A 118,538-nucleotide genomic window follows, 5' to 3' on the forward strand; every position below is an offset into this window, starting at 1 on the left:
AGTGGTGCTGTGGCTCAAGTGGTAGAGCGCTAGCCTTGAGCTGAAGAGCTGAGGGACAGCGCCCAGGCCCAGAGTTCAGGCCCACGACCAGACCCAAAATAAAGAAAGAAAGAAAATAGAGACAGACAAAGTAAATAATCTCATGTTGCAATTAAAGCAACTAGAAAAACATGAAAAAATGGAACCTAAAGTTACTAGATGGAGCCAGATAACCAAACTAAGAGCAGAGATTAATGAAATAGAGAATCTGAGAACCATAGCCAAAATTAGCCAAACAAAAAGCTGGTTCTTTGAAAAAGTAAATAAAATTGATGGACCATTGGCAAGATTAATTTAAAAAAGAAGAGAGGAAACCCATGTTAACAGGATTAGAGATGCCACGGGAAAAATCACAACATGTACCCAAGATATCCAAACAATTTTAATGGACTACTTTCAAAAGTTATACTCTCTAAAGAAAGAAAACCTGGCAGAAATGGATGCATTTTTAGAGAAATACAAGTTGCCCAAACTGAGCAAAGAAGAAGTAAATCAATTAAATAAGCCGATATCCTACGAGATACAGGAAGCAATCAGAAGTCTTCCAACAAAGAAAGCCCAGGACCAGATGGATTCACAACAGAATTCTATAAGACTTTAAAGAAGAACTAAACTCATACTTCTCAAGCTCTTCAGAGAAACAGAGAAGGAGGGAGCTATATCAAACTCATTCTATGATGCCAATATCACACTCATCCCCAAACCAGGCAAAGACCCAACCAAAAAAGAGAATTACAGGCCAATTTCCTTGATAAACACAGATGCACAGATCCTTAACAAAATTCTAGCTAACAGAATCCAGAAACACATAAAGAAAACATACACTATGACCAGGTAAGCTTCATCCCAGAGATGCAGGGATGGTTTAACATGTAAGTCAATAAATGTAATCCAACACATCAACAGAGCCAAGGTCAAGAATCACATGATTATCTCCAGAGATGCAGAAAAGGCCTTTGATAAAATTCAACATTCATTCATGCTAAAAGCGCTGGAGAATAAAAGGAACATTTCTTAAAACAATAAAAGCCATTCACGACAGACCAATAGCCAATATTATACTTAATGGGGAAAAGCTACAACCAATTCTCCTAATATCAGGAACAAGGCAAGGCTGCCCACTGTCTCCACTCCTCTTCAATATAGTCCTGGAACCCTTAGCCAGGGCAATAAGGCAAGAAAAAGACATTAAAGGGATCCACATAGGGAAAGAAGAAGTTAAACTATCCCTTTTTGCAGACGACATGATACTATACATCCACAATCCCAAAATCTCCATCCTCAAACTCTTAGAAATCATAAATCCCTTCAGCAAAGTAGCAGGATACAAAATCAACCCACAAAAATCAGTTGCCTTCCTGTACACTGACAATGTACAAGCAGAGAGGGAAATAAAGGAAGCAATCCCATTCACAATAACCTCCCCAAAAATGAAATATTTAAGAATTAACCTAACCAAAGATGTAAAAGAACTATTTAATGAAAACTATAAAAAGTTAAAGAAAGAAATTACAGAAGACACTAGGAAATGGAAAGACCTCCCATGGTCTTGGATAGTCAGACTTAATATAGTGAAAATGGCAATACTGCCAAAACTAATATACAAATTCAATGCAATTCCTATTAAAATCCCAATGATGTACATCTCTGAAATACAGAAAACAGTCCAAAAATTCATATGGAACAACAAAAGACCTAGAATAGCCAAAACAATTCTAGGAAAAAAAGACAATATGGGAGGGATATCCATGCTGAACTTCAAACTCTACTACAGAGCTATAATAACAAAGACAGAACGGTACTGGCACAAAAACAGACCTGAAGACCAATGGAACAGAATAGAAGATCCAGAAATAAATCCACAGGCCTACAGCCAGCTGATATTCAACAAAGGAGCCAAGACATACAATGGAAAAAACAGCCTCTTCAACCATTTGTGCTGGGAAAACTGGGTGGCCACATGCAGAAAACTAAAAGTGGACCCCAGCCTATCACCATGCACCAACATCAACTCAAAATGGATTAAAGACCTTAACATTAAACCTGAATCTCTGAAACTACTGCAGGACAGAGTAGGAGAGACACTTGAACTAATAGGCACAGGAAGGAACTTCCTGAACAGAATCCCAAGGTCACAACAAATTGGAGAGAGACTCGACAAATGGGACTACCTTAAAATAAAAAGCTTATGCACAGCTAAAGCTATCGCAACCAAGCTAGAAAGACAATCAACTAATTGGGAACAAATATTTACCAGCAATATATCAGACAAGGGGTTAACATCCAGTATATACAGGGAATTCAAGAAGCTAATCCCTCCCAAACCTCACAAACTAATTACTAAGTGGGCAAGGGAACTAAAGAGAGACTTCTCAGATGAAGAGATAAAAATGGCAAAGAAACACATGAGAAAATGTTCACCATCCTTGGTTGTGAAGGAAATGCAAATAAAGACAACCCTGAGATACCACCTTACCCCAGTCAGAATGTCCCACATCCTCAAGTCAGCCAACGACAAATGCTGGAGGGGATGTGGAGAAAGAGGAACCCTATTACACTGCTGGTGGGAATGTACACTTATACAACCACTTTGGAAAGCAGTCTGGAGGGTCCTTAGAAAGCTAATATTGACCTCCCTTATGACCCAGTCATACCACTTCTAGGCATCTATCCTGAATAACAGGAACCAGTATACAAGGACACATGCACCTCCATGTTTATTGCATCACTGTTCACAATAGCCAAGATATGGAAACAACCCAGATGTCCCACCGCAGATGAATGGATCCAAAAATTGTGGTATCTATACACAATGGAATATTACGCAGCCATTAGAAATGACAAAATAATGGCATTTGCAGGGAAATGGATGGAGCTAGAAGAAAACATGTTGAGCGAGGTAAGCCAAGAGCAAAGAGACAAACGGTACATGGTCTCCCTGATAAGTGGATGTTAAATTAAAACATAAGGTGATACGACAAAATTAACAGGACTTAAGAAACAAAGACTTCCACTCATTTGGTCAAATTACTACTAAATAACCCCATGCTGCTGATCACATATATGGTATATATGTGCACACCAGAGGGAAACCAGGAAGATGACACAGAACTAGAGGGAATCAGGAAAAAACATATAACAGTGGGACCAATCAGCTGCACTGGAAATTGACAAAAATGAACTAAGCAACTTAATGGCAGCGATGGGAGGGAGGGAACAAGTGGGAAAGAGGGAACAGCTGATGCTATGCAAAACAAAAGAAATGTACATATCACCCAATGTGGAAGAAATAACTATCACAAAGCTCATAGAACTCATAAATGTTATAGACTGTGATAGACAATTTGCTCCAGGAAAGTTAGAATGTGTTTGTGACTTTAACTGAGCATCACTATCCCACAATACTATGAAATTTGGAAAATTATTTAACCACTTAATCACAATAAAAAATTTGAAAAAATATCAGTACCAAAATTATCAATATCAATCAATATCAAAAATCAATAGTTTGGTAGAAAAGACTCTTTTTTACACCTTGATGATAGACTTTATGCATTAAAATGAGGTTGTTTTGAACATTTTCATATCTTTTTTTTGGGGGGGGGGACCAGTCATGGGGCCTGAACTCTGGGCCTGGGCACTGTCCCTCAGCTCTTCAGCTCAAGGCTAGCGTTCTACCACTTGAGCCACAGTGCCACTTCTGGCTTTTTTCTTCTTGCTTATGTGGTGCTGAGGAATCAAACCCAGGGCCTCATGCATGCAAGGCAAGCACTCTACCACTGAGCCACCTTCCCAGCCCCACATTTTCATATCTTCACTCACACTTGCACACAAAAGTTTCAAGGTCCACTTAGGTTTAAAAGAAAATGAGCTGAGAGCCCATGGCTTACACCTGTAATCCTAGATACTCAGGAAGCTGAGATCTGAGGATCGTGGTTCAAAGCCAGCCCAGGCTAGAAAGTCCATGAGACTCTTATCTTCAATAAACCACCAGAAAACCAGAAGTGGTACTGTGGCTCAAGTGGTAGAGTGTTAGCCTTGAGCTGAATAGCTGAGGGTCAGCACCCAGGGCCAGAGTTCAGGCCCCATGACCAACAAAAAAGAAAAAAGAAAAGAAAAGAAAATGAAAATCAGCCATAAGTTTGCTGGAATTCCAATGGCAAAAGACATTTTGCCCATTGCATGATATAACCACATAGTCAATGCTAGAAAAACAGGCAGCACCAAACAAATTACAAGGCAAAACTCAAGACACAAAATTTTGGCCAACAACAAATGATTTATTACAGATAACCAAGATCTAGATAGCCAAAAACAGAATATGTTTCGATAATCTTGGCTAGCAAAGCACATTAGATGGGTGGGCCTGTTTCCAGGGCCTGCAAAGAGAGGTGGCAACTTTGTTGGCAAGGCACATTAGGACATGAATTGATCATTGAATGCTTCCTGGATGGGTGGAGGAGTATGAGTGTTAGAAAGAGGCAGGGGTAGGGGGAAGGGGATTATGTGAACCTAAACCCTTAACCAACCACATGGCCAGATGGTGAAGTTCTGGACAAGTCACGATGGTAAGAAAACTTGGTAGAGCTTTGAGTGAGCAAGCAGACAGACAAGCAGAAAGGAAGGGGCACACTCTAGCAGGATGGGTGCTCTTGAGGAGAGAGTGAAAAAGACCAGCAAAGAGCAAAGAAAACCTGAATGTATGGAAACTCTGATCCTTTACCATTGTCTTGGAAGAAATTGTCCAAATCTTGCAATAATATGGGGTCAAAAGTGTTTTCAGAGAGGAACCAATATGGTGATGAACCCGTAGGGAAACACCACAGTGCTTTCCAACTAAATAGAGAATTCGGGATCAACAATAGCAAAAAGGCAAACAACCAGAGAAATACAGGACCTGACAAAAGAAAGAGGGGGGAAAAAACCACAGAACTTTCACAAAGATAGAAAATCACGAAAGCCCCCTCCCTCCCCACCACTCACCAGCAGCAGGACTCTGCACCGCCCAGCCGCAAAAGCAGCCCAGCCTGTGGCTACCTGGGACCTCAGAGCCACAAGCAGACCATAGAACCCAAACGCAGAAAACTCCCACAGCACCAGACCCAGACAGTGGAGACAGAGACAGGGACTGGAGGAGGTACCAGGAACCCACCACCGCACTGCTCAGCCCACAATCATTGCCAGGGAGCATGGTGAAGACCAGCAATCAGCAAACTACAGCACATAGATAGAGCGATCTGCCACAGCACCACTGGAACCGTGAACACCCCACAGGGTTCCCCCTACATGGGAATGGTACGTGGTCCCTACCTATGTGCTCCGGACAGGAGATCCAGCAGCCTTCCCCATCTGGCCCTGACTAATGGAACTGGGAATCGCCTGTAAACTTTAGCAGCTGGGAACCGACAAACAAGTGTACCCAACGGGGATCCTAAACCAGCGAGGCCACTGGACCCTGACCCATACTGCAAAATACGTGCATGCTCCTGCCACTAAAGGAGCACCCACCAACATTGGGAGCTGCCAAGAGAGTATGAACAGTTGGCCCCAAGGTTAGGCAACCCACTGGGAACCAACCCAGGCCAAGTAAAGGCTCCCTCCTGTTGAACACCAACAGGCAGGGCTTGGGCCACAGACCTCACAAATCCTGAACTTCACTGAGTAAATCACAATGAAAGATGACAAGACTCATGAACAATCAAGACAACACACCAAACTCAAAGGCAGCAGCAACCCAGGAAAGAACTCCAGTGAGGGCTAAAAAGAAATGGAGAACAGAAGATTAAATATAGCAATGATAGCACAATTGGCCAAAGTAATAACAAGAGTTATAACAGCAATTTCAAGAGGACAAAGGAGAAATGTCAAAGGAATTAATTCCAAGACCTAAACAGAGGAGCAGTCAAGAATAGATGCAGTACATACCTCCATAAAAGATGAAATTAACACTTTGAGAATCAATGTAGAAACCATAAATAGATCAATTTCCACAATGGAATCCATATGTAACAGAATGAATGAGATGGAAAATAGAATATCAGGAGTTGAAGATAAAACAGAGGAGCTGGAGAAGAAAGTCATAGATATGGAGAAAAAAAAAAACACTCAAATTACCATAGGGAAGTCCAAGAAGTGGCAGACAATGCCAAGAAATCTAATCTTCGTATAATTGGGATCAATGAAGGAGAGGAATACCAGAATAGAGGCATGAAGATTATTACAGAAAAGTTCCCCAGTTTCAAAAGAGAAAACCTCACCCATGTAACAGAAGCATACAGAACACCTTGAAAATAGGATCTTAGAAGAAACATTTCTAGACACATTGTAGTAAAGACTCTAGACCTGAATTGCAAAGAGCTGATTGTAAGTGCTGTCAGATCAAAGAAGGAGCTACAGTCCAATGGAAGGGAAATTAGAATCACTGCAGATCTCTCCATACAAACTCTCTCAACACAAGGAGAGCCTGGAAAAGTACCATCCAAGTCCTGAAAATCAATAGCTGCCAACCCAGACTGGTATAGCCAGTGAAACTAGCATGCACATTTGATAGAGAAACTAAAATTTTTAATCATAAAGAAAAATGAAAGGAATTCACGAACAAGAAGCCAGCCAGTGCTACAAAAAATACTAAAAGGAGGAATATAACCTGAAGAAAATAACCAGGATCCAGGAACCATATCAGACAGAAATGTAGTGAAGAGTTCACTTCAATAATATCAAATGTCCTTTTTTGTGTTTTCTGACTAAATGCAATTTCAAATATGTTTTATCTGATATTATTATTACTTCCCCAGCCTATTTATGAGGGCCATTGTTTGGAAGACCTTGTTCCACCCTTTCAGTTAATTGAATAGTTAATATTTGAAAGCCTCAAGATCATAGTTAAGGAAAGACAGAGGAATTGTTGCAGATTAGGTAAACTAAGTAAACAGGATAACTAAGCAGGCTAGATTAGATTTTGTGATGGAAAGAATCTAGTTTTAAAAAATGCTGCTGACTACTAATAAAAACCAATGTATGGAGCTGGGAAGATGGCTCAGTGGTAGAGTGCTTGCCTTGCATGCATAAGGCCCTGGGTTCAATTCCTCAGCACCACATAAGCAGAAAAAGCCAGAAGTGGTGCTCTGACTCAAGTAGTAGAGCACTAGTCTTGAGCTGAAGAGCAGTACCCAGACAGTACCCAGGCCCAGAGTTTAGACCCCACAACCGACAAAAAAAAAAAAAAAAAAAGCCAATGTAACTAAAGCAGTTTACTTTGAAGCATTACATCTCTTGGTAATTATAGTAAGGTTCTGTGGGTTTTCAATCTTAGGAGATGCTGATAAAAGACAAGTAGCTCTTTGAGCTATTATTGTAATTATTCTATAAATCTAAAATTATCTCAAAATACAAAGTCAAAGAACTGTGTTTCCCCCAAAGACCCTTAAGTAGACTACAGGAAACTTCAATGGTTTGAGAGGGCACAAACATGTCACAAATTTGAAATGTATTACAATATTGAAATTAGTTATCATGATCCTTACAGAAATTCTTTTACCCTCTTACTGTACATTCTTCAAAGTACACCTATGTCCCAAGCTTGGAGCTAGTCAATGCTTGGTGGCCTTTGTGTCTTGACAGATACTTATCTAGTATCTGGGGACAATTTATCACAGCAAGTATACCTTCAAGTTGTTATTTTGCTGCTTGTATTTATGGGCTTTGCATTTTTGTTGTTATCTTTGTATTACAGCACACATTCTTTTCATAACCATACATCAATAGCTTCAAAGATTTGTAGGTGTATAAAATTTGAAACAGAAATGTTAATGAGTTAGCTCAGAACCGCTAACAAAATTTAAACTGAGAAGAGTAATCCACTAAAAAGGAAAATTTGCAGCAGAGCATCGGTGGTTCATGCCTATAGTCCTAGCTACTCAGGAAACTGAGCTCTGAGGATCAGAGTCAAGGCAGCGTGGGCAGGAAAGTCCATGAGATTCTTATCTCCAATGAACCACTAGAAAACCAGAAGTGGCGCTGTGGCTCAGGCGGTAGAGCACTCGCCTTGAGATGAAGAGTTCAGGGACAGCACCCAAGCCCAGAGTTCAAGCCCCGCGACGCACAAAAAAAAAAAAAAAAAAAAAAGAAAAATTGCAAGAAGTGTGTGCTATTGAAAAGTTGAGTTTAAACAACTTGTTGCAAGTATGTTGTCGGAGATGAAATACTGTAAAGAATAGCTGCAAGCTGGGCTGGGAAGGTGGCTCAGTGGCAGAGCGCTTGCCTTGCATGCCTAAGGCCCTGGGTTTGATTCCTCAGCACCACATAAGCAAAAAAGAAAAAAACCAGAAGTAGTGCTGTGGCTCAAGTGGTAGAGCACTAGCCTTGAGCTGAAGAGCTGAGGGACAGCGTCCAGGCCCAGAGTTCAGACCCCACGACTGGACCAAAAAAAAAAAAGAATAGCTGCAAGAACTATGATGTTTTCTTTAATAACATTTCCACAGACTGTTTCAGGACAATATTAGTAAACTGAGGGTATAGATAAAAATATTACTACCACAGACTTTGTGTCTAGAAACCTGGACTAAATGCTAAAGAGTTGTGTAAATTTGTAAAATAAATTAAATTCTCAAAGCCTTCATTTACTCACTAATAAAGCGGGGGTAATGAAATACTTAAATCACAGCAGCAGTGAAGATTAAAATAAACAATACTTAAAACAAATATGAAAGCTTTAATAAGCATCTAACAGGAAGAGATATTGTTATTGCTCTCATTGCTATTGCCACTGTATTATTGTGACATAGTAGGAAAAGTACCTGTAACAATGTTCATAAATTTAAAAAATCACAGGACAATATTTATTACTTTAATATGTATTAATAAATATTACTGCAAATAAAGGAAATTTTAAAAGGTGGTGTTTTCCGGTCAGTGCAATTACCCAATTGGTACTAAGGTCAAAGTTCTAAGTGGCTAAGTTTTTAAATCTGTGATTGTCCATTGATACTGAGGTCAAATTTCTTTTTTGTAATAAAATTAAATCCAAGTTTTATTAAGGATTTCAGTTTACATATTTCAAATTTCTGGAATGGAAGAGAACCATTTTGGAACTGAAGAAATGGCATAAATGAACCTTTGAAACTTTATAAAGAAAACAATTCCTCTGTCAAACGCATCCCCATTATATAACAACATGAAATATAATCTTCAATTTGGCAATAGCTGTTTCCTAAAGGAATGAAAAATAATGATGTTGCTACTTCTGTACGTTCATTAAAAATAGGATTCTATCCTTAGACTACAAATTTTAATGTTCAGAAAACAGCTTGTTTAGATGAACTATAATTACAAAAAAAAATCAGCAAAGAATGTCTAATAAAAGCAATCAAATCATCTTGAAAATAAAAAGAAGAAAAAAACTATTGTAATTGGTTAAGGATTTCCAGTAGTTAAAAAACTGAGGAAGAGTTATGGATAGTACTATACAAATGTGTTTACATTCTAAGATCTTAATATGACATTTCTCAAAAGAATCTTCTTCTAATTGCACTGCAATTCTACTGGGTTGTCAAAAAAAAGAGAGAGAAAGAAAAAAGTTCACCTCCCAAAATTAACAGTAATTAGCCTGAGGTATTTTAAATGTGGCTCTGTAAATCAGACTTAATGGCACTAAACCATTTTGGAAAATGGCCTTATGAAACTCTTTATTCCCATGATCTCTATAGTATTTACTATAATATGGTCATCCAAAATACCTAGGGGAAAAAAATCCTTGGATCTTTTGAAATAGTTGGCCCATTCCATCCATTTTTACTAACGTAAGAGCCACATGAACATCTAAAGCAGTGCTGTCCGGCTGAGGCCAAATTTCTAAGCAGATAAGTTTCTTTTGGTTTTAGATCTGGTTTCTATATGGTCTTGCCTGGTCCTGCACAGGCCCTGGACTCCCTACCTCCTGCATAAGTCTCCCCTTCAGTACCTGTGTCACCCAGGTAACTGGCACACCTGGAAGCAGTCACCTCCCCCTCCTCTGAGGTCAAATCCTGAGCTGTCCCCACACACACACCAAGGTCCCATCAGACTGGGGAGAGGATCCCACCAGGCCCTGAGGTCACATCCGCATCCAGTGTGGCCACACCTCCCCTCCCCTGGCCACACCTTCTCACCACCCCTTCCTGACTTAAACCCAGGCAGGACAGCAGCTAGCCCCTTTCAGCCTGTGAGTCTCCACCATGCATGGCGGTGCAGCACTTCGGTAATAATAAAACATCTCTTCCTGCCTTGAATACTACGTGGCATTCTCTTCATCAGCTACTAATTTACCTTACAGTTTCAAGCCCAGAATGCCTAACCTTGGAGAGGAAACCTAGAGGGAGGGGTGGGAAAAGGACAGACAGAGTCCCACGCTTAAGGGCACCAGCCAAAAGGATGGGCCATTAAGACTGTTATAGCCTATAACATATTTTGGCTTGAGTAGGAGAATATCTAAAGAATGAAGGAGCCATCCCAAGGAAGTATCCCAGCTCAGGAGAAATTGATAGCTCAAGGCTAGCGCTCTACCACTTGAGCCACAGCGCCACTTCTGGCTTTTTTCTTATGTGGTGCTGAGGAATCAAACCCAGGGCCTCAGGCATGCAAGGCAAGCCCTCTACCACTGAGCCACCTTCCCAGCCCTGTTTTGTTTTTCTTTAAAAAAAAAAAAATTTAGCCCTGCAGCACCAGTGGCTCATACCTGTAATCCTAGCTACTCAAGAGGCTGAGATCTGAGGATAGCAGTTCAAAGCCAGCAGGGGTAGAAAAGTCCCTGAGACTCTTATCTCCAATGAACCACCAGAAAACTGGAAGTGGAGCTGTGGCCACAAGTGGTAGAGCGCTAGCCTTGAGCTGAAGAGCTCAAGGACAGCGCCCAGGCCCAGAGTTCAAGCCCCAAGACTGACCAAAAAACAACAACAACAAAAAAAATAAAACCTGTTCTCCCCATTCTTTTTTGTTATATTACTTTATCATTCTTTTAGAGGTAATATACAGTGCAGTTACCTTTACATACATCAGATAATAAGTACAGTTCTTTCCTTTTGCTTAGTATCATCTGTTCCTTCATTCTCTCTCAATCCCTGCCTGCTGCCCATGAGTTGCTTGGTTCACTTTCACCAATGTCCACTGCAGCCAGTGAGTCCCATTGCTGCACGTTTTCACCCATTTTCCACTGATTCTGTGCCCTCCACCCACCTTTCCTCAGATGTACGTAGGTATACACTATATATGAGGTAAAGAATACAGATTCTGGGCTGGGAAGGTGGCTCAGTGGTAGAGCGCTTGCCTTGCATGCCTGAGGCCCTGGGTTCCATTCCCCAGCACCACATAAGCAAAAAGGAAAAAAAAGCCAGAAGTGGTGATGTGGTTCAAGTGGTAGAGCGCTAGCCTTGAGCTGAAGAGCTGAGGGACAGCTTCCAGGCCCAGAATTCAGGCCCCACAACCAGACCCCCCCCAAAAAAAAAAGAAAAAAAGAATACAGATTCAGCCAGATGCCGGTGGCTCACGCTTGTAATCCTAGCTACTCAGGAGACTGAGATCTGAGGATCATGGTTAAAGTCAGCCTGGCCTGGAAAGTCCGTGAGACTCTTATCTCCAATAAACCACCAGAAAACCGGAAGCGACGCTGTGGCTCAAGTGGTAGAGTACTGGTCTTGAGCTGAAGAGCTCAAGGACAGCGCCCAGGCCCAGAGTTCAAGCCCCATGACTGACAAAAAAAAAAATACAGATTTATCTAAAAATGAAAATAATAAAAATGAAAAGACAAATGAACCTCCCCTGGCATTCTCCACCCTTCAGGTGAATCCTTTGACCCAATGTTCATGCTGAGCCCCTCCGTGTCCAACATCATCTGTTCGGTAATCTTCAGCCACCGCTTCAATTAGTGATGAGCATTTGGTGGTCATTATCCACTTCATCAGTGACAATTTCCATATCATGAGGTCAGCAGACTGAGTTGGGAGAGCACTGTGCTAGGGGTGAAAAGGGAGGAGGGTGTGGTTCCCAGGATTTAAACACATTAGAAATAACCTGCAGAGACCAACACTGATACAGTCTGGCCATGATGACACTGGGCCACAAACCTTTGGAGAAGGGACCTCCAAGACCCAGTCTGTCCATAACCATTATTGTCTGACCATGCCCCCATATGGCCATGGCCCTCTGCACAAGGAACCTCCACTGTCCCAGTCTGGCCACACTCCCACCCCTTATGGCCGCGCCTATCTCCTCTAATCCTCTGGCCACTCCAGACCTAATAGGTGTCCAGGCTGCTTACAGCTCTTGATTTACCCCATGTCTCCTTCCTCTGTACACATCCATTCCCCCCAAAAAATCCACCCCAGCACTGTTAGCTTATTCACACCACCAAGTTGAGAGCTAAGAAATCCAGTTCAAGCCGGGCGCTGGTGGCTCACGCCTGTAATCCTAGCTACTCAGGAGGCTGAGATCTGAGGATCTCGGTTCAAAGCCAGCCCGGGCAGGAGAGACCGTGAGACTCTTATCTCCAATAAACCGCCAGAAAACCGGAAGTGGCGCTGTAGCTCAAGTGGTAGAGCGCTCGACTTGAGCTGAAGAGCTGAGGGACAGCGCCCAGGCCCAGAGTTCAAGCCCCACGACTGACCAAAAAAAAAAAGAAAGAAATCCAGTTCAAAGCCAGCCCAGAAAAAAAGTCTATGAGACTCTTATTTCCCATTAACCACACAAAGGTGTATGTTCAAGTAGTAGAGCAGTAGCCTTAAGCCAAAAAGCTCCAGCTTAGCCCTGAGTTCAAGCCCTAGGGGAAGCATGCACAAGAAAGAAAAGAAAGGGCTGGGAAGGTGGCTCAGTGGTAGAGCACTTGCCTTGCATGCATGAGGCCCTGGGTTCAATCCCTCAGCACCACATGAGCAGAAAAAAAAAGCTGGGAGTGGCTCTGTGGCTCAAGTGGTAGAGTGCTAGCCTTGAGCTGAAGAGCTAAGGGACAGTGTCCAGGCCTAAGTTTAAGCCAGGAGAGGGAGAGGGAGAGGGAGAGAGAAGGAAAGAAGGAAGGAAGGAAGCAAGGAAGGAAGGAAGGAAGGAAGGAAGGAAGGAAGGAAGGAAGGAAGGAAGGAAGGAAGGGAGAAAGAAAGAAAGAAAGAAAGAAAGAAAGAAAGAAAGAAAGAAAGAAAGAAAGAAAGAAAGAAAATAAAGACATCCTGCCTGCTCCTCCAAGCCCTTCCAACTCTTCCCACTCCCCAGCTATACAACATCTTCCCAGGTCTTCTGGACTGGCTGCCTGTGGGGGTCACATCGACTAATGTTCCCGAACTTCAGAGGTATGAAAGATCTGATCACTTGCAGCATCCAGGAACACCAGGCTTCCCCAGACTCTGACAATCCCCAAGACTTCATCGATTGTTTTCTTACCAAGATGGCACAGGTAATCCTCAGCTTGGAGATCACACCTGTAGTCTAGCCTGAAACCAACCCTCTTGCTACCCTGGCCTCAAACCTCCAGGGATCCCAGATTAGGCAAGGGCTGGGGTACTTGGCTCTGCTGAGAACGCCAATTAACAGCTCAATAAGACCTTGCCACTGCCCAGTTCATCCTGGAGCCTGAGGCTGAGATTTTCCCTATCTGGCCTTTGCACCTCCCCAAACCACCCCCCCACACCCATCTTCCTGGAAAGGGAACCAGGGAATGAGCCAACCTGGCACCCAGCAGCATTGGCGGCACCAGTTGGGGAATGGGATCCCCTGGCCCCGGCCTGTACCGTCATGTGTCAACCTCTGCAGGAGAAGAAGGACCCGCTCACCCACTTCCAAATGGACACCCTGCTGATGACCACACATAACCTCCTTTTCGGTGGCACCGAGACAGTGGGCACCACGCTGCGCCATGCCTTCCTCATACTAATGAAATACCCCAAAATTCAAGGTGCTGCCCCCCTGCCAGCTGGCCCTGAGTCCTATCCACATAGCGCTAACGCCTGAGGTGGCCCAGCCAAACCCTGGGTCCACACCTGCTACCAAGGATCCTACCCGCGCTGCAGGGGTCCCACCTGTGACCACTTTTCTAGGTCCTTCCCCAGCCCTGCCCAAAGCCACGCCCCCAATCCTTGCCCAGAACACGCCCCTAACCACGCCCACATGACCCATGTAAAGCCACACCCCTAACCACGCCCCTGACCACCCCTCCAACCATACCTCTCAAGTCCCGCCCATAGCCACACCCCCCATTCATCTCTCCAGTTTCACTCCTAAGGCCCCGACTCTGAGCAAGTCCAAAACACAACCCCCCCTCCATTGTATTATCCCACCCACAAAGCCCTGTCTGTGACCCACCCCCTTCCTAAGCCCAGCCTCTGGGTGGACCCCCAATTTCTTTCCTGCCCCCCCTCGCCCCCCAGATCATGGGCATACACGTTCCACCCAACCACGGTACCCATCAGCCAACCAGCCAGGTCCTGGAAGCCCCGCCCAGAATCCCAGCAGCAACCGGAAGTCCCACCCCCAGTCCCAGCCCCTCCCCGCCTTCCCTCCTCTGCCTCCAGCCCGCGTGCAGGAAGAGATCGACGCCGTGGTGGGCCGCTCGCGACAGCCCACGCTGGAGGACCGCAAGGCCACGCCCTACGCCGACGCCGTGATCCACGAGGTGCAGCGCTTCGCTGACGTCATCCCCATCAACCTGCCGCACCGCGTCATCAAGGACGCGGCCTTCCGCGGCTTCCTGATACCCAAGGTGTGCTAGGCACCTGGCCCACGACTTCCCGCGCTTACAGCTGGCCGTGGGCTCCCTAGGACATGGCCACCAGTGCCCTAAGGCCTTAGCAAGGAAGCATCAAAAGCCCTAGCATCGCACCTCTGAGATCCTTAAATCTACAACTTCAGCCCCTTCCCAGGACCCCATCTCACACCAGAGTGCACTAGGGCCTGTCTTTAATCACACACCCCTTTCCTGTCCTAGACCTCCTTCTTGGGGCTCATCTTTCCAATCCACAGGGTTTGGGACTTAATCCTAGTGGCCCCAAACCCTATCCTCAGAATTCTCCCCTCCCCAGGAATCGAACAGCTGCTTACACAAGGAAAGGTGGGGGAACCCCCATTCCTTCCTCAGACACCAATACAAGCACCAGCATCACTGGGAACCCCAGATGAAGATGGAGTCCAGTGTCCTACCCTCACCTCCTTTCAAAGTCCCCAGGAATTCCAGGTCTGTAAAGTGGAAATGTCAGCTTGCACAACACTGACCCCTTCTGGTCTGTACAGGACACAGACATCATCACCCTCCTTAACACCGTGCACTACGACCCCAGCCAGTTCAAGACACCCGTAGAGTTCAATCCTGAGCATTTCCTAGATGCCAATCAGTCCTTCAAGAAGAGTCCAGCCTTCGTGCCCTTCTCAGCTGGTAAGTATATGAGTCAGTCTTCCAAGCCTTAGGGTTCTGCTTCTTCCACGGTGGTGGTGGTGGTGGTATTTGTGCCAGTAACTGTGGTTTGAACTCAAGGACTTGTGTTGTCACTTGGTTTTTCCCTCAAAGCTGGCACTTTGAGTCATAGCTCCACTTCCAGCTTTTTTGCTGGTTAATTTCATGCAGTTTCCTGCATTGGCTGGCTTTGAAACAGGATCCTTAGATCTCATTTTCCTGAGTAACTACAGCCCTAGTTCTAATTTAACTCGGTATCTCCCTTGCTTCTCCATCCCACCCCATGCTTATTTATCCTTGAATGCAGATAAGTTAACTCTCTCCCAACTCTAAAGTAACTTAAAATCTCTGCCACTAGGTGGCGCAATTGAAGTACTGCCAGCTTTGGTGCTTTGTTTTGGCTCAATTCTGCCTTTAGCAGGGAAATTCCCATTTACTTTGTATGAAGAAGAAAAATCATAAATGACCATATTGACTAGTGTATGCCAGTTGCCGCTTGAGAGGGATTACCAGGGAAGTGACTTAAGAGCTGGGCTCACAGCTGGTCACCCAGAGGGTTTGCACCTCACCTCTGTCCTGTGTAGCCTTGGATTTGTTACTTCTCTTCTCTGAGCCTCAACTCCCACACCCATAAAATGCAGATAAGTTAGGTCCTAGTGGCTCACACTTGTACTTTGGAGGCTGAGATCTGGAGGATTGTGGTTTGAAGCCAGCTAGGACAGGAAAGTCCATCAGACTCTTAACTGTAATTAACTATCAGAAAAGCTAGAGGAAGAGCTGTTGTTCAAGTAGTAGAGAGCCAGCCTTGACTACACTCTGGAGCTGAGTTCAAGCCCTACTCCCAGCACAAGTACACACACACACAGACCAGAAATTGTGCCTTTTCCAAGAACACAAAAGTTAGCTCTGACACTACCAATATTTGAACCTGGAACAGCTGTGTTTGAATTTGCATTTGCTCCATTTTCTCCAAGCATCTTTCTACCTCAGGATTTTCCCTGAGAGTTTTGGGGGGCAAGCTGCAGTCTCTCAACCCCCCTGAGTCACTTTAACTCCTCCTGGCCCTCCCCTCTGCACCCCTGCACCCTATGCAGGCTGTGCCCAGGGGAGTCAATGGCCAGAATGCAATGCTTCCTCTACTTCACTGCCATCCTGCAGCGTTTCCCCTTGCAGCCGCTGGGGGCGCCCGAGGACATCGACCTGACCCCGCTCAGCTCAAGTTGCGGGTGCTCCCTGCTGACACCCCCACACCTGGTAGCCTGGCCTGGGAGCTTGGTGGCAGGTGTCTAGGGAATGTTCCATCCTCCTCCACTGTCCCTTCCTGTCTGGTTGTCATGTGCCCTTCCTGTCATCCTATATTTGTCCTGTTCATTTTATCCTGTACATTTATCCACTGGGTTCAGAAACACTGGGGGATGGAAACCCATCTCCTGTGCCCTGGACCTGCACGATGTGTTCTGTTACTCTTTCCTGGAATTTCCGTACCATTTCCAATCAAATTATCTTTCTAATAGGTTCTAACCTGTCTTGGCCAAATTAAAGATGGAGAACAGAAAAACAAAATGACACGTGTGTTGCCTGTCAATGGTCAGTAACTGTCATTAAGAAAATGAACCAGATACTCAGAAGGCTGAGATCTGAGGATCAGGTTTTAAAGCAAGCCCAGGTAGGAAACTCCCTGAGTCTTATCTCCAATGAAATACCAAAAAGTCATTAGTAAAAGCGTAACACAAATGGAAAGCACCAGCCTTGATCAAAAAAAAAAATCTCACAAACAGGGTCCTAAGTTCAAGACTCAGGATGAACACACCCACATGGACTCATCTCAGTTGCTCCGCCTCCCCCACCCCCCCAAGCAACATGTGGCTCATGACCCTGAGCAACAACCTACAAGCATCAACCCAGATGTGAGACTCCCCCTCCCTCCCCTGGCTCTTGCCTGCACCACCGTAGCTTTCAAAAGTGTTGAGTCCCCACACCTGTGCCCAGCAGATGCCATTGCGCTGTAGGAGGGGCCCAGAATGTGAGTCACAATGTTCTCAGGTGGCAGCAGCTGGTGCAGTGGCTCCTTACTCGACCCCAAGTGCCCAGAGCTGGCAGCTGTGCATGCTGATGACAGGCTAGGATTTTGGGGTTCTGTGCCCAACTGGGGACTGGAGCTCCAACAGCAAGACTGATGTGATCTAGCAATCCCAGAAACAGAAAACATCTTCCACAGCCTAACATCTCCCACAGCCTCTTTGAATGGGGAGGGGCTGGGAAGGTGGCTCAGTGGTAAAGCGCTTGCCTTGCATGCTTGAGGCCCTGGGTTCGATTCCTCAGCACCCATAAGCAAAATAAAACTGGAAGTTGCTGGGAAGGTGGCTCAGTGGTAGAGCGCATGCCTTGCATGCCAGAGGCCCTGGGTTCGATTCCTCAGCACCACATAAGCAAAAAGAAAAAGCCGGAAGTGGCGCTGTGGCTCAAGTGGTAGAGTGCTAGCCTTGAGCTGAAGAGCTGAGGGACAGCGCCCAGGCCCAGAGTTCAGGCCCCATGACCAGACCCAAAAAAAAAAAAAAACTGGAAGTTATACTGTGGCTCAAGTGGTAGAGCGCTAGCCTTGAGCTGAAGAGCTGAGGGGCAGCGCCCAGGCCCAGAGTTCAGGCCCACGACTGGACCCAAAAAAAAAAGTCATGGGGAGCTGGGCGCTGGTGGCTCACGCCTGTAATCTTAGCTACTCAGGAGGCTGAGATCTGAGGATCGCAGTTCAAAGCCAGCCTGGGCAGGAAAGTCCGTGAGATAATAAACCACTAGAAAACCAGAAGTGGTGCTGTGGCTCAAGAGGTAGAGCACTCGCCTTGAGCTGAAGAGTGCAGGGACAGCGCCCAGGCCCAGAGTTCAAGCCCCACGAGCAACCAAAAAAAAAAGTCATGGGGCTGAGTGCTAGTGGCTCACACCTGTCATCCTAGCTACCCAGGAGGCTGAGATCTGAGAATCACAGTTTAAAGCCAGCCCAGGCATGAAAGTCCATGAGACTCCTATCTCCACTTAGCCTCTAGAAAAACCACAAATGTAGTTGTGGCTCAAGTTATACAAGACTAGCATTGAGCAAAAGAGCTCAGGGACAGCACCCAGGTCCTGATTCAAGCCCCAGGTTATGAGGTCTGAGGGATGCAGCACAGTACACACCTGTACAGCCCACACAAGGGCCTTGATTTGGGAAAGGTCTTGGGCCAGTAGTGGTGGCCCTCACCTATAATCCCAGTTCTGGAGGCTGAGATGGGAGGATGAGAATTTGAGGCCAGTCTGGGCTGTATAATTTGAGGACGGTGCTCAGTGGTGCAAAGCTGATCCTAGCATTGCAAAACTAAGTCTTGGATGGCACCCTCACTGAACACAGCACCCGCGTCCTCCTCCTCCCCTGTCTGCCCACCAGCATCCTGCCCAGTCCCAGAATCAACCACTTCCATTTTAGGCCCACCAATCTGGAAAGTCCCAGATAAGGCCCTCCAGCATTTTTGCCCTGGGTGTGGGTAGCCCTGGGGCACAGTGGTACTCACCTTGCACCCATATCCCCAGGGAGATAAGTGCTCAGAGCTTCCTCTTCCTTCTGGCCATCCTACAGTGCTTCCATTCACCTCACCCCACAGTGCACTCCCAGCTTGGGCTGACAGCCGCCTGGGGCAAGGCTCCACCTGCCCAGCCTCCCGGGCACTCCGTCCTCCTGCCCCTTTTTGTCAATGAAGTCCTGTACTCATGGAGGGAGTCACACATGCAGTTCTGAGGTAAACTTTATTTCTTGGCTGGCAGGACTTTCAAACCCATGCTCCTGCTGGCACCGTCGCCCTGCCCGAGCAGGTGGCAGCCCAGTCCGAATGGTGCCATGGCAGGGAGGGGTTGGGGAGTCACTTCACATTCCAGGCTGGGGGAGTGGGGAGACTGGAGAAGGTCCCCCCCAACAAACCCTCACCAGCAAGAGGCTGTGACTCACCTCAACCCCAAATCGCGCCTCCTGCCTCTCCACACCCAGTGGAGAAACGGCCAGATCGGGCAGGACACACAGACCCTCCGCTTCACCCCAACAACTGCCCCCGCCCTGCCCCCACCTGGGGCAGCCACAGGCTCATCCTCCTTGGTCCTCGGCCATGCAGTCCTCCACGCCAGGAAGGACAGAGGCAAGCCAGAAGCAGCAGCGGTGGCAGGGGAGTAGAGGGCACTGAGGCTTGGTGGGCAGCCGCCAGGCCCGAGGCTCTCCTGAAGTTGGGCAGGCAGGCGAGCTGTCCGTCCAGGCAGCGCTAGGGCTGACCGCTAAGTAGGGGTAGCCGGCTGTGAAACAGGTACTTGAACACCTTTCTGTCCTGATGCTGAGCGGGGAGAGGAGGGGACAGGAGACCATGAGTCACTAGAAATGGCGCAAAGAGGCCAAGGGAAAAGAAATGAAGCTGTTGATGGGGACGATAGGAAACTGGGCTGGCTGTGGGGGGGAGGGGGGAGATGAGAAAGAACTACATGGAGTCAAGACTCAAGGAAGAGGCTCAGTAAGATTGAACATGGTGCTGCTTGCCTGTAATACCAGTTACTTGGGAGGCAGAGAGCAGGAGGATTGTACCTGGAGGCCAGCTCAAGCAAATGGTTAACAAGACCTCCATTTCAACACATAAATCATGCACAGGGTGGCTCACGCCTATAATCCCACCCACTGTGAAGCACAGGCAGGAGAACTCAAGTCCAAGGCCAGCCCTGGACAAGAGACCCTAAGTGACAGAATGCCTGCCTACAACGTAGGAGGCCCGGAGTTCACACCCCAGTACCATAAGGGGGAGGGAAGACTGAGAAAGGGCATGTAGCTCAAGTGGAAGAGTACTTCTGTAGAGTGTGCAAGACCCTGGGTACACATGCAGAGGCCTGCAGGGTATGGGCACAGGGAGTTCGGGGAGCTAGACAACTGCAAAGAGGGCTGGGGAAGCAGGTACCTAGCTGATACTTGTCTTTGGCTGCTGCCCGCTCCTTGGCATCAAAATACCAGACAGTGATGGCGTACCTGTGAACAAAAATCATAGGTGCAATCAGCGTTCTGCATTCCCGACACCACACAAGGGCAATCAAGTCACTTTAGGGCATTTGGCTGTGTTCCCCCAGACCTTGGCTCAGCATCTCAGCCCACCCTCCTCTCCAGGGTTCTGAGATGCGTGCATGTTCCTAGAAACACAGGTCATACCTGGTGGCGTAGGCTGGCTTCACCTCGTGGGGGTTCCGTCGGTCAGACCAAAAAATGAGCAACCGGTCAAAGAGCGGCTCGATGTTGGCTACCACAGGCCGGCCTTCGGGGAAGATCTGCAGCAGGCCACCGTGCACCTGCAGGCAGGCCAGAGGCAGCAGCTAGCTGAGCCTGCCCAGCGCCTCTGCCATGCACTGCGCCTGCACGCCCACTAGGGGGAGTGCCTCCCCTACCCCGCCCCCGCCTGGGCTCTTAGAATGAATGACAGCCCAGAGTCCCCATCGCCATGGCAATGGGCAGGAAGCTACTAAAGACAGGAAAAGGGGGAGAATGTACAAGGCAGCCGGGTGGGGCTGGGCCAGCAGCACCATTCCCGGAAAGCGGGGAGGTCCCCCCCGCAGTGGGCTGGAAAGGAGGTGCCATTCTCCAGGAAGAGCCTGCGCTGTCCCATGCAGGCTGGAATGGAAAGGACGCCCGCCACCCCCCTCTACCTTGACATCCCAGTTCTGATTCAGGTAATAGATGCAGGTGACGCAGCGCCCGTCGCCGTGGGGATTGTCAACGTGCCTCACGTACCCCAGCCCGTTGCCTGGGTAACAGGCCACCATAGCCTGGCGGAGACAGGGAAGTGGTGTGCTGAGGCCAGGCCGGGACCTTCCCGCCGCCTCCTCCTCCAGGAGTCCCTCCTCATCTGGGGCCCAATTCCAACCAAGACTCTACCCCCACCCAGGTTCATCAGAAGCTTCCACAGCCACCCAGGACCCAGAGGGGCTCAATGTGTAACTGTTTGGTTTTTGTTTTTAAAATTTCCTCACCCTACACCTCAGACATCTCAGTGAAGCAAAACCCAACTTCAATGTTTCCAGGTGGACAGGCACCTGGCCTGAGCCCTCACCCTTGGCTGCCGCAGAGTGGCGTCTCCTGGGCAGCTTTGCATTGAGGAGGCCAGCCTCACCACAGAGGCTGCGCTGCCAGGCTTGACTTAAGGTGGGGCCTGAGTTCTTTTCTTAAAGGACCCCCAGGTAAGTTCTAAGGTGCTGCGATGTGGAGAACCTGTGCCCTTGACTACAAGAACCTGGCTAATACACATCCACACACATCGGTCTCATCCTCAAGCTCCCGCTCCAAACACTCTGCGTGATGCTGGGCATGTCGCTTCAACCCGCCTCACCTACCCCAGCTGTAAAGCAACCTTAGGGTACCTTATTTCAACAGGAGCATTCAGCCCCAGAGCACAGAGAAGGTTCCAGATCACCGCACACCTAACAGTCTAGCCTCCCAGTGTGGGCTGCTGCATGCATCCATCTGGCTAGAGTTCCTGCACTCTCCTGACCCCACTCACCCAGGAGCTAAGAGGAAGGTGGCTGGGGTGTGAAGGAAAGTCCTAGGTTCACTCTCAGGCCTAGCTGTGGGTATCTACTCCACTACCTAAGGCAGTAGAGAACCCAACCTGCTCTCTGCCTGCCCCAGGATACAGGGAGAAGCCCCCAGAGAAAGCAAGCCCTGGGCCTGACCACGAGGATCAGGAGGGAGAGCCCACCTTACACAGCTTAGCTCCCTAAAGACAAGAGTGGTCCTGAGAAGCCCCCCCCCACCCCCTTCCACTCCGGGTGGGGCCTCAGCCTAGCTGCTGGGATCACAGAGTCACTGATGAGATGGGCAAGGCCCCCCACCTGGAAATGCAGTCAGAGGGTAGTACTGGACTCTTCCACCTAGAATCTTTCCCTACATTGTACCCCAGCATCCCCAGCCTCACATGCTACGGCCTTCCCTGTGCTCAGTCATGGTATCTACTTCATCCCCACCCCAGGCCTCAACTCCACCAGTGATCCCTTCCCCGCGTCTCCTTGCCACTCAGGTCACGTGCCACCTTAAGTACTCCACAGCTCTCAACATTAGGCTAGTCTGAAAAGTGTCCCTATGGAAGCCTCTGGGGTCAAGCTCCCCTGCCCAGTGCCCAGTGCACTTTCTGCCTGCTGACAGCACCCCACCCCCAAGCAAAAACCTCAGCCACAGCCCGGAAAACTGCTCAGAGTGGCAGGTGGGATCAGCAAAGACACTGAAGAGTTATACTATTAGGGACAAGGTGCCAAGAGTACACACACACACACACACACACACACACACACACACACACTCTCTCTCTCTCTCTCTCTCTCTCTCTCTCTCTCTGCAGACTTCACCGCACTGTCTAATTGTGTGTATGAGGGAGACTCAGGGCCTCCCACCCTGGGCACTCAGCAGTTCTGGTTTCCCCACTTCCTCCTTAGGGATGGGGGGGCGGGGGGGCAGGGGGGGAGCTGACCCTGGGATACAGCTGCTGAGCCATGAGAGCCACACTGACTTTGCCAGCACAGGAGCCATGCCCAGGGGAAGGGGTGGGTGTTGGCTATCAAGTAACGGGAGAGGGGCGGGGGATGAGGTCCAGCTGGGTGGGGAGGACACAGGCCTGACTTGGGGGTGGGGAGGCTGGTCTCTGAGCAGGCTCCAGCCTGAGAGGAAAGCCACAGAGCCACAATCTAAGATGGGACCTGAGCGACAAGGGAGGACACACCAGGAACACACCTGCTTGTGGAGCAGAGTACAGCCAGGGCTGTCAGCCTGGCATCGCTGGGGCTGAGAAATGGGCATTCCTGCCCCACACACCTGTCCAACAACAAGCCTGAGACTGGAGGCCAGGACCCTCACAGGCATAGACTAGCACTACACAGCTGGAGCCGCAACTCCACTTGCAGCTTTTTTGGTGGTTAATTGGAGTAAGACTCACAGACTTTCCTGTCCCAGCTGGCTCTGAACTGTGATCCTCAGTTCTCAGCCTTGTGAGTAGCCAGGATTACAGGTGAGAGCCACCAGCGCCTGGCTATGGCCCCTGGATGGTAGCTGGAGGCCCATGAAGCTTTGACAATTGTCTATGAAGTCCAACTCAATGAACACTTTTCCTAAAAAGGCCCTAACTCCATTTAAAAAAAAAAAAAAAAAAAAACTACTATTCTACAAGAAAAAGGGACCAAGAAGAGACAAGGGGAAAGGGGGCGAGAATGAGGAAGAAGTGACAGTCTAGGACAGCTCTGCCTGAACCGAATGCACACACACAATGTCACCCCCAGAGGCTGTCCCAGAGGCAAATGCCACAGTTGGCCCAAGAGCACAAAGTAGCCAGGGGCAAGTGCTCAGATGGCAGGCAGCACCCCCGTCCTCTCTCATCCCAGCTCACCCTAACTCCCTCTCCTTGGCCTTCTAGGTCTTCTACCTCAAAGGTAGGATGGACAAGAGGCCAGCAGACAGGAACAAATCAGAGGACAGGGCAAAAGGGAGAGGGGCCGGGGACAGAGGAAGAAACACTGCCCTACAGACTATCCTCTATCCAGGGGCTGTGTGCAGACACCTGGGGCCAAGAACCAGCCACAGCCAGTGCACAGGTGCGAGGCTGTGTGTGTCACCAGCTCTAATCAGGCTTTCCAAAGGATTCCAGCAAGGTTAAGAACACTGTGCCCCAGGCTAAACCTCCGGCTTACAGGTGCATAAAGCAAGGCCCAGAGGGAAGCCAGCGATCCCGCAGTTCCCACTGGAACTGACTAAAACCGAACCCCAGAAGCCTGCCTCCGATCCACCCATGCCAGGACTACTAAAGAAATCAAAGGGCTCCCCAGGCCCTCCGTGAAAGCCTCCCACCCAGCCTTACCTTGGTGCGCCCATTGATGACGTAGTTGCCCAGCCGCCCAGCACAGTGGCGGATTACAGCGTCCACGTGGGCCATGAGGGCACCGATGCTCCGGCAGCCTGGCTCGTGGCCTTCCACCCAGACAATCTGGTCCCCGCGAATGCTGCGCGGTGAGATGGCCCGCTGGCTCACCAGCTGCCCATCGCGCAGGCGCCCACCCCACTTCAGCGCCTCCACCTCGGCCAGCACCCGGCCCCCCAGTGCTGCCCCCAAGAAGTTGTCCTTGACGCAGATACCATAGTACCGCATGCAAGGCACAATGTAGTCCAGGGCCAGGCGCTCAGGAGCGCAGGGTAGAGTCTCCTCCCTCAGCCGGGCACTCGCCTCACCGACGCTGCCAGTGCTGTTGCTGGTAGTGCTGGGGCCACTGCCACAGCCTACATCACCCTCTTCCTTTGCCTCCTGGTCCTCTTGCCTGGCCCAGGGCCTCTTGGCAGGTGAAGGCGCATCCCCGCCATCCTCAGCCCACTTCCGTTTAGGGGCCTCAGGCCGGGCACCCTGGGCAGCCAGTCGCTGGCACTCCTTAGTGACCAGGGCCGCTGCACCTTCACTCTGCAGCGGCCACAGCTCACCGCCATCCTGACTACCGAAGCCTTCCCGCAGGGGGCTGGCAGTGGTAACGGTGGCTGTGGCTCTGGAGGTCCCACTGCCAGCCGAGACCTCACCGGCTGCTCCCTTTTGGTGGTAGGAAGGTAGCAGGGGACAGGGCAGGTAACTTTCCACCCCCATCCTGGCTCGGCTAGGCTCTAAGGGCTCTGACACAGACCCTGGCAACTGAGGGAGAGCCTGACTCAGGGACTGTGGCTGGCACGGGCTGTCCATGGCTGCAGTGTCTTCATCCCCCGGGCATGGAGGGCACGGCCCCGGCCCATGATGCCACCCTCCTCCACCACCTCCTCCTCCTCCTCTACTTGCTGCAGCCGGGGGCCGCTGGACCTGGCGTGGGGCAGGGTAAGGCAGGGCCGGCAGCAGGAGCTCCTTTTGGTGCTCTGGGGATGCTTGCTGGCCCCCAAGTCCACTGGTGTCCCTAAGGATGTGAGAAGAGACCGGCTGGGGTTGCTGGAGGGAGAGAGAGAAAAAGGAACATAAGAGGAGCTACGGACAAACAGGTAGGCGATGGTATAGACAGTAGAGAGAGATGACTGGGGACACTAGTGATTTCAAACCCCGGGTACCTGAGTTCAAGTGCAGGGTCAGTCTGAGAATGTGGGGCAGGGCAGGGGAGGAATCGCGCACCTGTGACAGGACGGTGAAGGGGAAGAGATGGGATGGCCCAAAGAGAGGACGGCAGAGAAGGGAGGCGGGGAAATAAGATCCAGATCCCAGAGAGGAGGAGGGATCTGGGGCAGAAAAGGAGTGGTTGGAGGGGTGGGCAGGAGGCGGGATCTGTCGGGGAGGGGAGGCTCAAGAAGGAGAAATGGAAGGGGGGGGGTCTACAGAAAGAGGAAATGAGGGAATCTAGGGGAAGTCGTCGTAGGTGGAGAGAAGCAGGCACACATAGAGGAAACTGGGGAGTTGAGAGACAAAGAGATCGGGGTTGGGGGGGGGAGGCAGAGAGGAAAACAAAAACAAAAACAAAACACCCGAGGGAAGCTGGGAGGGCTGGGCCTGACACGGACAGACAGGCCAGGTGGGGGTGGGGGGGCTTGACCTGTGCCCAACCGGAGGAAGCCTGCTGGAGGGGGGGGGCTGGACTCACACCCAGACGGAAGGGAGGTCCTGAGAGGACGGACACACGGAAGGGAAGCGGGGAGGAGGGGCCTACGGCAACCGAGGGGGGTCCGCGTACTCCGGGGACCCTGAGGAGGCCCCGTGCTCCCCGCCTGCCCCCCTGGCCCCCGGGCCTCGGGGCGCGCAGTACCCCCTGCCGCCCCCCCACGCCCGCCCGGCACCCAACGTGCGGCCGCCGCGCGTGCCTCCCCTCCCCCACTCGCCCTCCGCGGGCCGCGGGCCCCGCGCGCCCCCCACCACCGCGCGCGCGCGCGCGCACACACACACACACCACGCCCGGCGCGCAAGGGCGCCCCGACTCCCGCTACTTCTCCTCCTCCCCACATCCCTCCATTTCCTTCTCCGCGATCTCCTCACCGAGCTTTTTCCTCCGGCCCCGGCGACGCCGTTTGTGCCAACCGCCCAGCGCTTCACAGAGCGCCATACCCCGCCCCCACCACCACCCGCGCCGCTCCACCCTCGCCCCACCTCCTCCTCCCCCCGCCCGCGCCGCGTCCGGTGGACACGTGACCTCGCCCGCTCTTCACCCCTCCCTCTCCCTTCGGGATAGGCATTGCGCAGGCGCAAAGCCGCACAGGGTGGGGTAACCCGAGAAAGTCCCTTTGGAGAACTGGGACGGCCGGCGGCGCGTGGTTCATTTACCTATCATGCCCCGCCCCCTTCCACCCGGAGCGTAGGAACGCGGCTGAGAAGGGGCGGTCCTGAGGGGGGAAATGCAAATGAGATCATTTACATGGAAAGCCCTAGCGGCTGGGCTGTAAAAAGCGGAGCAACCTGGAGCAGCGGGTTGGGAAAGCGCCCGGCAAGTGAGCTCATTTGCATAGGCCGCTCCTCCCCGCCCGCCCTAAGAGAGGGGTGTTGAAAAATGGCTGCGCAGTTAGTTGGGAAAAAATGTATGTAAATTTGCGCGCCGGTAATTTACATAAGCACTTTTTATAACGGAGAAAGGACGGGATGTCCTACAGGGAAAGCGGACGAAGAAACGGTGAGCAAATATTTGCGTGACCCGCTCCACCCTGCCCTGCCCCCCTCCCCTCCCCCAGGAACCTCGGCTCTGCGGCCGGCCCGGAATGAACCCACCCGGGACGGCGATGCGGGAGACATTAGCGTGACCGGCTTCTGAGGACATGTGGGGCATCGCTCGGGGGAGGACTGTGGAGATAAGGTCATTTTGACTGGCCGGCCTCTCTGCCAACGCCCTGCAGGGCCAACTGCCTGGGAGAGCAGCCAGGACTGTGTCTGGCAGGCTGCTTGAAGGTGGTGGCTGCCACCCTGAGCTCCAAGAGACCGCCCCCCCCCCCCACGGGCCCATCCTTGACCTTGATGCCCACAGATCCACTAGCCTCGCTAATTTGATCACCGGGAAAAGGGCATTCATGTTCAGAATCACACATTCCTCGGGCACAGTCACCTATAGAGAGAGATACCTACAGGTCATAAACACGTCACACCCACTGTCACCAGTGTGAACACAAGCTAGGTGTGGTGTGCATACCTGTACTCGAGGAGGCTGAGGAAGGAGGATTTCTGAATTCCAGGCTTTCCACATGAGCCCTATTACCTCCACACTTTGTCCAACTCCAGAAACACCAAGACCCCTCAACTCTTCCACCAGAGACGTCTTCCATCTACCCAACATCCCAAAATGACAGAGGCTAAGACGCTGGTGTAAACAATGCTTTATGGTGGATGGGGCAGGGTTTGAGACAGGGGCAGGCCTCCAGGTAATAAATAACATGTATTCAGTACTCGCAACAGCAGGGCCAGGCAGGAAGTTGGGGCCAAAGGGCCCTGGTCTCAAGCTTTGGAAGCTCTTGGGTTCTGGTTAGGGGTTCAGGGGTGAGGGAGACAGAGGTTAGCCAAGACAGAGGAAGCAGCAGCAGGAATGGGTTCTCCCTTCCCCTGTGGCTCAGTCTTGCCCCATAGCCAGGCCCCACCAGGCCAGGGAAGGAGGACAAAGTGGCAGGGCAGCTTTTCTGGGGCTGGAGCAGGTTGGGGCGTGGCCTCCTGGGGCCTGGGTCTAGGCCCCAGCCGGAAGGGCAGGGCTGGTCTTGGAGAACAGATGAGCTGAAAGAGAAGAAGTTGATGACCTTAAGGGGTCTTGGGGCCTGGCTAGCTAGTGTCTGTGTCTCATTTCCGAGTGTCTTCCTGATTGCCAGTCCATACACTTTGCTTTCTCCCAGAGTCTCAATTGTTTGTTTCTCCTCTGCAGGGAATTTCAATCTCTCTGTTTGGCCCGGAGAGCTGTCTGCATCTTGGAAAGGAACCTGGCAATGTCTAAGGACCACAAGGCCACTATCTCACCTTTGTATCTCTGTCCTTCTATGTCCGTGATCTCACCCTGATTCTAGGCTTCATTCCAGCTTTTTCCAAACTAGACAGACACATTAATTAGTGGTTCCTGTTTTGACTGTATAAAGCATTATCTGGAAGCTTCTAGAAATCCTCAAATTACTTCAGAATCTCTGGGGTAATTCCTGGGCATCAGTAGCTCTTACGCCCCCTTTCTAACAGATCCAATGTAGAGTACTGCATGGATGCCAGGCCTTGACTAATTGATTTATCAGATAGAATAAAAAATAAAAGATGCCTGGCACCAGTGTTTCACGTCTGTAATCCTAGCAACTCCAGAGGCTGAGGTCTGAGGATCACAATTCAAAGCCAGCCTAGGCAGGAAAGTCCATGAGACTCTTATCTCCAATAAACCACTAGAAAACTGGAAGTGGCGCTGTGGCTCAAGTGGTAGAGCGCTCGCCTTGAGCTGAAGAGCTGAGAGACAGTGCCCAGGCCCAGAGTTCAAGCCCCACAACTGACAAAAAAAATAAATAAATAAAATAAAAAATTAAATTAAAGACATCCCAGGGATGTGTGAGATAAAATAATGGAGGTTAAATATGATCAAACTGTGTCATATGCATGTGTGACCATGTTGCAGTAAAACCCAGTATTTTGTACAATTAATATAAACTACTAATGAAATTTTTTTTTAAAAAAATGTGTGAGCAAACCGGGCACTGGTGGCTCATGCCTGTAATCCTAGCTACTCAGGAGGGTGAGATCTGAGGATCATGGTTCAAAGCCAGCCTGGGCAAGAAAGTCCATGAGTCTCCTCTTCAGTGAACAATTTAGAAAAGGCCAGAAGTGGTGCAGTAGCTCAAGTGGTAGAGTGCTAACCTTGAGAAAAAGAAGCTCAGGGATGACACCCAGGTCTTGAGTTCAAGCCCCTCTACTGGCACACACACACAAAAAAAGTGAGTCATATGAAATAAAAATATTGGAAGTCAGGCACTGGTGGCTCATACCTATGATCCTTGCTTCTCAAGAGGCTAAGATCTGAGGACTGAGGTTCAAAGCCAATCCAAGCTCAATTAACCCAGTAAAAAGCCAGAAGTAGAGACATAGCTCATGTGGTAGAACCTGAGCCATAAGCAAAAAAGCAAAACAAAGGCTCAAGGCTTTAAGTTCAAGAACGATTACCTGTACATACAAACATACACAGAAGAAATACTGGTGGATAGAAATGGAAAGCAGATTGCTGGTTGACAAGTGTAGGGGGAATGGGAATGACAGTGTCATGAACATGCAGTTTTCCTTCAAGGTATCAAAAATGTTTGCTGCGGGCTGGAAATGTGGCTTAGTGGTAGAGTGCTTGCCTAGCATGCATGAAGCCCTGGGTTTGATTCCTCAGTACCACATAAACAGAAAAATCCAGAAAGCATTGTGGCTCAAGTACTAGAGTGCCAGCCTTGAGCACAAGAAGCTCAGGGACAGTGCTCAGGCCCTGAGTTCAAGCCCTAAGACCAGCAAAAAAAAAAAAAGAAAAAAAGTTAACTGGGCCACTTAGGGGCTCGTGCCTGTAATTGTAGCTTCTCTAGAGGCTAAGATCTAAGGACCACTGTTTGAAGCCAGCCCAGGCAGGAAAATGGGTGAGAGTCTTAGCTCTAATTAACTATCAAAAAGCTGGAAGTAGAAGTGTGGCTCAAGTGGTAGAGTACCAGACTTGATTTTAAAAAAAAATATATGAGCATGATGCCCTGAGTTCAAGCCTCAGAAACAGCACACACACAAAACGAAACGCTTTACAACTTAGAGATGATAGTTGAACAACTTAGTAAACATACTAAATGTCACTGAATTGTTCACTTTACAAGGCCCTGGGTTCAATTCCCTACTACAGAAAAAGAAGGAAGAAAAGAGGGAGGAAGGGTAGGAGGAAGGGAAGATAGGAGGGAAGGAGAGAGGTGAGATCAAGGTTATGTTAGGTGAACTTAACCTCAATTAAAAATAATAAAGATAAGCCGGGTGCAGGTGACCCACGCCTGTAATCCTAGCTACTCAGGAGGCTGAGATCAGAGGATCACAGTTCAAAGACAGTCTGAGCAGGAAAGTCCATGAGACTCATCACCAATAAACCACCAGAAAGCTGGAAGTGGTGCTGTGGCTCAAGTGGTAGAGCGCTAGCCTTGAGCTAAAGAGCTGAGGGACAGCGCCCAAGCCCAGAGTTCAATCCCACAACCAAAATAAATAAATAAAACAAAACAAATAATAATAATAAAAAGATAATAAGAGTTTTAAAATAAAAACAAGAGCCAGGCACTGGTGGCTCACACCTGTAATCTCAGCTACTCAGGAAAATCGCAGTTCAAAGCCAGCTGGGGCAAGAATCCATGAGACTATTATCTCCAATTAACTACCAAAAAACTGGAAGTAGTGCTGTGGCTCCACGTGATAGAGTGCTAGGCTTGAGCAAAAGGTACTCAGGAACAGCACCTGGACCCTGAGTTCAAGCCCCTGACCGAAAAAACTAAACTAAAATAAACAACAAAAACACAAAGAACATTGGTAGAAAACAATAAAATATGATTAAGCCAGGCATTAGTGGCTCACACCTCTAATTCTAGCTACTCCAGAGTCCCAGGTAGTAAATTCCTCTAGACTACCTCTCCAAAAATAATCGACAAAAAGCTAGGCTGAGCTAGATGCTGGTGGCTTATGCTTGTAATCCTAGCTAGTCAGGAAGCTGAGATCTGAGGCTCATGGTTGCAAGCCAGCCCAAGCAGGAAAGTCTGTGAGACTCACATCTCCAATTAACCACTCAGAAAACCGGAAATGGCACAGAGGCTCAAGTGGTAGAGCGCTAGCCTTGAGCTGAAGAGCTGAGGGATAGCATTCAGGCCCAGAGTTCAAGCCCCATGACCAACAAAAATAAAAAAGCAAGGCTGACCGGGCACCGGTGGCTCACATCTGTAATCTTAGCTACAGAGGAGGCTGAGATCTGAGGATCACGATTCAAAGCCAGCCTGGGCAGAAAAGTCTGTGAGACTCTTGTCTCCAATTAACCACTAGAAAATTCAAAAGTGGTGCTATGGCTCAAGCGGTAGAGTGCTTACCTTGAGCTGAAGAGTGCAGGGAGAGCACCCAAGGCCCAGAGTTCAAGCCCCACAACCAACGAAAAAAAGCAAGGCTAGAGGCATAGCTCAAGTGGGAAAGCACCAGCTAAACAAGCACGGGGCCCTGGGTTCAAGCCTCAGAACTGGCACAAAAAGAAGAAACCAAAAAAAAGGGGGGGGGAGGATTGGAAATAGTGACCCATACCTATAATCCTAGTACTCAAGAGGCTGAGGCAGGAAGATCACAAGTTTGAGGCCAGCCTGGGCTGCATAGCCAGAGCTTGTCTCAGAAACCATCAAAACATTCATCCCCCATCCACCTCCCCAGCAGGCTTGTTATTTGCTCCATAGCTCTTCTCACCCTAACCACACATATGTTTGTTTATGCTCTGTCTCCTCCCAAGAGACTGTCAATGCAAAGGGATAGTGGTTTTTGGCCTGTTTTCCTGGCTACAGTCTCCCCAGAGCCTTGACCCCAAGCCTTGGCACACAGTAGGTGCTCACTGCATAGGTGAAGCCCCTGAGTGAGCTGGTCAGGGCAGGCAGAGACCTGGGGGTGAGGCAGACATATGGGTACCCTGTGGCTGGGAATGTGGCTTATTCAGCCCTCGGCCACTTTTTCTTTTGGCAGTTGTGGGGCTTGAACTCAGGGCCTGGGCACTGACCCGGAGCTCTATTGCTCAAGGCTAGCACTCTACCACTTTGAGCCACAGCCCCATTTCTGGTTTTTGAGTGGTTAACTGGAGATAAGAGTCTCATGGGGACTTTCCTGCCAGGCTGGCTTCAATCTGTGATCCTCAGATCTCAGCCTCCTGAGTAGCTAGGATTACAGGCATAAGCCACCAGTGTCCAGTGAGGGCCATTTTTTATCTTGCAGCTACATTTTCTGTGTCTCCATGTCTTCTCCGCACCACCACCCCCTCCCCTACATCCCAATGTCCCCAGTGTCCCACCTGACCCTGCAGGTCTCAGCAGCCACAGGGCTGAGGGGCCACGGCCTGGGCACTCCGAGGTTGCCGCAGCTGGCGGAGGGACGCATCACCATACTGAATGCCAGAGCCCATCCTTTCGGGGTCCAGCTCACCTGTGGAATGGGGGAGGTCAGCATTGTCCCCTCGGAGTCCTTCCAGCCCTGCTTTCCACCTCCCAGCCCCACGGGGCTCACCTGAGTCAATCTTGTTGAGGATGGTTCGGGCACACTTCAGGAATGCCTCCTCCACATTCTCGCCCGTGAGAGCACTGGTCTCAAGGAACATCAGCTCTGGAGACAAGGCCTCCATCAGTCTCTGTCTCTTCTCCACTTCTGACTGGTTCCCCAAATGTCCCCTCCACCCTTTGCCCTCACCGCAGCCCTCTGCAGCAAGTTGCTCACTTCCCTGGCACCCACCTAGCTCTTCCATCCTGGCTCAGCAAGCAAGGCAGCCTGAGTCACATGACTCCTGGGTGCTTCCACAGCTTTCCCTGTCTCTGGTCTGTCCTCTCTGGCTTTCACTCTTACTGTCTTATCAATGGGGTATCTGACCCCAATCCACTGCACTGAGAGACCTGTGAGAGCTATGCCTTGGACTGGGTTCACCACTGAATCCGCAGTACCACTTAGCACAGCCTCAAACCCACCAGTCACCCATCACCCATAGGATAAGATCTCAGGGAAGGTGAGTTGGAGACAGGATTCAAACCCCAAGTTTTGTAGTGGCAAAAATCTCTATATCTAGAGGTTACAAAATGTGGGGAGGCATAGCTCTTTTTCTCTCCCTCAAGACTAGCACATTTAACCTTTGAGCCACAGCAGTTCTCTTTTTGGCGTTTTGCTAGTTAGAGATGAGTCTCTTGGACTTGACTGCCTAGGCTGGCTTCGAACAAGGATCCACAGATCTCAGCCTCCTGAGCAGCTAGGATTACAGACCTGAGCCACCAGCGCCCCAGCACCTAGGGCCATCTTGAGTTTACAACATCCTGTGCTATTTCCCTAGACTAATGGATATTCTATAAAGCCAACCCCATCTGGGGTGGGGAGGGCAGATGATCTCCTGGGCAATGCAGGGATCCCCCTTTCCCAGCTAAGGGTCCTCAACCCCCAAGTGGCCACACATCTCCACAATTACATCTGAACCAGATCCCTGTGTCTCCACCTGCAGGACACAGCCACTGAGAGCTAAGAAGCATATGGGCGCCATGTACTGTCCAATCTCTCTGCCCCCACTGGTCAGTCTCAAGCTCAGGCCTCACCATTCTCCTGGGCAAAGCGGGAGGCCTCCAGGAAGGTGACCTCACGCTCAGGGTCCAGGTCCTTCTTGTTGCCACAGAGGATGACCACGATGTTTGGGCTGGCCAGTGTTCGGGCGTCGGTCAGCCAGGCAGCCAGAGAGTTGTATGTCTCCCGGCTGTGGAGAAGAAATAAGAGGAGGAAGGCAGCATGGGAGAGGGGTCGTTGGGGCCCAGCTGGCCCACACCACCCCCCCCACACCCACCTTGTGATGTCGTACACCAGCAGAGCTCCAGCTGCCCCTCGGTAATAACTCCGCGTCACCGACCTGTGGGGCCAGGGGGACCCAGTCACCCCCAAGGCTGGGGTCTGCCCGGGACTGCCCCCCTCTGCGGAGAGAGACTGGTGGTTCGGAGGCCCCTCTTCACCTTTTCGCCCATCCAACCCCCCCCACACACAAAAAAAAACACTCTAGCTTTCCTCTGGTTGAGATACAATTTCTCTTCTTTGCCTCAGAGCAATTGAGTCTGACTATAAGTCTCGCGCTTTGTTTGTCTGTCTTATAAACATGCACCACCCTACCCTGCTACTTTTAATCTGAGAGCAATGGTCTCTGTTTCTGTCTCTCCTGCTCTTCATGGCTGCCTGCTACTATTGTGAAATCACTGGTGACACTGCACACCTCAGTCTCCCGCCATCCCTCCTTGGGAGCCCAGGCTACCTACCGAAACCGCTCCTGGCCAGCCGTGTCCCAGATCTGTAGCTTCACCGTCTTCCCACCCACGCTGACCACCCGGGATCCAAACTCCACACCAATCGTGTGGTTGGAGTCCTGTTTGACTGGGAGATGGAGACAGACAGAAAGTAGTGCAGAGACTCAAGAGGAGCCCCCATCCTCTACAGACCCATTCTCATTACTGGGGTCACTGAAGACCTAGCAAAGAACATAGACCAAGGCAAGGGTGAAGAAGCTAACAACAGAGCTATTGTATAAGTATGGCCATCCCAACCCGTGCCACCAGCTGCCCACCTGCCCTTATCTAGGTCCAGATCCACAGCTCAGTGCTCCCAGGCCACTGCCAAAAACTCACACTTGTTCTCAATGAACTGATGAAGCAGACATGACTTTCCAGTTCCTGCACTGCCGATTACCAGGAATTTGAAGAGGAAGTCTATGTGGATGGGGTTAGAATCAAGGACAAAAAGGGAAACAAGAAGAGTTAAGAGCCCAGCCTTGGTGGCTCACACCTGTAATCCAAGCTATTTAGGAGACTGAGATCTGAGGATGGAGGTTTGAAGCCAGCCTGGGCAGGAAAATCCTTGAGATGCTTATCTCCAATTAGCCACCAAAAAACTATAAAGCGGAGCTATGGCTCAAGTAGTAGAGTGTCAGCCTTGAGTGAAAAAGCTAAGGGACAGAGACCAGACTCTGTGTTGAAGCCTTAGTAACCCCACTAAAAAATAAAATAAATTATGATTTCCCATTTTTCTAGATGAGAAAAATGAGGCCAGAAAGATTAATTGATTTGCCTGACATCACACAGGAAGAGCTGAATTGCAAACCCAAGCCAAACATCTTATGAGTGCAAGATCTTCCTGCCTCTACCTCCTGAACAGCTGGTAACATAGGCATGAAACCTGCGCGTGGCTACCACTAAAGAGTCTAAAGAATGACATTTAATCAAGGTTGACAATCTAGCCTCTGTCCTCTTTGTTCTTATGGAACTAGAGATTGAACCCAAGGCCTCCCTTGCCAGGCAATTCTTCTACTTGCTTGAGCCATGCCCCATCCTTTTTATAAAGTTTATTTTGTGAGGCTACTAAGGCTTAAACTCAGGAACTGGGGGTTCGGGCCTTGTCCCTTATTTTGCTCAAGCCTAGTGCAGCTCCACCTCTGTCTGTTTGGGTTGGTTTTTTTTTTTTTCTTGGTGATAAGATTCTTATCTTGGAGATAAGAATCTCAAAGACTTTCCTACCCATGCTGGCTTCTAACTGGGAGCTTCAGATCTCAGCCTCCTGAGCCACTAGTGTCCAGCTGTATTGATCATCTTGTATGGCCTTTGAGTGATGTCATAAATATCCAAATGGCCTTTGGCACTCTTGCACCTATATAGCTAGCCTTCAAGTTATATTCTCTGAACAGGGGATCTTTGTGTTTAATCCCTCTGCTTTTCTGGACTTGAATGAATCGGTGACCAGCACCCTGAAACCCTTGCATCCACCTGATTGTACATTCACACTGATTTTTTTTCTATTTCCCTATCCTCTTCTCCCCAGACTCCCCTCAACCCTATTCTCACGCTTAAGTCCCATCCCTTCACCACCCTAACTCAAGGACAACCTAGGTACCAAGTTCATTCCAGAGCAGCCCAGGGCACAGAGCTAGACCCGGAAGCGCGACCCCTGCCATTCTCGCGAGTGTCCCGCCCATTTCTTCCAGACTCCGCCCCTTCCGTGAGGGTGCCCGTCTTCCCCTCCAGGCCTATCCTGAACCCATCCTGGCCAGCTCCCTCAAATCCCGCCTCGGACCCTCCACAAGCTCCGCCCACCCACCCCCGACCCACGAAACCCCTCCCTGCTCCCGCCCAGGCCCTGCCCCTGTTGCTGTAGGCCCCGCCCCCTGCGCCGAGAGCCCCGCCCCATTCCCACAGGCCGCATCCTCTGTGGGCCTGGACCCCGAAACCCCTCTAGCTTTAGCCCACCGTCCTCACCGTAGGTCTCGGCCATGACTCGGTCGCGGCCGCTAAGGGCCGCAAATATGGCGCCGCGGCCGCGCCTGGCTCCTCGGCAGGCAGCCGCTCCACTCCGGCTGCAGCCCCGGCTCCTTCCTACTCCCGGACCCGGCGCCACCACTTCCGCCTCCACCCGCCCCCCCCACCACCACCACTACCTCCCCAACACACACCGCTCCGATGCGACCCGCTAATGCTGCGGGATGCCAGGCCACGCTTTTCAAAGCAGCGATTGGTTAACTCCGCGAGCAGGGGGCGGGATAAGAGACATTGATTGGTAGAGGAAGAGGGGCTAGTCGAGAGGGGCGGAGCCAAGACGAACGATTGGTGGGGCAAGTGGGAAGGGGCGGGACAGAGACGGCTCCTCCAGCAGAGGAACGGATTTGGTCAGGAGTCAGGGGGGCCATTTAAGACTCCTGATTGGATAGGAGCGGACACAGGGGCGGGGATACGAATTCGAAGAAGGGACAAGGACACGATTGACAGCAGAGGAACGATTCTTGAGCTGGAGGGGGCCAGTTGTTAGTCCAAAGGCAGGAAAGAAGAAAACTGGAAGGACAGGTGGCCAATTCCTCTTCAACAACCTTTGCATATAGTCTCAAAGAAAACGCGTCGGTGGCTCACACCTGTAATCCTAGCTACTCTCAGGCTGAGATCTCTGGATTGCAGTTGGAAGTCAGCGTGGGCAGCACAGCCTGTGAGACTCTTATCTCCAGTTAACCCCCCCCCCCAAAAAAAGCCAGAAGCTCAACTGGTCTAGCGCTGGCCTTGAGTGAAAAAGCTAAAGGACAGTGGCTCAGGGCCTGAGTTCAAGCCCCAAGACAAGCATGCACGAACGCGTGCGCTCGCTCTCTCGCTCTCAAAAGATGGTATAAAGCAGAGGACGGCTTGTCTAGTATGCCCGTGCCCCTGGGTTTGGATCTCTTCCACCACAAAGGAAAAAAAAAAAAAATGAAATAAAGCCGCTGTCCGGCAGGTGCCACCTCGGTGGTAGGGGGATCGGGGTTGGAGATCAGCCTGAGTTGCATCTGCAATTTATATTCTATTTACGATGCGTCTTCTCCCTTGCTCTTTGTTGTCCCCAAACTAAGTTTAGGAGCCCTTGTTGGGTACCCAGCTTGCAGTACGGGCTTTCACTAGTGAAAGTCAACCTAGCAACTGTGATGTCACCACTTTCAGGAAGATGATTGGTTAGATTCAGGACCCTGCGAAACATTTCCTTTGTAACATCCCTAACCCACCCAAAAAACCACAGAAAGAGGCAGTTGCACTGGGCTGATATATTTTGTTTAAAGCACAGCAGGGACAGTGGTAGGCTGAGTTCACTGGCAGTAGAAATCCCATTTCTGAAAAAGAGAAAGGCAAAACGTTGGAAAGAAAATGAGGAATTATGCCACAATGGATCTAGCGGTTTTAGCAAAAAAAAAAAAAAAACGTGTAGCCACAGGAACCAGATTTGGCCACACAAGACCTATGCAAATTGACCGAGAGTCTTCTAATTGATGCTCCTCCAAAGTAGATAAGGGCCTGATACAGTGGTACTGGGTAAGACCTGCAACTCAGCAAGCTGAGGCAGGAGGATGGAGAGTTTAAGTCCAGCCTAAGCAACAGAGAGGATTGTCTCAAAGGGAGGAAAAAATTAGGTGGCTCACACTTGTAATCCTAGCTACTCAGGAGGCTGAGATCCAACGATCCTAGTTCAAAGCCAGCCATGACAGACAAATCCGATACTCATATTTCCAATTAATCAGCAAAAGCCACAAGTGGCTGTGTGGCTCAAGCAACAGAATGCCAGGTTTTTTTTGTTTTTGTTTTTTTGGGGGGCCTGAACTCTGGGCCTGGGCGCTGTCCCTCAGCTCTTCAGCTCAAGGCTAGCACTCTACCACTTGAGCCACAGCGCCACTTCCGGCTTTTTTCTTTTTGCTTATGTGGTGCTGAGGAATTGAACCCAGGGCCTCAGGCATGCAAGGCAAGCACTCTACCACTGAGCCACCTTCCCAGCCCCGGAATGCCAGTTTTTAACAATAGAGACAAGTGAGAGAGGGAGGCCCTGAGTTCAAATCCCAGTACCAGCGCTCACACACACACTCACACACACATACATGAATTTGTCCCAACTCAAACAGCAAAGCAGCTGCAGAGCCTATTTGCCCAAGACTCCCAAGGGTCTTCCCACCAGAACCCTGCCAGCCCCAGGAAACTCACATCTGTCTTCACATCAACTTTGCCAGGTTTCAGAGTTTGGTCCTCTCGGACAATACTACTGGGAAAATAGCCCAGACGAGCAGCCAGATCTCCATAATATTCTCCCTGGACCTGAAGAAGAATTGTTGAAAACCTGATCTGGGAAGACGGCATTCCTATCCCAGCTAAAAGCCTCTATGCTCTCCTCTCTTGGATCTCCACATGCCTACCTCCATCTTTCCACTAAAATGTCAACTGCTCAGAGGCCCTCCCTGAGCACTCCTAGTCACTCTGTAGGAATACAGTAGCCCACATTTACTTTTTTTTTTTTTTATGGTTTCCTTATTGTCTTCCTTCACTAGGAAAGGTTATCATTCCCCGTTCTATCTTTGATACTCAAGACAAGAAGCTGGTCCCAGGCACAGTGGTGGATACGTTTAATCCCAGCACTTGGGAGCATGAGACAGGAGGATCAACTTTTGCACCAGGGGTGTGTACAGTGAGTTCAAAGCCAGTGTAGCTACATATCAAGACCCTATCTCCAGGGGAAAGAGAAAAGGACTTGGTGCTAAATGATACCACAGTTACTAGAGTAAAAATAAAGTAGCTAGATGGCTGCTGGTGGCTCACATCACCAACCATTCAGGAGGCTGAGATCTGAGGATCATAGTTCAAAGCTAGCTCAAGCAGGAAAATCCATGAGGCTCATCTCCAACTAACTACAAGTGGTAGAATGCTAGCCTTGAACAAAAATTCAGGGACAGTGCCCAGGCCTGAATTCAATCCCTATGACAAACAAGGTATGTCACAGAACTCTCTCCCCTTCCCCCCCCCCCCGCACCCCACTGTACCCCACCCTGCCTCTGGTTTTCCCTTCAGGTGAGAAACAGGTTTTGCTCTGACCCCAGCCCCATATCCTTCCCTGTCTCCCTGTCTCTCTCCCTGTCTGTCTCCTTCCAGACTCACACTTCCTCCCCAGAAGAGGCGGCCACGGCCTTTCAGCTTGGAGAAGACATATACAATTTGGCCCCTGTGTATGGTCAGGAATCGGCAGTCGGGGGCCACGTAGTCCTGAAGGGCCACCGCCATAGAAATGGGGTCTGGGGAAGGAATAGAAGGGAAATGACAACAGCTTCCACACAATCCACCAACCCAAACCCCCAACTCCTGGGTCCCCCCACTCTTACGGCTGCACTCCTCATCCGCACAGAGTTTCCGTTCAGCCAGCTTGGGCATGGGGCGGCCTGCCCCTCCAGGCCCCGGGAAAGCACACAGCAAGAGGATGACAAGAAACAGTGCAGACCCCGCCATCATGGATTGTGAGCAAGCAAACAAGTGGGGTCTCTTTCCTCTTGCCATCCCTCCCTTCCTCCCCTCCTGAGACACAAGGAAACCTGTGTTCTCAAGCCTTGTCTCCGCCCTAAACCAAACTTCCCCCACCACACTCACCATCCAGATTGGCAGCCAGAAGCACTTCCAAGGTAAGAGCAATCAGTCCAAGAAAATGCCCCCAGATGGGCCCCAAAGCAAACCAGGCCACTCCAAGTGAGTCACCCCTCCCCTCGCCAACCTGAGGCCAAGATATTCAATTCCATCATCTTTTGAGTCAGCTAAGTAATCTGGACTCTGGAACTTTGCTATCTCCCATTGTCCCCAGGGACAGAACTAGATCAAGTGTAGAAATCCATCTTGGAATTACCTTGTGTGGGGTAGGGGAGGGGTGGGGGCGCAAAACAAGGCAACCTTTGATTACCTGGGCCAGCCTCAGAGCTCAGATGCTGAGGGAGCCCCTATTCTGGGCCTCAGGCAATGCCTCCCCTTCTATTGCTCACTAGCAAACTCCGGACCAGATGACCAGGGCTAGGCTAAGTCCTCCTCTCAAACCACCCCTCCTAGCTATAAAATGGAGATTACAAAAGCAAATTTCTACAGTCTCCCAAAGGTACATTTCAGATGATTTATTTACTTATTTATTGGTTGGAGGGGCTAGACGATGTCCCTGAGCTTCTGTGCTCTCCTGCTTTCCAGGTTTTGTTTTTGTTAGTCATGGGGCTTGAACTCTGGGCCTTGGCGCAGTCCCTCAGTTCTTCAGCTCAAGGCTAGCACTCTACCACTTGAGCCACAGTGCCACTTCCAGTTTTCTGATGGTTTATTGGATAAGAGGCTCATGGACTTTCCCACCTGGGCTGGGTTTGAACCTCGATCCTCAGATCTCAGCCTCTTTAGTAGCTAGGATTACAGGCATGAGCTACTGGTGCCCGGCTCACTTCCAGGTTTTTGTGGTTAATTGGAGATGAGTCTCACAGACTTTCCTGCTCCAGCTTTCAACTGTAATCCTCAGATCTCAGCCTCTCTAGTAGCTAGGATTACAGCAATGAGCCACCAGAGTCCAGCTTTTATAGATGGTTGGCATCACCTAAGGAGAGGCAATTATAATCCCATTTCACAGGGCAATGATGGTGTATATAGATTTTGGACTGGGAGAAATCACTCAAAAGGCTAGAGCCCCCAAGTTCAATCCACAGTACACACACACAAAAAAAAAAAAGCCAGATTTAATGGTATATACTTGTAATTCCAGCTACTTGGGAGATTGAGAAGTTGGAGGATGGGAAACATTGAGATCCCCACTCAAAATTAAAAAGTAGCTGGGCCCTGGTGGCTCACACTTGTAAACATAGCTACTCAGAAGGCTGAGATCTGAGGATCATGGTTCAAAGCCAGCCTGAGCAAGAAAGCCTGTGCCTGTTATCATAATTACTAAAAAGATAGAAGGGGAACTGTGGCTCAAGTAGTAGAGTGCCAGTCTTGAGCAAAAACAGGAAGGTCTGAGTTCCAAGCCACAGGACTGGCAATTAAAATTAAAGGAGTAATTTTTTATATTCATTCAATAAATATGATTATACACATTATGTTAGTTCCTATTCTTGGCCTTGGAGACTCATCAGGAAGTGAAAAACTTGTATAGGGGCAGACAAGCAGTAAACCCACCTCGGCTAAACAAGTGTGTGAAGAAATCAGGGTAGGTTGGTGAAGTGTATGCTTTGAATGGTGAGGCCAGAGTTTCTGTCCCCTCCCAACCCCCCAAAAAATGATTATTTTAGAACACACTATGATTAGCTGTAGCCCATAATGGTTGAAATTAATTTCCCAAATCTCAATTTTACTTATCCATTGCTGCATAATTCATGACAGCAAAGTATCCTAGATCAAGGCTGCATTAAACAAATTTGTAATTATGACTGGCAAAGACCCTGTAGAGATTTGGTATTATCTGTGTCTTCAGGTATGATCAAGAGGTTCAGCGGCATTCCCCCCAGAAAAGCAGAGGGGGGTCCCCCACTGTCTTCATGTGCTGTAGATCTGGCAGGAAATTTCAAAAGCATGAGGAACAGAGGGTGAAGGTTATTCAATGTGGCCATATCCACTTCATCCAGGACCCCACCCTCCACCCCAACTCCCATGGAAAATTTATTTCTCCTCCATAACACAGGCATTCCAGCAGGGCCCTGAGAGACACAATTCTATTCATGAGAATGCAAATGGGAGCCCCGCTCCATTCCTTTCTTCACAGTCCTCGAACCCTGAGGTCTCTCACTCGACCCCAGGCCCTCTGTACTGCTTCCAGACCTTTCCAATGGCCTGCATGTTCTGGGTCTTTTCTGGGGGTTCAGCCCAGGGAGTACTCAGCTCCAGCCTTCACAGACCCTTCTGCAATGCTGTCTGTAGTTTTCCTTTTCTGTCAAGCTGAGGAGAAACCCAGGGCCTGGAGTCCAGTAATATGCCATGGCCAGAAACAGGAAGTGGTGGATATGAACACTCCTCTCTCACCTGTACACCTGTTTCAGATGCATGCGCAAGAACCACCTCCCGCCCCGCTTCCCAACCTCTGGATTGCCAAGTGAGCACTTTTTTTTGCTATCATTAGCACATTTACCATTGGCTTACTGCACACCCGATCCCCACCACAGGAGACAGCAAGCACACACTAAGTGTGCTGTGGGTGTGTGCACAAGCATTATCCTGGTATTAACAGAAGAAAATCAAAATACCACCAGGACATGGATAGTCCTTGGGGTAATGGGGGGGGAGGGGGGTTGGGAAAGAAGGGTGGTTTCCCAGACTGGAAATCAGGATCAGCTGATCACAGAAGCCACACATCACAAGCACCAGGTCCATGAGGCCCATGGTTTCTGTGCAGTGGGTGAGACATTTCCACTTGCCCATTTGCATTAAGGCCGCACCACGGAATGATGGCAGCAACCCCGTCCTCCTTTCCTGACCTTCACGTCATGTGGGGAGAAAGACTACACATTCCCCTACAGTAGACAGGGGAGAGGAGGAGAAGGAAGCAGCATCCAGACAAAATGGGGTACTCTTAACAAGTGCATCTTTGTGTGGTCTACAATCTGCCTAACTTGCACAGGGCAGTTAGAAAATAAAACCGGTCAGCCGGGCGCAGTGGCGCGCGCCTGTAATCCCAGCTACTCGGAAGGCTGAGCCCGGAGGATCGTTTGAGTCCAGGAGTTCTGGGCTGCAGTGCGCTATGCCGATCAGGTGTCTGCACTAAGTTCGGCATCAATATGGTGACCTCCCAGGAGCGGGGAAACACCAGGTTGCCTAAGGAGGGGTGAACCGGCCCAGGTCGGAAACGGAGCAGGTCGAAAATAGAACCGGTCGGGTGCTGGTGGCATACCTGTAATCCTAGCTACTCAGGAGGCTGAGATCTGAGGATTGCGGTTCAAAGCCAGCCTAAGCAGGAAAGTGTGTGAAACTCTTTTTTTTTTTTTTTGGGTCCGGTCGTGGGGCCTGAACTCTGGGCCTGGGCACTGTCCCTCAGCTCTTCAGCTCAAGGCTAGCGTTCTACCACTTGAGCCACAGCGCCACTTCCAGCTTTTTTCTTTTTGCTTATGTGGTGCTGAGGAATCGAACCCAGGGCCTCAGGCATGCAAGGCAAGTGCTCTACCACTGAGCCACCTTCCCAGCCCCAAGTGTGTGAAACTCTTATATCCAATGAACCCCCGGAGAACCAGAAGTGAAATCGTGGCTCAAAGTGGTAGAATGCTAGCCTTGAACAAAAAAGCTCAGGGATAGAGCCCAGGCCCTGAGTTCAAGCCTCATAAGAGAAGAGAAGAGAGGAGGGGAGGGGAAAGGAGAGGGGAAGAGAGAGGAGGGGAGGGGAGGGGAGAAGAGGGGAGAGAAGAGAAGACACAAGACAGAAAAAGAGCCAGAAGTCAATATAACTTAAGTTTGTGTAATGTTATTATACAAACTGTGTGTTTTCCCAAAATTCCATGAGATCTAAAAGCCTGGTGTGTGTTGATATGAAGGGAAGGGAAGGAACCATAGAAAGCAAAAAAATAATGGGACAGACAAACAGTTGTGAAAAAAAACAAACCTCAAAAAACAAAAACAAAAACAAAAAAAACAACACTTTAATTCCAGCCTAACAGCGCCAGGTGCAATGTCTGGGGACAGACTCTGGGTACAATGCTGTGTGGCGACCACGCACTCACACACGGCTCTGAGAAGGCCCCCAAGGTGGACTTACCTTCAGGGACTGAGCCAAGGGGGACAGAGGTGGCCCCAGGACGGGGTTGGGGGCAGTCCGGGGCAGGGGAAGGGTGCTACTTCTTGGCAAAGGAGATCTTCATGGCGTTGTTCTGGGTGATCTTAAAGCCTTGCAGGGCGTCTCGAGCTGCCCCGGCCTGAACCTCATTGTCAAACTCCACGAAGGCAATGTCGTGCCGCCCGGGGACCAGACGGACCTCTTTAAAGCCAGGGAACCTATGAAGAGGGAACAGCAGATCTCAGGGCTCCGCCCCTCATGTCAGCACCTAGTGAACAGATGCTAAACATCCTACAGAGGGCAGGACAGGCTCTCACAACAGCCAGATTATCAGGCCCAAAATGTGGACAGTGCTAATAGGACAACAGGCAAGCACCAGTGCTCATGCCTGCAATCCTAGCTACTCAGGAGGCTGAGATGTGAAGATCATAGTTCAAAGCCAGCCTGGGTAAGACAAGTCCATGTGACTCCTATCTCCAATGAAACAAACAAACAAAAACCCCAGCAGTGGAGCTGTGGCTCAAGTGGCAGGGCACCAACCTTGAGTGAAAAAGTGCAAGGACAGTGTCTAGGCCTTGAGTTCAAGCCTCAGGAAATGCACATACACACACAAAAGGCTCAGAACCTGGAGTTTACTGACCCCCTCCTCAGAGGCTAAACCAAGACCAGCGTGACCCCCATCTCCACAGATGGCCTCTCCCACAGCCCCAGACTGGAATCCTCCACCTTCCACCTTCCATAGCAGTCCCTGCTGCCTGCCAGGCCTGAGCTGGCTCAGGGGGCTAAGAGCACAGCCCTGAGGCCCACTCGCGTCATTTCCCTTTGCGGCTGCACTTACTGGTTGAAGAGCATGGACAGCATCAGTTCGTTGGTCTCCTCCGGCAGGTTGGTGAGGAACAGAATATGATTGGGTGGGTTCTCAGAAAGCTGCAGAGGAGGGAGGGGACCAGTGTGAACACCAGAGCCACAAGGGGGGGGGGGCTTGGTGGCCCCACATGCACTCCTACATTTCTATCTGCACCCCACGCCTCCAAAGTGCGGTACAAGGCCAGCTGCACAAACTGGCACGTGGCAGATAAATCTAGATGCTGGCCTCTGCTCCGGCCTCCCCCTGGCCTTCACACCTCCCAACAGGCTGATGCCTCTGACTAGGCCGCCCTCCTCACTCCCTGCTACTTGCCCTATACTTTGGGATCCCCGCTCCAGTACCAAGAGGGCTGCCCAGATCACTCCATCTAAAACAGCTCTCTACCACCCTGCCCGTTCTGTTCCCCTATTCTGCTTTGGAGGACTGGGGAGGCACAGGACACTTACAGGCTGGGCAGGTGGCATCTGCCCTGGCATGAGCTGCTGCGGGGGCATGGCTCCTGGTGGGATCTGTCCTGGCGCGAGGCCTGGTGGTGGAATCATGCCAGGAGGCGGCATATAGGGCGGCTGTCCTGGCATGTGGTGCATGATGCGTGGGGCTTGAGTCATCGGCGGCATGCCCATGCCCTGCAGAGGAAGAGGATGAGATCGACACGCTAAGGAAGGAGGCGAAGCCAAGGGAAGGCAAGTTACAGTGCCCTCAGATGAGAGACAAAAAGAGCCAGGCACCAGTGGCTCATGCCTGTAATCCCAGCTACTCAGGAGGCTGAGATCTGAGGATTGTGGTTCAAAGCCAGCCCAGGCAGGAAAAGTCCCCGTGAGACTCTTCTCTCCAATGAACCACTCAAAAACCAGAAGTGGCACTGTGGCTCAAGTGGTAGATCGATCACCTTGAGCTGAAGAGCTGAGGGACAACACCCAGTCCTAGAGTTCAAGCCCCACGACCAACCAAAAAAAAGAGAGAGAAAGACAGAGAGAGAGAAAAGAGCCCACACTCAGCCAGGTGTAAGAGTGCATGTCTGTAATCTGAGCCCTTGGGCTGGAGGATTGAGTTCAAGGTGTGTCTGGGCTACACAGCCATAATCTGTCAAGAAAATAAAAAAGGGATAGGTATATATGGATATTTCTAGACTCTTTTGTCTGCCCCATTGGTATGTCTTTTCCTGTTTATTACTAGCCTTATATCCAGTGCCACTTATCCACTAAAGTAATTTTCTACATAGACAGTGATTTAAAAGACATGGACAGCAGGCACTGGTAGCTCATGTCTATAATCATAGCTACTCAGGAGGCTGAGATCTGAGGATTGTGGTTCAAAGCCAGCCTGGGCAGGAAAAGTCCATGAGATTCTTTCTTCCAATTAACAACCAAAAAACCACAAATTGACACTGTGGCTCAAGTGGTAGAGCACTAACTTTGAGCAGAAAGGCTCAGGGACAGCACCCAGGCCCTGAGTTTAAGCCCCATGACTGACCAAAAAGAGCGAGAGAGAAAGAGAGAAAGACAGACAGACAAACAGCAAAATCAAGGTGAAGAAAGAAATCAGGCAATAGATAATGGAGAAAAATAAACTTCAGAAATAGTCCAGCAGAGGAGATAGGTATTAAAAAAAGAGAACCTACCCAGGGGAGGTGCTTGAACCTCCCCTGCCCCTCCCAGAAAAACACTGTATTTGCTTTAAAAAAAAAAAAAAAAAAAAAAAAAAAACGAAGAAGAATCGGGTGCCGGTGGCTCAACATCTGTATTCCTAGCTACTCAGGAGGCTAAGATCTGAGGATCTCAGTTCAAAGCCAGCACTGGCAGCAAAGTCTGTGAGACTCTTATTTCCAGTAAACCACTCAGAAACCAGAAGTGGCACAGTGGCTCAAGCGGTAGAGTGCTAGCTAGCCTTGAGCTGAAGAGCTGAGGGACAGCACTCAGGCCCAGAGTTCAAGCCCCACACCCACCAAAAAAGAAAAAGAAAAAGAAAAAAATGGAGCCAGGCACTGGTGGCTCATACCTGTAAACCTTGGAGGGTTCCTCAGGAGGCTGAGATAAGGGGATCATAATTAGAGGCCAGCCAGGGCAAGAAAGTCTCTGAGTCGCTTATCTTCACACCAAAAAAATCTAGAAGTGGTGCTGTGATTCAAGTGGTAGAGTGGCAGCCTTGAGGAAAAAAAACAACTCAACTCAGAGACAGTGCCCAGACCTGAGTTCAAGCCCTAGGACTGACACAAAAAAGGAAGGAAGGGGTCTGAATCCCAAGAACGATGTCTCCCCACCTAGCCAGAGCCTGATGCTGCTGGAGGCCTGGTGGCTTACCGGGACAGGCCCCTGTACAGCTCCCACTACAGGGGCAGCGGCCCCACCCTGCACAGCCTTCTTGGCCGATGGGGTCTCCTGGCTTTTGGGCTTCCGCTTCTCCCGCTTGCGGTCCCGTTCCACAAAGGTCCCCTTCATCTTGGCAATGATATCCGAGTCCGTCTTGGCATACTGGATGCGCTACCAAAAACAGAAGGGAAGGTGTGGGATTCAGAGCCAAACTGCCTGGGACCCACCGGGAACTTGGAAAAGAACCGTTACAGAAACTGCTTGGCTACAATTTTACTCATGCCCAAACTGGGGATGCTTCCCATTGGGAAAAGAGGAGGGTTGAGTGTAAGTGCTAGAACGGGCTGTACCTGACACACAGCGAGAACGCTGGGGTTTTTAGGGGACAGATGGAACCGCCTCACCACCAGCCCCATGCAGGGGAGCTTCTGCTCACACATGGACAGAGCTCAGCGGTGCAGGTGCTAAAACTCACCCACTCAGCCCTCTAAGGGACAATCTATCTGAGGCTGGGCCCCCACTCCAGGCCTGGAGGACAGCCAGATGAGCACACAGAAGCCCTGTCCAATGGAGCACGGTCAGCATGGCAAAGAAGGCTGAAACATGACTTCCAACATGTTGACAAGTGACATCTGCAGACAGGGTGGCCAGGAAAGGTCTCATGGAGGTGACATTTGTCCAGATCACAAAGGGGGTTGGGGAAGAGCCAACCATGAGGCTATCTGGAGACAGAGCCTTCTAGCACAGGAATGGCCACAGAAAGAGCTAGGCCTGCTGACACTGATGAGAGGGAGGAAGAAAGCAAAGGCCCCAGGTGGTCAGGAACCATCATGAGTGAAGACTATATTTGTCCTAGGAAGCTTAAGGCTACAGTGTTGGAAGCAGGAGAGCAAGGAATCCTCACTCAAGTCTCGAAAGGAGCCTTGTGGTGTGGACAAGGAACTTGGGGAGCAGGACCCCCATGAACAGGCAACTGCCATCTGCTCTGACTAGGCCTGAAGCACAAAAGTGCAAGAAGCAGGCAATATATACTGGGTGCTGGTGGCTCATGCATATAATCCCAGCTACCTCAGGAGGCTGAGATCTATGGATTGAGGATGGAAGCCCATCTGGGCAGGAAAAGTCTGTGAGACTCTTATCGCCAATGAACCACCAGATAACTGAAAGTGGTCCTGTAGCTCAAAGTGGTAGGCTTGAGCGAGAGTTCAGGACAGCACCCAGGCCCTGAGTTCAAGCCCCACAACTGACAACAACAACCACAAACAAGAAGCAGGTGACAGTAGCTATGTGTTTTGATAAAGTTCAAAGGATTTTCTAACAAAATTCTCTCTCTCTGTCTCCTTACCATGGGCTTGTCATAGAAGGGGAAACCCTGCATGGAGCGCAGGGCATTGGTGGCACTGCTGACTTCCTTGAAGATGACAAAAGCCTGACCCCTCATCTTCAGGCTCCGTGATACCAGGATATCCAGAATCTGGCCAAACTGGGAGAAGATGGCATACAGGGACTTCTTCAGTTCTGTGGGCAGGGAAGAGGAAGAGAAGACCACATTGTAACCAGATGCCTATGTTCCATATCCTAGGACTCGACTGCACCAACTAGGGGACAGAGCATCCAGAATGTCACAGGTCAGTCACCTCTCCTGACTGCACAGTCACAAGAGCGGAGAACAAGCAGGTTGGGGGCAAGAAGGTGCTGGAGTGCATCATGGGAAGGGCTCAAAACAGTATCTGGGCTCACACCTGTAATCCTAGCTACTTACGAGGCTGAGATCTGAGGAACACGGTTCAAAGCCAGCCCAGGCAGGAAACTCCATGAGATTCTTATCTCCAATAAACCACTAGAAAACTGGAAGTGGTGCTGTAGCTCAAGTGGTAGAGCATTTGCCTTGAGGTAAAGAGCTGAGGGACAGTACCCAGGTCCAGAGTTTAAGCCCCATGACCAACCAAAAAAAAAAAAAAATCTACTCTTGTGTGCATTGATACAGGGGCTTGAACTCGGGACCTGGGCCCTGTCTCTCAGCTTTTTTTTTTTGCCAGTCCTAGGGCTTGAACTCAGGGCCTGGGTGCTGTCCCTGAGTTTCTTTTGCTCAAGGCTAGCACTCTACTGCTTGAGCCACAGAGCCACTTCCACCTTTTTCTGTTTATGGAGTACTGAGGACTCGAACCTAGGGCTTCACGTATGCTAGGCAAGCACTCTACTTCTAAGCCACATTCCCCTGAGCTTTTTTTCACTCAAGGCCAGCACTCTACCACTTGAGCAAAAATTCTATTTCTGGCTTTTTGATGATTACTTGGAGATATGAATCTCCTGCACTTTCCTTTATAAGCTGGCTTTGAACCACAATTCTGAGCTCTCAGCCTCCTGAGTAGCTAGGATAACACTCAGAAACTACCAGTGCCTGGTAATAACCTAAATTCATTCCATCAAGCTCCTATGGTTCTTCTGATAGTTTTCTTTTTTTTCCTCCCCTTTTCACGTAGCTCAGGCTGGCCTCTGAACTCTCAGCTGCTCCAACTTCTGAAATTGGGGGGGGGGGGGGCAGGTGGCGGGATACAGAGGTACAACACTATGCCTGATCTTGTGACCAACTGTCTAGAGATGGTAGTAAGAGTTGCCATTCATTCTCCCTTCAGTCCACTGGGTATAACTAAAAACTCTAAGAGTTTTGTTGCTTACAAGAATTGAAGTGGCTTGAATTTGTTTTGGTATTGAGGATCAAAGTCAGGACCTTACACATAGTTAGGTTGTGTGTTTTCCCCATTAGCTACATCCCAGGCAAGAGGTGAGAGAGCTTTTGTTATTGTTCTTGATTTGTTTAAAAACAAGACATAGCTCTGTGACACTGGCCACCCTTAAACCTCAGATCTTTCTGCCTGCAAATGCTTGGACTACAGAGTGCACCACTACTCCCAGCTCAAGAATAAGTTTTTGTTTTGTATGCCAGTACTGGGGCTTGTACTCGGGGCCTTATGCTCTCACTTGGCTTTTTCCACTCAAGGCTGCCCCTCTACCATTAAGCCAACCTCCACTTCCAAGAATAAGTTGTTCTAAAATAGATTTTCATTCCAATAACCAGGCACTGGTAGCTCATTCCTGTAATCCTAGCTGCTCAGGAAACCAATATCCAGACAGCTGTAGTTCAAGGCCAGCCTAGGCAGAAAAGTCTATGAGCCTCCATCTCCAAAATAAGGAATAAAAAGTAGAGGTAAGGGTGTGGCTCAAATGGTAGTGGGCCAGCCCAGCAAGATCAAGGCAGAGCTCAAATCCTAGTATGTAACAAAGAAATGGGGGAAAAAAATAAAACAGCAGTCTCCTGCAGGTTTAATGTAAGGATTACATATATTCAACATTTACAGCCTGACAGACATGGTGGAACAAACCTGTAATCCCAGTTCTGGAGTGGAGGTAAAGAGGATCTAAACAATGAGAACACCCCTGAAATCAAGACAATCTCAGTTTCTGTGCTCGAAGATGTCACAGGCCAGTGGAAAGACAGCCTGATGACTCGCAAAATGATCTGGGGTTCAGGGGAAGGCAGGAGAAATCCAACAAGGCTTCTTGTAAGAAAGATCCTGTATAAATTAGTGCCTAAATGAATTACCAATGCTAATCAGGTTCAAAGGCAGAGCATAGGCTGGACATGGAGGCAGAGGTTATTTACAAACCCCAGTGGGGTTAGCCTCCCCCCCACCCCCGGTTTGGAGGATACAGCAAGAGTGAATGCTGGAAATGGAAAGGCATCAACTCATGCCGGGCAATCTACAATCAGACTACACCAAGAACTTACCATCTTTCTTGATCTTCTCGTTGAGGTTGTTGATATAAATCGTATGGTTGGGGCGGGTCTCAGGAACTGCCATGTTGTGAGATTCTGAGGTAGAGCTTAAAAAAAAAAATTTAGAAAGTGACTTTAGTCTGAGTTACTCCCAATCTTTTGACTCAACTGCCTTACGGGGTCTGCTCAGGGATGGATAAGAGGAAAACAGGCAGGCTCTCGAGTTGTGGGACTTGACGGAACACCCAGGGAAACAACAATGCGTGCGTGCGACTCCTGCTCCTCCAGAAAGCGTGCTTAGAGCAACCTCCAAAAGTTTACTACAACTCCCAAGATGCACCACGCGAGCCAATAGGCGGAGCGTCCCAAGCGGCGATATCTATTGGTCCATAGGGAAAAGGGGCAGTGAGGGCGAAAAACCCCGGATGTAGAGCCAGTTAAAGAAAGCGGCGATACTTTCAGATAACCTGAACTCCTACAACGCAAAAAAAAAAATCCCCAAACGACGTGCGAATAGGCCCAGCACCAAGTACTCCGCCCACCCTCCCGGGGGCCGATGGCTGTTCTGTGGTCTAGATAACTTACCAACAAAAGCCGCAGCTCCGGCAAATAGCTTCAACTACGTTCCCTCAGACCGGACCACAAAGCTTCCTCCCTGGCCCCACCTCTGCTTTCCTGAAAAACCAATCCCCGCACGGAGATTCGGAAGATTGACCAATCAGAGTCAGTCTCATCCCCTCGGCTCCAACTTGCCAATCAAAAAGACGCCTGGGTTCCCGCCTCAGTAGAAAAATCCCGCCCCCTGCGAGCGTTCCGCGCTCCGCCGCGCCCCGGCCTACGGGCCCAATCAGCGAAGGTCACGAGTTCCTAGCCAATCTGCTCGCGCTGTAGTTTTCCGGAAGTCGTCTTTCGGAAGCAACACCTCTTCCCTGTCTTCTCACGGCTCGAGTCACGTGGTAGGCGAAAGGGGTGGGCCCTCGCTGCGCGATCGTCCACGTGACGTGGCAAAGACGGGGTGCCGGAGCTGCCATTTTGCGCGGGAGGGCGGCACCTTGTACTTCCTAAACTTCATCCCACAGCCTGGCGGTCTCAGATGTCTCCAATCTCAAGACTTTTCCTCTTGGCTGATTCCGGGACCACCTCTGATTGCTAGGCCGTTTTCCCTGCCTGATGCCCTTGTGACCTCTTGACCTCTGGCTCAAAGGTCAGCTCCCGGGTTCTGAACTTGGGTCTGGGCTGTGTGGCTTTGGGGATCCTCGGGTTTAAGTTGCTCAGGTTTCTAAGCTGTGGGTCCACAGCTTAGATCTGGCCCCTTATAACACAAAACGGAATCCAGCTCCAGAGGGGGAAGATAAGCCTTACAATACATACATAACCCAGTTCACCCCAGCCTCCTAGCACAAATATTCCAACTTTAAGGACCCCACTCAGGCCTCTCTTCCCTTGAGTCAACCCCAGTCCGTGTCGCATGGTTTCAGGTTCTAGTCTTTGTTCCTTCACAATACGTGGGTAACCACCACAGTCGGCAACTAAACTCTTAACATCTTTTTTTGTTTGTGACAGGGTCTTCTTATGTAGCATATGATCCTCCCATCTCCCCAGGTGCTGAGATTACAAGAAGATTGCCACCACATCTGGATGCACTAAAACTTTGAAATCTACATCCCTGAGACCAGCGCTTTTGGGGAATCCTGCCTCCTGAAGACCCCAAAATGACTTCTCCGTGCCCTTTTCCCATAGAGTCACTAGTCCCTCCAAGAGCCCCCATCCTTCCACCTCCTCTACCCACAAATCTCTTGAATGTCTCATTTTCACTCCCTCTCTGTGGTATCCAGGCCCCCATCCCTCCACCACCTCCACTGCCTCCTCCACCCACTGCCATGGGGACTGTTCCTCCTCATGTCTATGGCCTTGAGAAGAGTCAGTTCCTGAAAGAAGCCTTGGAGAAATCCTGCCCTGTTGCCAAGGGGAGAGAAGATGTGAAAAGGCTCCTTAAGCTGCACAAGGACCGGTAGGGTCTCCACATTTCACCCCACTTGGGCTCATCTGGGTGACAGTGACCTTGTCCCCAAGATCACTTGTTATCTCTCAAGAGTTTATTTGTCCTCTAATTCTTTGTTGGTGGTGGTGGTCGTGGTGGTTGTGGGGCCTGAACTCTGGGCCTGGGCGCTGTCCCTCAGCTCTTCAGCTCAAGGCTAGCACCCTACCACTTGAGCCACAGCACCACTTCTGGCTTTTTATGCTTATGTGGTGCTGAGTAATCAAACCCAGAGTCTTATGCATGCAAGGCAAGCACTCTACCACTAAGCCACCTTCCTAACCCCTCAATCCTCTATTAAGGCCTATCAGCCATGGTGTGCCAGTGCCTGGTCCAGTAGAAAAGGCAGTCAAATTTTGGGTCCACCACTTATCTCCATAGTAGCCAGGATTGTGGTGATAGAATCCAGAGGTGGGTGTCTGATCCAAGCTGGGGGAGTCTGAGGATTTCTGGGAGAAAAGGAACCCTCAGTGCTGCCAAGCAGGTCATGCAGGAGGTATGTGATGAGAGAAGACAGATTGACCATAGGCCATAGGACTGGCCCATATGTGCACTTGCATGCTCACATGTGTGCACATACACATATACAACGTGGCTGGAGAATTTGGAAGTATTTATTTAAGTAGTATAAGGAATTAAAGTTAGGGCTTGGCCGGACACCAGTGGCTCACATCTGTAATCCTAGCTACTTAGGAGGCTGAGATCTGAGGATTGCAGTTCAAGGCCAGCTCAGGCAGGAACTTCTGTGAGACTTACCTCCAGAAGTGGTGCTGTGGCTCATGTGGTAGAGTGCTAGCCGTGAGCTGAAGAGCTCAGGGACAGTGCTCAGGCCCAAAAGCTCAGACCACACAATCAACAACAACCAAAAAAAAAAAGTCAAGGCCTCAATATACCACTTGAACTATGTCCTCTAGATTTTGCTTTTAGTTTGTTTTCCAGATAGGGTCTCAATCTTGTACCAGTGCATCCTTGAACCTTAATCCTCTTATCTCCTGAACTCTTCCTGAGCAGCCAGGAATTACAGGCATGAGTTCCCATGCTCAGTGCTGGAAGTTTATGAATCCAGGCATTTCTTTTTCCTTCAGATTCCGGAGTGATTTGCAGTGGATTCTCTTCTGTGCTGACCTGCCATCCCTCATCCAAGAAGGCCCTCAGTATGTGTCCTGGGTGAAGGGAATGGAAACCCCCTCTGATCTCTACTTTACGTACACAGAGGTCCAATAAAGACAGCAGGCTTAAGGAACTGGGGCTGTTTCTCCCAGGTGCGGGTTGGTGGCCTTGTGGATGGCTGGCACCCTTCTGTCACCCCCCAGTGGCATCTCCCTGGAGAGACTCGTACAGGTAGCCATGGAGAGAGGCTACACAGCCCAGGGAGAGATGTTCTCTGGTGAGTTGAGTGGGAAAGAGCTTCAAGCCAGTGCTCCCCTCGGTCTTCCCTAAAAGGGGCTAAAGAGGCAGGATAAGGGGGAAAGCCGCTCACTCCATTCTCCAGGCCTGTTCCCCTTAGGCTAGTCAGCCAGAATGGTTACCAAGTTGAATTGGGGAGCCAGGCTGCCTGGGTTCCAAGCCCAGCTCTGCCTACTGGTTGGCTTTTCATGCTTTCTTTTCTGTATTTGTCCCCAAGTGTTGGTGGGTGTATTGAGGTTGGAAACATGGATCCTGTGCAAGCCCTTGGCATGTTGCTAGGCATATAGTGAGCTCGCTCTCTCTCTCTTTCTCACCTGCAGTGGCTGACATGGGCAGGCTGGCACAGGAGACATTGGGCTGCCAGGCCGAGCTGATCTATGGTGGCCTGGGTGGTCCCAACCGAACTCGTGTCCTGCAGCACCTCATCACTGGACAGCCCATGCTTATCCCGTATCCCAGGGCCTGGGAGGCAGACGGGTGGGCAGGGGAAGCAGGGGGTGCAAAGGGTGGGTCCTTGGGCCTTTGGTCCTTAACATCCACATCAGCTACGATGAGGATTTCAATCATGAGCCATGCCTGAGGAAGGGCCACAAGGCCCACTGGGCAGTGTGTGCAGGTGAGATCCCCTCCTTTGTCCCTGTACCCCCTCTCTGGGTTTCCCCAACCCCCCCCCCATTAGCCTTCCTCACATTCTTGCCCTTGCCTTGATGCTGTATAGCCAGGCCATGCACTTGGGGCATAGCAGAGCTGGGTCACCCATTTCCCCCACGGGTGACACAAGCATGAGACATGGCAAGCGGTAGGTGCCTCGGGGCTCCCCTGTTTGGGATTTCCACAAAGGTGCATCGCATCTGGAAATGGAAGGTGACAGTAGAGCATGTGACCAGTGCTTGGCACATGACCCAGTTCAGGAAGCATCAGCAGCCTGTCACCCTCATTACCCCACTGCCTTGGAAGAGGCCACAATTGTACATGTCATGAGGCCGGAATGGAAGCTCTGCTCAGCCTGTTTATGGAGGTTTTGGGGCCTTGAGGGCTCTTCCTGAGCATCTTTTCCTGCAGGGCTGGAGGTGACAGGCTCTCCTCCTTCCAGTGTCACCCCCTCCCACTGCCCTAAACCACAGGGCAGAGCCTCAGATGCCTGAAGCTTTGGAGTGTGGAATCAGATGCCTGGGCCCCACTTTCAACCTAGCTGTGTGCCTGCTGAGCCCCTATAAAATTAGGCAGTTGAACATTTCTCTTTTTGTGCTGGTACCGGGGCTTGAACTCAGGGCTTTGCACTGTCCTTAAGCTTTGCTGCTCAAGGGTAGCACTGTACCACTTGGAACCATAGCTCCACTTCAGTTTCAGGTGGTTCTTTGGAGATGAGAGTCTCATGGACTTTCTTGCCCCAGCTGGCTTCAAACCTTGATCCTCAGATCTCAGCCTCCTGGGTAGGATGATGGGTATGAGCCATATCCCGACTCCTCTTCCTCTTATTCTCCTATTCTCCTCTAGGCATCCTGGTGGGTGTGCAGGGTACACTGAGCCTCGGCTACCTGGAGGACCCTGAGATGCCAGGCCTTTTCCACCCTGCGCCTGGTGCAGCCAGCCACCTACCATCCCTACCAGAGGAAGGCACTCCAGGCACCGTCTTCCTTCTCTCCAAGCAAGGCAAGAGTTGGCACTACCAGCTGTGGGACTATGACCAAGTCCGGGATAGCAACCTGCAGCTGACAGACTTCTCACCCGCAAGGGCCACCGATGGACGGGTGTATGTGGTGCCCACTGGTGGGGTGCGTGCCGGCCTCTGTGGCCAGGCCCTGCTCCTCAGATCACGGGAGTCAAGCCACTGACCTGACCACACCTTAGCTCTGTCACCACTGGACAAGTGCCCCAGCTTCTCCCCGTGTGACAGCTGTGGATTTAGTTCAGAGACCCTTCCCCGGCCCCCCCACTGTCTCAAGCCCATCCCTTCTGGAGTTGGATACTGATCCCCCTCTCTGGGGAGACATAACTCAGACCCTACATCCTTCCCATCCCACCCTGATATAACCCCCACCTGCCTCTTGGGGGCATCTTCTAAGCAACTGTCACCTCCCTGGACATCTGCAGGTACCTCCTGCCTGGGCCCCAACCCCAGCCTGCTTAGAAGACCACATAGAACACTTCCCACTGAGTTCTCCTGGCCCTTCTCACCCTCTGGCCCATGTGTTGTGCCTTAGCTTTTCTGCTCAAGGCTGGTGCTTATCACATGAGCCACACCTCCACTGCCAGCTTTTTTTGTGTTTAAGTAGGAATTACAGTCTCACTGTCTTTCCTTCTCCAGGTTAGCTTTGAACCATGATCCTCAGATCTCAGCTTCTTGAGGAAGGTAGGCTTACAGGCATGAGACACCAGCACCAGGCTGATCATCATGATTAAAAATAAATAAATAAAAAGATGTGGACTGAGTCAGCCCTGAGCCTGCTTCTCTGTTCTAGCACTAAAACATAGAATACGAATGTGAACCCACATACCCCAGATACAAAGGAAAAACAAAAGCAACCCACCATATTGACTTTGTCCTGTTTATTGGGGTGTTGTGGGTAAAGGCGCAGTGAAGCCATTTGCCTCAAACCCCTTCCCACCCAACCCCCAATCTAACAACTACCTAGCTTATAAATACATAGGAAGATGATCAGTAGAAAAGGACAGGGCCATCTTCTCAGCCCTGCAGCCCAGATCCTTGGCTTGGGGAACAAGTCGGCGGCCATCTGTCCTCCCTTTGGCCAGGAAGCCAAAGTCACAGATGCTGCAGCAGTGGAACAGTGGACACATCTGCCACACCCAAGGTTCTGGAATCTTTGGTGTCGACCTTGGACTGCAGGCCCAAGGTCACAGCCAGCACCTCCACCTGTGCTTCTGGGCCACCTGCCCTTTCACTGGGGGGGGGGGGGGGGGGGGGGAGGGGCCTCCTGAGCAAGGCCACGGGGATTCCCAAGGAAAAAAACCTGTTACCCTGGCCTCAGAAACCCCCTTCCCGCAGCCCCAGTGTGCTGAGAGGAAGGACCTCCAGAGCCCCAGGGCAGGGGGCTGACAGGAAGAGGAGGCAGTCCAGAGGCTGGATCTGGTGCACCAAGGAATGAGGTTGTGCTGGTCACAGTGCCGGCAGGCAGGTGGCTGTGGTTTGGGTGTGTGGCAGATCAGGGGAGTCCTCAGAGGAAAAGGGAGGATCCCAAAGAGCCCGGCTGTAGGGAGTGGCTGTGCCCCACCCAGGAACTTCAGACCCGGGCAGTGTCAGCAGGTGCCCTGCAGTGTCCTGCCCTGTCACTCGGCACTTGGACAGCCTCCAGAGAGACTGGAGACTTGGCCCCATGTTTGTAAATGATGCCTGATCTGGGAACCAGGAAGAGCTCACAAGGGTGGCCACAGGTCACCCCAGCTATCAGGAGAAGCCTTCCCCGTGGGTCAGGAGACCTGGTGTTTTCCCAAGACCATAGCAGAGCCCGCTGCTGCCTAGTGTTCCAGGGCCTTAAGACCTTCCACACAGAGGTCTTGTGCCACCAGCTCAGACTCCCACGGAATCTTGGGGCTCCTCCCAAGCCAGAGCAGGGCCATCCCATGAATGAGCCTGGCAGCTGATGGGTAGGTCAACTCTGGACCAGTCCCTGAAGGAGGCCTATCAAGTTGTCCAGACCCCAGAGGTAGCCGTCCTCTCGGTTGCCCTCGGCCCAGGGCAGCCTGTGGCTGAGCGTCTGGTGGTCAGGCAGGGCCACCGTCTTGCCAAAGTCGATCATCCACACCTTGGCCAGGCCAGTGTGGTCATGTACAAAGAGAAGGGAACTGCCCACCACCTGTAGGGGAGAGACAGACAGTGAGGAAGGAGTGGGCAAAGGTCAAAGTTTATGCCCTGGCTGGCAGGAGAACTGGCTGGTAGATGGCATGATCCTTGGTCCCAGCTGGCCTGAGTTCAAGTCCTGACTGACTGTCACAGGGCTGTCTTGGAGAGATGGTTTAATCTCTGTGTGTGGGTACAGCAGGGCACCAGTGGCTCCTGCCTGTCACCCTAGCTACTCAGGAGGCTGCAATCAGAGGATCCAGGTTCAAAGCCAGCCCAGACAGAAAAATCTGTGAGACTTTTATCGCCAATGAACTAGCAAAAAAGCTAGAAGCAGATGTGTGGCTCAAGTATTAGAATGCCTGCCTAGCAAGGGCAAGCCCTGAGTTTAAACCCCAGTACTACCAAAAAAAAAAAAAAAAAGTTGCATCACCAAACTGGCAAAACCACACAGAGGCACAGAGCAGCAGAGGTGAGAGGGAGCCCTCGGGCCTTCCCTTTGTGATTGCCATTTAATGCCTGAAGGCAGGGACAAGGATAACAAAGGTGACATTTGTTTAAAAACAAACATGACAGTGACAGCTGGCACCTACTAATGGTTTACTCGGGGCTGGGCTCTCATGAATTTGCCTGTCATCCTCTCTCTGCCCACGTGGCAGGGGTGCTGTCCCTTGTCCTCCAGGTATGGACATTGAGACTGCCTGGAATGGCTGCCAGGCTCAGGAGGCTAGGGAGGGGGCCGAGCTGGGACTGGAACCTAGGTCCATCGAACTCCCAGGTCTCTGGATCTCTGGGGAGATTGGGACATCAGGAAAGAGAGGAAAGAAGCTGAGGGTCAGATGAAGGAGCCTGTGAGCAGAGGATGCTCACCAAGGGCGAGGCCACCGCTTCATAGATTTCCCAACCCCTCTCAGCAGTATGTTTCCCAAGAAAGATGGTGTGGGAATGTGGGTGATACAGCAAAGGCGCCTGACACCAAATAAAGAAGACATAAAAACAGACACTATAAATAATTACTGTCTCCTCGTTGCTGAGGAAGCGGAGATCCACAGGATTGAGGTGCAAAGTTAGTCTGGGCAGAAAGATCTGTGAGATTCTATCTCCATTTAACCAGCAAAATGCTAGACTGAAGGTGTGGCTCAAGTGGTAAAGCACTAATCATAAGCAAAAAAGTTGAGCAGTAGGGCAGGCCCCTGAGTTCGAGCCTGAATATTAGGACAAAAAGGAAAAAAAAAACTTCTTGTCAGAGCTAGAATGCTTTGTATGCCCCCAAAATCAGTCTCCGGGGGTTCTGTCATACCTCAGTAACACTGAAAGTTGTTCCTGTCTGTGTCCTGGAGCCCAGCCAAACTTTGGGGTCTCTCTTGTTTTTATTGTTGGTTATGGGGCTTGAACTCACAGCCTCGCTGCTGTCCCTGAGCTCTTTTGCTCACTTGAGCCACAACACCACTTTGCATTTTCTGGTGGTTAACTCGAGAGTCTCATGGACTTTCCCGCCCAAGCTAGCTTTGAACAGCAATCCTCAGCCTCTTGAGTAGCTAGGATGGCAGGCATGAGCCATGGGCACCCAGCGGAGCCTCCCTTTTATCACTGTCCACGGTCCCCGCATGCTGCCTGGCCCACCACCCTCATGTACACCCCACGGTGTCCAGGGGCTCGCACCTCATGGGTCCTGAAGAAAGGGGAGGTCTCCAGAGCTTCTCGAAGTTCTTCTAGCCGGGCCACGTACTTTCTCTGAGTGGGAGAGGATAGGTGTCTTGGTTAGAGACTTGTCAGCCACCTAGAAGCCTCCCCAAAGTGGGAAATGGGTAGGACTCATTGGAGTGGCACAGACAAGAGTGAAGCATGTTATACAGTCCCTTGCATGGAGGGCTGGACCTGTTTCTCTTTCCTTTTCTCTTTGGTTGATATGGGGCTTGAACTTGGGGTCTGGGGACTATCCCTGAGCTCTTTTCCTCAAGGTTAGCACTCTACCACTTTGAGCCACCGCTCCACTTCCAGTTTTTGAGTGGTTAATTGGAGACAAGAGTCTCACGGACTTTCCTGCCCTGGCTGGCTTCAAACCATGATCCTTAGATCTTAGCCTCCTGAGTAGGATTGCAGGCATAAGCCACCAGTGCCGGGCTTTCCCTTTCCTTTTGGTTTGGCCTAGTCATGTGCCATGACCTGCCCTGCCCAACAGAATGAAGCCATTCCAGGCCCGGGTACCAGGAAGGCTGACCCATCTATTTGCTCTCTTGGCTTGTTGTTCCCAAGGTGAGAAGCAGTCTGGGCTGGTCTGCTCCATCAGGACAGATGGCCATTTTGAGCCAAGACAATGAGCCAGCAGGCAGACACCCAAGTCAAGCCAGGCGAGACTCTGCCAGCCTAGGCCAAGCCACCAGCTGACTGTGAGCTCTGAGCAAAGCATGCCAGCAACAGCCCAGGCCCAGAGCTAAATGACTTGAAGTGACAATAGATGGTGGCTGCATTTAGAGACGAGGACATTCCACTCACCAGAATCCCTCGGTCCCTGTCCACAAAGTCATCCAACACCTTCGTCACCTGCTCAAGCGCCTGCGTCTTCTTGAAGTTGGTGTTGCAGTGGCCATCAGCTTTCTGCAAGAAGGGTGAAGGGGTGTTGTCAATGCTGTGATTGTGCCCCCCCCCATGGGCCTCCAAGAAGCCTACTCTATGTTTAAGGCAAACAAGTCCACCTGCCTGGCCCAGCTCAACCCAGCTCCAAAGTCTTAACTTTGGGGAGAGGTGTACTGGGATTTGAACTCAAGATCTTGGGTTGTTCAGGCTCTAGACTACTTCAGCCATACATCCAGCCCTTTGGGCTTTAGGTGTTTTTCAAATAATATCCTGCGACAGAAGTGGCGCTGTAGCTCAAGTGGTAGAGCGCTTGCCCTGAGCTGATAGAGCTGAGGGACAGCGCCCAGGCCCAGAGTTCAAGCCCCACGGCCGACAAAAAAAAAAAAAAAATAATAATAATAATATCCTGCGTATATGCCCAGCTGTTCTGTACTGTGATTCTTCTATTTAGGCTTCCCGCATAGCTGGAATGATAGGTACACTCTACCATGCTCAGCTCTTTATTGAGAACTTGTGGACTTTTTGCCTGGGCTGGCATTGAACATAATCCTCTCAATCTCTGCTTCCTTCCCAAGTAGCCAGGATTATAGGTGTGACCCACTGTGCTCAGTTCTCAGCCTAACTTTGATTGGGCCAATTTAGCCAGCCAGGCTTTTAGAGAATAGGGGGTTCTGGCTTTTGGTTGTGACTATGACAGTCTCTAACTGGATAGTCTTAAGTCAGCTCAGCTTCAGGTGACCTATCTGGAAAACGGAAGTGTATTTGGATCTTCTTCCTAAAGCTGATGTGAGGCTTGGAGGAGACTTGGGTGTAGGGTACGGGGGATGGGGCATGGTGCCTGGCTTCTATGCACTTCCCCTTTTCTTTTTTCTTCTCTCTCTCTTTTTTTTGGTTCCAGTACTGGGGCTTGAATTAAGGGCCTAGGAGCTGTCCCTGAGCTCTTGCTCAAGGCTAGCTCTTGGCAACTTGAGCCACAGCTCCACTTTTGGCTTTTTGTGGTTAGTTGGAGATAAGTCTCTGACTATTCTTGCCTAGCTGGCTTTGAACCACGATCCTCAGATATCAGCCTACTGAGTAGCTAGGATTACAGGCATGAACCAGTGTGCCTGGCTTGCTTTATTTATTATTTTATTTCTCTCCAGTAGCACCCAGGATCTTGCAGATACTAGGTAAGCCCTTTTCACTGAGCTACAATCACAGCTCACCCTTTTGTTGAGACGAGGTCTGACTCTGTAGCTTAGCTTAACCTGAAACTCATAGTGCAGGCTGGTCTTGAAATCACAATCCTCCTGGCCTCAGCTTCCCAGGTGCTGGGATTACAGCCATGCACCATCACACCTGGCTTATTTCTTGACTATTCAAATTACGTTTTGAGATAGCTATTTCAAAAATAATAAAAAGAAGGGAAAAAGGAATGCAAAAAAGAAAAAATAGAAATCTTCAATCTTCATAGCAAAGACGAAAGAACTTCCTAGAGAACTGGAGGTCATGACCAGAGGATATGAGGAGCTGAGGAGCCCAAGGAGGCTAGGACAGTAGAAGATACAGGTTGGACTTGACCATGGCCATAAAGAGCAAGAGGAGAAGATGATACGTCTCTTGGGCATTGGTGACTCACGCCTGTAATCCTAGCTACTCAGGAGGCTGAGATCTGAGCATCTCTACAGGGGTGAAAGAAAAGTGGAGTCTTCCTCAGACCTGGCCTGTCCATCCTCCAAGGCCTGCTTCTCATTCACAGCTGTGTCTTTCTAGCCTCTCAGCCTCCCCTGCTCTGTAGGAAGTACACACAGCCCCAGGTCTGGTTCTGCTGTCAGTGGCAGGCTCTCACCTTGATGCCCTCGATCCGGAAGCCCAGCGTAGAGCTAGAGCTCACGGTTTCCCTCCACTGCATGTAGCGGGGCTTGGTGACAGCGCCCTGAGCATGCTCCTCTGGGGTGGGGGCTCCAGGGTCCACAGCCACCATCTTCTCATACATGTCCTTCCGGGGCCGGGGCCTCTCCCGGGCCTTCGCCAGTTCTTCTTCCAGGTAGGTTCTGAGCACACAAGGATGAGACAAAGAAAATCAGAAGGCACAAGGCTGGCAGGTTTATCCTTCCTTACATGAAGACACAGTTCAAGCTATGATGGGTTAGAATATGTAAATAAAGCTGGGTGCCAGTGGCTCATGCCTATCATCAGAGCTACTTAGGATGAAATATGAGGTGCAGGCAGGAAACTTTATAAGACTCTTATCTCTAATAAACTAAAAAGCTAGAAGTGGAGATATGGTTCAAGTGGTAGACCACTAGCCTTAAGTGAAAAAGCTCAGGAATATCTCCCAGGCTCTAAGTTCAAGCCCCACAACCCACAGCAATTTTTTTTTTTTTTTTTGGTCGGTCATGGGGGCTGAACTCTGGGCCTGGGTGCTTTCTCTTAGCTCTTAGCTCAAGGCTAGCACTCTACCACTTGAGCACAGTGCCACTTCTGGCTTTTTCTGCTTATATGGTGCTAAGGAATCGAACCCAGGTCCTCATGCATGCAAGGCAAGCACTCTACCACTGAGTCACCTTCCCAGCCCTGAATTTTTTTTTTTTTTTAATCACACACACAAGCCAGACACCAGCGCTCACACCTATAATCTTAGCTACTCAGGAGCCTGAGATCTGAGGATCACGGTTCAAAGCCAGCCCAGGCAGTAAAGTCTGTGAGACTATTATCTCCAATAAACTATACAGAAAAAGCTGGAAATGGCGCTGTGGCTCAAGTGGTAGAGTACCAGCCTTGAGCAGAGAGAGGCTCAGGGACAGAGCCCAGGCTCTGAGTTCAAGCCCCAGGACAGGAAAAAAAAATCACAGAGAGAGAGAGAGAGAGAGAGAGAGAGAGAGAGAGAGAGAGAGAGAGAGAGAGAGAGAGAGAGAGAGAGAGAGAGAGAGAGAGAGAACAATAGCAATCAAGACCACGAAGGAATCCCTCTGCATAACCATCAGAAGGATTTAAGTAGTAAAACAACACCAAGTGGAACAAGGGGAGTCACACCACCTCACCCCACACACACACCCTCCACCCCATCCACTGCTGCCCAGACTCTACCGGCTGCCCATCTTGCAGTCCATGATGGAGGGACCCTCAAAGTCTGCCAGGAGATCCTCCATCTGATTGAAGGCCTGGCCATCACGATGCACCATCCCATAATAAGCAGGCACAAAGGGCCGCAGGGGGTCACTCATCAGCTGTTCCAGACTGCGCTGTTCACACTGACAGAAGCGTTTCAGAATCCGGCCATCCTCCCCTGCCTGGAAATTTCCTAAAGGCAGTAGGACCAAGGGGCCAGTCAGAAACTGGTTGGAGATACTCCCCAGCCACCCCTCCAAGCCCACTCCCATCTCCCTGCAAGCCAACACCCTGCCTGACTCCATCCATGCAGCAGTCCTCAAAGAGTTTGGGTAGCCATGGCAATGGATGGAAAAAGGGAGGTCCAAGAAGGGCAGGTAACCTTCCCAGGGCCACTCATGAATAAAAAGCAGAGTGATTTGGATGCAGGTGGTTCACACCTGTTATACAGGAGGCTGAGGTCTGAGGAGCATAGGTCAAAGCCAACCAGGCAGTAAAGTCTCGGGGACTCATCTCCAAATTAAAAAAAGCCAGAAGTGGAACCATGACTCAAGTGGTGGAGCACTAGCCTTGAGTGAAAAAGGTTAGACTCAGTGCCCAGGATCTGAGTTTAAGCCCTTGTATTGGCACACACACACACACCTTGTATTGGCGCACACACACACACACACACACACACACACACACACACACACACACACACACACACACACACACACACACACACACGGCACACACACACACCTTGTATTGGCACACACACACACACACACACACACACACACACACACACACACGCACGCACGCATGCACGCGCGCGCGCGCGCGCCTGTAGCCTGACATGAGAATACCCAGTTCAGGGCTGCGGTGAGTTTTGTTACATCTGTAATTGCAGCTTCTCGGGAGGCAGAAACAGGAAGATCATGGTTGGTCTAGTTTGAGACCAACCAGGAAAAGTAAAATTTAGGGGGACTCTCTAAACTAAAGCCAAAAGACTGGAGGTGTGGCAAAAGTGGTAAAGCACCTGCCTGGCAAGTGAGAGGTACTGAGTTAAAAAATGCCTAGGCCTGGGGCCTGAGTATTCCTCCGAATTGCTCTAAGAGATGTGACTGTCACCTCACCAAAGCCATTTTATAGGCAGGGAAACTAAAAATTAGGGAGACCAGACCTCTGCCCACCCTCTGCCCCCCTCCTCCCAGTTCTCACCAGCGTGTCCTGAGAGCTGGACCCAAGGGTAGTGTTTACGGAAGGACACCACAAAGGGCGAATACTTCAGCACCGTCTTCAGCTTCTTCCAGGGTTTGGTCTGTGGGGCAGATAAGGTTGGATTGAGGGCAGAGGCCAGGGAAGGGAAAGGCTGGAAAACAAGGTGGACCTGGGGTCTTGCTGGGACCAGAGCCCTTTCCTGTGATCAAGTTTGTTGGGTGAGGGGACCTCATAGAGGTTAGACATCATAAGATCACCAATGGTGTGAACAAAGGTGGGGAAAGTATTGCTGCCTCTGTTCTTTGTTTTGTACTTTTCTTGTGAGTAATAATAAGTATTATTGGGCTGGGAGGGAGGGAAGGAGGGGAGGGAAGGAAGCAAGCAAGCCAGTGGAGTGTGATAGAGCACAGTTTAGGCAGGCAAAAACCCTGGGGAAACAAAGAAAGAAAGAAAGGAAGAAAGAAAGAAAGAGAGAGAGAAGAGAGAGGGAGGGAAGGAGGGAAGGAGGGAAGGAAGGAAGGAAGGAAGGAAGAGGAGAGAGGGAGGGAGAAAGCAACCTAGTCACAGGATTTAGCTGTATTATTCTGGACTGCCTCAACCAAGAGCCAGGGCCTGATTCAGGCAGGCAAGTATGTCAGTCCACCTGACTGTCTGTCCCACAGGCACACAGACACCTGTCTCCTGAGCAGCTCTTGGGAGGTGGGTCTTCTCCAGGAGGAAGCTGTGTCCTCCTCCTGCCCCCGCCCTGCAGAGTTAAGGGAGTTCTCTCTCTCTCTCTCTCTCTCTCTCTCTCTCTCTCTCTCTCTCTCTCTCTCCCAACAGAGATCTCAGCTACCAGCTGCCAGGGCAGGAGACTAAGGAGGGACTGGAGCTGGACAGCAGAGGCTGTTCCTAGATGATTAATCGAGGTTCCTGTTTACTAGGCACCTGGAACATTCCAGACACAATGACAAATACGCCAGAATGCCATACCCTATTTACTCCTAAAAATACAACCCTGGGAAGACAGTGGGGCCAGCCGTGTCACCCAGGAGGAAGCTGGCTCAGAGAGGTGAAGTCACTCTCCTAATGCCACTCAGCAAAGTGATGGCCATCTGACTTGGGTCTGACCCCATGAGCCCACAAGGGCAGGAAGGAACCCATGCCACTGTCATAGATATGTGTCCCCACCACACCGCCTATAGACACATAGGAGATGCTCCAGAAACAGTGCTCAGAGTAAAGGAAGTTCATCAAGACTGACTGGCTCTGCAGCCCTGGCTGGCCTTGAGCATCTACTGCCTCAGCTTTCCAAAGGTTGGGACTACAGGTGTGCACTATGACACCCAATTTGAGGTGATCTTTTCTTCTTTCTCTTTTTTGTCAGGCATGGCGCCTGAACTCTGGGCCTGGGCGCTGTCCCTCAGCTCTTCAGCTCAAGGCTAGTGCTCTACCACTTGAGCCACAGCGCCACTTCTGGTTTTGTTCTGCTTATGTGGTGCTGAGGAATCAAACCCAGGGCCTCATGCATGCAAGGCAAGCACTCTACCACTGAGCCACCTTCCCAGCCCTCTTCTTCCCCTCTATTCCTCTCCTTTCTTCCTTTTTTCCACAAAGCTCTAGATAGAATCCAGGACCTCTAACCTGCTTTGCCACTGACTCTCCTGCCCTTTCTCTTTTATCTTCGGTCCAAGGGTTAAGTATTCAGATATGTTCAGGACAGTGTCAGCAACTATGTTCCCTCATCCTGGAAGCTTTTACTGATCGCTCTGGTTAGGCCAATCCTATCTTCTAGGCTCCCACACCTTTCTGGATTTCTGCCATCTGCCCTGCCTGTGCTGAACTGCCAATGTCTGGAGATCGGCTGTGTCTCCCTCCCCACCAGCCTGGGAGAACAGTCCTGCCCTGTTCTCCCTCTCAGCAAAGCCAGCAGTAAGCCAGACACACAGTAGGAGCTCAGAGAATGACTAGTGTCTGATCAGAACAGGAAGGTGAGGAGGGAAAGAAGAGAAGAAGGGAGGAAGGAAAGGAAGAAGGGAGAGAGGAAGGAAGCTGGCTATGTGTTTTGAGGTCAGATGGAATTTCCAAATGAAGGGAGAAGGAAACAAGGGAAAAGCACGCGGTCAGTGGGAAGAGCTTGAGCAATGACTGGTGGGGAGGCGGGAAAGTGGCAGAATGTTCTTGGACACTATGTACTCGGGTTAGTTACAGCAGAGGGGCGGGTCAGGAGGGATGGCGGGCCACTGGAAAGAGGCCTGAGACAAAACAGCTCTGAAAAACAGCAGTGCTGAGCATGAAAGCACTCAGGGAGACATCTCACCAGAGGAAGAGTGGGGCCCACAGGCTCCACAGAGGTAGCTTCCAAAAAGATGAGGAAGGGGCTGGGAAGGTGGCTCAGTGGTAGAGTGCTTGCCTAGCATGCATGAAGCTCTGGGTTTGATTCCTCAGTATCACATGCACAGAAAAAGCCGGAAGTGGTGCTGTGGTTCTAGTGGTAGAGTGCTAGCCTTGAGCAAAAGGCTCAGGGACAGTGCCCAGACCCTGAGTTCAGGCCCCAAGAATAGCCAAAAAAAAAAAAAAAAAAAAAAAAATGAGGAAAAGCTAGAGACAGGGAGGCCTGGGAAAAAGACAAGTGAGGGATGGATCTGCAACCTTACAGGGGTTAAAAATGACAGGTTTGAAACTCAAGCAGGACTGAGAACCCTGAGCAAGTGACATCACCTTTCTGTACCTCAGTTTCCTTATCTGTAAGATGGAGATAACTGTCCCCCACTTGGCTGCTGTCTGAATTCAGAGGTAACACAAAGCACTTAAGAATATTGCCTGGTGATCCCAAGAACTGTAAGTGTATCAAAAGTTCAAGTCCAGCCTAGGACACATAGAGAGACATGTCTAAAAAATATAAAATAATTTTTTTTGGTCGGTCGTGGGGCTTGAACTCTGGGCCTGGAAGCTGTTCCTCAGCTTTTAGCTCAAGGCGAGTGCTCTACCATTTGAGCCGCAGTGCCACTTCCAGTTTTCTGAGTGGTTTATTGGAGATAAGAGTCTCAAGGACTTTTGTGCCCAGGCTGGCTTTGAACTGCAATTCTCAGATCTCAGCCTCCTAAGTAGCTAGGATTAACAGGCGTGAGCCACCAGCAGCCGGTAAATAAATATTTTTTAAAGGGTCTACACCTTAATCACAGTATCTACATTATAGGACTGCTGTGAAGAGTAAATTAACCACAGCAAAGAGCAGAGAAGGCTACACAGGGTCAGGCAGGAGTAAGAGTCAGCATGAACTCTTTGTCACGGTTATTATTACTCTGACATTGTTATTATTGTTTGGCACAACTGGGGGGGAGGGGTTGAATGCAATCCAGGTAGCCACGCCTCCAGCCCCACTGTTATTCTTACTATCAGTCACCCACTTCCAGCTCAGCTGGTCCTAGATGCCAAAGAGATGAGAGTAGACATAAGAGTGATGGCAGAAAGCCCCTGAGGGCTCAGCTCAGTGCACGGGCACTGGCATGTCCAGGTAGGTCTGTGTATGAACACATCCCCTGGGCTGAGCTGCGCTGAGGGCAGACTCCAGCTAGGGACTCAGAGGCTAGCTGGCAGACAGATGGACTATGGACTGCACTCCCAGACACATGTGAAGCTTCCTTTCACACCTGCATCTGCTCCAACCTTCCCGCCCTCCCTCCCCAAACCTGTCCAGCAAGCCCTCCTGATTCACCTGGGAAGAGCCACACCCGAGCTCGGGGCCAGGGTGGAAGAGGTAAACAAGAGTTCCCAGGGTCCTTGGGGAGCTGGGGACTACAGGAAGATCAGGTGGGTCCCTGGCTAAGCTGAGCATTTTTAGGTTAGGGGTGTGTGTGTGATTGCATTCTATAGAGAAACGAGCAAAGGTATGAGGAAAGTTCATGACCACTTAAGGCAGAAGCCAGACTAAAACATCTAGGCAAGAAAGGGTACTCCGTCTCCCTATTGTGTTCTTCATCTCCCCCAGATGATTCAAGTCAAGCCACTGACTCCGGCTGCAAAATTATGTAAATACAAATATACCCAAACACACAATTGAGCAGGGTGCTTGTGGTTCCACACCTGAAATCCGAGCTACTCAGGAGATTGAGACCTGAGGATCAAGATTCAAAACCCGCCCGGGCAGGAAAGTCTGTGAAATTATCTCCAGTTAACCACCAAAAAGCAAAGATGTGGCTCAAGCAGTAGCACACCAGCCTTGAGTGGAAATAGCTAAGGGGTAGCACCCAGGCACTGAGAGTTCAAGCCCCAATACTGGCACAAAAAAATAGATTTACCAAAAAAAAAAAAACATTCAGTGAATCAGACCACCCCGCTCCCAGATTGCTTCGCTGTAGACCCCAGAACTGGAGAAAGTGGGAAAAGGGGAAAGGAGGGGATGTTGAAGATGCTAGGAGAACCCTCTGACAACTTGGCTTTTGGGGAGAGGTATCTCTCAAAGCGGGAGATTTTGGAAAGAAGCTAAGAGGCTGAGTCCCACTCACCCCGGAGGGATCCTCAGGATCGCTGGTACCTCCACTCCCAGTCACCAGGTCATCCTCAGACTCATCAAAAGATGAAGCAGAGGAGAAGCCGCCACTGCTGCCCCCCTCAATCCGGGAGGAGAGTCCCACCGGCTGGGCATCAGGCTCAGGAGTTTCAGGGGTAATGATGAGGCGAGGGACAGAGGACAGGGAGCTGCACTCCAGGTGAGAATGGGGATGAGTCACCAACTCCTCAGGTTCTGGTTCTTCTAAAGAACCATCTCCATTAGGCTCCCCTAAAAGACAGTTTGTTCCAAGGGCTGTACACTGGGGACCATCGGTGCCATGCAGTCTCCAGGGACCATGTCTATCTTGTGTGGGGAAACCCTCAGTCCCAGGGTCTTTCCAAGATGTCTGAGTGTTTGCATGTTTGGGGGAGTCATCAGTATGTGAGTCTGTCCAGGAGCCTTCAGGATCCTGGGGTGTCTTGGAGCTATGGGCGTACAATTCTCTCCCTAAGCCATCGGCACTTGGTTTTGTTGAGAGGCAGGATCCATCTAGGTGAGTCCGGAGATTATCAGCCCAAGGTTGGATACCCTCTTGTTCCGTTTGCCACCCAAGTATTTCCAGCTCTGACCAGGGCGCATCAACCTTTGGCTGGGTGCAGAGATTGGCACAGTCTGGCTGAGCCTGGAGGTCGGATCTGTTTGGACCAGTCCAAACGCCATCTGTCGCAATCTCCGTCCAGGGACCGGCCATCTCCAGCTCTGACCTGTGGTGGCTTCTTCTTCGATGTGTCTGGAGGCCGGACATGTCGGGTTCTGGATCGGGGCTGAGCTCCTCCGTCTCTCCGCTTCCTAAGCCAGCTGCTTCGGGCTCATCAGCTTGTCCATCTGTCCAGGATTCTGTCTGTGGAACGTCTGTCCTCACCTCCGGTCCCAGGCTGGTTCTTTCAGGCTCGGTGTGCAAGTGGAAGCCCTCTCTCCAGGCTGGAGGCCCGCCCCCCTCCGGCCGTCCCATCGGGCCCCCAGCGCTCGGCCCAGGTCGTTGCTGTCCCGGCTGCCGCCGCCGCCCACCTCGAGGCGTCTCCAGGCCCATGCGGGCCGTCGCCGCCGGCAGCGCCCCGGCCTCCGCCTCGCTCAGGCTCCCCCGGCACGGACAGCGCCTCATGCCCGCTCCCTCAGCTCGGGCTTCGGGCGGCTCGGCCCCCCTTTGCTTTCCCCGGCTTTAAATCCCGTGAGGGGTGTGGCTGGGGAGCCCCGACTCGCGGGGTTCCGGCCCGCGGGAGCTCCAGCCCGCCCAGCCACACAGGGGTTAACCGATACTCCACCTCCCAGGGGAAGCCCCGAGGCCCCGCCCACAGGAAATGACGCTCACGTTCCTTCCATCTGCGTCGAGGGGCGTGGCTTCCGCGCGCCGGATGTTGTTCCTGGCCGGGCCTCGCAGCGTGGAGGTGTAGTTCTGGAGACGCTGTTGGCGACCCCCTTCCCGTTCACCTCTCCGGGGTCTCGAATCCCAGCTTCCCGAACACCCCTCGAGTGACCGGTTCAGCCGCGCCACCCACTCTTCATGCAGAAGCAAAACGAAATTTTCAAAGATTTGGAGAATCGTACCAGGCCGGGGTTCGAAACCCGTGTCTGCCACTTCCTCCGCCGTTTCTTTGAGCGAATGCTTTATGCTCCACTGAATTTCCGTAAGAAATGCTATGTGTTCGGCTGCGCATAGAGGCTATCACTTAATCCCATCACTCAGAACCGGAAGGCTAAGAGAAGGCAAGCTTGGGCTACCAGGTTTTTTTTTGAGACGCTAGCTCAAAAAGAAGGGGGGGGAGTAGGGGGCGTGGCTCAGTTGGTAGAGCCACAGCCAATGAGCAGAGCGTCAAGGACCGAGTTTTTAAATCCCTGTCTCTCAATAGAAACGAAGATAGATAGATAGATAGATAGATAGGACTGAGCTTGTAGCTTAGTGACAGAGTTGCATGCAAAAGGTTTTGGGTTCGATCTCAATGAAGGAAGGAAGCGAGAGAGGGAGGAAAGTAAGTGTATCTAGAGCAGTCGTTTGTACCAAGCCCTAATATTATTTCACTGTCTCTAATGGCCACTACTAATGACTAGTAAGGGCTGTCGTATTTTACAAATAAAGACACTTGAGGTGAAAGGGTCTGCCAGCCTCTAGCTTTTGTAGCCTTGGGGCTATTTGCTATGTTCTGTATGTGAAACATCTGGTGCCAGGCTTGGTACTGGCAATCTCAGCTCTTCAGGGGGTTATAGATAGGTTTTACATTTTTGCCCCAATGGTAAGCTGCCTCCAGCTCATAAGTCACATCCTCACCTTTCAAGGAAGACCGCTAGGTGCTTTTAGTCTTGAAATTGACTTATTGGGAAGAGAGACAGGTCACAGGCCCAGGGCTTTAGACCACTGAGAAATCACAGGCAGAGGCCTACCTGCTATACCATACATGTTGGTAGCTGAGGTTCAGAGAGGACCAGGACTTTTCTGAGGTCACACAGCAAAGGGATAAGGACCAAGAGGCCCAATTCCTGGCAAGGGTGGAAGTGCTGGACAGGGACAGCTGGGTGCTGTGAGGGACAATCTACATTCCTCCCTGGAATAGAAAACAGCTGTTTCTATTCCAGATGGTGAGAAGTGTAAGCCCACAGCACTTTTACACACACACACACACACACACACACACACACACACACACACAGAGCCAGTCTGTGAGCCGATTTTTCTGGGCCAAGATTCCTGAGTAAGCACTGGGAATCTTGGCTGAGGCTGTTCTGGGAAATGTCAGGCCTACAGGAAACAGAGGTCTCCCACTCAAGCCATCCCGAAGGTGGGTGGGAATCAGAGAGAGCAGGGTGTGTGAGGGAACAGAGGCTCAGTGTGCAAGTGAAGGGGTTTATGTACACAAGTTGGAGGGTGTGAGGTGGAGACAGTTGGGTAGTGAGGGCAGGGGATTTATCTGCACGAACAAGGAGGCTGGGTGCCAAGATGTGGGTGTTTGTGCAAAAGAGAGAGGTGTTCCATGTGCATAGGGAGTGTTTAATTGAATTGAATTCAGAGGAGAAAGAACCTGCTAAGCATTAAAATAAGGGAGGTGGGCAAGATGTTTATGCAGAGGGCTGTGATGTGTGTAAGGAGGCGTGGCGCAGGCTTGCCAGAAAGATGTGGTCTCAAAGGCCCGCCGCGTACAAGGCATTCTGAAGTTAGTAGAAGGGCATGAGGGGGCACGACTGCTCCCCGCAGTGCCCTTGGCAATCCAGCCTGGCTTTGAAACCCCACCCAAACCAACATCTAGCGTCTCGGCCCTGCCCCTTGCCCCTCCCTTTCTCCCAAGGACGTGCGCTTCGTGCCCGTCAACAAGCTTCCGCAGCGCCATTGGCTAGCTGACCGGGGAGGGCGGGGCTACACATGTTCCCGGAAGCATGGGAGGGCCCACGAGTTTTTGGACCCCGCGCCTGAGAGCGGTGGGTGCTTAGCAACGGGGGGAGGTGCCCAGTAACGGGGTGTGTATGTGTGTGGGGGGGGTTACTGGAAGAATGGTAGGTGCCTAGCAACAAGGGAGGGGAGGGGGTCTCAAAGAAGTAGAAGTATCCCTAGAGGATATGTGGATGTCTAGCAACGAAGGGGTGGGGGATGGGGGCTCTATTAGCAGGGAAGGAGGCCTTTGATGGATGATGGGCACTGGAGTATGTGGGGGCCCAGTCCTACAGTTCATATCTGAATAATCCTCTTTTCCTTAGGCAATGTGGCCTGAAGTAGGAGGCATACTGCGGGGGACCTGTAAACAGCTGGGCCGGAATGTTGGGCTGCCATGTGCAGCCCTGGGGCCTAGGCCCCACTGGTGGGTAAGAGGCTGGGGAGGGGACCCCTAGGGGAAGAGGTGGAGGTAGGCTTTCATGGAGTAAAAGGACAGGAAGGCTTCCAAAAGGGCCATGCAGCAGACCTCTTGTGGTCTGCTCTTTTGCCAAAGTCCGTGTCTCTTACAGGGACCACCGGGGGGGTCTTGGGTCCAAAAGCTGCATCAGGATGGGCCTGGCAGAGGCCTGAGTGAAGAGGATATTCACAGGGCACGGGAGGCCTGTCCCAAGAAGATGCCTCGGCCCCAGGTATCGTTGCCCCCTTCCCTGGCCCAGCAACTCCCCATGAAGACTGCTGGAACCCAATCTTGAGGAAGGGGAAGGGTGGTGGCAGGTTGGTTGGATTCTCTGGGCAACGGGCCCACTATCCTGTCCTCAGACCTGTTCCCATTTCCCAGCTGAGTGATCGCTCTCGGGAACGTAAGGTGCCTGCCTCCCGCATCAGCCGCCTGGCCAGCTTTGGGGGTAGGTGACTTTCGGGGAATCTACCTGTGACCTAAATCTGAGAAGCCAGCATTGGAATGAAGCAAGAGAAGGGATGAATCAGAGACAGCAGGGAGAGATGGAAAGAGTGACAAAGGAAAAGCCTGATAAGCCAAAATAAATGGGAATGCACCTATGACAGCCTTTACTGAAAGCTTGAGCTGTCGAACACCCTCCACCCCCCATCGCGTTCTCCCTTTAGGATTGATGAGGGTTTCTTTCCAGTATGTACATGAGGAACCAAGGCTAGGAGAGGTGAGGTGACACACATAGGATCATGCAGCAGAATTGTTCAAACCTGCAAGCAATAATTTACAGGGTTGCAGCCAGAATAATGTTTGGTGATACACAGCTGTAATCCCAGCACTTGAAGAGGATAAAGCCAATTTAGATTATAAAGTAAGACCCTCTCTCAAAAAGAAAAACAAGCCGGGCGCTGATGGCTCACGCCTGTAATCCTAGCTACTCAGGAGGCTGAGATCTGAGGATCGCGGTTCAAAGCCAGCCCGGGCAGGAGAGACCGTGAGACTCCTATCTCCAATAAACCACCAGAAAACTGGAAGTGGCGCTGTAGCTCAAGTGGTAGAGCACTCGCCTTGAGCCGAAGAGCTGAAGGACAGCGCCCAGGCCCAGAGTTCAAGCCCCACGACTGACCAAAAAAAAAAAAAGTAAAACAATAGGGAGGGAGGGTATGAATACACCTGTAGAGTGAGGAATAATACTGTTTCATGAAATTATATGAGCCACCAGCACCAGACAGGTTTTTTTTGTTGTTGTTTTATCAGTCATGAGGTCTGAACTCAGGGCCTGGGCACTGTCCCTTCCCTGAGCTTCTTTTGCTCAAGGTTAGCACTACCACAGTGCCACTTCCAGCTTTTTCTGAGTATGTGATACTGAGGAATCGAACCCATGCTTCATGCATGCTAGACAAGCACTCTACCACTAAAACATTATTCCCAGCCCCTCCCTGAGCCTTTTTAGTTCAAGGCTAGTGCTCTACCACTTTGAGCCACAACTCCTATTTCCAGTTTTCTGGTGGTCAATTGGAGATAAGAGTTTCATAGATTTTCCTGCCCTGGCTGGCTTTAAACCATCATCCTCAGATCTCAGCCTCTTGAGTAGCTAGGATTACAGGTGTGAGTAACCAGTGCCCAGTTTAGGGTCTTGTTTTGTTTTATGGTACTGGGGATTGAACTCAGAGTTTTGTATGTTCTACCACTTAAAACATACTCTTAGTCCTTTTCCTGTTTTTTCAGCTAGGGTCTCATGCTCACTTCCACCGCTCAAATAGCTGAGATTACAGGTGTGTTTTTGAGTCAGGCAATCTCTTTTTCTTGAAATTGGCTTTCAACTAGAACATAGATTCCCTTATTTTTGCTTCCTAAATAGCTGGGATTACTGGTGTATACCACCACACCCAGCTCCATGAGTCTTTTTTTTTTTTTTTTGGTGGGGCTTGGGGCTTGAACTCTGAGCCTGGGTGCTATCCCTTAGCTCTTCAGCTCAAAGTGAGTGCTCTACCATTTGAGCCATAGTTTCATGTACTTTTCTGCCTGGGCTGGCCTTGAATCACGATCATCAGATCTCAGCCTCCTGAGTAGCTGGGATTATAGGCGTGAGCCAACAGCACCCAGCTGGCCTAATTTTTCTTTTGGCAGTAGTAGGGTGTGAATATAGGATCTTATACCAGCTAAGCAAGCACTCTGCCACTTGAACCGTTCTTCATGCTCATTTTGTTGTTAATTTTTAGGTAAGTTCTAAGCTTTTGCCTATGGCCAGTCTGGACCACAATCAACCCACAGCCTCCCATATAGCTGGGGTCACAGCCATGCATGAATTGCCAAACCAATTTATTTACTGAGCTGTAGTCTTGATAACTTTTTGCTTTGGCTAGCCTCAAAATCTGATCCTTCTGAACTCTGCCTTCTAAGGTGTTGGCTACAGGTATTAGAAACCATACCCAGCTCGGCATAAGATTTACAGAAGCTTCTCAGATGACCATGAAGTATAGCCAGAGATCTGAAGTGCTGGGAGGGAGATGAGGTCCTGGGGAGAAGGATGAAGAAAGCAACATAGCCTTGAAAGAAATTCCAGCAAAAAGCAAGCTAGAGCTTGAGTTGGAGACATATATAGGATGTTGGCAACATAGCAATGCAAGGCAATCTTGCAAGAGTCAGGGAAGGAGAGGGAGGAGAAAGCAGGCCCCAGACTACCAGACCCCTCTCTCTTGCTCCCCAGGACTGGCTGTGGGCTTGGGGCTGGGAGCGCTGGCCGAGGTAGCCAAGAAGTCCCTGCCTGGAGGAAGTCTTCAGTCAGGTGAGTGAGCCACATTGCCAGTGTCAGGTACTGGCCTTGTGTGCCCTGAGGTAAGTGACATCATTTCTCTGAGCCCTAGTTTTCTCTTCTGGAAGATGAGTGTGATGATAATTATTTAAGAGATGAGCCATCTCTTAGCTGTCAGAATCAAAGCTTAGCCCCTGTCGGGACAGCCATTAATAGACGTATATCATCTAAAGCTGGGCATGATGGTGCACGCCTGTTATTCCAGGACTCAAGAGGCCAAGGCAAGATTTCAGGCTAGCCTGAGCTACATAGAGAGACATTGTCTCCAAAAAAAAAAAAAAAAAAAAAACCAAGCTGGATGCCGATAGACCTGGCTACTCAGGAGGCTGAGATCCAAGGATCGCTGTTTAAAGCTAGCCCTGACAGGAAAGTCTGGGATATTCTTATCTCCAATTAAACCACCAATGAGCTGGAAGTAAAGCTGTGGCTCAAGTGGTAGAGTGCCAGCCTTGAGTGAAAAAGCTAAGGGACAGCACCCAGGCCCTGAGTTCCAGCCCCAGTACTGGCACACACACATACACACCCAAAAAATTTTAAAAAAGAAAGTAAGTAGTAGTCATGTGTGCAGCCTTTTGGGTTGTTGCCTGTTTGGGATTGTCACCAGCAGTGCTGCTGTGGTCATGTTTGCATATCAGGCAGGGGACATATTCTCTTCTCTATACACCTGGGAGGAGAATTGTATAGGATAAAAGGTGTGTGTTGGGGCTGGGAAGGTGACTCAGTGGTAGAGCGCTTGCCTTGCATGCCTGAGGCCCTGGGTTCGATTCCTCAGCACCATATAAGCAAAAAGAAAAAAAGCCCGGAGTGGCGCTGTGGCTCAAGTGGTAGAGCACTAGCCTTGAGCTGAAGAGCTGAGGGACAGCGCCCAGGCCTAGAGTTCAGGTCCCATGACCGGACCCAAAAAAAAAAAAAAGTGTGTGCTACCAGGCGCCTGTGGTTAACACCTATAATCCTAGCTACTCAGGAGGCTAAGATCATGAGTCAAAGCCAGCCCAGGCAAGAAAGTCCTTGAGACTCTTAGCTCCAATAAAAACTACCAGAAAACTGGAAGTGGCACTGTGGCTCAAGTGGTAGAGTGCTAGCCTTGAACTGAAGAGCTGAGGGACAGTGCCCAGGCCCAGAGTTCAAGCCCCATGACAAAAAAAAAAAAAAAGGCAAGTGCTTTTCTGGAACCCTCCCAAAGGGTGTATGCCAGCATACACCCCTGTCTGTGCCAGCACTTGGTATTGCCTTTCTGGTTTGAGCCATCCTGGTTGTAATGCTAACAGTTATCCTCTCCTCCCCAGAGGACGGCTCTAGGCCTGGCTCCAACCCTTTCCTGTCCGAGGCCAATGCGGAGCGGATTGTGCAGACCTTGTGTACAGTTCGGGGGGCCGCCCTCAAGATTGGCCAAATGCTCAGCATCCAGGGTATTGCATGATCCTTGAACCCTGACCCTTGACCTCACCCACCAACAAACTGGCTTCAGATCCTCCCCATGCCCACCCCCCCACCTTGCCTCCTCCCTCACCGTTCCCCTGCCCCACTGTCTCCTAAGACAACAGTCTCATCAGCCCCCAACTACAACACATCTTCGAGCGGGTCCGCCAGAGCGCCGACTTCATGCCCCGATGGCAGATGCTGGTGAGTCTCCTCCATACCTACGGTTGCCCTCCCCTCTCCACCCCCCCCCATACTTCATGGCCTGACTGGCAGCCTCAGTTTCTTCAGCTGTAAAATGGGAATTTCCAAGTGGCATTACTGTGACTAAATGAGGGGACAATGAGCTGGGAATGTGACTTAGTGGTAGAGTGCTTACCTAGCATGCAGGAAGCTCTGAGTTTGCTTCCTTACACCATATAAACAGTGCCAGAAGTGGCACTGTGACTCAAGTGGTAGAGTGCTAGTCTTGAGCAAGAGAAGCTCAGGAACAGTGCCCAGGCCCTCAGTTCAAGCCCCAGAACTGGAAGAAAAAAAAAAAAAAAGATGGGTGCTTTGTTTAGTCCTAGATGTTACTCAGTGCTCTAGCCAGGCAGCAAGAGCTAGGGTTCTGCTACCTGTCATTGTCTCTTTCCCACACACCTGCCTGGACCTCTCTGGGCTTCAGTCTCCTCATCTGAGAAATAGAATAGTAGCCATACACACATTTCCTAGGGTGAAATAAATCATTAGTAATTTATAATGAAGAACCTAGAACTGCCTCTGCCACCCTATGTGAAGGGTCAGCAGGAGGATCGTGAGATCTAGGCCAGATAAACTCAGGGCAACCTATCTCAAAAAAACAAAATACAGCTGAGTGCCAGTTACTTGTGCCTGTAATCCTACCTACTCAGGAGACTGAGATCTGAGATTTGTAGTTGGAAACCAGCCCGGGCTGGAAAGTCTGTGAGACTCTGATCTCCAGCAAACTACCAAAAACACAGAAGTGGAGCTGTGGCTTAAATGGTTGAGCCACTAGCCTTGGGTTGAAAAGAAACTCAAGGACAGTGCCCAGTCCCCCAATTCAAGTCTCAGGACACACACACACACACACACACACTCTCTCTCTCTCTCTCTCTCTCTCTCTCTCTCTCTCTCTCTCTCTCTCTCTCTCTCTCTCTCTCTCTCTCTCTCTCTAAAGGGCTGGGGGACAGCTCATAGGCCTTGTTCAAACCCTAGTACTGGTACCATCCCCAAAAATCATGGTTATCAAGCAGTCTCCAAAAGACTTGCACAGGCAAGGAAGAAATACAGATTTGGCAAAAAAAAAAAGAAAGAAAGAAAGAAAGAAAGAAAAGAAAAGAAAAGAAAAATACAGATTTGGGCTCATCTGGCAGTGCCTGCCTGGTCACCTTGGCAAGGGACTTAATTCCTGAGCCTCAGTTTCCCCATCTGTGAAGTAGGATAGCAGTCAGGGTTACTGATGGGCTAGCCCAGCTCACTGGAAATAACTCAGCAGGCTATTACCATGATGGTGACTGTCATGACCACTTTCCCCCCTCTCCCCACAGAGAGTTCTGGAAGAAGAGCTGGGCAGGGACTGGCAGACCAAGGTAGCCTTCCTGGAGGAGGTGCCCTTTGCCGCTGCCTCAATCGGGCAGGTGCACCAGGGTATGCTGAGGAATGGGACAGAAGTGGCTGTGAAGATTCAGGTGAGTGGTGAGGCTGGATTGCAGGGTGGGGGAGCAGGCACCCTGCTGTTCCAGAGATGTGATTCTCAGTTGCCCCCCCACCCCCCTCACATCCTGCAGTACCCTGGTGTCGCCCAGAGCATCCAGAGTGACGTGCAGAACCTGCTGGCTGTGCTGAAGATGAGCACAGCCCTGCCCGAGGGTGAGGTGCCCACTCTGTCCCCAGCCAAGTAGGGGTGCCTGAGGAAAGGAAGTAGGCTTCTGGGCAGGGAAGGCTGGGTATGCCTGCAGGTATGCGTGTGTGCACCTGCATGACGGAATACATGCTGATCAGAGAGTGAGAAGAGGTCACATGACAGTCCAGAGACTGCACGCAGAAACAGACACTGAGCATGCACAGTTTGGGAAAAGGAACTGCAGGTTCCATGCAACCAAGCAAGCAGAGTAGGGGCTCAGGGTGAGGTGCAGTGCATTTGTCTCCAGGCATGGGAGACATGTCTGTGGAAGATGGAGCAGGCTGTACTTTACCAGAGCCAGCAGAAAGTCAGAGACAGGCCCAGAAGCAAGATGAGAGGCAGAAGCAAGACAAGAGCATGAGCCAGAGGCAGGGAGGAAGTCAAGTTGTATGCCTATGATGACTCGGATCCGGGGTGCATATGACCGACAGTCCAATCCACAGACTTCCAAAGAGCCCCCAGGTGTGAGGATGGTGGCAACATAGGTGTAAGAGAGATAGACTGGGCTGTGTGTCGGGAGGGTGGGATTGAGGGTTGGAGCAAGGGGACAGGCTGTGGCTATCCCCGGCTGACCTGGATGCCATCCCCCAGGCTTGTTTGCCGAACAGAGCCTGCAGAGCCTGCAGCAGGAGCTGGCCTGGGAGTGCGACTACCGTCGGGAGGCAGCGTGTGCCCAGAACTTCCGGTGAGCTGACTTCCCACAGGCCTCAGGGGGTACCCCCTCCACCCAGGTTGCCCCTCCAGCCTCTGGTAGTGGAATACCATGAGATGAGAGTCAGACTGAAAGCTGAGCTGGCTACTGAGTGACTAATGTGCAGGTAGCATATACATGGTGCATCCTCTGCACAGGAGTGATAGAATTGGGATTTTATCACCCTATTCAGAAGGCTTGCAGGATTGGGCTGGGAAGGTGGCTCAGTGGTAGAGTGCTTGCTTCGCATGCATGAGGCCCTGGGTTTGATTCCTCAGCACCACATAAACAGAAAAATCCAGAAGTGATGCTGTGGGTAGAGCGCTATCCTTGAGCTGAAAAGCTGAGGGACAGCGCGCAGGCCCAGAGTTCAAGCTCTCACATCTATAATCCTTCTGATAGGAAGTGGTCGCTGGGTCTCCAGCAACACCGAGCTGAAGGGTAAATAAAGCACAGTGGGAAGTGCAGAGGTACTGGTTCAACGTCAGCTATCACCCAGAGGAAGAGGACTTCCTGAAGGGTTTGTCAGAAAAGAAGGCCAACTCAGACCTACCCTCAGGTCTAAAGCATGATGTCCCACTTACTCTGCTTCCTCCTGCCCCAGGCAGCTGTTGACAGATGACCCCTTCTTCCGGGTGCCAGCTGTGGTGAAGGAGCTGTGCACCAGGCGGGTGCTGGCCATGGAGCTGGCTGGAGGTGTCCCTCTGGATCAGTGCCAGGGCCTGAGCCAGGACATCCGGAACCAGGTACAGTGCTTTGTGGGACAACAGGGAGAGCCCAGCTAGGCCCAGGCTCCCTGGCCAAGCCAGGGGGCTCTGCAGGGGCACAGCATTGAGATGACTTCTCCCTGCCCAGATTTGTTTCCAGCTCCTGAGGCTGTGTCTGCGGGAACTGTTTGAATTCAGATTCATGCAGACAGACCCCAACTGGGCTAATTTCCTGTACGATGCCTCCAGCCACCAGGTTGGTTCCTTGTAATGGGAGCTAGGGTACAGTTGCGGCTGTAACAAATAGTCCCCAGTATTTCAGTAGCTCACTACAGGAGTGCCTTACTACGCACACATCAGGCTGGCTGGCCCTTTTCCCTGCAGTGATGGTTGGGGAGAAAGCTGGAGAGGGTGACTCCTGCCTAACTGCTTTGGCCATAATGATGTCATGTCATTTCCTTTATCATTACTTCATTGATGATCTGCTTGGTACCTGGATGCAGAAACTCAGGGCACTGAGATGGGGGAGGATATGGGAGGCTGTGGGACCCTAGGAGATGTGCCTGCCCCAGCCTGCCCTGGGTTGGGTACCCAGGAGGTCAGCTTGGGCATTCCCTGGGGAGTGTTTCTCTAACTCCAGGAGGTGACACATAGAAACACATGCATGAGAACTTTATTTATTTATATTTTTGTCGGTAATGGGGCTTGAACTCAGCCCGAGCGCTGTCCCTCAGCTCTTCAGCTCAAGGCTGGCACTCTACCACTTGATCTACAGCACCACTTCCGAACTTTTTTTTTTAATCAGTCAGTCATGGGGCTTGAACTCTAGGCCTGGGTACTGTCCCTCAGCTCTTCAGCTCAAGGCTACCACTCTACCATTTGAGCCACAGCGCCACTTCCGACTTTTTCTGTTTATGTGGTGCTGAGGAATCAAACCCAGGGCCTCTTGCATGTGATGCAAGCATTGTACCACTGAGCCACCTTCCCAGCCCTGCCTGAGAACTTTAAGAAGTAATTTGCAATAATAGTTTCAGGAAAGTAATGACCCTAAAACAAAACAAAACACCCAAAGATATGGGGGTCCCAGGTGGAATACAAGAAGATTCTACCTATTTGGGTCGTATTTTATATTTCCAGCTGGGTGGTAGGATTTGTGTTCATTTGCTTTTCTATATATCTTGTTCTCTGGATTTTTCTGGGCCTAAAGTAGATAATAAAAGAAAATAGGGCTGGATATGATAGTGTGCATCAGCAATCCCAGCACTTGAGAGTCTGAGGCAGAAGGATCATGAGTCCAAGGCCAGCCTGAGCTACTACATACATAGCTAGACCTCACTGTAATGAATGAATGAAAACTAAGCAGGACTGAAAGAAAATGAAAGCCAGACCCCTTCAGCTGCCATGCTGGGATGACTGGGAAGTGTGGAAACTGGAGGTTTCCAGTAGCCAGGTGGGGACTGTGGCTAGAGTAACGGTAAGGAATGAAGAGAGAGAGCTGGGTACTTGCTGCTCTGGTAGACAGTGGCGGGACGGGGGGGGGGGGGGGGGGGCGGGGGGAGGCACATGTGAATGGGTCCCCCCACATTCTTCTTACCCTACATCCTTGTTCCCAGGTGACCCTGCTGGACTTTGGTGCAAGCCGGGAATTTGGGACCGAGTTCACAGATCATTACATCGAGGTGAGTCCTGCAATGTGGAAGTGGCGCCGTGACTCACATGGTAGAGCGCTAGCCTTGTGCAAAAGTTCAGGGACAGTGCCCAGGCCCTGAGTTCAAGCCTCAGGACTGGCAAGAAAAAAAAAAAAGCAGCTCATAAATATCAAGCACTTCATAGTATGCCAGGCCCTGTGGTGCACAGCAGCTCCTCGGGGTCATTTACAGGTAAGGCTGCTGGGCCTGGAGAGGGGCTGCCTCACATCCCCGCAGGCCTGGGAGGCACGCTTCAGGAGTCTGGGTCCAGAGTCCTCATCCCAGCCCTTGCCATGAGAGCCTGTGATGTCCACCTTGTCCAGTGCCTGTGTCCAGCCTCTGCCTACAGGTTGCTCTGGCCTCAGGAAGCACTTCCTCACCTACTCTATCTGTCATTCACACACACACACCCCCATCAGGGTCAGTTGGTCCCAGAGGCCTCAGAAAACACTGTCTGGTGAGTATCTAAAGGTTGGACACTCATCCAGTCTTCTAATCATCTAGGTGAAACCATCTGTGTCCAGCTCTGTTCTGATGCTACTGAGGACACACCAGGGACCTAGGGCCCACTCAGGCCTACCTTCACAGAGCTTGTCTGTGGTGGCGCTCACAGGCAGTAAGGAGCAGAGAGATCAAATGTGGGGTTAGGAGACAACAGGAAACTGCCCTGGGGCATGATGGAAGGTTTCCTGGAGGAGCAGCCAGGAAAAATGCAGAGGAGCAATCAGGAGGAGGCTAGAAGGGGATTCCAGCTAACAATATGTACAGAGGTCAAAGCTCTTCCAGACTTTTCTGTGTGTATGGATGCTGTTGATACTATGAAATGCAGGTTCTAGTCTGAAGCTAGACTTAAGATGCTGAGCCTCCCACAGACCATGGGGTGGGGCCGGTGTTGATCCTACCTGATGCTGTTTTCACTGGCCAGACAGCTGCCCACATAGCCAAATCATTTTGGGCCCCAGAGGTCAGTACTTTATCTGGAGTTCTAGGAAGCTACCCAGAGGATTTGGAAAGATACAGTCTTGGCCAGGGGAGGTGACCCAAGCCTGTAATCCCAGCTGTGCTGGAGGCTGAGGTAGGAAGATGGGATTTAAGGCCAGCCCTAGGCAATAGCCAGAGACTTTATCTGAATAACTGTAGGGTGGGAAAAAAAAAAAAAAAAGGCTGATTGTGTGACTGAAATTGTAGAGTGCCTGCTTAGCAAGTCTGAGGCTCTGAATTCAATCCTCAAGACAGTATGGGGGGGAGGGGGGGGAGGCAGGAAGGGTTGAAAGGAAGAAAAGAAACTCCCTCTGAAGCTAGGGGTCTGGAGCCGGGAGGCTGTGGAGATGGGCACAGGAGCCTGCTGGGTGGCACTGGGATGCCTAGTGGCAGTCCATGGGAGTGAATAAACTGGAAGCTGCGGGGGAGAGCTTTCTTCCCTGTCATCTTCCCCCCCCCCCCCATGGTCCTTTGGATCTCCTCTGCAGGCCACACAAAGTCAAAGCCACCCATCAACAACCTCCCCCCCCCCCCCCCCAGGCCTCTGTAGCTTTTTTGAGTTTAAAACTGCCCAGTCACATGGGCCCCCGGGGAACAAGGCCTAACAGATGGCCAGACAGGCACAGGTTGGGGGGAGGTGGGGACTGCTGAAATGGAGTAGAATGCCAGATTCATCCTGGACTCTCCCTCCCCTCAAGAAAGGACCACACAGTGGGGACCCAGTTCCACACTGAGCCCGTTTCTTCACATCCCATAATAAGAGGAACAGCTTGGGTTGTCCACAGTGCTTCCTTGCACACAAGCCTGTGTTGAGTGTGTCCACAACCACCCCAGGACCAGAACACTCCTGATCCAGGCTTCTCCTTGGGAAAGCAGAGGCTCACCAGGTGGGTGGCTTGCCTGGCCTCCGATCTCAGAGCCAGCCTCCCTCCTCCAGGCTGGAGAGGGGCTCAGCTCTACACCCGCTGCTTTGCTGAGGCCAGGTGTGCCCAGGGCATCCTGAGTGCCCGGGCCCTATGCCCTGGGTAACTGAACCCAATTGGGAACCCAGTGTCCCATCCTTGTTGGGTTGTGTGTGGACCCATGCACCTGCCAGACTCCTGTAAACCGCAGTTTCACTGTTCAAGGCTGGCCTGGAACTCTCTTTCGTCTTTGCCTCCCCTATGCTGCATTACAAGTGGTGCCAGAGCTCAGGTGTTTCCTTTGATCTAGAACCTTCCTTGGCTTCTTCATTGGTCTTTGACTCCCCAACACCCATCTATCCAGGTGGTGAAGGCTGCAGCTGATGGAGACAGAGACCGTGTCCTGCAGAAATCCCGGGACTTAAAATTCCTCACAGGCTTTGAAACCAAGGTTGGGAGACACTAGGGAATAGTGGTTGGGTGGGTGGAGGTCACTGTGGTCTATGGGGAGCAGCAGTTGGGAGCCCCCTGTCTACTAGGGAATATGGAAGGTATATTTCTACCCTGGGGAAGTGGGCATCCAGAACAGCTGTCTGACTATAAAAGAACCACTGGGCCAGGCACTGGTGGCTCACACCTGTAATCCTAACTACTTAGGAGTCTGAGATCTGAGGATCGTTGGTTTAAAGCCAGGCAGTACAGAAAAGTCTGTAAGACTCTTACCTCAATTAGCCACAAAAAGCCAGAAGTGGTAAAGCACCAGCCTTGAGCAAAAAAGCTCAAGAATAACACTCAGGCCCTGAGTTCAAGTCCCAGGAACTGCATGTAAATGCACACACAAAACCTTGGAAAATAGGCACTACTTGCCTTTCTAAGTGGGGTGCAGGGGTTGATTCTGGGGGTCAGGAGTGGAGGACTCCTTGTCTGTAAGAAGTCCTGAGGAAGCACAGTTATTTTGGAGTAGGGACAGGCTACTATGTACTTAGGGCACGCTCTTAGAGGAGTGGGGGGCTTGCATTGGCACTGGAGACTCCAGATTGCTGAGGTCTCTCTTGCCTCCCAAAGTGTGGGGCTCTCATGTCCCTCTGCGCACATTTGTCCCCACCCCTAGGCATTCTCCAATGCCCACGTGGAAGCAGTGATGATCCTGGGAGAGCCCTTTGCTGCCCCTGGCCCCTACAATTTTGGGGCAGGTGACACAGCACGCCGGATCCAGGGCCTCATCCCTGTGCTCCTGCAGCACCGGCTGCTCCCGCCACCGGAAGAAACCTACGCCCTCCACCGCAAGCTGGCAGGGGCCTTCCTGGCCTGCTCCCGCCTCCAAGCCCACGTAGCCTGCAGGGACCTCTTCCATGACATCTACCACCGCTACTGGGCCAGGCACCACGCACAGCCATTGGCCCCAACCTCCTGATCAGAGCAGACCTCTCTTGGGATCTATGACAGCCTCCATGCTGGGGAACAGCACCATAGTGGGGGTCACCCACTGCTATGCCTCTTCTCCCTTCCCCCTTTGTCCTGGTCAAAGAGCACCCCTCCCCTCGGAAATACACACCCCTCTTAACCCTGGAGCTCAGGAACTTTGGGGGCTAGAGAGCACCCAGATTAGCTCCTCCCACTCCAAAGTTGGCATCCGGGAACTCCAAGCCAGGGAGCCAGTTAACGGATTTCTGAGGGAGCCCTGCGTCCCCCTGCATGCCTTCAGCTCTCCCACCATCCGGCGTGGAAAGGGAAGATAGGGGTTGGCAGAGGCGCCCCTTACCTTAGCCTCCCAAACTCCTCCAGCTGCCCGCTCCCCGGGCTCCAGCCTGTGTATTGGGGGGGTGGGGGTGGGATGGGGGTCTGCACCTTCCCTCCGAATAAAGGCGCCCCTCCCCTTCCTTCCCCCAGCTCTTTTTCTCTGCACTGAAGGGGGAGGAGCTCTCGGGAGGCCTCCAGGTGCAGATGGTCAGCCCCCACCCCAAGCCCCCTTGTCTAAAAGCCCTGCCTGGGCCATCTGTTGCCCCCCCCCAATGTGCTGACCACCTGCTCGAAGGGCTGTGGCAGCTGAGGAGCGCCCCCCCATCACCCCCACACACCGCCTCTGGCCTCCCGGCCCCTGGTCCCTTCTTAACTCCCAGCAACCTCGCCTTTGCTAATGGGCTCAGATGCCCTCGCCAGCTGCTTGGCCAAACCCACAGGACGAGGGGTGGGGGGGGGAGTAGGGGCGCAGCGGGCCAGGTCCCCCCCCCCCCCGCGTCCCGTCCCGGACCTCCCCCCGGGCTCGAGCCCGGCGCACCCCGCCCTCACGCCGGGGTCCGTCCCCCGCTTCAGGGTGAAAAGCGCCTCGTCACCGTTTCTGCCCGCCCCCGCCAGGCCGGGAGAGCCCGGGGTTACGGGAAGATTTGAGGACAGTCGGCCGCACGGCGCCTCCCAGAGCGGTTCTTCTGGACGCGGCACTGTCGGGGGGGAATCTGAGGTCAGGGGTGACAGAAGGCGAGGGGGACCCCCACGCTTGACAGCCCCGGGGACGGGGGAGGGGCTGGAGAACCCAGCCGGGTTCCCCCGGCCCGCCGAGCCCCACCGGACCAGGGGGGCGGGGCGGGGCGGTGTCCGCCAGGAGGGCGGGGTTGTATTTGCATACGAGGCGGGGCCCTTTGCGTGTGCAGCCGGCGGCGAGCCAATGGGCGTGGAGGGGCGGGGCGCCGAGGCGGGAGGGACGCTCCCCCGCCCCCGCAGCGGAACCCTCCGGGGAGCCGAGCTGGCTCGCGCGCGTGCATCCCGCACCAGCCTCCGGCCCCGGGCCCGGTCCGCGTCACACCGAGCCGCCGCCGCCACAGCAGCCGCAGCCACTCGGGAAGCCAGGCCCAGCCGGGGCCGCGGGAGGCGGGGGCGCCGGGGCCCTGGATGTCCCGCAGCGCGGCGGCCAGCGTGAGAAGGGTGGGAGGGAGGGAGGGGGGCTCGGGTCGGGGGCGGTGTCGCTGATGTGGCGGAGGGTGGGAGGCGGCCGCGGCGCCCGGATGGAGGGGAGATGCCAACACTGGAGAGGGGGGTCCTGGCTGGGGACCCGGGAACAGGCTCTCCCCCCCAGCCAAAAACGGGGAGACGGGAGTAGGGGGGAGTGGGTTCCGGCACGGGCCAAGACCCTGGAACTAGGGATCTTAGACATAGGAGACCCCCCCCCCCGACCGAGGACAGAGGTCCAGAAATTCTAGGGACAACTCCCTAAGCAAGGTTTGGGGGATAGGGTCTGGGACACAGCCCCCCCCCCCAATATCAAAACCATGGCCTCGGAAGCGATTCCAGACAATCCTCATCTTTCCTAGCCTGAGGGGGAATGTGAGCACAAACCTCAAAGACAAGGTCTTGGGGTGGGGGGCCTGGGTACCACTTAACCACCAAGCCGAGGATGGGGGTTGGGAGGCATGTCAGATTCCAAGCAGTCTTCCCCTAGGCCTTAGAAGGAGGCACCCAGAACAGTCTTCCCACCCCTACCCTAGTCCTTGGGCGGGTCCCAGGCACATCCCCTCCTCAAAACAAGGTGCCCCCCCCCCCCCGCCGTGCCTGGAACTCCACCTCATTCCATCTCCACTGGAGTCAAACACAGAGGATTCAGACAACCCCCACCCCCACGCTTGGTCAAGGGTCTCAGGGCACAGGTCTCCTAGGCCACCCTCTTTGTCCCTAGGGCTGCCCAGCTGTCCGAAAGGCCCCACCCACAGACGGTACACAGCCGCCCCCCTCCTCCCAGACCTAGCCTCCCAGGCTCCAGGATACAGGCTGGGCTGGGGGCCACTCCCCAGAGACCCCATGCAGAGCTGCTTCAGTGACCAGCAGCTTTGTATATGGTACCTGAAGGGTGGGGGGGGGCAGGGAACAAGGGATGGGGACATACGTGACTAGGAATGTGACCCCATGTTTGTGTATATGTATGTGTGTGTGTACTAAAGCTGGTGACTGTGAGGAATCCTGCTTAGTATGTGTGCATGTTGTGGTGGTGGTAGGGGGTGTTTGTGGTGATCCTAGTATTTGTGAATGACAGCTGCTCCTTGTACAGAACCCTCTACTTGTGAGTCTGTGTTTGGGTGAGAACATGGTTGTGGTTGTGTGGTTGTGTCTTCTGGCCCTGTGTTTTGTGTGCCTTGGTGTGTAACAACGATGTGGGTGATTGTGTGTGTTCAGTGGAGTTCTGTCTGTGAGGCCTTGTTTCATGTGTGACTCTCCTGGTGACTTGAAAATGTATTTCTGTGTGTGTGACACACTCTTGTCTGTGTAAGTCTGGGTGTGTGGCTGCCATCATATCCGTGCCTATGTGATGGAGGCTGTGTGTGTGTAAATGACTCTGCTTGTAGCTGCGTGTGTACTTACAGTCTCTTATGTGTGATTTGGATTATGTATTTATTTAATCAAGTATGGCTCAAGATCTAATGTTTGTGAGCTGGCTCAGGGACTTGGGGTGTGTGTTTGGGGTATGTGACCGGCTATGTCCTGGTGTAACCTGAATGGCTCTGTGTGTGTGTGTGTGTGTGTGTGTGTGTGTGTGTGTGTATGTGTGTGTGTGTGTGTGTGTCCTAATCGGTGGGAATGTGCGTGTCTGCAAAATGTAGCTCTGTGTGTATGTGAGCATGCTCATACATGTGCTGGATTACCTGAGTTTGAATCTCTGAGATTTGGTGTGGTGGTGACTGCCCATGACACTGCAAATAACTGTCTAGGACCGTGTAAAACAAGTTACAAATGCCACGCATAGCCTACCTCGTTTCTTCTCTTTCGCCTTCCTCTTCCTCCTGTTCCTCCTCCTCTTTCTCTTCTTTTTCCATTTTTTTCTCTCTCTCTTTTTTTTTTTTTCTTGTTGGTCGTGGGGCCTGAACTCTGGGCCTGGGCGCTGTCCCTCAACTCTTCAGCTCAGGGCAAGAGCTCTACCACTTGAGCCACAGTGCAACTTTCAGTTTTCTGGTGGTTTATTGGAGATAAGAGTCTCACTGACTTTCCTCCCCAGGCTGGCTTTGAACCATAATCCTCAGATCTCAACCTCCTGAGTAGCTAGGATTGCAGGCATGAGCCACCAGCACCCTTTTTTTTGTTGTTGTTTTAATTGGTTATAGGACTTGAAATCGGGGCCTGGAGGCTGTCGCTGAGAGTTCTTTTGCTCAAGGCAATCACTCTACTACTTTGAACCACAAGGTTACTTCCGGTTTTCTGGTGGTTAATTGGAGGTAAGAGTCTCACAGACTTTCCTGTACAGTCTGGCTTTGAAACCACCATCCTCAGATCTCAACCTCTTGAGTAGCTAGGATTACAGGCATGAGCCACCAGTGCCTAGATCTACATAGTTTCTTCTGTACACACACCCAACTGTGTACTTGTGTTATGGGCAATTGAGCTGTGTGCTAATGGCTCTATTAAGTGTGTAGGTGGGGCTGTGACTTTCCACCTGTTCATGTGAAGCTGTAATGACACATGACTTGTGCATTACCTGAAGAGGCTGTGTCTCTGTGTAAGAGGGTGACCTAGGAGAACATTGTAGGCACACTGACCATGGCGGAAGTCTGGGTATTGTGGACACTGATGCTGTGTGTGTATGTGCACAGGACCCTTTCTGGAATGTGTTGGTTATGTGAGAGTGGCCTTTCTTAGGGATGTTTGTGTCTGGGTTGTATGCTGGGTCTTTCATGTAGCTGCCTGTCTCTGTAATGATAGGCTATGGCCATTAGTACAGCACATGGCTTGTGTGTAGAAAGAAGTGTCATGTAAGAGTGATTTGTCATGTGAATAATAGTGAGACCAAATGTGAGCACTTAGCTAAGTTTTTCTGTCTCATAAAAGGTGTGCTGGTGGCCAGGTGCTAGTGGCTCATGCCTATGATCCTAGGAAGCTGAGATCTAAGTTCGAAGCCAGCCCGGCAGAAGTCCATTAAGCTTTTTTTTTTTGTTGGTCATGGGGCCTGAACTCTGGGCCTGGGCACTGTCCCTCAGCTCTTCAGCTCAAGACTAGCTCTCTACCACTTGAGCCACAGTGCCACTTCCAGCTTTTTCTGCTTATGTGGTGTTGAGAAATCAAACCCAGGGCCACCTTCTCAGCCCCTCCATTAGACTCCTTTTTTTTTTTTTTTTGTCAGTCGTGGGGCTTGAACTCTGGGCCTGAGCGCTGTCCCTCAGCTCTTCAGCTCAGGCTAGCCCTCTACCACTTGAGCCACAGCACCACTTCTAGTTTTGTGGTGGTTTACTGGAGAAAAGAGTTTCACAGACTTTCTTGCCCAGGCTGGCTTTGAACCACAATCCTCAGATCTCAGCCTCCTGAGTAGCTAGGATTACAGGTATGAGCCACCAGTGCCCGGCTCCATTAGACTCTTATCTCCAATTAACCACCTCCAAACTGGAAATGGCATTGTGGTTCAAGTGATAGAGTGCTAGCCTTGAGCAGAAAAGCTTAGGGACAGAACCCATGTCCTGAGTTCAAGCCCTATGACTGACCAAAAAAAAAAAAAAGTATGCTGGTATGACTGCCCAGGGTTGGGTTGGATGGCTGTGTGTGTGTGTGAGAGAGTTTTATGAAACCAAACACCTGTCAGGCATACAGATGTTATTGTGTGACCATGGAGCTGTGTGGGACAAGTATGTACAGCTGTGATCATGTCATTGCGTGTCTGGTTCCTAGTGGATAACCTGATGGGTGAACTCTGATTGGATAGAATTCTGTCTGGGGGCCTGGGATGTGGGTTTCCTGGGTGGGTGCCTGAGGAAACACAACTGTTGCTGGGTGTGGTTGGACATGTGTCGTCCTTGTGGCTATGCTTGGGCCCTGCTCTGTGTGTATGGCTGAGAAAATGGGAGTGAACAAAGACCACTTGCTAGTGTGACCAGGCTACTGAGGTTGGGACAATCTCTGTAGATGCGGCCCAAATGCCCTGAATAGAGCTGTGTATCTTCCTCCTGGCAACTGTAGGACTGTTTCTGTGGCTCTGAAGTGTAACCTGAAGTGTGCTGTGTGGCTGTGATGGTATCAGTGTGTAACTAAGCATGCAGAGTTGTGACTGGGTGTGCCGGACAACTGTAGCCCTGAGGTGGCTTCATATATGTAAATATATGTTAACCTGTAGCCTTGTGCATGTGTCATGACAAATCCATATCATTCCCTTGAGTACCTAGGGCCTCCTGAGGCCAGCGCATCCCTAACAATACCCCCCACACCTCAGTACACCTACTAGTTCCTAGGCCTGAAGAACCAGGTGGCTGGTCTCCCTGGTAACAGTTGCTATGGCAACCAGGGTTCTCACCAGGGAGCCTGAGATGGAGGGGGTTGGCTAAAGTCCAAAGTAGGGGAACTCATCCCCATCCCAAACAAACTTCTTACTTTCTCCTCCCTCCTTTGGGCAGGGCGGACCCAGGAGGCCTGAACAGCATTTGCCCCCAGCCCCTTGTGGGGCCCCGGGGCCTCCTGAGACCTTCAGGACGGAGTCGGGTGAGTGACCTGTTGGGGTCCAACAGAGGCTGGGTAGGTGCATGGGCCATCAAAGGCCCTGAGTTCCAGATACACACCAAAGTCCTCACACTCTCAGTGATTGTGTACAGGATCACACCATTACAGATTCATACATTCTTTACACAGCCATTGACTTAGTCACACACACACACACACAGATGATTCTTTCAGCTCCATGCATACTTACCGATGAGTGACAGGCATACTTGAAGATGTGCTAAGTAACTATTCCTTCATATTGCTAAACTGGCACATGGGTTCACATGGATGGATTGTACACACATTCCCCAGACTCACCAGGAACCACAGGCACTCATGAGATACACACTCAACAATGCACAAGCCAGGTTGGTACCATACACCTGTAATCCAGTACTCAGGAGGCTGAAGCAAGAGGATGGCAAATTCAGGTCAGCCTGGGCTACACAGTGAGACCCTGTCAAAAACAAAAAACCTGGGCACCAATGTCTCACATCTGTAATCCTAACCACTCAGGAGGCTGAGATCTAAAGATCTCAGTTCAAAGCCATCTTGGGCAGAAAAGTCTGCAAGATTCCTATCTCTCATTAATGAGCAAAAAGGCAGACTGGGAGCATAGCTCAAATAGTGGGCACCACCTGTGAGAGAAAAAGCCAAGGGAGAGCTCAAGGCCCTAAATTCAAGCCTTGGTACCGGTATAAACACACACATATGTACACTCTTACCTCTGACATCACAAGCACAGCCCTTCTACGCCCCCTGAATCCCACACCAGAACCCCGTGCCCCTGACCCATTCAACTTCCAACTCCTGGGCCTTTTCATCAGTGCACCTTCAACCCAAATACTCCTAAAGCCCCTGACTGTGTGACCCCTGACCCCTATATGCCCTCTGATCCTAGTGTCCTCCAGTGTCTGACTTCCTTCCCGTCCTTTGGATCTTCAGGCTTCTTGTACTCACATCCCAGCTTCCAAACCCCTAAAGCCGTGAATCATGACCCTCACCCCTACCCCAAACTGCCCTATTCCTTCGTCCCTTGTTTCTGAGCCCCTTGGGTGCCACACTCCAGCTCCCCGGCCCTCCCCCGTGTCCCTTTCCTGGACTGTGGGTTCATGTCCTCTCACCCTGTGACCCCCCCCCCGACCCTGAAACCCCACTTCCATGTCAGCTGACCCCCGCCCTTGCCCCACTCTGCTGTCCTGTGTCACTAGACGGGGCGGGCACCATGAACAAGTTACGGCAGAGCCTGCGGCGGAGGAAACCAGCCTACGTGCCCGAAGCATCGCGCCCGCACCAGTGGCAGGCGGACGAAGACGCTGTGCGCAAGGGCACCTGCAGCTTCCCGGTCAGGGTGAGTGGGCGGGGCAGAAGGCGGTGGGCGAGGTGGGTGGGGCATGTGACTGGGCCGGATGTGAAGTGGTGAGCGGGGCATAAGGCGATGGGAGGGGCATGATGAACAAGGCAAGCGGTAATAGGAATGGTATAAGGTAGTGGGGGCGGGGCACGTGGTGGTGGGCAGGGCCTGTTGTGATGGGGGGAGAAATGGGTGGTGATGGGAGGGGCATACAGCCCTGGGCGTGGTGTGATATGATAGGATGTGCAGTGGTGGGTGGGGCATAAAGTGATAGGCGGGGCGTGAGGCCATGAGAGGGCCCTGATAGGTGGGGCAGGCAGTGGTAGGAGAGACATAAGGCTGTGAGGGGCGGGGCGTGCGTGCAGCAGTGGGCGGAGCCACCTGCTGGGTCCTGCCAGTCTCCATACCAGGCCTGGTGCTGTGAGCAGAGGCTTTCTGTTCTTAAAAAGCTATGGCCTGGGGCTGGGCCATACACGAGGCCCTGGGTTCAATTCCTCAGCACCACATAAGCAGAAAAAGCCAGAAGTGGCGCTGTGGCTCAAGTTGTAGAGCGCTAACCTTGAGCTGAAGAGCTGAGGGACAGTGCTCAGGCCCAGAGTTCAGACCCCACGATGGACCAAAAACAAAAAAAAGCTATGGCCTGCTGGGTGCCCGTGACTCACGCATGTGTCATCCTAGCTACTCAGGAGGCTGAGATCTGAGGTTCAAAGCCAGCCTGGACAAGAAAGTCCATGAGACTCTTATCTCCAATGAACTACCAAACAAATGGAAGTGGCGCTGTGGCTCAAGTGGTAGAGTGCTAGCCTTGAGCTAAAGAGCTTGGGGGCCCAGAGTTCAAGGCCCACGACTGACAAAAAAAAAAAGCTATGGAGCCTGTTGGAGTTGACATAAAACCCAGGACAAGTTAATTTGTACCAGGAAAATAGCACCTGGAGGGTGTCCTGCTTGGTATTGGGGGAGAGGCTACCCAATTCCCTGGGGACTCACAAGAACCCCACTAGAAGGTCACGCTGGAAAATATTGGTAGCATTCGCAAAGCCCTCAACTGTTAAGGGCTTAAGGGTTTTGCTTTAAGACAACCAGAACTCTGTACAACATACTTTGTTGTGCTGTTCCCATGGGAAGACAGCAGGATTGAGGGCCTTGCTGTGGAGCTCAGCCCTTTCGTGGCTGGGGGGGCTCAGGCTAGCTCTTCTGCCTAATTTTCCCTTCCCCTGAGTGTGAGGAAGGGGAGACAGCCAGTGGAGGATATGCTGTTGAATTACAGCTCTGGGCAGCCAAGCTCCATTCCACCTCCCATCAGTCCTTGCCAGGGCAGAGGGCGGGGGACTGGCTCTGGCTCTTTCTACCTGTGGTCCCAGGAGGCAGAGCAGCCTGGTGTAGCCTTCAACCAGTCCCCTCAGCCACAAGGATGCAAACCCAGCACCATCGTTAAGCAGCAGTTAAGGCCCCAGGACAGAGCAGCACAAAAACACCAAACAAAAAACACTTCAATCCACACCTGTGTTTCCTCAGCTGCACATCTGGGCTGGGAAATGCACTGCACACCTCAACTTGCATTGAGGTGGTGCAGAATGAACGCATTCCCGTCTCTGATGGGCCTGGCACGGTGCCGGGTGTGTGGCATCTGGGTAGTGAACCCAGGAAAGGCTCCCAGGTGCTTATTATTTCCTGTCTCTCCATCCCCATCTCCACTCAAGTACCTGGGCCACGTGGAGGTGGAGGAGTCCCGAGGCATGCACGTGTGTGAAGATGCTGTGAAGAAGCTGAAGGCGGTGAGTTGAGGGGGGCCGCTGGAGCCAGGGAGGAGGTGAGGCCAGCCTGGCACAGGCGGCCCTGACCAGGCCCCTCTGTGCCCTGCCCCCTCCCCCAGATGGGCCGGAAGTCCGTCAAGTCGGTCCTGTGGGTGTCTGCTGATGGGCTCCGAGTAGTGGATGACAAGACCAAGGTAGGAGGCCCCCTCCTCCCACCCTGCTCCAATCAGGCCAAGGATACCTGGCCACGCCCCCTGGGACCTTCCCGACCCTCCTCTCCCACAGGGCTCTTGTAGACTGTGCCATGTGTTCCTGTAAAGGCTGCAGCTCGCTGCACAGTCCTAATTCAGAAATGAGGGCTGCAGTTATTTGCGAGTTGGTATAGAGTGGGTGAGAGCACGAACTGGAGCGGCCGCCTCAGCACGGATCCCAGCCACCCCCTCACCAGCTGGGGCGGGAGGGTGGGGGGAGCCTGGCCAGGAGACTCACCCCTTCCGGGCTTCAGTGGCCTCTTCTTAAAAAAAAAAAAAAAAAAGGGAGGGAGGTTGTGAGAGATCCTTCCAGTAGAGAGAAAGTCTGTAAAACCTGTTTAAACACTGGCCACAGTCAGGTGAGCATGAGGGTACACGCCTGTAATCCCAGCACTCAGGAGAGAAGGTTCACGCTGTGCACGTGCTTCCTTCTAGGACCTGCTGGTGGATCAAACCATCGAGAAAGTCTCCTTCTGCGCTCCTGACCGCAACCTGGACAAGGCATTCTCCTACATCTGCCGGGATGGCACGACTCGCCGCTGGATCTGCCACTGCTTCCTGGCGCTCAAGGACTCTGTGAGTGTCATCCAAACCGTCCGCCGCAGACCCTGCTGCTGTCCCCACTCAAGTGTTTCCCATACCTTGCCCTTCTTATTTCCCAATTTCCCAATGCATGCTGGGCTTGGGAGTGCATACCTGTCATCTCCGCAATCAGGAAGTTGAGGCTGGAGGACCCTCTGTTTGAGGCTAGCCAGGACTATGTAGTAAGGCCTTGTGTCAGAGAGAGAGCAAGAGAGAGCCCAATCCTAATAACTCTGAGCCCCCAAAATTAGTACCCCCAATCTGCCCACTTACACATGTAACTTGAACTGACAGAAGAGTGGAAACCACATTTATATTGATTGAGTCTCTTGTAAATGGCGCTAGCAAGGGTTGATACGGGAATGCTGGCGCCTGGGACAGCTGCTCTTCACTGAACTCAGCAGAGTACGCAAGGGCGGAGTCAGTTTGCTATTGCTGGGTCACAAAGCACCCCTAAATTTTATAGTTTGAAATTGAAATCACGGCCTTTTTGGGAAGGCCAGCTGCACGGCTCTGGCTCCAGGATGTCTCCTGCCATTGCTAGCCTCTGGGCTGATGACATCAGGAGACTAGCCAGATGTCTTCCTGTGGTGGTAGGATCTCCCCAGGGCGTCTTTCCAATGTGGAAGCTTCTAGAGAACTTAGGCTCAAGGAAGTCTCAAGGAAGAAAGTGCCAAATGTGTCGGTGCACGTCTACAATCCCAGCTGCTCCAGAGATCGGAGGATTACAGTTCAAGGGTGACTGAGCAAAAGTACAAGACCCGATCTGAAAAATAATGAAAGCAAAAGGGGCCTGGGGGTGTGGTTCAAGTGATAGAACACCTGCCTAGCAAGCAAAGGTGCTAAGTTCAAAGTCCAGTACCTCCCCTAGCCCCACTCCCCCAAAAAAAGAGATGAAGGTAGGGGGGCCAGGAGAAAGCTGTATTGCGGTTTTGGACTGGCTATCACCCAGCATGGCTACCATGGTACTGTGTTTGTTCCAGGAGAGGACCAAGACTCCACCAGGGGTGGGGGAGTGGAACCTTCTAGAAGAGCACATGTGGGCCAGAAATTTGTTGTGGCTATTTCTGGAAGATCTGTTGGCGCATGGCAGGGGGTGTGGATTTGGTGTCTAGCCACCCGGCTGTGTGGGCCCAGTGCCATGACCCCCTTTGGGGAGAAAGGGGGGCTCCTCAGGAGTCACAGGAGGGCTCATTGTACTCCCACCCAGCACAGTCTCTCGAGGCCCAGAGTGACTCAGTGGATGGAAATATTTAGGGAAGAGAAGCAAACCAAACTGTGAGAGAATCAGGCTCGGGAAGACCGAGGAGCAGTAGGTAACTGCTTTCTCAAATCTGAGCTTCAGGGTTAAAATACTCGTGGAATTCCTAGGATTCCTCAAATGTAACCTTGTTCATTTTAAGTGACTTTCACATGAAATTAGTTATTTTAGCCAAGTGCGGTTGGTGGCGCACGCCTCTAATCCCAGCACTTGGGAGGCTGAGATAGATCATGAATCCCAGGCTGGCCAAAGTGGTAGAGTGCATGCCTAGGAAGCGTTGAGAGCCTGAGTTCGAACTCCAGGACCACCAAAACAGAAATAAATAGCAAAGGATGGTTTTTGTTTTTCAGTCAGTCATGGGTCTTGGGCCTGGGCACTATCCCTGAGCTCTTTTGCTCAAGGCTAGTGCTGTATCATTTAGAATCACAGCCCTACTTCTGGTTTTCTGGTGGTTTATTGGAGATAAGAGTCTCACAGACTTTCCTGCTGAGTCTGACTTTAAACTGGGATCCCCAGATCTCAGCCTCCTGAGCGGCTAGGATTTCAGGCATAAGTCAGCAGCACCCAGCCAGAAGACTTAAAAAATATACAATTTTATAATTATTAAGGTAATGTACAGAGGGGCTACCATTGCATAAGTCAGGTAATGGATATATTTCTTTTTTTGGACAATGTCATACCTTCCTTCAAGACTCTTGAAGAAAATACCACCGACAAAATATTAGAGATGCTAGGGACACATGGCTCACACGGGGGGGGGGGGGGGGGGGCCGAGATCTGAGGATCACCGTCGTTTGAAGCCAGCCCAGGCAGGAAAGTCTATGAGACTCTTTTTTTTTGGGGGGGAGGAGGTCCAGTCGTGGGGTCTGAACTCTGGGCCTGGGTGCTGTCCCTCAGCTCTTCAGCTCAAGGCTAGCACTCTACCACTTGAGCCACAGCGCCACTTCCGGCTTTTCCTTCTTATGTAGTGCTGAGGAATCAAACCCAGGGCCTCAGGCATGCAAGGCAAGTGCTCTACCACTGAGCCACCTTCCCAACCCTCTATGAGACTCTTATCTCCAGTGAACCACCAGAAAGGCCAGAAGTGGAACTGTGACTCAAGTGATAAGAGTGCCATCCTTGAGCAAAAGAACACCACAGGGACAACCAGCCAGGCCCTAAGTTCAAGACCTGGGACCAGCAAGTGCACACAAAGACACAAATTAAGACAGAAATATGTACAGTGACCTTTGGTGTATTCAAAATGACAACTAACTGTCATTTCTCTGATTCCACAACATTCCCACCACCCTAAGGAGGCCCCTATACCCATGAAGTTGCCTGCCCTATCCCCTCCCCACCCCGAACCCTGGCCAGCAGCTACTCTGCCTTCTTCAGGGATCTGCCTGTTGTGAATGAGACAGAATCATATGTCTGCCTTCCTTCACTGGCCATGATGTTTCCTACCCTCAGGTGTTAGAGCTGAATTTTTTTTTCTGGCCATTCCTGGAACTTGAACTCAGGGCCTAGGCACGGTCCTTGAGCTTCTTTTACTCAAGGCTAGCATTCTACCACCTGCGCCACAGCACCACTTCTGGATTTTTCTGTGTATGTGGTACTGAGGAATTGAACCCAGGGCTTCATGCATGTGAGGTGAGCATTCTACCACTAAGCCATATTCCCAGCCCTGCATTCTTCTTTTTATAGCCAAGTAATATTCCACTGTGTGGATTCTTCAATTGATTAATACTATTCTGCCCCTCCATTTATGGATATTTGGGTTGTTTTCACCTTTGGGAGGTTTTCACTTTATGGAGGTATGTTTGCCTGTGTTTAGTTTGTTTTGTTTGTGTTGGGCCTTGAATTCAGAGCTTCAACCTCTTGCTTAGCTTTTTTTTTTTTTTTGGTCAGTAATGGGCCTGAACTCCAGGCCTGCACATTATCCCTCAGCTCTTCAACTCAAGGCTAGTACTCTATCACTTGAGACACAACACCACTTCTGGCTTTTTCTGCATATGTAGTGCTGAGGAATCAAACCCAGGGCCTCATGCATGCAAGGCAAGTGCTCTACCACTGAGCCACCTTCCCAGCCCCAGCTTTTTTGCTTTTTTATTTTTTAAATCATGGCTGAGCTCTATCACTTGAGCCATACTTGTAATTCTAGCTTTTTGCTGGTTAATTGGAAGTAAGAATCCCACAGACTTTCCTGCCTGGGCTGGGCTGGCTTTGAACCATGACCCCCCAGATCCCAGCCTCCTGAGTAGCTAGGATTACAGGTTTGAGTTACCAGAACCTGGCTTTGAGGGTTTTGTTGTTTTTTTTCTTGATCGTAGGGCTTGAACTCCAGGCCTGGGCGCTGTCCCTGAGCTCTTTGCTCAAGGCTAGCACTCTATCATTTAGAGTCACAGCGCCACTTCCACTTTTCTGGTGGTTCATTGGAGATAAGAGTCTCTCAGACTTGCTGCCTGGGCTGGCCATTATCCTCAGATCTCAGCCTCCTGAGTAGCTAGGATTAAAGACATGAACCACCAGAGCCTGGCTTTGAGTTTGTTTTTTTTTTTTTGTCGGCCGTGGGGCTTGAACTCTGGGCCTGGGCGCTGTCCCTCAGCTCTTCAGCTCAAGGTGAGTGCTCTACCACTTGAGCTACAGCGCCACTTCCGGTTTTCTGGTGTTTTATTGGAGATAGGAGTCTCACGGTCTCTCCTGCCCGGGCTGGCTTTGAACCATGATCCTCAGATCTCAGCCTCCTGAGTAGCTAGGATTACAGGCGTGAGTCACTAGCGCCCGGCTGAATTATTTTTTTAAGATAAGATTTCAATGTGTATCTCAGGCTGGGCTGAAACTTGCTATATAGTCCAGGTTAGCCTTGAACTTGAAATCCTCCTGCCTCAGCTTCCAGAGTGCTGGGATTACAGGCCTGTGTCACCAGGCTGGGCTTTAGGTTACGTTCTGTATGTGGGGTGTGAGGGGGGGGTAGTCCAACTCTCCAAGAATGCAGGTATTGATTTTTGAGGCGTTGTCTTTCCCCGTGGAGCCCTGTGGACCTCCTTATTGAGGACAGTAGAGGCTGTGAGTGGAGGTTGATTTCTTTGCTCTCAGCTCTGTTTGCACTGCTCTGTGTGTGTGTGTGTGTGTGTGTGTGTGTGTGTGTGTGTGTGTGTGAGCATGCATGCATGCGTGTCCCTGAGCCAGTGCCATGCTGTTTTGATTAATGTCGCTGCATAGTTAAGTTTTGAAATCAGCAAATGTGATGATTCTCCTTCTGTATTTTCTTTTTCTTTCAGAGTTGTTTGGGCTATTCTGGATTTCTTTGGAACTCCAGATGAATCTTAGTGTTGGCTCATTTCGGCAAAGAGTACAATTGGGGGTTCTGATAGTTGGTTAAATCTGTAAATTACTTCGGGACATACAGCCATCTTAACCATAAATTAAGTTTTCCAATCTTTGTGTGTGTGTGTGTGTGTGTGTGTGTGTGTGAGACGTGTGTGCATGCGTGTGTGTGACCACAAGTCCTGGGGCTTGAACTCAAGTCCTGGACACTGTCCCTGAGCTTTTTTTTTTTTTTTTTTAAACTCGTGGCTAGCACTCTGTCACTTAAGCCACAGCTATACATCCAGCTTTTGGGCGGTTAATTGGAGTCTCACAGTCTTTCCTGCCTGATCTGGCCTCAAACTTCAGTCCTCCAATCTCAGCCTCCTGAGTAGCTAGGATTATAGGCAATGAGCCACTTGCCTAGCTCCTAGATTTGTGTCTGGCATGTTTCACTCCAGCTGCTATTTGATTTATGGTGGAGATTTTGTTGTTCTGTTAGTTGGGGTTTGCTTTTGAGCCAGGATCTTGGTTTTTCCACCCAGGTTGGCCTTGAACTCCTGGCTCAAGACATAATCCTGTCTCCGCCTCTGGAGTAACTGAGACTATGATTACACACACACACATACCCATGCTGGGGATGAGCCCAGGGCCTTTGCATGTGCTGGGTCATCTCCCTAATGCAGAGCCACACCCCACCCCAGGACCTGCCACTTGTCACCCTGGTCTACAGTACTGATGAACCACCCAGGCCCCGAGAGGTGCAGGAACCCTTTTGGGAGCCCCACACCCAGAGCTGGGTCCACGCCCTGACATCTCTGACGGACCCCCGCCCCATGTGCATGTACAGGGAGAGCGGCTGAGCCACGCCGTGGGCTGCGCGTTCGCGGCCTGCCTGGAGCGGAAGCAGCGGAGGGAGAAGGAGTGCGGCGTGACGGCCGCCTTCGACCCCAGCCGCACCAGCTTTGCCCGCGAGGGCTCCTTCCGCCTGTCGGGTGGCGGGCGGCCTGCCGAGCGCGACGCCTCAGACAAGAAGAAAGGTGGGTGCTGCCTGGAGAGGGGAGGGGCGCTGCTGGAGTCGGGACCCTGCTTGGGAACAGCACTAGAGGCTCCTGTTGGCCTGCCTGGACGGCTGCACCCATCAGCCTCACGCCTCGGCCTCATGAGTAGCCAGAGAAGTGTGTCTATGCGTGCCAGGCCTGGGGCTTGAACTCAGGGGCCCTGGGCACTGGCTAGCGCTCTACCACTTGAGCCACAGCTCCACGTTCAGCTTTTTTGGTGGTTAATTGGAATTGAGCCTCACAGCTTTCTGCCCAGGGCTGGCTTCAAACCGCAACCTCAGATCTCAGTCTCGTGAGTAGCTGGGATTACAGGCGTGAGCCACCAGTGCCTGGCTTTCCCCTGCTTTTTTTTTTTTTCCCCCAGTCCTGGGGCTTGAACTCAGGGCCTGGGCACTGTCCTTGAGCTTCTTTTGCTCAAGGCTAGCACTCTACTACTTGAGCTACAGCACCACTTCTGGCCTTTTCTGTGTATGTGGTGCTGAGGAATCGAACCCAGGGCTTCATGCATGCGAGGCGAGCGCTCTAGCACTGAGCCACCTTCCCCTGCTTCCCAGCCTTCCCCTGCTTCTTAAGCCTGAGTGTGGAGAACTGGCTTTCCCAGCAGTCAGAAGATAGTCTCAGTATGCAGGAGGCCAGTCTGAGGCACTGGAACAATCTAGAAAGCTAAAAGGATACAGCTGTGCCAAGCCAGGTGTAGGATAGAAGAAGAACAGGGGTATCATTGAGGTGAGAAGGATGATGAAAGGAAGAGGAAGCTGGCCACCACTAACTCACACCTGCAATCCTGGCTACTTGGGAGGCTGAGATGGGGAGGATTGTGGTTTGAGACCAGTGTAGGGTACTCAGGGTACCCTTTTCTCAACCAATAGTTGGGTACAGTAGTGCACACCTGTAATCCCAGCCAGCAGGAGGCTGAGGTTGGGAGACTTAGGTGGGGGATGTGAGATGTCACCTGACCATCTCTCATGTCTTTAGCAGAGGCAGTGGCTGCTCCGGCTGTGGCCCCTGGCCCTGCCCAGCCTGGACATGTGTCCCCAACCCCCGCCACCACATCCCCCGGTGAGAAAGGGGAGGCAGGCACCCCAGTGGCCGCAGGCACCACGGCAGCCGCCATCCCCCGGCGCCATGCCCCCCTGGAGCAGCTGGTCCGCCAGGGTTCCTTTCGAGGGTTTCCAGCTCTCAGCCAGAAGAACTCTCCATTCAAACGGCAGCTGAGCCTGCGGCTGAATGAGCTGCCATCCACTCTGCAGCGCCGGACTGACTTCCAGGTGAAGGGCACAGGTGAGCCCGGACCCAGGGGGAGCACCGATGTGGGCAAGGAAAGAGGAAGATGGTTCACACCGTGTGATTGATGAGCACTGTCTGCTGGGAGCAAAGGCTCGATGGGTGGGACATATCATGATCAATTGATAATGTCTGCAGAGAATAAGGAATTGGAGGAAGGGTATGAAGAGCTGGGAGTGGTTGGCATGCCTGTAATCCCAGCACTCAGGAGGCCAAAGCAGGAAAATCATGTGTTTGAGAACAGTCTGGGTTGCATAGGAAGGAAGGAAGGAAGGAAGGAAAGAGGACATAAAGGAAATGAGTGACATAATACATCCAGGAAATAAGTCTGCCTCTCACAAGGGAAAGAAGAAAAGCAGCATATATGCTGTTGGGAAGGAAAAGAGCCGGGATCTCCAAGGACCTGCTCACTGATCTCTGCCTTTACCTTTTCCCAGTGCCCGAGATGGAGCCGCCGGGTGCCAGCGACAGTGACAGCATCAATGCTCTGTGCACACAGATCAGCTCCTCTTTTGCCAGCGCTGCTGCCCCTGCATCAGGACCACCGCCTGCCGCAGCAGGTACGGCAGCCCCTCACTGGGCACACACCCTCCAGGGCACCTTCCTACAGCCCCTTCCCCATTTACGGCCTCCTTGGACAACCTGGGAATTTTGTTTTGTTTTGTTTTGTTTTGTTTGGTCCGGTCGTGGGGCCTGAACTCTGGGCCTGGGCGCTGTCCCTCAGCTCTTCAGCTCAAGGCTAGCGCTCCACCACTTGAGCCACAGCACCAGTTCCGGCTTTTTTCTTATGTGGTGCTGAGGAATCGAACCCAGGGCCTCAGGCATGCAAGGCAAGCGCTCTACCACTGAGCCACCTTCCCAGCCCAACCTGGGAATTTTGGATGGCTTAGAGTGAGAACCATTGATCATCCTAGAGCCATGGGATCATCTTAGAGCCATAGAATTATCTAGAGCCAGGAGATCACCTGGGAACCGTGGGGTTACCTTTGAACCGTGGATTACTTTAGAACTATGGGATTATCTTAGAAGCTTGGGATCATCTTAGAACCATGGGGGCACCTTAGAACTATGGGATCATCTTAGATCATGAGTCATTTTAGAACCGTAGGATTATCTTAGAACCCTGGGATTATCATAGCATCATGGTTCATTTTAGAACCGTGGGATCACCTTAGAACCATGAGATCATCTTAGGACTGGCAAAAAAAGAAACATCTATGCAGTCCTACGATCTTTTTTTGTTGTTGGTGGTGGTGGGGCTTGAACTCAGGGCCTGGGTGCTGTCCCTGAGCTTCTTTGTGCTCAAGGCTAGCGCTCTACCACTTGAGCCAGTGCCACTTCTGCTTTTTGAGTGATTCATTGGGGGTAAAATCATAGGGGGACTTTTCTGCCTGGGGTGGCTTCAAACCATGGTCCTCAGATCTCAGCCTCCTGAGTAGCTGGGGTAACAGGCGTGAGCCCCCAGCGCCTGGCAGTCCTAGGGTCTTAAAAAGGCTAGAATCAGAGGTGAGGTAGCTCCAGAGCCGCCCCCTGATGCCCAGCCATCCACACTCCCAGCTTGGCACTGCCCCATGCCCTTTCACCCACCTTCTCTGCTCTCCCAGGATCGTCTGCCTGGGGTGAGCCCGCAGTGCCCCCTGCAGCTACCTTCCAGCCTGGACACAAACGGACACCATCAGAGGCTGAACGATGGCTGGAGGAAGTGTCTCAGGTGGCCAAAGCTCAGCAGCAGCAGCAGCAGCAGCAGCAGCAGCAGCAGCAGCAGCAGCAAGCCACCTCGGTGCCCACCGTACCCCCTGCCCTACAGCCCTTCCCTGCCCCCGTGGGGCCCTTCGACACCACACCCGCCCAGGTGGCGGTGTTCCTGCCACCCCCCCACATGCAGCCTCCCCCATTCGTACCTGCCTACCCCGGCCTAGGCTACCCCCCCATGCCCCGGGTGCCCGTGGTGGGCATTACCCCCTCACAGATGGTGGCCAACGCTTTCTGCTCAGCTGCCCAGCTCCAGCCTCAGCCCGCCACCTTACTTGGCAAAGCTGGGGCCTTCCCACCCTCGGCCGCCCCCAGTGTCCCTGGGGGCCAGGCCCGGCCACGCCCCAATGGAGCCCCCTGGCCTCCAGAGCCAGCCCCCGCCCCAGCCCCTGAGTTGGACCCCTTCGAGGCCCAGTGGGCAGCATTAGAAGGCAAACCTTCCACCGAGAGGCCCCCCAACCCCTTTTCGGGAGACCTGCAGAAGACCTTCGAGATTGAACTGTAGCCCCAGCTGCCCTGCCCACCCAGACGCGCTAGGCGTGCCATGCCTGGGAGTGGGGACCCAGCCTCCCTCCCCTAAGACTGCGCCCCTCAGCGCCCCCCTCTAAGCCCTTCTCTCCACCACCCCTCAGAAACCACTACAGAACCAATATCATGATGCCCAGGTTGCGACAGGATGGAATTCAGGGACCGACCCAGCCTGGCTAAGGGAACTAACTATTTCACTGCTGGACTGAAGCTGGCAATGCCCTGCCCCAGCCCTTCTCCCCTTCCTCCCACCCCCCCCCTTCAGTTCAAGCTACATTTCCCAGTTTCTCTTGTTGCCCTTTCAACTTGCCAGTGTCGCGCAGGATAGAGGAGGGGCTACCCACCTAGGGGCCCTCCTGGGCCCACCCAAGTCTGGTTATCTCCTCTCCCCCCCTAAACACAGCACAAGCTAAGGGCTCCCCTGTGCCCACGCTGCGTTCACTGCCAATGCTGTGCCCACCCCACTGCCTTCCCTCACCACTCGGGGCTCTTTATCATCCGGGGGACCGAGGTCTCATGGGGCAGGGGCCAGGTCGGGGGCCCAGGAGGTGGGGAGGGGGGAGAGGAGATGCTCAGTTACCTCATGTGGGTGCCCGCTGGGGAGGGGAGGGGGTCCCAGAACAAGGAGATGGGGTGCCTGGCGGGTACTTTTCTATCTTTTATTTCCAGATTTTTTTTTTTTTGTATCTAAACTTGCAGATTTGTACTATACAAGGACAGCCAATAAAGGAAGACTGTACTGGTGGCCCTGGGGACGCCTGCAGGGTGTGGGGGGATGGGGCTTTCCTGAGTCATGGGGAGACAGGTGGGAGGAGGAGGGACTCCCTGAGCCCTACCTGTGAGTCATGGCTGGGGCTCAGCTCCTGCGATGTGGGCAATTGCAGGGAGCCCGACGTTAATCACCCCACTTCTATTATTAGCAGACTTGGGATGAGGAAAATAAGAAGGGCAGGTTCTAAAGTACCTCTGATCCCTTTCAACTTTGAGAACAAGTAGCTGCTTCTATAGCTGGGGCCAAGCTCAACAAAGACCCCCCCCCCCCCCCGGGCCAAAAATGCTGCCCGTCTCACAATTCAGGCCAGGCACTTCCCACCTGGTGTAGCCACAAGCTCCAAAAGCTCTCTTGGGATTTTTGGCCTGGTGCCTGCAGCTCATGCCTGTACTCCTAGTCACTCAGGAGGCTGATACAGGAGGATCATGGTTCCAAGTCCCCCTCTACCCGCCAGAGATAATCCCCACGGACTCATCCCCAAGCCTCTGCCCACACACCTGCACCCAGCCTGGCCGGCACTGAGTTCAACCATCTTGTAAAGCCTGTCTCCGTTGAACCAACTCTTTGACCCTTAAGGCTGGGCCAGAAGCACCCCCTCTGCTCCTGAGCCCCAGGGACCGGGACAGGCCAGGCCTCTGCTGGCCTAGATAACGAAGCCGCTTCTCCCCTGGGCCCAGCGCCCGGAGAGCAGGTGGGAAAGGGAGCCATCCCTCCAGCTCCTGTGGGGAGGAGGGGGGGGGTCTCCAGATCTCCCCCGTCACGTCCTGGATGGAAACAAAAGTGAGGAGGTGGTGGTCTCCAGCCCCCCACTTCTTGCTCCCAGAATCAGCGCAGGAACCCTGGAATAAGGCCCCCCAGCCCCCAGCGCTGAGGTCATTTCGCAGGAACTGACCTGCACCCCCTCTCTGGCCCTACGGGAAGCCCGGCCCCTCTGAAGCCATTCCCCACGCCCAGCGCCTCTGCTCTCCCCAGCGCCTTTCCTGGCCTTGTCTTCCCCCCTTCCTCCTGTGATTCCAGTCATGTCTGGGAAGCTCCGCCCACTGCAAGGCCCGGATGCCCGGGCTGCTGCTGCTGCTCCAGCTCCACATGCGCCCACCAGACACTCTGGCTGGAAGATCGAGACCAGCCGGGGCGAATGCCGACGAGGTCACGTGGTCCGGGACTCGGCAGCACGGTGGGACAGCGCCACCTGCTGGCTGGGGAGGGGGGGCTCGTGGTCCAGGACAGTGAAACGCGGTGACAGCGCCCCCTGCTGGCTGAGGCCGCGCAGTGCCTGCCGGTCCCCTCTGGGGCCCTGCCCAAAGGAGACAAGGAAGACAGAACACACACACACACACACACACACACACACACACACACACACACACACACACACACACACACACACACACACACACACACACACACACACACACACACACACACACACACACACACACACACACACACACACGAACAGTAAGGCTGGAAATGTGGCTCAGTGGTAGAGCGCTTGCCTAGCATGCAGGAAGCCCCTGGATTCAATTCCTCAGCACCACATACACAGAAAAAGCCAGAAGTGGCGTTGTGGCTCAAGTGATAGAGCACTCGCCTTGAGCTGAAGACCACAGTGCCCAGGCCCAGAGTTCAGGCCCCGCGGTTAAAAAAAATAATAAAAAAAAAAAAAAAAGAAAAGGAAAGAAGAAGGAAGAAGAAGAGAAGGAGGAGGACACAGCACTCAGGCCCTGAGTTCAAGCCTCAGTACTAGCACAAAAAAAAAAGTTATCCTAGCCAAACACAGGTGGCTCACACTTGTAATCCTAGCTACTCAGGGGGCTGAGATCTGAGGATCTCGGTTCAAAGCCAGCCCAGGCAGGAAAGTCCAGAACTACCAGAAAACCAGAAGTGGCGCTGTGTCTCAAGTGGTAGAGCACTTTATTTTTTTTGGGGGGGGGGTCCGGTCATGGGGCCTGAACTCTGGGCCTGGTCGCTGTCCCTCAGCTCTTCAGCTCAAGGCTAGCGCTCTACCACTTGAGCCACAGCGCCACTTCTGGCTTTTTTTTTCTGCTTATGTGGTGCTGAGGAATCGAACCCAGGGCCTCAGTCATGCAAGGCAAGCACTCTACCACTGAGCCACCTTCGCAGCCCTAGAGCACTATCCTTGAGCTAAAGAGCTGAGGGACAGCGCCTAGGCCCAGAGTGCAAGCCTCACAACTGACAAAAAAAGTTATCCTTCAAGGCCCGGTACAGCCCCTCCCTCCTCTAGAAAGCTCTCCCCACGCCACAATTTGTACCAGCAGCCTCTTTGTGAGTGTGTGTGTGCCAGTCCTATGGTTTGAACTCAAGGGTCAAAAGACCGGGAGGGGATTTCCCCTTAGTTGTTGTTGTTGTTGTTGTTGTTTTTGTACTCAAGACTAGTGCTCTACCACTTGAACCATAGCCCCACTTCTGGCTAATTGAAGATAAGAGTCTCATAGGCTTGACTTGCTGGGCTGACTTCAAAACCAGATCCTCAGATCTCAGCCTCCTAAGTTGCTGGCATGACAGAAATGAGCCACCAGCAGCTAAAAGGAGAGAGGGACAGCAGAAAGAGAGAGAGAGGTGAGATAGAGAAGAGAGACAGACAAAAAGAGACTGACAGAGAGGAGAAAGAGACAGAGAGAAGCTGAGTCATGCTGGCAGCCGGCAGTACTGCAGTCTTCCCTCTGTCTGAGGAGAGCACAGCTGCTGGGCGCTGGCAGGTTAGCAAGCCATCCTCACCCTTTGGCCCCTGAATGCCACCCCTGGGACTCCCAGGGCCGCCTGTTGGGGCGTTATTTCTAATGGGAGGAAACTGGGAGCAGCTTCAGCCCCTGGTGATGAGACCGTTCTGAGTAAACAGAATGGAAACATTAGAATCAGTGTTTACACAGAGACATTTTAACTTAGGAACTACTTACATTTTAAGAAGGCGAAAACACAGGCTGTGTAAACAATTTGCTCACCCAGTTATGTAAAACACACACACACACACACACACACACACAGAAGGGAGAGAGAGAGAGAGAGAGAGAGAGAGAGAGAGAGAGAGAGAAAGCTCACATAGAAGAAGCTGCAAAACAATAATACAACAGTCTTAAGCAAACTTACACACACCCTTCACCCACCTTCAGAAATCATCAAGAGTTTTAATATTTGTGCCTCCCCCTATTTTCTGTCTTCCTTTTTGTTTGTTGTTGTTGGCTGTGAGGCGTAAACTCAAGTCCTGAGTCCCTGAGTTCTTTTGCTCAAGGCTAGAGCTCTACTACTTTGAGCCACAGCACCGCTTCTGTTTTCTAGTGATTCACTGGAGATGAGTCTCATGGACTTATTTACCCAGGGTTGGCTTTGAACCATGATCCTCAGATCTCTGCCTCCTGAGTAGCTAGGATTACAGATGTGAGCCACGATTGCCCCAGAAAACATTATTATTATTATTATTATTATTATTATTATTATTATTATTATTATTTTGCCAGTTCTGGGGCTTGAACTCAGGGCCTAGGCACTGTTGCTGAGCTTCTTTTGCTCAAGGTTAGCCACTTGAGCCGCAGGGCCACTTCTAGCTTTTTTTGTTCATGTGGTACTAAGGATTCGAACCCAGGGCTTTATGCATGCTAGACAAGCACTCTACCACTAAGCCACATTCCCAGACCCCTTATTATTTTTTTTTTGTCAGTTGTGGGGCTTGAACTCAGGGCCTGGGCATTGTCCCTGAACTTTTTCACTCAAGGCTAGAGCTCTACCACTTTGAGCCACAGCACCACTCCATTTTTCTTTTTTCTTTTTGTTAGTCGTGGGGCCTGAACTCTGGGCCTGGGCGCTGTCTCTCAGGTCTTCAGCTCAAGGTTAGCGCTCGACCACTTGAGCCACAGCGCCACTTCCAGCTTTGTTCTTGTTTGCTTATGTGGTGCTGAGGAATCGAACCCAAGGCCTCATGCATGCAAGGCAAGCGCTCTACCACTCAGCCAACTTCCCAGCCCCAAGTATTATTATTTCTTCAAATTTTGTTAAAAAGTCAAAATTTGAATTTGGCTCCTTTGGGGTAAGCTACAATAGAGTGATACTTTATCTAAATCATCTCGAGGCTTTGTTTTTCCTTGTGGAGGAGAAAAATTGGAAGGAAGAAAGGAGACAAGGAAAGAATCAGAAGAGAGGCCACTCCTGGAAAACTTAGGGAACAGCTTGTAAAGTCCCTCTCCGCTAATCAGACCTTAGCACTGGATAGGGATGTTACAGAAGAGTCCTCCCATTTGGCTTCAGCCCCTTAGGGAAAGCCCAGCCCCCACACTGTCTCAGAAACCCGACAAGTACTCAGACTGCCCCAGTACCCTTGCACAGTCTCTGGTCTGCCACTTGCCTTGAAGGCTCTGCTAAGCTTGGGAAAGGCCAGTAGGTCTTCCGAGATAGAAACTTGTTTTTACTTTTTGTGCAACCCTGGGGCCTTGAACTCAACCTAGGCACTATCCATGCGCTTTTGTGCTCAAGGCTAATGATCTATCACTGGAGCTACAGCTCTGCTTCAGGCTTGTTGGTGATACATTAGAGATCACAGTGTCATGGACTTTCCTGCCCTGTCTGGCTTTAAACTGAGTAGCTAGTATTACAGGTGTGATCCATGCATGGTATGCAGCTTAGAACTGCTTTTTATTGAAGTAGATGCACATGAGTAGCAGCATAAACTATGAGTATAAGAGCTGGGTGGATAAGGGGCTGGGAAGGTGGCTCACTGGTAGAGCGCTTGCCTTGCATGCCTGAGGCCCTGGGTTCGATTCCTCAGCACCACATAAGCAAAAAAAAAAAAAAAAAAAAAAAAAAAAAAGGAAAGAGAAAAAGAAAGAAAGAAAGAGCTGGGTGGATAAGAACCAACTTGTGTTCCCAGCTCCCACATCAGGACATCTCCATCCCCCAAAGTCCCCTCCTGGATCCTTTCAGTCCTCTCCCCCTCCCTCTTTCCCAAGATCATTTTCCAAAGAAAAGAAGAGAAATACACACTAAAGGCTGGTATGGGAGTGAATGCCTGCAATCCTAGCACTTAGGAGGTTGAGGCAGAAAGATGGAGAGTTCTCCTGTGGGGAGAAAGAAGAGAAGGGAAGAGAAGAGGGGAGGAAGGAAGGGGAGAGCAGGAGGGTAGGAGAAGGGAGGGAAGGGAAAGGGAGGAGAGGGAGAATTAAACTTTTCTCCACAGCTATAACAAAGTACTCAACATAGATCTGCTGTGTAGTTCAGTGGTAGAGCTCTTATCAAACAGCCTCAGGCCCTGAGTGCCATCCTCAGCCCATGAGGTTGTATGTAGAGAAGGAAGGCTTGTTTAGGTCATGGTTTGGGAGGTTCAGGGCCTGGCATTGACCCCATGCTTGGCTCCAGGAGGGCCTCATGTCAGGAACTTGCTGGAAAGGGAAAGCTCCCATGGGCAGGCAGGAAGCCAGGGCCCAGGGAGGTGCCGGCCTTGCTCTTTTCTAACTGCTCTCTCGGGAGAGATAATCTAGTCCCACTAGCACTGCCTTCAAGTGCTCCATGAGCGGTGTCTCTGTGTTCCGTCACCTCCTGCTGGGATCTGTGCCTTCTTCCATCCCCAAGCTTCCAACAAGTAAATCTTCAGGGACAAACCATAATATTCTGGATTAAAAAATATATTTTGCACGTGTGTGTGTGTGTGTGTGTGTGTGTGTGCGCACCAGTACTGAGGCTTAAACTCAAAGCCTGAGTACTGCCTGTAAGCTTTTATACTCAAGGCTAGTGCTGTGTCCCTTGAGCCAGACTTCCACTCTCTGGCTTTTTTGCTGGTTATTTGGAAGTAAAAATCTCAAGGATTTTCCTGCCCTGGCTGGCTTTGAACCGTGATCCTCAGATCTCAGACTCCTGAATAGCTAGGATGACAGGCCTGGGCACTGTCCCTGACTTCCTTTTTTTTTTTTTTTTTTTTTTTTGGTCAGTCGTGGGGCTTGAACTCAGGGCCTGGGAGCTGTCTCTGAGCCTCTTTGTGCTCAAGGTTAGTACTCTACCACTTGAGCCACATTGCTACTTCTCTTTTTTTGAGTGGTTAATTGGAGGTCAGAGTCTCACAGGAACTTTTCTGCCCTGGCTGGCTTCAAACTGCAATCCTCAGATCTCAGCTTCCTGCATAGCTAAGACAACAGGCCTGAGCCACCATACCAGTGATGATAATGATGACCATACAAGTATCAGCCACTAGGGGGTGTGCCCAGCCTGGGCTGCACCAGGGCATGGTGACCACCAGGGGCCGCTGCGGGGGTTGTCCCGCCGGCCCAGTGACCGGCTGGACTTTTTCTCTTTGGACATTCCAGAGGGGAACTGGTGGATCCTAGACAGTGTTGCCAAAAAGCCCAAGGCCAAGGCTGGGGCCTAATGCAGGGGACATAGGCAGGAGGAAATGTAGATGCTTGGTGCAATTTCCAGACTGCACAGGAGGTAAGAGATCTCAGCAGACAACTAGCCGCCCCACCCCCACCCCGACCTCCCTGAGGTTGAAATTTGACCTCAAAGTTTTCCAACCCTGTGTACCACCCCTGCCTCCCTGCCTGTCCCCTGCTTCCAGAACAGCTACACAGCCAGGTGATCGGGGAGGAAGTCTGGGAATGAGATGCCCACAGGAGCTCTCAGGAAGAGAGTGGAAATGTTTAGAAATTGCTTGCCACATTTGTATTCTTTTTTTTGGGGGGGGAGGTCCGGTCATGAGGCCTGAACTCTGGGCTTGGGCGCTGTCCCTCAGCTCTTCAGCTCAAGGCAAGCGCTCTACCACTTGAGCCACAGAGCCACTTCCGGCTTTTTTCTTTTTGTTTATGTGGTGCTGAGGAATCGAACCCAGGGCCTCATGCATGCAAGGCAAGCTCTACCACTGAGCCACCTTCCCAGCCCCACATTTGTATTCTTTTCTTCTATGGATGTCTTAACAACACAGATTGATATGTGTGGCATACACCTCCTCCCCCAGGAGTTCTGTAAAAGCAGGGGCCTGGGATTTCTTTTATCTCTTTCTTGGGTCATACAGTATTGGTGTGTGAGAGCCTGAGCTTTTTCCCTCAGGCCTGGCACTTTCACTTGAGCGACACCTTCACTTCTGGCTTTTTGGTGATTAATGGAAATAAAAGTCTCATGGACTATCCTGCCTGGGCTGGATACCATGATCCTCAGCTCTTAGCCCCCTAAGCGGCTATGGACTACCGGTGTGAACCTCTGGCTCCCAACAACATTAAGGACTTAAACTCAGGACCTCATGCTTGCATTAGGGATGAAGGGAGAGAAGGGGAGAGAGGTAAAGGATAAGCAGGAAGAGGAAAGGTGCAGGAGGAGAAATAAAGGCAAGCAGGGCTGAGAATGTGGCTTAGTGATAGAGCGTTTGCCTAGCATGCATGAAGCCTTGGGTTCAATTCCTTAGTACCACATAAGCAGAAAAAGAAGTGTCGCTGTGGCTCAAGTAGTAGAGCCCGAGCCTTGAGCAAAAGCCTCAAGGACAGTGCCCAGGCCCTGAGCTCAAGCCTCAGGACTGGCCAAGAAAATAAAAATAAAGGCAAGCAGGAACAAAAAGATACAAAATAGGTGGTTTTAATTGAAGATTTCATAAAAGGGGATCAAAGGATGGCCAGGTCCAGGGAGTTGTGGGAGGGGCCGGACAGTAGGGGGGCCTACTCCTGTCAGGACATTATCAGTGCACCCTGAATTCTAGCCCACAACAGGTGCAGGCTCAGGCCCGGGGCAGGGCAAGCACACTGAGCAGGCAGTGGCGTGCGCGCTAACCCAGGGGCCGCGCAGGCGCACTGGGTGGGTGGTCGAGGGAGCTCAGGCTACGGGGCACGCGCAGGCAGGCGTACTAGGCAGGCCTTGGCGGGCGCGGGCACGCTCAGGCCCCGGGCTGCGCAGGCGCGCGGGGCGGGGGGCGGGGCGGAGTGGGCGGGGTCGCGCGCGCTCAGGCTCTGGGCCGCGCAGGCGCGCAGTGGTGTGGCTGGTGCGTGGGTGCGAATCCGGGACGGCAGACGCAGCGGAAGGAGCCGTCGGTGTTGACGCAGCGCGCGTTGACGCAGAGCGGGGAGGCGGCCTCCATCTCGTCACACTCGTTGATGTCTGCGGAGGGGGCCGAAGGACAATGACCACTCGGGCCTGCCTGGCCGGCCCCTCCCCACCCAGGAGCCCAGGCCGGCCGCCCCAGCTCTGGGTCCCGTCCTAGGGGTGCGGTAGGCCCCAATAACTAAGGTTTTGGGGTTCCCTGTCTATGGCAGTTCTGGGGCTTCAAACTCAAAGTCTGGATGCTGTGTCTCTTTACTCAAGGTGGGCGCTTCTACCACTGGATCATCTGCACTTCTTGCTTTTTGCCGGTGAATTGCAGACAAGAGTCTCATGGACTTTTCCCTGCCCAGGCTGGCTTCAAACCACAAAGATCCTGCCCTTTGAGTAGCTAGGATTATAGCCTGAACCGCCAGCGCCCAGCTTCCCCCCCCAGCTGCTGTTTTTGTTTTTTCCTGTAAACCACTTGGCTTGACCCCTGTCTAACCTAGGCAGATGTTATTAATATTCCTGTTTTACAGATAGGAAAGACTGATGTTTTCCAAAGAGGTCATGCAGTTGTCCAAGATAGCACTGGCAGTCCTCAGAAGTCAGGTGGACAGGGTGGTTGTCCAGGCCTTGGAGTCCAGCCCTACCTCTGTCACACCCGGACACCCCCCCCCCCCTTCTTCATCCAAGTGCCAACCTCCAGCAAGGACGGCTCTCTCCAGGCTGGTCTCATCCCCTTTTCCCAGAGTCCCTGACTCCTCCTACCTCTGGCCCCAGCTTCCTTCCTTTCTGGCTGGGCCTTGCCCTTCCCTGCTCCTTACCAAGGCAAGCCATGCGGGTTATGTCCAGGCGGTAGCCATCAAAGCAGTCACAAGTGAAGCCCTCTGGCACCCGCACACAGCGGCCATGGGCACAGCCGTCCAGAATCCCGCAGTCCTCCGCCTCCAGCCCTTCGTAACGCTCAGACAGAGCGCCTGGAGGGAACAAGGACAGAGGATTTCTGGCCTTATTTCTGCATTTAGTTATTCATTTATTTAGTGCTGCTCCTGGGTCTTGAAATCCAAGTCCCTTAGGTTTTGTGCTCAGGGCTGGTACTCTATCACGTGAGCAACAGCTCCACTTCCAACTTTTTGGTGGTTAATTGGGAGTTAAGAGTCTCATGGACTTTGCTGCCCAGGCTGGCTTCCAACTGCAGAACTCAGAGCTCAGCCTTCTGAGCAGCTAGGTTGATAAGACAGGCATGAGGCAAAAGCATCCGACTTTCTGATTGTTTTCCCGAGTCCAGTCCTGTCCCTCCTGGCCTCCTTACTCTCTGCTCTCTGTCTCACCTGGCTTGAGCCAGGGCATCACTCACCGGTGTAGCCTCCAGCTTCCTCAGGCTCTGGGAAGGAGCCACGAGTGTCCCGGGACCGATAGGACCAGCCGGCGCCTCGCCCAGGTGGCTCAGGCGCCTCAGAATCGCTGTAAGGGCCGCCATCATCCTCAAAGTCCGGCATGTCGAAAGGGGGAGCTCCATAAGGGGCCTCACGACGTGCAAAGGGCCCAGGCGGAGGTGGGTAGGGATCATAGGGCAGCACAGGGGGTGGGTACAACTCCGGCCCATAGGGGAGGCCCTGGTAAGGTGGGCCTATGTCTGGGCCATACTCATAGGGAAGTCCAAAGCCACCTGGCCGCGGGGGACCATATGCAGGGGGGCGCAGCACATTGCACAGGGCCTCAAAGTCATCTGTGAAGAGCAAGCCATCACAGTTGGCACTTGGGTGCCTCTATCTGCAGGGTAATCCCCCCCCCCCCCCCCCCCCCGCTCCCCATGCACCCACCCCTGTTGGGAAGAGAGGATAGGGCCTGGAGAATCATGGTGCTAAGCTCCTAAGATCTGAGGACTCAAGACTAGGGTTTTGGGGAACTGGGTTTCTCCAAGGCTGAGGATTAGGGGGGCATCTCAGATCTCCAGGGGCTATATGTTAGGATCTGGGGCCCTGGTCTGTGGACCAGGATGTGGGGATCTGGACCACTGGCATTTGAGGTCTAAGAGCTCAAGAGTTGATGGTACAAGAGATGGGACTCGGGGAGTTTATGGTGCTGGAGCTAAGGGATCTGCTGAGACAGCCCTGGGATTTCTGTTGTTGTAATAAGTCTTCAGAATGTGACTTTGGGCTGAAGGTAAGGCTCTGTGGCAGAACACTTGCCTAGTGAGGACAATGACCTGAGTTTAAACCCCAGTACTGCCAAAAAATAAAAATGAAATTAAAATGTGTCTTTGGGACCAAGATTTGGAAACAGGCTATGACATAGATTAAGATGCTACATTTGGGGGGACCTGGGGTTGTGATACTGGTAGCCTAAAGGACTAGATGGGCGGTACCTGAGTCCTGGGCAGGGCAGAGAGCACAGTCCATGCCCCAGGCTTCGCCATACAGACAGCAACACTCTGTGTAGGTGGCCTGCCGGTCTAGCCGAGGCCGACTGCACACAAGGTCAGGCCCCACTTCCTGCCAGCACACTCCCAGATTGTCATCTGTGGGCAGGGAAAACAAGCATCAGAAGGAGGGACTGGTACTCAGATCCTCTCCAAGGCTGAGTTCCCTTCCTGAGTGCTGGGATTATAGGCATTGACCACCATGCCTGACATCCTATGGGAAATGTTTGAGTGAAGTCTCAGAAATGTGAAGATGTTAAGGAACAGGAAATGAGAGAAGAACATTTGGGCTGAAGGATAAAAACAGTGTGTCAGAAGCTTACAGAAAAGTGGAGAGGAGCAACTAGACAGAGCCAAAACTAGAGAAAGGAAGAAAAAAAAACCTAAAGAGAGAGATACAAACACATCCAGAGTCAAAGACTGTGTAAAAGGAAAGCTGAGGCCTTGGGTAGAGCACATGCCTGTAATCCCAACACAGTGGGATCAAGAATTTGATCAGGAATCAGAAGGCTGGAGGATCAGGAATTTGATGCTAGTCTCAACTAGATGAGGGGAAGAATCTACCTCAAAACAAGGGGGCCAAAGAGGGGGACATGCAATGTGTGTGTGTGTGTGTGTGTGTGTGTGTGTGTGTGTGTGTGTGTGTGTGTACACAAGAAATGTGAAAGATTGCCTCTAAAATCTCTAATGGGCGTGGCCTCCTGGGGGCGTGGCCACAGGGGAGGCCTGGTCGCCTTGAGGGCACGGCCCAGAGATGGGCTTAAGGCCCAGCCAAGGAGGGTGGTGGGCGGGTCAGTGGGTGTGGCATAACCGCGGGGGCGGGGCTACCGAGGCTCTGGCTCTCATTGGACACGCAGCGGCGCCGGGAGCCGTCCAGGACTAGCGGGGGCTCGCAGGTGCAGTGGTAAGAGCCCACCGTGTTGACACAGCGGCCGCCCTCGCAAGCTGGTTCCTCGTCTGCGCACTCGTCATTGTCTAGGGAAGCAATGGAGGAAGGGGATTGATTGTTAAGTGGCAGCCCTCCTCTCCTTCCCATTTCTCTCCCCTCGTCCCTTGACAGTATGATGGACGGAGTCAAGACTCCAAGAAGGCCTTCCCGCTGTGACTGGACACAGCACAGGGGTGGGGTGGGGAGCTGTAGGACCCTCACCAACACACTCCAGCCGCTGTGCGTGGTAGTAGTAACCGTTGCTACAGTAACACGAGTAGCCTGGAGCGGTGTTCACACACACCCCACTCTTGCACACCTGGTCCCGGAAGAGCTGGCATTCGTCCACATCTGCAGGAAGGGTGGAGAGACATGGAGCCCAGCCAGGGCAGGGGGGAGGCGGGCTGGATGAAGGGAGGGTGTGACCGCTGGAATGAAGGGGGAGGATGCAGAGTCTCAGGAGACATAGGGGCAAAAAAAAAAATAAATTCATTAAAATTAAAAATGAAGACAGATCAAGAAATCCAGAGAGAGAAAGAAAATAGGAAGAGACAGAGACAGAGAGACACGGCCAAGGGTGGGTCAGGGTATGGAGGGTGGGTGGGGGCTAAAGTCTGGCCTCACCTCGCCAAAGGCTCAGGTCTCCACTGGACGCCAGGTAGCCACGACCGCGGGGACACAGTGACTGGTACTCAGCTACACAAAGAGACAAGGCTAATAGACCCCTGCGCTTGCTGCGTGCGTGTGTGCGTGTTGGTACTGGGGCTTGAACTAAGGACCTTGTGCTCTTGTTTGGCTTTTTCCCCATTACAGTTCGAGCTACACCATGACTTCTGGCTTTTTCCCTCCCAGTTCCGGGGCTTGAACTCAGGGCCTGGGCACTGTCCCTGAACTTCTTTTTGTTCAAGGCTAGTGCACTACCACTTCCAGCTTTTTCTGTGTATGTGGTACTGCGGAATCAAATCTGGGGCTTCATGCCTGCTAGGCAAGCACTCTACCACTAAGCCACATTCCCAGCCTCTCACAGACTTTTCTGCCTGGGCTGGCTTTGAACTTTGATCCTCAGGTCTCAGCCTCTTGAGTAGCTAGGATTACAGGCGTGAGCACCAGAGTCTGGCTTTTCTGCTTGCTACCTGTGACCTCTTCCTCAGTTCCCATGGTCCT

At 51.6% G+C, this 118,538-nt stretch overlaps 9 protein-coding genes across 20 annotated transcripts in view; 3 read left to right on the top strand and 6 right to left on the bottom strand.

Moving 5' to 3' along the window:
- Positions 1-19,191: 19,191 nt before the first annotated feature.
- LOC138811202 (prolyl hydroxylase EGLN2) lies at positions 19,192-26,525 on the bottom strand. Of its 2 annotated transcripts, none has more exons than XM_069998873.1 (6): positions 26,446-26,525; positions 24,319-25,416; positions 21,128-21,247; positions 20,637-20,773; positions 20,392-20,459; positions 19,192-19,782 (listed from the first exon to the last, which is right to left on the bottom strand). In XM_069998873.1, the coding sequence occupies exons 2-6, from the start codon at positions 25,177-25,179 to the stop codon at positions 19,727-19,729; spliced, it is 1,242 nt and encodes a 413-aa protein (XP_069854974.1). In that variant the 5' UTR covers positions 25,180-25,416; positions 26,446-26,525; the 3' UTR covers positions 19,192-19,726. The 2 variants fall into 2 exon arrangements, with proteins under 2 accessions (XP_069854974.1, XP_069854973.1); XM_069998872.1 differs by lacking the exon at positions 26,446-26,525 and adding an exon at positions 26,059-26,156.
- Positions 26,526-27,750: 1,225 nt separating this feature from the next.
- On the bottom strand, positions 27,751-36,554 carry LOC138811203 (ras-related protein Rab-4B). The gene is made up of 8 exons (XM_069998874.1): positions 36,396-36,554; positions 34,776-34,856; positions 34,410-34,524; positions 33,950-34,012; positions 33,708-33,862; positions 32,644-32,739; positions 32,432-32,562; positions 27,751-28,155 (listed from the first exon to the last, which is right to left on the bottom strand). The coding sequence occupies exons 1-7, from the start codon at positions 36,409-36,411 to the stop codon at positions 32,447-32,449; spliced, it is 642 nt and encodes a 213-aa protein (XP_069854975.1). The 5' UTR covers positions 36,412-36,554; the 3' UTR covers positions 27,751-28,155; positions 32,432-32,446.
- A 1,126-nt stretch (positions 36,555-37,680) lies between these two features.
- LOC138811205 (melanoma-derived growth regulatory protein-like) lies at positions 37,681-43,921 on the bottom strand. The gene is made up of 4 exons (XM_069998878.1): positions 39,788-43,921; positions 39,567-39,700; positions 38,622-38,732; positions 37,681-37,762 (listed from the first exon to the last, which is right to left on the bottom strand). Exons 1-4 carry the CDS (start codon positions 40,050-40,052, stop codon positions 37,739-37,741), a joined length of 534 nt encoding a protein of 177 aa, XP_069854979.1. The 5' UTR covers positions 40,053-43,921; the 3' UTR covers positions 37,681-37,738.
- A 92-nt stretch (positions 43,922-44,013) lies between these two features.
- On the bottom strand, positions 44,014-51,807 carry LOC138811204 (U1 small nuclear ribonucleoprotein A). 2 transcript variants are annotated; one of them, XM_069998876.1, is made up of 7 exons: positions 51,710-51,807; positions 51,137-51,231; positions 48,692-48,864; positions 47,338-47,517; positions 45,484-45,663; positions 45,008-45,096; positions 44,014-44,387 (listed from the first exon to the last, which is right to left on the bottom strand). In XM_069998876.1, the coding sequence occupies exons 2-7, from the start codon at positions 51,207-51,209 to the stop codon at positions 44,228-44,230; spliced, it is 855 nt and encodes a 284-aa protein (XP_069854977.1). In that variant the 5' UTR covers positions 51,210-51,231; positions 51,710-51,807; the 3' UTR covers positions 44,014-44,227. The 2 variants fall into 2 exon arrangements, with proteins under 2 accessions (XP_069854977.1, XP_069854978.1); XM_069998877.1 differs by lacking the exon at positions 51,710-51,807 and having other exon boundaries at positions 51,137-51,419.
- A 318-nt stretch (positions 51,808-52,125) lies between these two features.
- Positions 52,126-57,002, top strand: LOC138811206 (actin maturation protease-like). 3 transcript variants are annotated; one of them, XM_069998881.1, is made up of 8 exons: positions 52,126-52,328; positions 52,727-53,135; positions 54,248-54,316; positions 54,425-54,549; positions 54,890-55,019; positions 55,115-55,185; positions 56,067-56,222; positions 56,878-57,002. In XM_069998881.1, exons 2-8 carry the CDS (start codon positions 52,837-52,839, stop codon positions 56,880-56,882), a joined length of 855 nt encoding a protein of 284 aa, XP_069854982.1. In that variant the 5' UTR covers positions 52,126-52,328; positions 52,727-52,836; the 3' UTR covers positions 56,883-57,002. The 3 variants fall into 3 exon arrangements, with proteins under 3 accessions (XP_069854982.1, XP_069854981.1, XP_069854980.1); XM_069998880.1 differs by having other exon boundaries at positions 52,688-53,135; positions 56,067-57,002; XM_069998879.1 differs by having other exon boundaries at positions 56,067-57,002.
- A 119-nt stretch (positions 57,003-57,121) lies between these two features.
- LOC138811207 (inositol-trisphosphate 3-kinase C-like) lies at positions 57,122-71,058 on the bottom strand. Its single transcript, XM_069998882.1, has 7 exons — positions 69,729-71,058; positions 65,242-65,341; positions 64,015-64,228; positions 62,774-62,978; positions 60,865-60,966; positions 60,031-60,102; positions 57,122-58,384 (listed from the first exon to the last, which is right to left on the bottom strand). The coding sequence occupies exons 1-7, from the start codon at positions 70,875-70,877 to the stop codon at positions 58,181-58,183; spliced, it is 2,046 nt and encodes a 681-aa protein (XP_069854983.1). The 5' UTR covers positions 70,878-71,058; the 3' UTR covers positions 57,122-58,180.
- A 3-nt stretch (positions 71,059-71,061) lies between these two features.
- On the top strand, positions 71,062-86,531 carry LOC138811208 (atypical kinase COQ8B, mitochondrial). Of its 6 annotated transcripts, none has more exons than XM_069998886.1 (15): positions 71,062-71,479; positions 73,457-73,561; positions 73,703-73,822; positions 73,972-74,038; positions 76,295-76,372; positions 77,686-77,808; positions 77,937-78,022; positions 79,369-79,509; positions 79,609-79,690; positions 80,316-80,409; positions 81,020-81,161; positions 81,271-81,378; positions 82,736-82,801; positions 85,058-85,144; positions 85,805-86,531. In XM_069998886.1, exons 2-15 carry the CDS (start codon positions 73,460-73,462, stop codon positions 86,105-86,107), a joined length of 1,599 nt encoding a protein of 532 aa, XP_069854987.1. In that variant the 5' UTR covers positions 71,062-71,479; positions 73,457-73,459; the 3' UTR covers positions 86,108-86,531. The 6 variants fall into 6 exon arrangements, with proteins under 6 accessions (XP_069854987.1, XP_069854986.1, XP_069854989.1 ...); XM_069998885.1 differs by having other exon boundaries at positions 71,063-71,400; XM_069998884.1 differs by lacking the exon at positions 71,062-71,479 and adding an exon at positions 71,533-73,180 and having other exon boundaries at positions 73,733-73,822.
- Positions 86,532-87,082: 551 nt separating this feature from the next.
- Positions 87,083-105,781, top strand: LOC138811358 (numb-like protein). Of its 3 annotated transcripts, none has more exons than XM_069999103.1 (10): positions 87,083-87,151; positions 92,049-92,133; positions 93,345-93,484; positions 95,188-95,262; positions 95,361-95,435; positions 95,928-96,068; positions 101,474-101,663; positions 102,660-102,965; positions 103,406-103,528; positions 104,573-105,781. In XM_069999103.1, the coding sequence occupies exons 3-10, from the start codon at positions 93,359-93,361 to the stop codon at positions 105,223-105,225; spliced, it is 1,689 nt and encodes a 562-aa protein (XP_069855204.1). In that variant the 5' UTR covers positions 87,083-87,151; positions 92,049-92,133; positions 93,345-93,358; the 3' UTR covers positions 105,226-105,781. The 3 variants fall into 3 exon arrangements, with proteins under 3 accessions (XP_069855204.1, XP_069855202.1, XP_069855203.1); XM_069999101.1 differs by lacking the exon at positions 87,083-87,151 and adding an exon at positions 87,434-87,603; XM_069999102.1 differs by lacking the exon at positions 87,083-87,151 and adding an exon at positions 87,434-87,603 and having other exon boundaries at positions 102,663-102,965.
- Positions 105,782-113,567: 7,786 nt separating this feature from the next.
- The window catches only part of LOC138811210 (latent-transforming growth factor beta-binding protein 4-like), a 22,804-nt gene continuing 17,833 nt past the window's right edge, over positions 113,568-118,538 (bottom strand). Inside the window, exons 24-30 of the mRNA XM_069998889.1 lie at positions 117,999-118,070; positions 117,597-117,725; positions 117,275-117,421; positions 116,393-116,545; positions 115,382-115,753; positions 114,849-115,001; positions 113,568-114,099 (exon numbers count right to left, since the gene is read on the bottom strand). Coding sequence (XP_069854990.1) covers positions 113,945-114,099; positions 114,849-115,001; positions 115,382-115,753; positions 116,393-116,545; positions 117,275-117,421; positions 117,597-117,725; positions 117,999-118,070 — 1,181 coding nt within the window. The 3' untranslated portion in view covers positions 113,568-113,944. The remainder of the gene's footprint in view (positions 114,100-114,848; positions 115,002-115,381; positions 115,754-116,392; positions 116,546-117,274; positions 117,422-117,596; positions 117,726-117,998; positions 118,071-118,538) is intronic.

Source organism: Dipodomys merriami, unplaced genomic scaffold (assembly GCF_024711535.1).
Source record: "Dipodomys merriami isolate MVZ:Mamm:240054 unplaced genomic scaffold, mDipMer1.0.p SCAF_52, whole genome shotgun sequence".
Taxonomy (NCBI): Eukaryota; Metazoa; Chordata; class Mammalia; order Rodentia; family Heteromyidae; genus Dipodomys; species Dipodomys merriami.

What these genes read in the sequence shown, in the direction of transcription:
- LOC138811202 (XM_069998873.1), bottom strand. Translation starts at nt 25,179, where the DNA reads ATGGACAGCCCGTGCCAGCCACAGTCCCTGAGTCAGGCTCTCCCTCAG. An exon ending in AAGCCAGCCTACGCCACCAG is followed by an intron (nt 20,460 to 20,636) that starts GTATGACCTGTG and finishes TTTTGTTCACAG; the next exon opens with GTACGCCATCACTGTCTGGT. An exon ending in CAAAGACAAGTATCAGCTAG is followed by an intron (nt 19,783 to 20,391) that starts GTACCTGCTTCC and finishes CTCCCCGCTCAG; the next exon opens with CATCAGGACAGAAAGGTGTT.
- LOC138811203 (XM_069998874.1), bottom strand. An exon ending in CCGCTTTGCCCAGGAGAATG is followed by an intron (nt 32,740 to 33,707) that starts GTGAGGCCTGAG and finishes CCTTGTCTCCAG; the next exon opens with AGCTGATGTTCCTTGAGACC. An exon ending in CCTCAACAAGATTGACTCAG is followed by an intron (nt 32,563 to 32,643) that starts GTGAGCCCCGTG and finishes CCCATTCCACAG; the next exon opens with GTGAGCTGGACCCCGAAAGG.
- LOC138811205 (XM_069998878.1), bottom strand. Translation starts at nt 40,052, where the DNA reads ATGGTGAGTGTGGTGGGGGAAGTTTGGTTTAGGGCGGAGACAAGGCTT. An exon ending in TGCGGATGAGGAGTGCAGCC is followed by an intron (nt 39,701 to 39,787) that starts GTAAGAGTGGGG and finishes TTCCTTCCCCAG; the next exon opens with ACCCCATTTCTATGGCGGTG. An exon ending in AAGTTGATGTGAAGACAGAT is followed by an intron (nt 37,763 to 38,621) that starts GTGAGTTTCCTG and finishes TCTCTTTTTCAG; the next exon opens with AAATGGGATTTCTACTGCCA.
- LOC138811204 (XM_069998876.1), bottom strand. Translation starts at nt 51,209, where the DNA reads ATGGCAGTTCCTGAGACCCGCCCCAACCATACGATTTATATCAACAAC. An exon ending in CTGTACAGGGGCCTGTCCCG is followed by an intron (nt 45,664 to 47,337) that starts GTAAGCCACCAG and finishes CTTCCTCTGCAG; the next exon opens with GGCATGGGCATGCCGCCGAT. An exon ending in AGATGCCACCTGCCCAGCCT is followed by an intron (nt 45,097 to 45,483) that starts GTAAGTGTCCTG and finishes CCTCCTCTGCAG; the next exon opens with CTTTCTGAGAACCCACCCAA.
- LOC138811206 (XM_069998880.1), top strand. Translation starts at nt 52,837, where the DNA reads ATGACTTCTCCGTGCCCTTTTCCCATAGAGTCACTAGTCCCTCCAAGA. An exon ending in CCAGGGAGAGATGTTCTCTG is followed by an intron (nt 54,550 to 54,889) that starts GTGAGTTGAGTG and finishes TCTCACCTGCAG; the next exon opens with TGGCTGACATGGGCAGGCTG. An exon ending in GGACAGCCCATGCTTATCCC is followed by an intron (nt 55,020 to 55,114) that starts GTATCCCAGGGC and finishes CATCCACATCAG; the next exon opens with CTACGATGAGGATTTCAATC.
- LOC138811207 (XM_069998882.1), bottom strand. Translation starts at nt 70,877, where the DNA reads ATGAGGCGCTGTCCGTGCCGGGGGAGCCTGAGCGAGGCGGAGGCCGGG. An exon ending in CCAGCTCTCAGGACACGCTG is followed by an intron (nt 64,229 to 65,241) that starts GTGAGAACTGGG and finishes TACTGCCTTTAG; the next exon opens with GAAATTTCCAGGCAGGGGAG. An exon ending in CTTTCTTCAGGACCCATGAG is followed by an intron (nt 58,385 to 60,030) that starts GTGCGAGCCCCT and finishes TCTCCCCTACAG; the next exon opens with GTGGTGGGCAGTTCCCTTCT.
- LOC138811208 (XM_069998883.1), top strand. Translation starts at nt 73,139, where the DNA reads ATGGGAGGGCCCACGAGTTTTTGGACCCCGCGCCTGAGAGCG. An exon ending in AAGTGGCTGTGAAGATTCAG is followed by an intron (nt 79,510 to 79,608) that starts GTGAGTGGTGAG and finishes CACATCCTGCAG; the next exon opens with TACCCTGGTGTCGCCCAGAG. An exon ending in GCCAGGACATCCGGAACCAG is followed by an intron (nt 81,162 to 81,270) that starts GTACAGTGCTTT and finishes CTCCCTGCCCAG; the next exon opens with ATTTGTTTCCAGCTCCTGAG.
- LOC138811358 (XM_069999101.1), top strand. Translation starts at nt 87,580, where the DNA reads ATGTCCCGCAGCGCGGCGGCCAGC. An exon ending in CTGTGAAGAAGCTGAAGGCG is followed by an intron (nt 95,263 to 95,360) that starts GTGAGTTGAGGG and finishes CCCCTCCCCCAG; the next exon opens with ATGGGCCGGAAGTCCGTCAA. An exon ending in CTTCCAGGTGAAGGGCACAG is followed by an intron (nt 102,966 to 103,405) that starts GTGAGCCCGGAC and finishes ACCTTTTCCCAG; the next exon opens with TGCCCGAGATGGAGCCGCCG.